This window comes from Scyliorhinus torazame, chromosome 4, assembly GCF_047496885.1.
Source record: "Scyliorhinus torazame isolate Kashiwa2021f chromosome 4, sScyTor2.1, whole genome shotgun sequence".
NCBI classification, from domain to species: Eukaryota; Metazoa; Chordata; class Chondrichthyes; order Carcharhiniformes; family Scyliorhinidae; genus Scyliorhinus; species Scyliorhinus torazame.
This window is the reverse complement of record NC_092710.1, coordinates 188821966-188958462: the sequence shown is the minus strand read 5'-3', so window position 1 is coordinate 188958462 and position 136497 is coordinate 188821966. Positions and strand designations below refer to the sequence as shown.

The 136497-nt window shown below is 46.5% G+C and overlaps 1 protein-coding gene across 4 annotated transcripts; it reads right to left on the bottom strand.

Moving 5' to 3' along the window:
- Window positions 1–35295: 35295 nt before the first annotated feature.
- mpv17 (mitochondrial inner membrane protein MPV17) lies at window positions 35296–131155 on the bottom strand. 4 transcript variants are annotated; one of them, XM_072499016.1, is made up of 8 exons: window positions 131059–131155; window positions 129759–129839; window positions 78676–78791; window positions 67763–67855; window positions 62077–62172; window positions 47456–47488; window positions 46296–46348; window positions 35296–40779 (listed from the first exon to the last, which is right to left on the bottom strand). In XM_072499016.1, exons 2-8 carry the CDS (start codon window positions 129829–129831, stop codon window positions 40713–40715), a joined length of 531 nt encoding a protein of 176 aa, XP_072355117.1. In that variant the 5' UTR covers window positions 129832–129839; window positions 131059–131155; the 3' UTR covers window positions 35296–40712. The 4 variants fall into 4 exon arrangements, with proteins under 4 accessions (XP_072355117.1, XP_072355114.1, XP_072355115.1 ...); XM_072499013.1 differs by lacking the exon at window positions 131059–131155 and adding an exon at window positions 130882–131039; XM_072499014.1 differs by lacking the exon at window positions 131059–131155 and adding an exon at window positions 130945–131024.
- Window positions 131156–136497: the final 5342 nt, after the last annotated feature.

Below are 136497 nucleotides of genomic sequence, written 5' to 3'. Positions count from 1 at the left end.
TACCACCATTACCTGAGCTCTCCAGGGACTGTTGCTCGCTTCGTTGACCCCTTCCCTCAGCAGTCTTTGGACCTCCGACCTGATGAAGGTCCGGTCCTGAGCACTGTACCGTCTGCTCCTGGTGGTGACGGGTTTGCAATCCGGGGTGAGGTTCGCAAACAGGGAACGTGGGTCGACCTTAAGGGTCGCGAGGCCGCAGACAGTAAGGGGGGGTATAGGGCCGCCGAATTTAAAGGTCAGGCTTTGCAGATGGCACTGGAAATCCAGCCCAAGGAGGGTAGCTGCGCAGATGTGCGGCAGGACGTACAGGCGGAAATTGTTGAATTTCCTGCCTTGGACAGTGAGGTTCGCGAGGCAGAAACCCTTTATCTCCACCGAGTGTGACCTGGAGGCCAGGGAGATCCTCTGATTTACGGGATGGGTGACAAGAGAACAGCGCCTTACCATGTCGGGGTGAACAAAGCTTTCCGTGCTCCCAGTGTCAATCAAGAACGACATCTCGTGGCCGTTGATGGAGATCGTCGGTGTAGCTGTTGCAAGCGTCCGGGACCGACTCTGGTCCAGAGTCACCGAGGCCAGCTGAAGTAATTGAGGGTTCTGGTCGGGCAGCGTGTAGTCGGATGTGCTGGGGGCCTGGGGCCCCATCAAAGATGGCGTCACCCATGGGTCGCACATGGTGTCCGGGGATGCAGAAGATGGCGGTGGCGAGGGACAAAATGGCGGCGCCCACCCGTCCAGCGTGGTGTCCGGGGGCAAAATGGCCGCACCTGCGGGTCGCACGTGGCCTTAGGATAGGGGGGTGGCGGTGAGCGCTTGGCGGTCGGGGCCTGAAGGGGGGGTTGCCGATAGTCGCTGGAGACCGCGGCCACAGCGCGGGCCTGGCAGACCCCCACAGTGGCCCTTCTTGCCGCACCCTTTGCAGGTGGCGGTGCGGGCCGGGCAGCGCGGGCCGGGATGATTCGCTTGCCTGCAGAAGAAACAGCGGGGTCCAGCGGCGTTAGCGGGCCGTCTCGCCGCGCAGGCTTGCGGGGTCAGGGGGAAGGTCTGAGGGGCTGCCGCTGCAGGGTGCCACGCAGCCCAGGGGGCCGCCGCGTGATTGGGTGCAAAGGACGTCCATGTTACCCTGCCAGGGCCCGTGCCTCTAAGTCCCAGAGTGTCCCTTTCTAGGAGCCTTCGGCGGATATCGGGGGAGGTCATACCTGCCACGAAAGCATCCCTGATCAAAAGTTCCGTGTGCTCGCTCCCTGAAACTGGCGGGCAGACACAGTTTCGGCCCAGCACCAGCAGCGCCCGGTAGAAGTCTTCCAACGTTTCCTCAGGGCTTTGCCGCCTAGTCTCCAGCAGGTGACAAGCGTAGGCCTGGTTCACACGGCGGATATAATGTCCTTCTAGCAGCTCGATCGCGGCAGCATAATTCTCCGCCTCCTCGATAAGAGGGTAGATCCCAGGGCTGATCCGTGAGCGTAGGAGATACATCTTTTGTCCTTCCGTGGGGGTGTCGGCGGCCGTGTCGAGGTAGCCCTTAAAGCACGCCAGCCAATGTTTAAAAATAGCAGCAGAGTTTTCCGCGTGGGGGCTGAGCTGAAGGCACTCTGGTTTGATACGGAGATCCATCCTTCCAACTGAAGTTGTAGTAGATTAAATTGATACGCAATCAATTACTCTCAAGACAAAGTGATTCATAACTGAAGGCTTTAATCTGCTAGAACTCTTCCCCAGCAGCTTCGATACAGAAAGTGAAGGCTGCTGGGCCAGCACCGGTTCTTATACTCCGCCTCTCAGGGCGGAGCTATGTACAACAGCCAATGGTAGACTCATGGGTCTAACCAATGGTCATCCACCTCTTGGGTACCGCAATACCTGGTATTACCACAGACACTAACTTTGAGGATTTTCAAATCTGATTGATTGAAGAGCCATGTATAAACACCACAGGTCCCCAGTGTGGGTACCTAACTGAATCAAACTCCTGATTACAGCAATTCTCCTCCCTAAACCCAATCAATACTTGCAGCAGCAGATGTCAGTGAGGCAAATGGCAAGCATGGTTCCTTCACCATTGACTGCAAAATCCAGGTAAAGTTTGTTTACCTTGATTCACTTAGTTACAGAATTGTCTGACAACAAGAAAAATAATTAAAATATGCCACCCTATTTTTTATTCGGGAGCGTTCCCCAACCGGAAACATTGGTTTAATCGGAAGATTGACACTTTACTGAAGGCCAGGTCTGAGGCATTCAAGTCAGGCGACCCTGACCTATACAAGAAATTCAGGTACGACCTCCGCAAAGCCATCAGGAATGCCAAGAGACAATATTAGACCAAGCTAGAGTCACATACTAGCATTACAGACCCTCGTCGGTTGTGGCAAGGCTTAAACAACATAACGGGCTACAAAGCTAAGCCAAGCAGAGTCTCTGGCAGCAGTGCACACCTCCCCGATGAGCTCAATGCATTCTATGCTTGGTTCAAGCAGGTAACCATCAAACCGCTGTCGACTGTCCTAGCAGCCCTGGACACACCCACACCCAGCATCACAGCTTCCGAAGTCAGATCGGCCTCCCTGAATTCTCGGAAGGTGGTTGGGTCTGGAAGGGATTCCTGGTCGTGCACTCAGAGCCTGCGTGGACCAGCTGCCGGATCTGTTCGTGGACATCTTCAACCTCTCCCTTCTCCGTTCAGAGGTTCCCACCTGCATCAAGGAGTCCACCATCATACCGGTCGGTGCCAAAGAACAAGGCAACGTGCCTCAATGACTACCGCTGGTGGCCTTGACATCAATTGTAATGAAGTGCTTCGAGAGGTTGGTCATGAGGCACTTCAACTCCATACTCCCAGAATGCCTTGATCCACTGCAATTCGCATACCTCCACAACCGGTCCACAGCAGACGCCATCTCTCAGGCCTTACACTCATCCCTGGAGCATCTCGACATCAAGGACTCCTACATCAGATTCCTATTTATTGACTACAACTCTGCCTTCAACACCACAATCCCAGCCAAGCTCATGTCAAAGCGCCAAAACCTAAGGCTTAGCTCCTCTCTCTGCAACTGAATCCTCGGCTTCTTGACCCATAGACCACAATCAGTAAGAATAAACAACAACACCTCCTCCAAGATAGTCCTCAATAACGGGGCCCCGCAAGGCTGCGTACTTAGCCCCCTACTATACTCCCTGTATACACACGACTGCGTGGCAGAATTTGGTTCCAACTCCATCTCGTCCAGTTTGCTGATGAGAAGGCCATAGTGGGTTGGATCTCGAACAACGATGAGTCAGAATACAGGAGGGAGATAGAGAACCTAGTGGTGTACTGACAACAATCTCTCCCTCAATGTCAGCAAAACTAAAGAGCTGGTCATTGACTTCTGAAGCAAAGCATTGTATGCACCTTGCCTGCATCAATGGAGCCGAGGTGGAGATGGTTGACAGCTTCAAATTCCTAGGTGTGCGCATCACCAACAATCTGTCCTGCTTCACCCACGTTGACTCTATGACCAAGAAAGCACAACAGCACCTATGCTTCCTCAGGAAACTAAGGAAATGTGGCCTTTTCCCATTGACTCACTACTTTTTACAGAGGCACCATGGAAGTCATCCTATCTGGCTGCATCACAGCCTGGTATGGCAACTGCTCGGCCCAAGACCGTAAGAAACTACAGAGAGTTGTGAACACCGCCCAGTCCATCACAGGAACCCACCTCCCATCCATTGACTCTATCTACACCTCCCGCTGCCTTGGTAAAGCGGGCAGCATAATTAAAGACCCCTCCCACCCAGCTGACTCATTCTTCCAACTTCTTCCATTGGGCAGGATATGCAAAAGTTTGAGAACCTGCACTTCAAAAACAGCTTCATCCCTGCTGTTACCAGACTCCTAAGCGACTCTCTTATGGACTGATGGACATACGGACTGATCTGATCTCTCGACTGAGTAGTACTACAATCCTGTATGCTTCACCCAATGCCTGTGTTTATGTATTTACGTTGTGCATTTTATGTTTGCCGTATTGTGTATTTTCTTTTCATGTACAGAATGATCTGTTTGAGCAGCACGCAGAACAATACTTTTTACTGTACCTTGGTGCACGTGACAATAAACCAATCCAATCCAATTTCTTAGTTGGTATTCAGATTCTGACCAGTTCTGGGCTTGAGGTGATGAAGCTTCTCTTGTTTGGTCAGGCTTTTACCCAGGATTATCTGTCTCATTGCCTGTCTATCCATCTGTACTTTCTTCCTTTTCTCTCTGCATGCTCATAAGAAGCAGAAGTGGTATCCATCATATCTCAGTTGACAGTAGGCCGGTCAGGAAAACTGGCTGCATTTCCATTTCTCTTGGGAAGTAGGTCTCAAGGAAATATTTCCTGCTGTTTCCGAGCTAAACAAGTTTAATAGCCACAGGTTAACACAATAGACACTTACGGTGTGTGTTTGAAGCAGTCTTGCATTCCATAAACTGGTTGATGACTTTTTTCTAACCCCCGTGAACCCATTGTATTAAAAACAACCCGTACTTAACAAACTCATTCCCAAATCTTGTAAAGAAAAAAATGACAATGAAATCTGAAAATGTGGCACATATCTTATTGCTTAGAATGTGGTGTTACGGTTTATTTATTAACCACTGTCCAGCAAACTAGACCTCACTGAATTCTGCCTCCTCTTGATCAATTTGGCTATGTTCAGATTCAGTAGAGAAAAGACAGAGTTAGTTAATTGTGAAAAAGTTGTGTTAATGATGTACATCATATCTTTTCCATATTTGTTTTGATCTTGGCTTGTTTTTTAACTTACATTTTGTGTGAAAATATGTTTCTACATAGGTTCACTGATATTTATGTAAACAAATCTTCACATTTCAATTTTAATCAGATATTCATACGAAAAGTATCATAAGTGAATGATATTTTTAGGATTCTTAATATCAATGATGTTGCTTGAGAAACAAGTCATGCATGCATGAAAAACACAGCAATAGACTACTTAATGGCAGCATTGTTGGTCTATTTCCTTGCAGAAACGCTCCTTTGCAGGTTTGGTATTTGTTAGCCCACATGAAATCAAGAGTCAGGTAGTAGAAAATACTTTCAAAATCAACACGTGTCAGTTCCATTTCTTAATAATTTATGACACATTCACTCACATACCTGGATTGATGTTGACCAATATAAAGTATAACTTTATTATTTCTTTATACTTACTTTTAATTTGGAAGGTAGTACCAGTTTGAGGCTTGTCAACTCACACCTAAACAAAGCACATTTAAAAATGTTTGCATAAAATATCGTGGGTGGGGACCCAGCGGGTGCCAGGTCCCGGAGGGAGACTGTGTCCTGGCGCCCGTCGGGGTGTGCCACGTAGGCGTACTGCGGGTTTGCGTGTAGGAGGTGGACTCTTTCGACCAAGGGATCCGACTTATGGGTCCGCACATGCTTCCGGAGGAGGACGGGTCCAGGAACTGTCAGCCATGTTGGGAGCGAGACCCCGGAGGTGGACTTCCTGGGGAAGGCAAACACACGTTCGTGAGGGGTCTCATTAGTCGCGGTGCAGAGGAGCGATCGGATGGAGTGGAGCGTGTCGGGGAGGACTTCCTACCAGCAGGAGACCGGGAGATTTTTAGACCGCAGGACCAGCAGGACGACCTTCCGGACCGTCCCGTTCTGCCTCTCCACCTGCCCGTTTTCCCGGGGGTTGTAGCTGGCTGTCCTGATTGAGGCAATGCCATTGCTGAGCAGGAACTGACTCAGCTCATCACTCATGAAAGAGGATCCCCGATCGCTGTGGATATAGATGGGGAAACCGAACAGAGTGAAGATGCTGTGCACGGCTTTGATTACCATGGCAGAAGTCTCGTCGGGGCATGGGATGGCGAAAGGGAACCGGGAGTACTCATCAATCACGTTCAGAAAGTACGTGTTGCGGTTGGTGGAGGGGAGGGGCCCTTTGAAGTCCATGCTGAGGTGCTCAAAGGGGCGGGAGGCCTTCACCAGGTGCGCTCGATCTGGCCGGTAGAAGTGCGGCTTGCACTCTGCGCAGACTTGGCAGTCTGTGGTGACGGTCCTGACCTCCTCAATGGAGTAGGGCAGGTTGTGGGCCTTGATGAAATGGAAGAACCGGGTGACCCCCGGGTGGCAGAGGTCAGAGTGGAGAGCCCGGAGTCAGTCCACTTGTGTGCTGGCACATGTACCGCGGGATAGGCATCAGGGGGCTCGTTGAGCTTCCCCGGGCGATACAAGATCTCAAAATTATAGGTGGAGAACTCGATCCTCCACCTCAGGATCTTGTCATTTTTCATCTTGCCCCGCTGTGTATTATTAAATATAAAGGCAACCGACCGTAGGTCAGTGAGGAGAGTGAATCTCCTGCCGGCCAGGTAATGCACTCCAATGTCACACAGCTTCTACTATGGCTTGGGCTTCATTTTCGACAGAGGAATGCCGAATTACGGAGGCCTGGAGGGTGCGGGAAAAGAAGGCCACAGGCCTGCCTGGCTGGTTGAGGGTGGCGGCCAAGGCTACGTCCAATGCATCGCTCTCGACCTGAAAGGGGAGGGACTCGTCGACCGCATGCATCGTGGCCTTGGCGATGACTGCCTTGATGCGGTTGAAGGCTGGTGGGGCCTCAGCCGCCAGGGGGAAAACTGTGCACTGAATAAGTGGGCGGGCCTTGTCTGCATAATTAGGGACCCACTGGGCGTAATCGGAGAAAAACCCCAGGCCTCGTTTCAGGGCCTTGGGGCAGTGGGGGAGAGGGAGTTCCATGATGGGGCGCACGCGGTTGGGGTCAGGCCCTAGGACTCCATTTTCCACGACATAGCCAAGGATGGCTAAGTGGTTGGTGCGGAAAACGCATTTCTCCTTAATGTAGGTGAGATTAAGGAGTTTGGCGGTCTGGAGGAATTTTTTGGGGTTTGCGTCGTGGTCCTGCTGATCGTGGCTGCAGATGGTGAAGTTATCTAGGTACGGGAAGGTGGCCCGCAGTCCGTACCGGTCAACCATTCGGTCCATCTCTCGCTGGAAGACCGAGACCCCAATAGTGACGGCGAAGGGAACCCTAAGGAAGTGATGGAGGCGGCCATCTGCTTCGAACGCAGTGTATTGACGGTCCTCCGGGCGGATGGGGAGCTGGTGGTAGGCGGACTTCAGGTCCACCGTGGAAAAGACCCGATACTGCGCAATCTGATTGACCATGTCAGATATGAGTGGGAGGGGGTACGCGTCGAGCTGCGTGTACCGATTGATGGTCTGACTGTAGTCAATGACCATCCTGTGCTTCTCCCCAGTCTTTACTACTACCACTTGGGCTCTCCAGGGGCTGTTGCTGGCCTCAATGACCCCTTCCCACAGAAGCCGTTGGACATCCGACCTGTTGAAGGTCCGGTCCTGGGCACTGTACCGTCTGCTCCTAGTGGCAACGGGTTTGCAGTCCGGGGTGAGGTTCGCAAACAGGGAAGGTGGATCGACCTTCAGGGTCGTGAGGCCGCAGACGGTGAGGGGGAGTAGGGGTCCGCCGAATTTTAAAGTTAGGCTTTGGAGATGGCACTGAAACTCCAGGCCGAGTAACAGGGCAGCACAGAGATGGGGGAGGACCTAGAGCCGGAAGTTGCCGAACTCTATGCCTGGCACGGTGAGGGCCGCGATGCAGTACCTCCGGATTTCCACGGAATAGGATCCGGAGGCCAGGGAGATTTTCTGGGTGACGGGGTGTACCGGGAGGGAGTAGCGCCGTAGTGGGGTGGATGAAGCTCTCTGTGCTCCCAGAGTCAAAGAGGCAGGTCGTCTAATGCCACCGATCTTCACCGTCATCATCGCGGTCGTGAGGTTGCAGGGCTGGGACTGATCCAGGGTGATAGAGGCGAGCTGCAGCAGGTGGTGGGAGGTCCCGGGCTGGTCAGCGGTGGCGGAGGTAGCGGCAGGCGATGAACGGCCAGACGGGCAGGGGTCCTGAGGCGCCGTCCAAAATGGCGCCGAAGACTCCGTAATTCCATCGTTTGTCATTGCTCCCTCTCCTTCTGCTTCCCTGTCTGCTCCTTTGCCACAGAATCATAGTGCAGAAGGAGGCTATTTGGCCCAATAAATTGATGCACCGTCAATTACCAGAAGACGAGACTGGTGGAACAATCGAGGCTTTATTGAGCCAAGATGTTGTGCCTCCTGTAGCTGGAACCAGAATTTCTGCAGCATCGGAGAGCACACACATTTATACTCCACCTGCTGGGCGGAGAAAGCAGGCAGGGATTTACCGTTGTACCCTTAATATACGGGCAGTGCCATAATACATATAATATGCCATTAGTGGTGACTACCACATGTTGAAAGCACATGTTTGGGTGGAAACATCCAGCTGTGTTGAAAGCACATGTTTGGGTGCACAGTTCCAGCTGTGTTGAAAGCACATGCTTTACAGTTAGTTCTAGCAATGTTAAAAACACATGTTTGGATAAATAGTTCCAGCTGTGTTGAACGTACATGTTTGTACGGATAGTTCCAGCTGTGTTGAAAGAACATGTTTGGGTTGATAGTTCCAGCGGTCCTGAAAGCACATATGTGGATGGATAGATCCAGCTGTGTTGCAAGCTCATGTTTGAGTGGATAGTTTCTCTGTGTTCAAGGCACATGTTTGGGTGCACAGTTCCACCGGTGTTGAAAGCACATGTTTGGGTGCACAGTTCCAGCTGTGTTGAAAGTCCGAAAACGCACATCCCCACGACTACCTTTGGTTTGTTCCTGATCGAGAGGGCGGGGGATAGATGGGAAAAATATTAACCATGCAGCTTAAAAAGCCTTCTCGTTCTAAGATACTTTTCATTGTCATTGATTAAAAGATATCTGTTAACACAACTGTCTTGTTTACCTTATATTTTATTGTGTAAATGTTGGCTGGAGAGCTGATTTAAAAGTCATCAATATGAAGCTACCTGACTCAATAGGTAACCGAGCATAACAGGCTTCACTTGTAGCGCAGATAAACAATCCTAAAATAATGATTTATTAGTGTCTAATTTCTTCATCAAGGCAGATTTAACCTAATTAATTATTGTTGTTTTGGAAAGATGAAGATATCTTTGTAATTTAACAAATTCAAATGCTCTGCCCGTAAGGCACACAGGGTGTCATTGCTCATTTTCAACCCAATGAAACCCATACCATGTAAAAAGTAGCAATCTTTGAAAATCTATTGTCACTACTATCTAAACCCTTCTACCTGCATATATCAACTCTCAGCGACGCAAATCCTGACGTACTTCTTTGTTGTAACATTCATCAGAGTTTACCACCCATTTTTATGACCTGAATATCCAAAGATTCAAAATTGACATAATATCCATAAATCACCGCCGTCCTTTCATAGATCACTCAGCAGTAAGACAGGTAACAACGTGTTAGAAGCATCGCCTCTTTACTGCACACAATCTCACAGGTTATTTGGAAACAAAACCGCTCGGAATATAAAGCGAAGACCAGTAATATCTCGCCATGAAAATCATTTCCAGAATTACAGCTGGACTAATTAGTTATCCAAACCTTTTTGAGTGTGAATCAGTATTTGGATATTTGCAGAGCATTGACCACAGACAGATTTCCGATGAAAAGTGTCTATAAACAGAGCAGGATGTCAATATTCCACTTCAAAATGCATTGAAATCCCCTGTCAGGCTTAGTTATTTTTTTGAAAATCTTTTTATTGGCTTTTCTCTTATTTATAAACAGTTGTGTGTATACATTACATTTTTCTTGCCCCTGCTAATTTACTTGTGTCAGACTTAGTTAATGGGAGCCCTAATTTTATAATTGTCCACAATGTCTACAGTATTTGATATCCCTGGAGGAAATGCTGTGATTGGCATTTACAGAATTAAAATCCTAACACTTAATGTTAGGCGCAATGATCCCAACAGGCATTGTTTGGGTCATGGAATGGGGTCTGCAGTCCCTGTACAAAGACGCTTTGATTACATTGTAACATTGAACTATTTGTGCAAGCTCTTGATTTTGGTAAATCTAACAATTAGATAAATAAAATTGGCCTTAGTTCGTCACAACTAAAACTGTTGAAAATTCTCAAAGTTCCCCATGGCCCAAATGGTGAATGCTGCAATATCTTACCATGGACATCAATTGCAATCTTGGACAAAAAATTACCTTTCCCAAAGAATTCTCCACCAGTTCACATTGCTCAGCATGTCAAGTAACTGAGTGTTGTTGTAGTATGCAAATACAACACTTCATTATATGGAGCAGGCAACTATGACCCTTGGCTGGAAATTCAACTGGGCCAGCACAAATGAATCCATCAGACTTGGGGATATAACAAACTTTCTCACACCACCAGGTGATTAGAAGCTAGAAGTGTGGCAAAAAAGCCCGTCTGCCCACTGACAGGCGGGGATGGTAAATTAACCCCCTTCCTCCTCCACGCCCACTAAAGAAAGTCCAGATTAGAGGGCCCTTCTTTTCCCCTCCGTAATTCCATCGTTTGTCATTGCTCCCTCTCCTTCTGATTCCCTGTCTGCTCCTTTGCCATAGAATCTTAGTGCAGAAGGAGGCTATTTGGCCCAATCGAGTCTGCACCGACTCTTGGAAAGAGCACCGCACTCATGCCCACACCTCCACCCTGTGGTAAACCACTGTGTTCTCCGGTAGAACCTGCACTACAGGTTCACCTGGGCCCCTGCATGCTACTCCGCCCAGGAGCTGGGCTATAAATATGCATGGCCTTCACCTCGCAGCCATTCCGTCAGCTGCTGTAGGAGGCCACACTTCAGATACTAATAAAGCCTCAGTTTGAATTCAACTTCGTCTCCAGCCAAATTGATTGTGCCTCAATGTATTAGTCTCTGATTCAGAAGGTGGACCTCCGGATTAAACCAGATCGACTGTAGCTGGATCCACACGCAAGCTACGCCAGAAAGGACTTTCAGCACTGGCTAGCTTGTTTTGAAGCGTATATCAACGCGGCGCCGACCCCTGTTCCAGAGACTCAGAAGATTCAAATCTTGTACTCCAGACTCAACTCTAAAATCTTCCCGCTGATCCAGGATGCGCCCAATTACGCTGATGCTATGACTCGACTCAAAGAGAGTTATGAGCAGAAGACGAACACGCTCTTCGCCAGACATGTGCTCGCAACGCGTACTCAACTACCTGGTGAGTCAGTCGAGGACTTTCGGAGGGCCCTGATCCCACTAGTTCGGGACTGTGACTGCCAGGACGTTACAGCTAAGGAGCACTCAGATCTCCTTATGAGGGACGCTTTGGTAACTGGGATTGGGTCCGATGTTATCAGGCAGCGGCTCCTAGAAGGGGCCATGCGCGACCTCGCAGAGACTAAAACATTGGGCTTTCCGTGACGGTCGCCCTGTGCAATGTACAGTCCTACGCCCCCAACCGCGCGGCCCACTCCTCCTACACTTCATGGGCCCCACAGGCAGCCGCCCCAGCGGGGTTGCTACCCACCCAGTACGCCTGCACTATGCGCCAGCCAGTGATCTCCGGGGGGCCCTGATGCTATTTTTGCGGCCAACAAAGACACCCCCGCCAACGCTGCCCGGCCCGCGCTGCCCTTTGTAAGGCCTGCGGGAAGGGCCACTACACAGCGGTGTGCCAGGCCCGCTTAGCGGCAGCGGTCGCCCCTACCCCCCCGGTCACAAACAATGGGCGCCGAGAACTCCGCTACCCCCCCCCTCCTCCCCAGGCCATGTGCGAGCAATGGGTGCCGCCATCTTCTCCCCGCACAACACGTGCGTTTCATGGGCGCCGCCATCTTGCTCCACCCCGCAACGTGCGTTCCATGGGCACCGCCATTTTGTGACCCCCAGGACCTCCGGGCGCCGCCATCTTGTCCACCCCGCAGCACACGGAGACCGACGGCATTTCAGGACCCCGACGCAGCGGCCGCCTCACTACCCAATGATCAACCACGACTCGCATCCATGGTAATCAACCAGTCCAGACCACACACTCTGACCAACACATCCACCAGCGTGAAAGTCAACGGCCATGTGACCTCCGCCTACTGGACTCCGGGAGCACTGAGAGCTTTGTACATCCAAATACGGTAAGGCGCTGCTCCCTTAAGGTACACCCTATCAATCAAAGTATCTCCCTGGCCTCCGGATCCCATCGCGTAACAATTTGGGAGTTCTGCACGGTCACGCTCACAGTCCAAGGCGTAGAGTTCCACGGTTTTCGCCTTTACGTCCTCCCTAACCTCTGCGCTGCACTTATCCTTGGCCTGGGTTTTCAGTGCAACCTCCAGAGCCTGACCCTTAAATTCGGCGGACCCTTACCACCCCTCGCTGTGTGCGGCCTCGCGACCGTAAAGGTCGACCCTCCTTCCCTCTTTGCCAATCTAACTCCAGATTGCAAACCCATCGCCACCAGGAGCAGACAGTACAGCACCCAGGATAAGGCCTTCATCAGGTCCGACGTCCAGCGGTTGCTTTAGGAGGGAGTCATCGAGGCCAGCAACAGCTCCTGGAGAGTTCAAGTGGTAGTGGTTAAGTCTGGGGAGAAAAATCGAATGGTCGTGGACTACAGCCAGACCATCAACAGGTTCACGCAGCTCGACGTGTACCCCCTCCCACGCATATCTGACATGGTTAACCAGGTTGCACAGTACTGGGTCTTCTCAACGGTGGACCTGAAATCCGCTTACCACCAGCTCCCCATCCGCAAATCGGACCGGCCATACACCGCCTTCAAGGCAGACGACCGGCTATATCACTTCCTTAGGGTCCCCTTCAGCGTCACCAATGGGGTTTCGGTCTTTCAAAGGGAGATGGACCAAATGGTCGACCGGTACGGCTTGCGGGCCACGTTTCCGTACCTAGACAATGTGACCATCTGCGGCCATGATCAGCAGGACCACGACGCCACCCTCGCTAAATTTCTCCGCACTGCCACTTTCCTCAACCTCACGTATAACAAGGAGAAGTGTGTGTTCCGTACAAACCGCTTAGCCATCCTCGGCTATGTGGTCCAGAACGGAGTTCTGGGGCCCGATCCCGACCGCATGCGCCCCCTCATGGAGCTTCCCCTCCCCCATTGCCCCAAGGCCCTCAAACGCTGCCTGGGGTTCTTCTCGTATATGCTCAATGGGTCCCAAACTATGCGGACAAGGCCCGCCAATTCATATTCCCCTGACGGTCGAGGCCCAACAGGCTTTCGCCCGGATCAGAGCTGATATTGCCAAAGCTGGAATGCACGCTGTCGACGAAACACTTCCTTTCCAAGTAGAAATTGACGCATCGGACGTCACCCTTGCCGCCACCCTCAACCAGGCAGGCAGGCCCGTGGCATTCTTTTCCCGCACCCTCCATGCCTCCGAAATTTGGCACTCATCCGTCGAAAAGGAGGCCCAGGCTATCGTTGAGGCTGTGCGACATTGGAGGCATTACCTGGCCGGCAAGAGATTCACTTTCCTCACTGACCAACGGTCGGTTGCCTTCATGTTCAACAACACAGAGCGGGACGAGATCAAAAATGACAAAATCTTGTGGTGGAGAATCGAGATCTCCACCTATAATTACGAGATTAAGTATCGCCCTGGCAAACTCAACGAGCCCCCAGACACCCTATCCCAAGGTACATGTGACAGCGCACAGGTAGACCGACTCTGGACTCTGCACGACAGCCTTTGTCACCCAGGGGTCACTCGGTTGTACCACTTCATTAAGGCACAAAATCTGCCCTACCCCGTCGAGGAAGTAAGGACGATCACCAGAGACTGCCAGGTCTGTGTGGAGTGCAAACCACACTTCTACCGGCCGGACTGCGCGCACCTGGTGAAGGCCTCCCGCCCCTTTGAACGCCTTAGCATGGTTTTCAAAGACCCCTCCCCTCCTCCGACCGACACACGTATTTCCTCAGTGTGATCGATGAATACTCACGTTTTCCCTTCGCCATCACATGCCCCGACATGTTCGGCTTCCCCGCCTACATCCACAGTGACAGGGGATCCTCATTCATGAGTGATGAGCTACGTCAGTTCCTGCTCAGCAGGGGTATCGCCTCCAGCAGAACGACGAGCTACAACCCCCAAGGAAATGGACAGGTAGAAAGGGAGAATGGGACGGTATGGAGGGCCGTCCAGCTGGCCCTATGGTCCAGAAATCTCCCGGCCTCCCACTGGCAAGAGATCCTCCCTGATGCACTACATTCCATTCGCTCATTACTTTGCACTGTTACAAACAGTACACCGCATGAACGTCTTTTTGCCTTCCCCAGGAAGTCCACATCCGGGGTATCACTCCCAACTTGGCTCACAGCTCCGGGAACCGTGCTTCTCTGTAAACATGTGCGGCTCCACAAGGCGGACCCGTTGGTGGGCAGGATGCACCTGCTCCACGCAAACCCACAGTACGCCTATGTGGCGTTCCCCGACGGCCGCCAGGATACCGTCTCCCTCGGGGACCTGGCACCAGCAGGTTCCGCCCCCACACCACCCCCGTCGCCACCCTCCACCCCCATCACCCCCCCTACAACTGTCCGTCCTCTCCCTGCCCACCCCCGTTGATGAAGAGGATTTTGGCACGCTCCCGGAGTCAACTTCGACCACGACAGCACCAACATCGCCGGCTCCACTTCGTCGATCCCAGAGGACGATCAAGGCGCCGGACTGGCTGAACCTCTGACCGGCCCACCGGATGACCAGAGACATTTTATTTTCACTGTTCTGTAAATATTAAAGATTGCGAATTGTATATAGTTATCCACCACCCCCGCCGGACTCAATTTTAACAGGGGGTGAATGTGGTAAACCACTGTGTTCCTATATTAAGGGTTGTACGGTAGAACCTGCACTACAGGTTCACCTGGGCCCCTGCATGCTAGCTCCGCCCAGGAGCCGGGTTATTAATATGCGTGGCCTTCAACTCGCAGCCATTTTGTCAGCTGCTGTACGAGGCCACACTTCAGAGACTAATAAAGTCTCAGTTTGAATTCAACTTCATCTCCAACCAAATTGATCGTGCCTCGCACCCTATCCCCATAACCCAGTAACCCCACATCACCTTTTTTGGACACCAAGGGCTATTTATCATGGCCAATCCACCTAATCCGCACATCTTTGGACTGTGCGAGGAAACCGGAGTTCTCGGAGGAAACCCGCGCAGACATGGGGAGAACGTGCAGACTCCGCACAAACAGTGACCCAAGCCTGAGAATCGAACCTGGGACCCTGGAGCTGTGAAGCAACTGTGCTAACCACTGTACTACCTTGCTGCCCACTCCTCAAGTCACTTGCTTGGTGGTTCCAATTCACATTTCCCAATCCTCCATCTCTATTCCCTCTCTCCCCTCCCATCCCCCATACACCGCCCTCCCCGCCCCCATCCCACATATACCACCCTCCTCCCCACCCCCCATCCCTCATACACCGCCCTCCTGTCGGAAAGTTCAACCTTAGAATGATTTATGTTTCCTATCCTCTGCACTTTAAACATCTTTAAACGTCGCCTCTTTCAAACTCTGTCTCCAAAATCACAATGGCTCCCCATTGTCGCCAAATTGTTGATTGGCCCGTGGTTCTCATCTGCTAACCCTCCTGGAACTGAAACCACGATTTATGTCAAGAATGTAGAATAATTAACTTTTCTAGTCTTAAAAAGGATGCACACATTCATTGAATTTTCCATGGTACATTGCTGTCCACAGCAAATCTTTCTGAGCAGCGTATTTCATATGTCAAAGTCAATGGCAAAATGTTCTCCTATTCCATGGTGTTCATTATCACATAATGGAAAGGAAAGTTCTTCCAACATACCAGCATTTTATTTTCATTCAATCAGATAATCCATCATTTATTTAAAAAAAACTAACGTTGGAGTTCATAGATTGTTGTCCAGATAGTTTTTTAGAACAACACCTTCAGGAAGAGAGCCGGCTATTTTGGACTTGGTACTGTGTAATGTGACAGGATTAATTAATAGCTTCAGTGTAGAGGTCCCCAAGTAGCTGCAACCACAATACGATTGAATTTTACATTGAAAAGGATAAGGAGTGGGTCATGTTTAACAAATTGATTGTAGTTCTATAAAGAGTAACATGTGTTGTGGATAAAGGGGAGCCTGTAGATGTGCTCTACTTGATTTACAAAAGGCATCTGATATGGTGCCACATCAAAGGTTATTGCAGAAAATAAAAGTTTATGGTGTAGGGGGCAACATATTAGCATGGATAGAAGATTGGTTGTCTGGGCTGTAGCGAAGATACATGGAGATATTTGTTCAGTCATTAAGGGGGTCATTCAACCCCCTCATCATGGTAGCACAGTGGTTAGCACTGTAGCTTCACAGCACCCGAGTCCCAGGTTCAATTCTAGGCTTGGGTCACTGTCTGTGTGGAGTTTGCACGTTCTCCCCGTGTCTGCTTGGGTTTCCTCCGGGTACTCCGGTTTCCTACCACAAATCCCAAAAGATGTGCTTGTTAAATGAATTGGACATCCTGAATTCTCTCTCCATGTACCCGAACAACAAACAAAGAACAAAGAACAAAGAAAAGTACAGCACAGGAACAGGCTCTTCGGCCCTCCAAGCCTGCGCCGACCATGCTCCCAGTCAAAACTAAAATCTTCTACACTTCCGGGGTCCATATCCCTCTATTCCCATCCTATTCATGTATTTGTCAAGATGCCCCTTAAACGTCACAATCGTAAACAGGCGTCGGAATGTGGCGACAAGGCGCTTTTCACAGTAACTTTATCGCAGTGTTAATGTAAGCCTACTTGTGACACTAAAGATTATTATAATTATTTTTATAAATAGAGTATGCATAAATGGGTCTTTTCTGATTGGCAGGGTGTGACAAGTGGATACATGGAATGAGCGAGTTGTCATATGCGCAAAAGTTAGACAGATTGGAGTGTAGAAGAGTGCGTGTGTCTTGATTGAAGTATGTCATATTCTGAATGGTCTTGGACAAGATGGATGCGGAAAGGATGTTTCCTCTTGTGGGTGAGTCTAGAACTAGGAGGCACTATTTTAAATTTAGGCGTTGTCCTTTTAGGACAGAGATGAGGAGAAATATTTAGTTATGCGACTTTAGAACTCTCTGCCACAGAAGGCGGTGGAGGTGGGTGTCATGGAGATTTTTAAGGGAGACGTAGATAGATTCCCCTGCCTAACAAGAATCTACGGTTATCAGTGGTAGATGGAAATGTAAAACGTGAAACACAAACTGATCAGTCATCATGTTACTGAATGGCAGAGCAGGCCAGAGAGCCTTAATGGCCTGATTCTGCTCCTATTTCATATGTTCAGAACCTCACTTTCTGACAGCAAACTGATCAGTAAATATGAAGGCATGATTTACAATTGTAACATAGATCATAAGACCATATGCCACAAAGTAAATCAGCTGTATTGAAGCATTGTGAATTATGTGAGATAAGAGTTGTCTTCATTACAGAATATATCACAGAGGTATTTGTAGCTACAAGATGATCTGCAGCCAACTAACACAAGCACAGCTGAAAACACGTATGGACTTTCTGACCCACAGACCACAATCAATAAGAATAAACAACAACAACTCCTCCACAATAGTCCTCAATACCGGGGCCCTGCAAGGCTGTGTACTTAGCCCCCTACTCTACTCCCTGTACACACACGACTGCGTGGCAAAATTTGGTTCCAACTCCATCTACAAGTTTGCTGACGATACGACCATAGTGGGCCGGATCTCGAATAACGACAAACAGAATATAGAAGGGAAATAGAGAATCTAGTGGAGTGGTGCAACGACAGCAATCTATCCCTCAATGCCACCAAAACTAAAGAGCTGGTCATTGACATCAGGAAACAAAGTACTGTACATACCCCAGTCTGCATCAACGGGGCCGAGGTGGAGATGGTTAACAGCTTCAAATTCCTAGGGTTGCACATCTCCAAAAATCTATCCTGGTCCACCCATGTTGACTTCTCAGGAAACTAAGGAAATTCAGCATGTCCACACTGACTCTTACCAACTTTTACAGATGCACCATAGAAAGCATCCTATCGGGCTGCATCACAGCCTGGTATGGCAACTGCTCGGCCCAGGACCGCAAGAAACTTCAGAGGGTTGTGAACACAGCCCAGTCAATCACATGAACCTGCCTCCCATCCATTGACCCCATCTACACCTCCTGCTGCCTGGGGAAAGCGGGCAGCATAATCAAAGACCCCTCCCACCCGGCTTACTCACTCTTCCAACTTCTTCCATCGGGCAGGAGACACAAAAGTCTGAGAACACGCATGAACAGACTAAAGAACAGCTCCTTCCCCGCTGTTGCCAGACTCCTGAACGACTCTCTTATGGACTGACCTGATTAATACTACACTCGTGTATGTTTCACCTGATGCCAGTGTTTATGTAGTTACATTGTGTACCTTGTGTTGCCCTATCATGTATTTTCTTTTTATTTCCTTTTCTTCTCATGTACTTAATGGTCTGTTGAGCTGCTTGCAGAAAAATACTTTTCACTGTACCTCAGTACACATGAAAATAAACAAGTCTAATCCAATCCAGCATTGAACTTTTATACTACTGGAGTTTTCCAACTATTATATGGAACATATCTATAGATATGTCAGGAATAAAAGAATGACTAGGGTAAGAGTAGGGCCAGTCAAGGACAGTAGTGGGAAGTTGTGCGTGGAGTCCGAGGAGATAGGAGAGGTGCTAAATGAATATTTTTCATCAGTATTCACACAGGAAAAAGACAAAGTTGTAGAGGAGAATACTGAGATTCAGGCTACTAGACTAGAAGGGCTTGAGGTTCATAAGGAGGAGGTGTTAGCAATTCTGGAAAGTGTGAAAATAGATAAGTCACCTGGGCCGGATGGGATTTATCCTAGGATTCTCTGGGAAGCTAGGGAGGAGATTGCTGAGCCTTTGGCCTTGATCTTTAAGTCATCTTTGTCTGCAGGAATAGTGCCAGAAGACTGGAGGATAGCAAATGTTGTCCCCTTGTTCAAGATGGGGAGTAGAGATAACCCCGGTAATTATAGACCAGTGAGCCTTACTTCTGTTGTGGGAAAAATCTTGGAAAGGTTTATAAGAGATAGGATGTATAATCATCTGGAAAGGAATAATTTGATTAGAGATAGTCAACACGGTTTTGTGAAGGGTAGGTCGTGCCTCACAAACCTTATTAAGTTCTTTGAGAAGGTGACCAAACAGGTGGATGAGGGTAAAGCAGTTGATGTGGTGTATATGGATTTCAGTAAAAGCGTTTGATAAGGCTCCCCATGGTAGGCTACTGCAGAAAATACGGAGGCATGGGATTCAGGGTGATTTAGCAGTTTGGATCAGAAATTGGCTAGCTGGAAGAAGACAAAGGGTGGTGGTTGATGGGAAATGTTCAGACTGGAGTCCAGTTACTAGTGGTGTACCACAAGGGTCTGTTTTGGGGCCACTGCTGTTTGTCATTTTTATAGATGACCTGGAGGAGGGCGTAGAAGGATGGGTGAGTAAATTTGCAGATGACACTAAAGTAGGTGGAGTTGTGGACACTGCGGAAGGATGTTACAAGTTACAAAGGGACATAGATAAGCCACAGCGCTGGGCTGAGAGGTGGCAAATGGAGTTTAATGCAGAAAAGTGTGAGGTGATTCATTTTGGAAGGAATAACAGGAAGACTGAGTACTGGGCTAATGGTAAGATTCTTGGCAGTGTGGATGAGCAGAGAGATCTCGGTGTCCATGTACATAGATCCCTGAAAGTTGCCACCCAGGTTGAGAGGGTTGTTAAGAAGGCGTACGGTGTGTTAGCTTTTATTGGTAGAGGGATTGAGTTTAGGAGCCATGAGGTCATGTTGCAGCTATACAACACTCTGGTGCGGCCGCATTTGGAGTATTGCGTGCAATTCTGGTCGCCGCATTATAGGAAGGATGTGGAAGCATTGGAAAGGGTGCAGAGGAGATTTACCAGAATGTTGCCTGGTATGGAGGGAAGATCTTATGAGGAAAGGCTGAGGGACTTGAGGCTGTTTTCGTTAATGAGAAGAAGGTTAAGAGGTGACTTAATTGAGGCATACAAGGTGATCAGAGGATTGGATAGGGTGGACAGTGAGAGCCTTTTTCCTCGGATGGTGATGTCTAGCACGAGGGGACATACCTTTAAATTGAGGGGAGATAGATATGACAGATGTCAGAGGTAGGTTCTGTACTCAGAGAGTAGTAAGGGCGTGGAATGCCCTGCCTGCAACAGTAGTGGACTCGCCAACACGAAGGGCATTCAAATGGTCATTGGATAGACATATGGACGATAAGGGAATAGTGTAGATGGGCTTTAGAGTGGTTTCACAGGTCGGCGCAACATTGAGGGCCGAAGGGCCTGTACTGCGCTGTAATGTTCTATGTTCTTTGTTCTATTTGCCAGATCAACCTGTCTGTAGTCCAGAGATGCATCAAATTAAAAAAAAAAAAATTTCAGTGATATCAAATTATCAAACCCTCTTGAATTGGCAGGTGCAATGCATTGAAACCCCGTGCCACGTGGCTATAAGACTCCTCACATCAACCCAACAAGTATGACAAAGGGGTTCTCTTTGTTCATGTCTGACCACAGAAACATAATGTGTGTAAAAGTATCCATGAGGAATCCATAATGATTATTCCACAACATTCTATTCTTGGAAACTTGCACAGATGATTGGAGAGTTGCAGGTAGACAGGACAGGCTGCTGCAGTCTGCCTAATGACCCCCTTCAGAATCCCAGATAGCAATGTACATATGGAATGAAACGCACACCTCAGCTAGAATTAATGCAGCCCATCCATTATCAGGCCATTTATGACAAAGATTGTACCATTTGGACTGCTTAGGGATGGTACTCATTCATAACTCAGCAAAGAATGTGTGAAAAACCATGATGTGCTGCATATAGGGGACCTGATGACATAGTGGTAATGGTGCTGGACTAGAGACCCAGCTAATGGGCTCAAATCCCACAAGTCAGCTTACAGATTTTGAATTCTGTTAATATATCTGGAATATAAAGCTAGTCTCAGTATTGGTGACCATGAAACTGTTATCATCATTAAAAAAATCTACTTCACCAATTCCCTTTTAGGGGAGGGACACTGCCAGCCTTACATGATCAGGCCTTTGTGTGACTCCAGACCTAAACAAAATGTTGTTGCCCTCTGAAAATGGCCCAGGGCAACAACAAATGATGGTCTTGCCAGCGACACCCACATCCCCAGAAAGAGTAAAGGTAAAAAAACACAATCAGAAATAACTCTGGAGGATCCACGGAGCACTGAATGCAACGGAGGAAGATAAGAAAGGAATGGAATAGAATGGAGTAGCCAAAAGATTGTTAATTGCTCTCAGTGTTTCTCAGGTCTTCACAAGTATTGCAACTGAACTAACCACGTCAAAACAATATCTATATTTTAGATTTCCAGCCAGTTAACCAAAACTGCCATCTTCCACTAACCCACCATCAGTTGGTGCCTTAACATTACATTGTACTCGTTTTGATGACTTAATCTTAAAACATTTTATTAAAGGAAAATCCAGTTTGACAATTTATTAAAGTATTTTGAGAATGTAACTAGTAGGCTAGATAAATGGAAACCAGTAGATATTGCCTAGTTGGATTTCAAAAATACATTGGATAAGGTACCACACACAGGTTAATAGGTAAAGACTCCTGGAATTGGGGGCAATATGAATACATGGCTAGAGGATTGGTTAATGGATATAAAGCATGACATAAATGGGCATAGGCTGAGTGGTTTCAAGTTAGCAGACAGTGACTAGTGGAGTGTCACAAGAATTAGTGCTGGGGCCTCAGCTATTTATGATCTATATTAATAACTTAGATACATTACTCTGTTTTTTCATCTAAGTTTGCTGGAAATACAAAGCTAGGTGGCAAGTTAACCTGTGGGAAGGACACCGGGAGGCTGCAAAATGATACAGTTTAAATGAGTGGGCAGCAAGATGGTAGATTGAACATACGGTAGCACAGTGGTTAGCACTATGGCTTCACAGTGTCAGGGTCCCAGGTTCGATTCCCGGCTTGGGTCACTGTCTGCGCGGAGTCTGCATGTTCTCCCCGTGTCTGCGTGGATTTCTTCTGGGTGCTCCGGTTTCCTCCCACAAGTCCCGAAAGACTTGCTGTTAGGTAATTTGGACATTCTGAATTCTCCCTCTGTGTACGGGAATGTGGTGACTAGGGGATTTTCACAGTAACTTCATTACAGTGTTACTGTAAGCCTACTTGTGACAATAAAGATTATTATTATTAATAATGTAGGGAAGAATGAAGTTATTCACTTTGGTCACACAAATAGAAAAGCAGAATATTCTTTTAAAATGTGTGAAAATTGTAAGTGCTGATGTTCAAAGAGACTCGGGGATGTTTGTCCAAGGCTGTGCTGTTAGGTAATTTGTACATTCTGAATTCTAAGTTAGAAGTTAGCATGCAGGTACAGCAAGCAATAATAATCTTTATTGCCACAAGTAGGCTTACATTAACACAGCATTGAAGTTACTGTGAAAAGTCCCAATTGCCACATTCCGCCGCCTGTTCGGGTTCACAGAGGGAGAATTTAGAATGCTCAAAGTACCTAATAGCACATCTTTCAAGACTTATGGGAGGAAACCGGAGCACCCGGAGGAAACCCACGCAGACACAGGGCGAACATGCAGACTCCGCACAGACAGTGACCCAAGCCGGGAATCGAACCAGGGACCCTAGCGCTGTGAAGCAACAGTGCTAACCACTGTGCTACTGTGCCGCTGATAAGGAAGGCAAATGGCATGTTGGCCTTTATTGCAAGGGGATTGAATTCCAAAAATAAAGAAGTTTTATTGCAGTTCCAAAGGGTTTTGGTGAGACCACATCTGGAGTACTGGGTACAGTTTTGGTCTTTGCATTTAAGAAAGAAAATACTTGCATTAGAGGTGGTGCCGCAAAGGTTTACTCGATTGAGCCCTGGGATGAAGGGGTTGGTCTTTAATAGATGTAGAGTAAATTGGGATTATATTCTCTGGATTTTGGAAGGATGAGAATGATCTCATTGAAACTTACAAAATCCTGAAGGGGCTTGATAGGGTGGGTGCTCAGAGATTGGTTCTGCTAGTCGGGGAATCACAAACACAGGGGGTACAGTCTCAGGGTCAGGGGCCAACCAGTTAGGACTGAGATGAGGAGAAATCACTTCAACAGGTTGTGAATCTTTGGAATTCTCGAACCCAGAATGTTGTGGATGCTCAATCATTGTGGACATTTAAGGCTGCAATAATCAGAATTTTATTCTCTCAGGGAAGTAAGGGATATGGAGAGTGGGTGGGAAAATGGAGCTGCAGACCATGATCACCCAGAATCATACTGAATGATGAAGGAGGCTCAATGGGCTACTACTGCTCCAATTTTTTGTGTTCTAAGCCTGGGTGAGTTGGTTCCACAACTAATTACCCAGTGTCAAAATTGGATATGTTGCGAGTGAGAGTGCAGAGTTTGAGAGAGACAGTGTGCTGAGGTTGAGAGAGAGAGTTTAGATTGAGGGAACTGAGATTAAGAAAGAGATCGAGCTGAGATTCAGAGGGTGTGTTGAAGTTGAGAGAGAAAGAAAGCTGAAGTTGAGAGCGAGTGAGCTGTCAGAACTCTGAGTAGCCATGTGTGAGATGTTGCGATACACGTCGCCAAGAAACTGTTTAGATGGCAGTTTAATGAACATTGGTCCTGACAGCTTTCCCTGCAAGCTTCAAGGACTGGACATACCTGTTGGCTAAACCATTTCTGGATGGGTGGTAAGGCGCTGATTGTGTGTGTTGGAAACGACTCATCTTTAGTTAGTCTTCAAACCCCTGAGCCTTAAATTGTGGACTGTTATCACTCACAATTTGTTCTGGTTTCCCAAATCAATGATTTCAAAGGTTTGTTCCACAGTTGTTGACTTCAATCGGACCACCTCCAGCCATTTGGAGCGTGCATCCATGATAACCATGAACATGTGCCCCTCGGAAAACATGCAAAGTCAATGTGTAGATGTTGCTAAGGCATTTTAGGACACTACCATGGATGCAATGGTGACATTGGTAGTATGTTCCTTACTTGTGCCCATGAGTGGCACAGTCCTGCTTTTTCCTTGCCCTGAGCAATTATTCCTGGCCACCAGAAATAGCAGGCTGCGGAGGCGAAATAAATTTTTTCGCACTGGCTTCGATGCTTCAAGGCCTATCTCGCTGCCTCTTCCACGCCTTCCGTCACCGATGAACAGAAGCTGAGCCTCCTCCACGCACGGGTGAGCCATCGTATTTCTGTTCAGCTCAACGAGGCCTCCTCCTATGCAGATGCCCTCGCAATGCACGAACGCCTCTACGTACGGCCAGTGAACGAGGTCTACGCGCGACACATCTTCACCACTCGCCACCAACGCCCCGGGGAGTCACTAGATGACTACCGACGCGACCTCAAAGCCCTCACATGCAACTGTACTGACCAGGCCGGTATGGCCACTCAGCACTTGGAACTTGCCGCCCAAGGCGTCTACGTGGCGGGAGTCCGGTCGAATTATGTGAGACAGCACCTGCCTGAAAAGGGGCCCAGGATCTGGACGACACGGTAAAGTTAGCCACCTCTCTGGAGGTTGCGTTTCAGAGCATTACAGCGTTCCTGGCTGACCATGCGACCCCCTCATGGGCCCCCGACCAAAGATTACCCCAGGCCTGTGCCGTGCGGCCGCCCACCCATCATGGGGGGCTACCCTGCTATTTTTGCGGCCAGTCTCAACACCGCCGACAGCACTGCCTGGCCCGCAACGCGAACTGCAGCAGCTGCGGGAGAAAAGGATATTTCGCCAAAGTCTGCTGGCCAGGTCTAAGAACTCTAACTCACAGACCCGCTCCTCAGACTCACAGGCCCGCAGACCCCGCAGAGTGGCAGCATGTCTGCCGACTCCACCCCTTGCAGATGCCTCAGCCTCGTGCTATCAGTGGGGCAGCCATTTTCCAGCCCTCACAGCATGTGCGACTCACGGGGCTGCCATCTTGGCCACCCTTCCACACATGGCCAGCCACGTGCGATCCATGGGGTCCGCCATCTTGGACGCCATCTTCCTCACCGCCCGCCACGCTTGACCAACGGGGGCCGCCATCTTGGCCACCATCTGCTACACCACTCGACGCGTATGATCAATATGGACAGTCATCGCGGGGCCGCCCCAGCACCTCAGACCACGCCGCCGGCTACCCGCAGCTCAGTGCAGTCACCCTGGACCAATCGCGAGTTCTCCAACTTCCTATTTGCAATCCCCTGCCCTGATATGACCACGTCCACTGTCATTAGAGCCCTGCATAGTGTCTTCACCCTGTTTGGTTTCCCCAGTTGTGTCCAGAGTGACTGGGACTCGTCGTTCATGAGCGACGAACTGCGTCAGTACCTGCTCAGTAAGGGCATCGCCTCGAGCAGGACTACCAGTTATAACCCCCGGGGAAACGGGCAGGTGGAGAGGGAGAACGCGACGGTCTGGAAGACCGTCCTACTGACCCTGCGGTCCAGGAATCTCCCAGTTTCCCACTGGCAGGAGGTCCTCCCCGATGCGCTCCACTCTATCAGGTCCTTCCTTTGCACAGCCACAAACGAGACTCCTCCTGACCGCTTGTTCATTTTCCCAAGGGGAGCTACCTCAGGGGCCTCGCTTCCGTCCTGGCTGAAGACACCGGGACCAGTCCTCCTCAGAAAACACGTCAGGAGCCAAAAGACCGACCCTCTGGTAGAGAGGGTCCAGCTCCTACACTCCACCCCCCAGTATGCTTATGTTGAACACCCCAATGGCCGACAAGATACCGTCTCCCTCCGGGACTTGGCGCCCGCAGGCTCCACCACCACCACCACCACCGCAGCCCCCCCACTATATCTCGCACAACCTACCATGTCCAGCGCCCCCACCCCTATATGGCTCCCGCGCTCCCTCCCACCCCCCACATCGGTCCACAGGAATGAAGCTCCAGAAGAGCCGCCCCCGGAGTCCACGCCTGTGCCCGCACCGGACCCACTTCTGCTGCCAGCACGGATGAGCCCGACACCCGGACCAGCAGCAACACCAGTGCTTCGGCGATCGCAGCGCACTATCCGTGCGCCGGACCGGCTGAACTTATGAGCCCGTCACCCCCGCCAGACTTCATTTTTTAACAGGGGGTGAATGTATAGTACTAGTAATTCATCAGTGTAATAGTATCATGTTCTGCCATTGTGTTACAGCTGAGTTACGTTGTTGACCCTGTGGGCTCCACCTATGGGACATTGTGTGGCTTCACCCACAGGGGGATATGTTGGGGTATGTACGGGCTCCGCCCATGGCTCCTCCCCTTGAAAGGAAGTACAAACAGCAGTTGACCTGTCGGCAGTTCACAGTATTGTACCAGTCGCAGGCAGGCACTGTTCTAAGCTGATTAAAACCACGGTTTACTTCTACTCGTGTCTTTGAGTGAATTGATGGTCACATCAGTGAGTATATAAACTTACCTCGGGGATTCACGGCTTTGTTTCCAGGAAGCAGTCAGGCACCTCGGGGTTTCACGGCCTTGTTTCCAGGGAGCAGTCAGGCACTCGGGGATTCACGGCCTTGTTTCCAGAGAGCAGTCATGTCATAATATACACCACTATATCATGGTGCAGACACACACTGATGGACTCACAGTGGGACCAATCAACACACACAACACCGCAGCCAATCTCCAGTTAGAGCACACGCACTATAAAGACAGGGGGCATCAGAGTTCCCGCTCATTTGAGCTGCAGCTAGCTAGTAGGACAGAGCTCACAGCCTGCAGCACAGACATTCACCATGTGCTGAGTGCATCGACAGGCTAGGACAAGGCAAAGGTCTTTAGTTAAAGCTAGTATCGTGTTAACCCACAGTGAGAGTATGTTAAACAGTTAATGATTCAATAAAATAATGTTGCACTATTTCAAGTGTTGGTGACGTGTATGTGTTCCACGGATCCAGAGCGCCCAACACATGATACCAGGAGTTGAGGGATATTAGCACTTCTTAGACCTACCTGCAAGTGATCTACCTTCCGCCAGCATTCCGTCATCCTGCAACATGGGCAACATCTGCCCGCCGCTGCCGCTCCGCACCGACGACAACCTAGGGGCCAACTGGAAGATATTCAAACAGCGCTTCCAGCTCTTCCTTGAGGCCACAGACAGGGAGGACGCCTCAGATACCAGGAAGATTGCTCTCCTCCTATCCACGGCCGGGGACCATGCCATCCACATTTTCAATTCTCTCACCTTTGCGGATGATGAAGATAAAACAAAGTTCAAGACGGTCTTCCTCAAGTTTGACACTCACTGCAGCGTAGAGGTGAATGAATGTTTTGAGCGCTACATGTTCCAACAGCATTTCCAGGGTAAGGATGAACCTTTCCAATCCTTTCTCACGCACCTCCACATCCTTGCGCAGTCTTGCAGTTACGGGTCCACCTCCGACTCCATGATATGCGACCAGATCGTTTTCGGTGTTCAGTCGGACCCCCTACGACAGCAGCTCCTCAAAGTAAAGCAGCTCACCCTAGCGATTGCCATTGAGACCTGTGTCCTACACAAAAATGCCACGAGTCGGTATTCCCACATCCAAGCGGCTGAAACGGCATGGCAAGGTCCCCACGAGGTGGAACGGGTCCAAGCAATTCAGCAACTCCAGGGCCTCAGCCTGGATGAGGGCGGCCATTTTGCATGCTTTTCACGGACTCCCGCGCTTGTGTGCACCAAACGAGGGGACGGCGACGTCGAAGAACGTAATGTGCAGGCGCGCACCACGCACGACAATGTGTGCAGAATAAACTAATTAATAAATGAATTAACTAAGTAGAGATGGCTGGGCAGGCGATGTGCTGTAGCTGCATGATGTGGGAGCTGGCAGATCCCATTGTGAGCTGCAGTGATCACATGTGCAGCAAGTGTTGATTGCTCGTGGAACTTTGGCTCAGAGTTGATGAGCTGGAGTCTGAGCTTCAGACACTGCGGCACATCCGGGAATGGGAGAGTTACCTGGACACTATGTTTAAGGAGGCGGTCACACCCGTAGGGTAAGTACCTCAAATTTGGTCAGTGGTCAGGGACAGCAAGGTGTGACTGCAGTGAGTTAGGTAGAGGGATCCTGAGTTCAGGAATGGAGGAGCCTCAGCTTTTGACCTTATCCAACAGGTATGAGGTACTTGCTCCCTGTGTGGATGAGGAAAAGGGCTGCAAGGAGGATGTGCTAGCCGACCACTGCACCGTGGTGCGGGAGGCCATTCAGGTGGGGGGAGCAAAAAGACAAGTGTTACTTGTAGGGGATTCTATAATTAGGGGGATTGATAGCATCCTCTGCAAGCAGGATCGAGTGTCCGGCATGGTATGTTTCCTGCCCGGTGCCAGGGTGAGGACATTTCTGACCGGCTTGAAAGGATATTGAAGTGGGAGGGGGAGGATCCAGTTGTTGTGGTCCATGTTGGGACAAATGTGGCAAGACTGGGAAAGAGGACCTGTTGGGGGATTATCAGGAACTAGGAACTAAATTAAAGAACCCTTCAAGGGTTATAATCTCTGGATTACTACCCGAGCCACATGCGAATTGGCATGGGGATGAGAAAATTAGGGAAGTAAACACGTTCCTAAAGGAGTGGTGCGGGAAAGAGGGGTTCCATTTCATGGGACATTGGCATCAGTATTGGATCAGGAGGGGTCTGTAACGCTGGGTGGTCACAAGGACTTTAAACTAGCAAGTGGGGGGAAGGGAAGGGTAAAAATACTGGAAGTGAAATGGTCAACAGGAAGCAAAGCAGCAAATTAGCATGTGGAAAGGTGGGTTCAACTACAGGGAAAGTTATGAAAAAAGATAAAGGGAAGAAGAATTCAGGAGATGTTATTAGTGGAGGTGTTAAGATTCAAAAAGGTATTAAAACTAGCATTAAGGCACTTTACCTGAATGCTCATAGCATTCGAAACAAGATAAAGGAGTTGATGGCACAAATCATGGTGAATGAGAATAATTTAGTGGTCATTACAGAGACATGTTTGCAGGATGGTCACGACTGGAAGTTGAATATCCGGGGCTATCAGACTATTCGGAAGGACAGACAGGAAGGTAAGGGAGGTGGGGTAGCTCGGATATGTAAAGATGACATAAGGACGGTAGTGAGAGATGATATAGGTTCTATAGAGGAAAAGGTTGAATACATTTGGGTGGAAATTAGAAATAGTAAGGAGAAAAGGCATCTGATAGGTGTAGTCTGTAGGCCTCCAAACAAAGAAATAACTGGTGCATGTAAAGATGGTACGGCAATTATCATGTTGATTGGTCAAACCAAATCAGTCAGGGCAGCCTTGAGGAGTTCATAGAATATATCCGCAATAGTTTTCTCGAACAGTATGTAATGGAACCTACAAGAACATACAGTGCAGGAGGCCATTCGGCCCATCGAGTCTGCACCGACCCACTTAAGCCCTCACTTCCACCCTATCCCCGTAACCCAATAACCCCTCCTAACCTTTTTGGTTACTAAGGGCAATTTATCATGGTCAATCCACCTAACCTGCACGTCTTTGGACTGTGCGAGGAAACTGGAGCACCCGGAGGAAACCCACGCAGACACAGGGAGAACGTGCAGATTCCGCACAGACCCAGTGACCCAGCGGGGAATCGAACCTGGGACCCTGGCGCTGTGAAGCCACAGTGCTATCCACTTGTGCTATCGTGCTGCCCAGGTTGGAGCTGTGCCCGAAAGTGGCAGTCTTCGGGGTATCAGACTAGCCAGATCTCTTCATGGGGAGGAGGGCGGACGCCCTTGCCTTTGCCTCCTTGATCACCCGCCGTAGAATCCTGTTCGGCTGGCGGTCAGCTATGCCACCTAAAGCTGCAGACTGGCTGTCCGACCGATCTGAATTTCTCCAAACAGAGAAAATGAAATTCACCATCCGGGGGTCAGAAGATTGTTTCCTCAGAACATGGGAGTCATTCACCCAACTGTTCCGGGACCTGTTTGTGGCCAACGAACAAACACATAAGAATCAAGTAGCCAAGAGCCAGGGGAAAGTAGGCAAAAACGTGAGAAAAGAGATGGAAGGAGGGAACGGGGAGGGGGGTGTTACAGTGCAAGAGGGGGTAGCCAACACAACAGAAAAGGGTAGCTGCAGGGAGGGAGGGGGGGGGGGAGGGAGAAGGGGGGCAGGGGGTAAAGAAAAATAGAGGAGAGTCAGAGGGGGGGGGGGGGGGAAAGACGAGGGAGCACAAACTGGAAGGAGAGCACGGGAAATAACCGCTATGCCGAACACAGCAGGGCAACAGAGAGTAAGAAAGTACAGGAGGAAGGAACGACGGACGGCTGAAGCAGAGGCAAACACACAACAGCGTAAACTGACCGGAAAAAGCAAGCAACATCAGGGACGCTGCCCCCCCACCCAGTTCTATTTTGTATTACTGGTGTTGTATGTATTCACTTTGTTAAAAAAAAACAGAAGAACAGAATTCCCCCTCCAGAGCTTCTATATACACTTCCCCAGTTTTTACTTTCCCACCCCTTGGTTTTGTGTTTTTTTTATTTGTGTAGAGTTTTTGTTTTTATTATTCTTTTTTTTTCTCTTTGTGTATACCTGCAAGTATACCATGTGCAAAAAAAACCCAATAAAAAACATTTAAAAAAAATAAGGGGAGCAAATCTAGGACTGGAAATCCCGCAAATGCTTATTTAAATGAGCCTTTGCTGGTCTGGATCACACCCAGCGAGGGCGAGATCCAGATCACAATGCATGGTGAGGCATTTTGAGCATCGCAAATCTCTCCAGAGACCTCTTGCGAGATTCTATAGTGTTGTCCCGATACCAAGTTGGGCACGACAAGGCCTCTAAATTGTGGTCGTTACCTGGGCGGTGGTTATTTTATGGATCTTCGTGCCTGCTGAGCTGAGAAGCCTCCTTAGCAGCAAGCTCCATCAAAGTGGCTACTTCGAAGGCTGTTTTAAGAGTTAAATTTCAGTTAGCCATCACCACTGTATGGCCTCACCCCTTAGCCCACACTGGGCACTCTCCAATCATATCACCCAGAAAGTCAGTAAATTCACAATACTCCACAGGCACCTCAGAGTCTAACTGTGTTATATTCTCTCCGTGTATTTGATTAGTTTTGTTCCAATTTTATCAGTATAACATGTAAAGCATGTTAATATTTGCATTATATTTACAAGGTATGTTTTTTATGTACAAATTTTACACACCCCTTTTGGCCCTCCCTGCTCCCACCCCCCTCTCCCCGTTGATAGTCAGGCTCCTTCCTGGCACCCCATTTCACCCCCTGGGTGTCGTACTGCTGCATTTCACTCTTTTCTTATGCGCTGTTTACTTTGTGGATTCGTTGGGAGGAGGGTGTTCCCTGCAGCCATCCCTCCTCTCCTCCCTCTTTTCCCCATGTCTCTCTGATACTCCCCTGGGTGCCTTCCTTGCCTCACGCCCCCCTCTCCCTCCAAGGAGTTGGCAAGGTACCCTAGGGCCCGAGGGACACTTTACTGGAGGAACTACAAAACATTGACAGTAAGGTGTAGGGAAATTGTGGGGCCTTGTATGGACAGCTGCTGGAAAGGGCAATGACGCCGTTGAACTGAGCTAGGCCGAAATGGGAAGACGAACTCGGGACGGAAGTGGGTCAAGCGAAGCACGAAGTAGGTCCAACTCCAGTCTCCTGTGCAAGGCTTATGCAGTTTAAAGTGGTACACAGAGCCCACCTAACTAGAATCCGCATGAACAGTTTCTTCCCTGAGGTGGCGGATAAATGAACGATGCCAGGGAGGCCCGGCCAACCACGTCCACATGTTCTGGGCCAGCCCCAGACTTGTCAGGTTCCTGACAGCCTTCTTTGAGGCGATGTCCAAGGTTGGGAGGGTGAGGCCGTGCTCAAGACTGGCAGTCTTCGGGGTTTCGGACGAGCCAGAACTACATATGCCCGAGTGAAATACTTGATTCACCCACCCCTTCCGCAAGTCTGGTTCCTTAGCCGCAGGTGAGTCTCCTGCAGAAACACCACATCAGCACTCAAAATGTTTCAGGTGGGAAAATATCCTCGACCTCTTCACTGGTCCATTCACCCCCTACATTCCAGGTTACCAGCCGAATAGGGGGTCTCCCACCCCCACCTCGAAATGGAGTCAGCCATTTCCACCAAGAGGGGTCATCCAACTAGTGCTTATAGAGTACAAGCACCAAACCCACCAGCAAGACAAAACAAGATAAATCTCTAGTCAGTCAGTAAACCATCCCTAACCACCACCCCGCCCCCCCCCCCCAACACCAAAACCACATACCAATAACTAAAGTGAACAAAAACACATAAATCCTACTTCTATTAACCCGAACCCAAAACTGAACACATACCCCAGGTCATTATCCAGGTTTAAATCAAGCGTCAGGAGTTGTTTGCCAGCAGTAATCTCGGAGGACCAGACTGGGCTTTCTAAGGCCCGACAGTTGTCGGTCAATATCAGGTGATTTTTGAATGTGGTCATGTTCCCATCTAGGGGGAACATACCTGAAGTAATCATCTCCATGAATTCAGAGAAGGCTTTCGATCGGGTGGTGGAGGTACCTCTTTGAGGTTCTGGGACGATTACAATATGGGCCAACATTTATCTCCTGGGTGAGACTGTTGTAAAGTGCTCCAATGGTGAGTGTCCAGTCTAATGCGGTGAGCTCAGGGTATTTCCAGCTGGAGAAGGACACGAGGCGGGGATCCCATTGTTGCTCGGGCTGGCAATTGAACAATCGGCCATCGCACTTAGGTCGTCTATATAAAAAAGATAATGGAGCTATTGAGGAAGTTTGGATACTTCTCGGGGTCCAAACTGAATGGGAGCAAGAGCAACATTTTCCCGGTGAACCCCATGTAGGGGAGATTTGGGAACACTGCCGTTCAAGCTGGTCACGACAAAGTTTAGATATCTAGGGATTCAGGTGGCTCATGAATGGGCCCTTGCTGCACAAATTAAACTTGGCCAGTCTGATGGAGGTGGTGGAAAGGGACTTGAAGAGATGGGATGCCCTCCCACTCTCCTTGGCAGGGAGAGTGCAAACAATTAAAATGAACGTCTGCTGACATTCCTATTTGTGTTCCAGTCTCTCCCGATCTTCCTGCCTAAATCTTTTTTTTGTTATGCTGGACAGGGTAATCTCGTTTTTTATGTGGGTGGTACAGCTCCCGAGTTTCGGAGAGCCTTTCTGCAGAGGGGCTGGTGTTACCAAAATTAATGTTCTATACTGCCGGCCAACATTGAGAAAGTGCAATTGTGATTTGGGGAGCGGCGGGGGGGGGGGGGGGGGGGGGCAGGATGGAAGCGGCCTCCTGTGTAAGGTTGTGTCTACGGGTGTTGGTTACTGCCCTTCTCCTGTTCGCTCTGGCCAGATTCACAATGAGCCTGTAGTGGTGGCATTTCTAACAATCTGGAACCAATTTATGCAACATTCTAGATTGTGTGGCATGTCATTATTGCCACCAATCTGCAGTAACTATAGGTTTGCAGTTAGGGATGGATGAAACTTACCTACACTGCTGGGACAAATCTTGTGCAAGATATGAGATCTTTCCCCAAATCCCAATGACTTCAGTTTTGCTAGGGTTTCCTGATGCCACACCCGGTCAAACGATGTCAAGGATTCCTCATCTCTTGAGCTCAGCTCTTATGTCCGCATTTAGACCAAGGCTATAATGGGGTAAGGAGCTGAATGGTCCTTGCGGAACCCAAACTGGGCATCAGTGAGCAGGTTATTTCTTTGCAAGTGCTGCTTGATAGTAGTGTCAATGACTCCTTCCATCACTTTGCTGATGTTTGAGAGTAGGCTGGCGGGAGGTAATTGACCAGGTTGGATTCGTCCTGTTTTTTGTGAAAAGGCCATACCATAGAATCCCTACTATACAGACCATTCGGTCCATTGAGTCAACACTGACCCTCTGAAAGAGCACCCTACCCAGACCCACCCCCCTATCTTATCCCCGTAACTCCACCTGACTTAAAATTACCCCTTATCATGGCCAATCTACCTAACTTGCACATCTTTGGACGGTGGGAGGAAACTCACACAGAAACAGGGAGAATGAGCAAATCCCACACTGTTAGACAGACACCCAAGCCTGGAATTGAATCTGGGTCCCTGGTGCTAACCACTGTGCCACCGTATCGCCCTGGGCAATTTTCCTAATTTTTGCCAGTTTTGTAGCTGTTCAGTAACAGTTTGGCTAGAGGTATGGCTAAATATGCAGCACAATCTTCAGTACTATTGCCAGAATGTCGTCAGGGCCCATAGCCTTTGCAGCATTCAGTGCCTTCAACCATGTCTTGATATCATGTGGAGTGAACGGAATTAACCGAAGACTGGGATCTGTGATGCTAAGACCTCAAGGGGAGGCCAAGATGGATCACCCATCCGGCACTTCTGACTGAAGGGGGTTGCAAATATTTCAGCCTGGTCTTTCACACTGGTGTGTTGGGCTATCCAAGCATTCAGAATGGGGATATTTTCAGAACCTCCTCCTCCAGGGAGTTGTTTAATTGTCTACCACCATTCATTATTGCTTATATCGGATTCATTGGTTGTAGGATTGCTTAGCTGTCTAAAGCTTGCTGCAAGGCATGCAATAATAGTGAGGTTGCATTTGTTAGATGTTCAATTTTCTGCACTGTCATTTAATGCCATCATGTTTTTCTTTGGAAATTTACATAATTGCAGCCTACATTAAGCATTGCAACATCATGGATAAACTGTTTCATGGAATTTACAGTGCTGAAGGAGGCCATTTGGCCCATTGAGTCTGCACCAGTCCTTGGAAAGGGCACCCTTATTAAGCCCACAGCTCCACCCTATCCCCATAACCCAGTAACCCCCACCTAACTTTTTTTGGACACTAACGTGAATTTATCATGGCCAATCCACCTAACCTACACATCTTTGGGCTTTGGGAGATAACCGGTGCACCCGGAGGAAACCCACGCAGACACGGGGAGAATGTGGAGACTCCGCAGTGACCCAAGCCGGGAATCGAACCTGGGATCCTGGAGCTGTGAAGCAACTGTGCTAACCACTGTGCTACCTACCTGCATAACGCCTGAACGACATCCAGGAAGAGAAAGAAATAGCTGCAGAGGAAATTGCTCAAATTCAAAGTCAAATCCCCCAAATTATGTTTCTGTCAGGTGAATGTAAAGGCAAGTCAGATATTCATATAGTGCCTTCAAGTGTCTCACCTGACCTTTTGCTCAAATTTGTTCACCAAAGTGAAAATCACAATTAGATTGCCTTGTGTGCATACAGTGTAACCAGTTTTCTGAAAATTCTTTTAATGAAGTCACCATTGCCATCCATTGGTGGAGAATTGTTACGTGCAAAGTTTAACAGATATTTTTTCCCTCAAGTGGAATAAATTGCTTTAAATGTAAAACTCAGTACAGTACTTAAAGTAGGATACATTTGTTTCAAAGTTCAAATACCATCCTCGGGATTTTTAAAATTAATGATTCCATGACTAGTTTTTACTGTAAAGTTAAAAAAAAAAAGTATTTTACAATAGCAGGTTAATTTGTAACTAAATAGCCCTAAAACAATTCTCTGAACATCACAAGTTTAAATATATATATTGAAAATTAAAAACAGGTTAGTTAACTATTTAAGATAAAACAATTTAAACTTACAACTTATTGCCTTCCAAACTGTGATAAATTGGTTATGTTGATAATAAATATTCAGTAAATGGCCCCAATAGTGGTCTCACTACTGTACATAAAATAGTACGGCCCGATGAGTAAAACGGTCAATAAAGTAGTTAGACATACAAATTAGATTTAAAACAAACATACTCGGATCTCCGGAAAGCAATGACATCTGTTATTGGGAATTCATTCAAAAGCATATTAAGATAATATTTAAATGTGGTACATTTTGGAAAACAAAACTATATTTTTCTTGATGTATTTTGTTCAATTATTGATGCAAAAACTCATTTATGTTCATTACACAATCGACATGGCCAAGCATTGTGGTGGTATAGCACTGCATTGATCCTGTAGCTTAGTGCTAAACAACCTCAAATTTTTGACAAATTAATGATCCCAGAGGTAAATTTATTATATTAAATTACATTTAAAACAAATGAACACTGCAACTTTAGGGTTTTAAGAAAAAAGGGCTTCACCATGAATTGTGAGCATTCGTGAAGGTTAATTTCTGGAATTGCAATCTTCCCCTACTTCCCCTCCCATTTGAGCCCAGGAATTCCATTCTCTCCTGTTTGTTCCCGTCTCCTGTCCCTGCCTTCCAACTTTTTCCAGTGGTGTAAGTGTAGCAGAAGGCATATCTTTGAGGTAATTGACAAAAAAAAAAACCAGAGGCAACAAAAGGAAACTATTTGTTTTGCATAAGTTATGATGTGGAATAATGTTGCTTGGAATGGTGGTGAAAGCAGATTCAGTCAAAACATTCAAAAGGGAACTGTATAAACATGAAGGGGAAATCTTTGCAGGGCTCTGGTGAAAAAGCAGGGAACTGAAACTAATGGGTAGCTCAGGTCGAACAGCCTCTATCTGTGCGGTATCATTCTATGATTCACATCAAAGACCCATCTACCTTCTCCAAAACACTTCTGAGCACTCCTTTGCAAGGCCATCTTATAGAAGATATTGCAAATACTTTCCTGTCCTCAAATATTAAAACTCTCATTTTAGTTCTTTATCCATGTGTCATACATTTACAATAATTCTGGTTTATTCTACATTTTCCAATGTTCAGATTTTATCTTCATTATAAGCATCTTCACCAGTTGCATCAATATGATACTTTAGAGAGTAAACTAAAAGCACTGATAAAGAGGGGCATTGCTGCTAAAGCATCTGGTCTTGCACTCATCAAGACAAACTCAAGAATACCAAATTTCAACAATCACAACAATTCATACTACAGGAGAAAAGATTGGTTGGCAAGTCGACACTGAATGGCCGAGGCATTGTTATTGAGAAAGTAACAGGCTCCCCAAACTTCTTGGTAATTCAGCAATCATGCCACCGTCATGTAGCAAATTCACTTTTGAGATGGAACAGTCTAATGTCCTCCCTTTTCGTGACAACGCTGAGAAATCTGTAAATTTATTCTCTGCATTTGTCTATCATAGAATTTACAGTGCAGGAGGCCATTCGGCCCATAGGGTCCGCACCGACCCTTGGAAAGAGTACCCTACTTAAGCCCACACCTCCACCCCATCCCTGTAACCCCACCTAACCTTTTTTGGACACTAAGGGCAATTTATCATGGCCAATCCACATAACCCGCACATCTTTGGACTGTGGGAGGAAACCGGAGCAAACCCACAGACACGGAGGGAACGTGCAGACTCCGCACAGTGACCCAAGCCGGTAATCGAACCTGGGACCCTGGAGCTGTGACGCAACCATGCTAACCACTGTGCTACCGTGCTGCCGTCTATCATAGGCTTATCTTCGAGATGCAAGTGGTAATTCTTACAAATGGGGTGCAAACATCAGTCCAAAATGATGTTCTGCCACACAGTTGAGCAATATTGTGCATGAATTTAGGTGCTGGTGAAATGCCAGGTATGTAGGCCATACGTTCCAAAATTGGCTGTTTGAATCAAAGAAGTTCCTTTGGCTGTTTGTAATAAGTAGAGTACAGACTGTAGTGAACAAGCCGAGTAGACTGCACAAAACCAGCCGAGTACAAACTGCCTGCGCTTCAAAAACCCAAGACAAAATGGCTACTATTGGATGCCATTCCATGATTGGCTGACACATGCTGAACACTCGTGAGTGCGCTAATACTAACAACCAATTTAAGATGATCAGCTTGTAATGTGGCTCATTTACACTTGCTGGAAGTGACATAAATTCATACTCAAAGACCTGCGCTCTGCAAACAAAAGGAATATGTTCAAGCCTTGCACGTTTTTTGAATTATCCAGGGGCTTTGAGAGCCTATAGTTCCCCACTGCTCTCTGCATGGCAAAACCGCAGCTAATCAACGTGCACTTGCCAACCAATCAGTACACCTTTATATTGCAGAATAAATTGTTGTGATCGTTTGAAATCCTGTGTGCTAGAGAAAAATGTTTGGCAACATGTCTCTCTTTACAGCAATATTCAAGTTCTGCACTACCAACGACTACAAAATAACATTTGTATATTATGTACAATAACAAAAATAGATTAAATACCTTGAATTGGGTATAAACGTTTCACAACATTTACTAGTGTCCAAATCTAGTCTAAAGGTATTGACTGGTTTAATAATTCTAAAATCCTAAATCAGTTAATCCAACGTGTGAAATTCTAATTTCTGGAATGTCCTATATTAGCCTGTAACATTTGCCATAATCTTCAATAAAATTGTTAGTGGAATTAAAATAGTAGAAGTACTATTAGAATAGTTGGGCAGCACGGTGGCGCAGTGGTTAGCAATGCTGCCTCACGGCGCCGATGTCCCAGGTTTGATCCTGGCTCTGTGCCACGGTCTATGGGCAAATCTCCCAGTGATTGCATGGGTTTCGACCCCACAACCCAAAAATGTGCAGGTTAGATGGATTGGCCACGCTAAATTGCCCCTTAATTGGAAAAAATGAATTTGGTCCTCTAAATTTATTGAAAAAAACTTTATGGCACGAATGTGGTCCTATCCCCGCCGGGGGCAGGGGGGTCATTGTGGTGCTGGATGCGGAAAGGCCATTGATAGGGTAGAAGTAGTATCTGCGGTTCTGGAGTGGTTTGGGATTGGGCCCACGTTTGTGTTGTAGGTGAGTGAGACTGTTATACAAGGACCCTAAGGCTAGTGTTCGCACTAAAAATATGAGCATGAAGTATTTTCAGCTGTATAGGAGAACTACGTAGGGGTGTCCTATGTCCCCGCTCTTATTTGTGTTCGCAATAGAGCCATTGGCCATCGCATTGAGGAATTCGGGTGAGTGGAGGAGGATAGTGAGGGGTAGGGATGGAACATTAGGTATCCCTGTATGCTGATGATCTGTTGCTGTACATTTCGGACCTGGTCCCTAGAATGGAGGGGGAACAATGGTGTGGTTGAAGCGGTTTCATGCGTTCTCTGGGTATATATTAAACCTGGAGAAGATAAGAGTGTTTTTCCCCACTGGAGAAGGGATTTAATTTGGGGGTATTGCCGTTTCATTTGACGGGCACTCATTTTTGGCCTTTAGAGGTGCAAGTAGGGGGGGAATGTGCTCGACTTCATTAGTTAAACTTCACGAGTCTGGTGAGTAGGGTTAAGGCAGACCTACAGAGGTGGGATAGTCTCCCTTGTCCTTGGCAGGCCAAGTGCAGTCTGTAAAGGTGAACATTTTGCCACGTTTTCTGTTCCTATTCCAATGCTTGCCGTTTTTTTTGGCAATGGCATTTTTTGCAGGGATAGAGAGGCTGATTTTGACTTTATTTAGGTGGGTAAGATTGTTAAGATCCATCGAACAGTCCTGTAAAGGGACCGACAATCAGGGAGTTTGTTGTTGTCGAGCTTAATCTACTACTATTGGGTAGCATACGAGGAAAAGGTGTTGGGTTGGTGGGGGGGGGGGCAGGGGGGGGATCAGATGTGACAACTATGTTATAGACAATTTGATTCTTAATTAGAAAACACATTCAAATGCTAACTAATTCACATTTTCTGCTCATTTTCCTCTTGACAGATTCAGAAAGAGTGATTGTGGGAAAGCATCTGGCTCACAAAGCTCAAGAGTGGCTCCAATAACACTAGGCTAAATGTGGTGTTCATACCATCAAAGCAGGTTACTCTACTGCGTGGGAAGTTCTGCAATATGAATTGTTAAATATGGCTTAAATGTAGGGGGGTTTAAGAAAACTAAAAATAAGAAAATGGAAGCACAGACTTTACAATTTGTAACAGCTGTTAGGCATAAGTGGTTAAACGAAATATTTCTCCAAAAATAAAAAAAACTAAATTCTTCATTGATGCCTATTCTCATATCAGAGGTTAAAATATACCTATCCAATGTATTTTATTCCTCTCTTTGTACTATTTATATCCTTGTATCTAGCAGTTGGGCAGATTAGCTTCAAAACTTGTTTGTTATTTTAACATTCCCCCCCCTTCCAAAACGTTCAGTGAATTGGCATTTATAACAAGTTAATCACTGGTAGAAACCTACACCCCTGGTACTCAATTAACTTTGATCTGAAACCAGCTATTATTCATAAGTTGGAGCAAGGGAGGAAACAAGCACGCTGAATATATTACATAAAATAATGAGCGACAATGAATTCCCGTCGTTACAGTTTCAATTGGTCCAAAACAAACGTAATCATCTAAGAAAGTGTATTTCATTCCAAAAGGCAGATGTGTGTAAACTGAACTGAAACCCAGTTTCACAGAATTATTTTGTGCACATTCAGCATAGTTTTTCATTAAAAGCAATTTGCTGAAGTTTTTCCAAGTTCAGATCTTCCAGCTTCTTTCCTGCCAACTGTTAACATCCGCATTCACATTGGATATTGTATTCTTCATGTCCGAGGTGGGGGAATTGGTGACATATAATGTAAACAATGCTGAATGACCGAGCAATGTAAACCTCCCAGCATTTCCTTAGAATAATTGCAACACCATTCCATTACAACGTTAGCATTTTCGTAAATAGAAAGATAATTTCGAGTGGTTCAGCAAATCCACCTGTCTTTTGTCCCGGAAATGAAACACAATAATTACTCAGATAAATCTCATTTGTTTGCCATCCACGAGAGGTAGGTATTCCACATCAGTGCAACAATCTGAATAAGGGGCAACCTGCGTTGAAATAAAAAAAATTGAGAGTGACATAAATAGTTTATTTGCCGGGACAATGAATTTAAATTTAAGTACAGTTTTGTTTCAAGTTGAAAAATCAGGCAAATAGTAATTTGCTGGAAGGTAGTGGTTATTCTGATGCATATGATCACAATGCAGGAAAAGTAACAGCAAGGCAGATGTGCAGTTAATGGCAGAAATCAGGAATTTGCTGTCCGAGTTAGCCCATTCCTCTAGGAGCCTCAACAAGCTGAATTATGTCAAAGCACTCTCACTGAAACGCAAGGAAAGGCATGAAGTTGTAGTGCTTACCCACTAGATATCTACTAAACAAAGCAGAAAACTTAGGGCTGCTTCTGTCCAGTATCAGTGTTCAACGATATAATACGTCCTCATTATTACCAAACGATCTCTTCGAGCACTGAAATTAACTTGGAAGTATGGAGTTTTCTCCCTCATTTTAAATAAACAAATTAAGTTTTTTAAAACTTCTGTTTGCCTATTTAATCTCTTTCAATTCCACCTTCCTGTGTCTTTCTATTTCATGGTGGTGTTGTAGTAATCCACAGGCCCAGGGTAATACTTGCGGACTTGGGTTCAAATCCCACCATGGCAGATGGTGAAATTTGATTTCAAAATTAAAAAAATTCCGGGATTAAAAGCCGAAGCATTAAACAATTGCCGATACTTACAAAATACCATCTGGTTCACGAAATGTGCTTTAGGGAAGGAAATCTGTCATCCTTACCTGGTCTGGCCTACATGTGATTCCAGACCAGTAGCAATGTGGTTGACTCTCAAATTCCCTCCAAGGATGGGCAATTAGGGATGGGCTATAAATGCTGACCTAGCCATCGATGCCCACATCCCAGGAACCAATTTTTAAAAATGGAAAATTAATTAAATATCCTAACATGCATTTAAATCAATATTTTCCAGACTCTGCGTGTCTCGTTAAAGACTCTGCATTTGATTGGTTAAAAGGCACAGTTTCCGGTTCTGCTCACACAGATTCCAGCAGAGAATACTGTTTAGGATTTCCAGAGTAACTTACAGTGAAAAAACTCTCAGAAAATCTTTGGCAAGTGTAACAAACAGATGACATTGCTTGCTCACCGCAAAATCTGCACCATGGCACCAATGACATTTATAATCCAAAAACAACTATTTCCGTCTGTATATAGCAGTCTGTGTGGGTTTCCTCCCACAAGTCCCGAAAGACGTGCTGTTAGGTGAAATGGACATTCTGAATTCTCCCTCTGTGTACCTGAACAGGCGTCGGAATGTGGTGACTAGGGGCTTTTCACAGTAACTTCATTGCAGTGTTAATGTAAGCCTACTTGTGACAATAATAAATATTATTATTATTAAGTAGGATTGGTGTCTTTGCTTGTCGTTCACTTAGAACTGGACACATAATAAATATCTTAGATCTGACAGATAGGCCAAGCATTGCAGGTTGTTGAGAGCACCGGTTTGCAGCAGCACAAGGTAAAGGTCTAGTTTTCTCTGCCAATGAGCTTTTGGTTTGCTGGGTGTTGTTCTTGCACATCTCCCAGTGGCTGGTCCATGGTTAGGCCAGTGGAGTAATGGAATGTCGATGCCCGCCCACAAACGCCACGTGGGATCAGAGGCAGAATAAAGAGAAGGAAAACTTGAAAGCACCTTCAAGTAAGTGGCAGCATATGAACAACAGTTCTACGTTAAATTGGTTAATCTGGTATAAACATGAACATTTTATTAAGCTCTGCTCTAGTCACATTCCTTCCAACCCAACTTTCATTCTGGATAATTTGAGATGTATAGAAAAACTGAAATACTTTCATGGTACAGTTTGCATATTTTATGAATTCCTTTCTTGTTAAGTTTTGAACGACAATTGGAATCTCTGAACTGTACACTGCTTGAAAGGTATAGATTTTGAATAGGGTTGGACAGCTGCAGGGAGGAGAATCTAGAATCAGGGGACTCAGTCTCAGGATACGTGGTAGACCATTTAGGGCCACGATGAGAAAAAATTATTTATTCAAAAGGTAGTAAACTTGTGGAATGGTCTACCATGGAAGGCTGTGGAGGCCAAGTTACTAAATATATTCAAGAAAAATATATGTTTAACATTTATTTTAATGGCATCAAAGGATAGGGGAGAAAGCAGGAATATGACATTGAGATAGAGGATCAACCATGATCACATTGAATGATGGAGCAGGCTCGAAGGGCCGAATGGTCTATTCTTGCTTCTAGTTTCTATGTTTCTGCCAGCTAAAGGGCCTGGTAATCAGGTGTTGTATTAATTTTAATAGATAATTCATCATTAAGGGCTTATTTCAATGATTCATTTCACCCAATCAGTTTTACCAGATCTAAAGTGGACCCCACTGAATAGAGACAAGGGGTGGAATTCTCTGTCCCGCCGCAAATGTTTTCTGGCACGGCGTGCCACTGCCGGCAGCAGGATCTTCCATCCCGGCAGCCAGCCAATGGGGTTTCCCATTGTGGGCAGCCCCACGCCATCGGGAAATCCACCGGCGAAGCGGAGGATCCCGCCGATGGAGAATCCAGCCCAAGGCCTTTCGACGCAGTATTGTTAGAGAACAAGAACAATTTCTGTTAAAGTAAGTTGTCGAGCGTACTATTCCTTTTCCAGTTCACAACGTGAACAGTTGACCCTCAGCATTACAGAATACAATTTAAACATTTAAAAATGTGTTTGTGATGCAGGTTTTGGCTCTAACACCACTTCTAGCTGGTACAGTTTACAACTGGACCATGGCCACCCAGAAGGAAATGCTTTTCTATCTGTTACTTGGGGAAAAGGAGGGGCGGAGCTAAAGACAGATGCCAAGTAAGCGAGGCTGCACCAGAAATAGTTGCACAGCAGCACTTACCGGGGAATCCTGAAAAACAAATTATTTATGAGCTGTGGACATCACTGGCTATGCCAGTAATTGTTGGCATTGCTAATTGCCCTTTGAGGGTAGTTAAGAGTCAACTGTGGATCTGATGTCACATGTAGGCCTGACCAGTGACCTTACCACTATGTCACCTTCAACACTGATACAAATATGGATTCATTTCCATTTAAGGTGTGGTTGCAGGATTTTCAAATCTACAGCAGCACACTGAAAATTATCATAGAATTCATAGAATTTACAGTACAGAAGGAGGCCATTTGGCCGATCCGAGTCTGCACCAGCCCTTGTAAAGAGCACCCTACCTAAGCCCACACCTCCACCCTATCCCCGTAACCCCACCTAACTTTTTTGTACACTAAGGGCAATTTAGTATGGGCAATCCACCTAACCTACACATCTTTGGACTGTGGGAGGAAACCGGAGCACCCGGAGGAAACCCACGCAGACACAGGGAGAAACTCCACACAGTCAGTGACCCAAGTCGGGAATCGAACGTGGGACCCTGGAGCTGTGAAGCAACTGTGCTACCGTGCCCCCAAATTCTGTCTGACAATCAGCCAGCTTCAGAGAATAAAGAATAGGAACAGGCTCTTCGGCCCTCCAAGCCTGCGCCGATCATGATGCCTGTCTAAACTAAAACCTTCTTAACTTCTGGGGTCCGTATCCCTCTATTCCCATCCGATTCACGTATTTGTCAAGATACCTCTTTAACGTCGCTATTGTATGATTCCACCATCTCCCCCAGTAGCACGTTCCAGGAACTCATCACCCTCTGTGTAAAAAAGCTTGCCTTGTACTTCTACTCAAAACTTTCCTCCTTGCACCTTAACCCTATGTCCCCTAGTAATTAACTTTTCCACCGTGGGAAAAAGCTCCTGACTATCCACTCTGTCCATGGCCCTCAACCTCCTTTGTTTCAGTGAAAATAATCCAAGTGTATCCAAACTCTACTCATAGCTAATACCCTCCAGGCCAGGCAACATCCTGGTAAACCTCTTCTGTGACTTCTCCAAAGTATCCACATCCTTCTGGTAGTGTGGCGATCAAAATTGTACACAATATTCCAAATGTGGCCTAAGGTTCTGTACAGCATGACTTGCCAATTTTTATACTCAATGCTCCGACCGATAAAGGCAAGCATGCCATATGCCTTCTTGACTACCTAATCCACCTACGTTGCCACTTCAGTGATCTGTGGGCCTGTACACCCAGATCTGCCTGTCAATACTCCGAAGGGTTGTCATTTACTGTATAATTCCGCCTGTATTAGACCTTCCAAAATGCATTACCTCGCATTTGTCTGGATTAAACACCATCTGCCATTTCTCCGCCCGAATCTCCAACTGACCTATATCCTGCCCTCTGTCAGTCCTCTTCACTGACTGCAACTGTGTCATCTGCAAAAATACTAATGAGACCAGCTACATTTTCCTTCAAACAACAAAGGTCCCAGCACTGATCCCTGCGGAACACCTTCGGGCCTTCCATTCAGAAAAGCACCTTTCCACTGCAACCCTCTATCTTCTATGACTGAGTCAGTTCTGTATCTATCTTGCCACCACTGATCCCGTGTGACTTCACCTTTTGTACCAGTCTGCCATTAGGAACCTTGTCAAAGGCTTGACTGAAGTCCATGCAGACGACATCCACTGCCCTTCCTCCATCAATCATCTTAGTCACTTCCTTAAAAAACTTGATTAAATTAGTGAGATATGACTTCCCCTTCACAAAGCCATGCTGCCTAAAGCTGCCTATCGCTAATAACTCCATTTGTTCCAAATTGAGTAAACCCTGTCCCTAAGAATTCTCTCCAATAATTTTCCTATAATGACATAAGGCTCACCGGCCTGTAATTACCTGGATTATCCTTGCTACTCTTCTTAAACAAAGGAAGAACATCAGCTATTCTCCAGTCCTCTTGGACCTCACCTGTAGCCAAAGAGGATACAAATGTTTCTGTCAAGGCCTCAGAAATTTCCTCCCTTAACTCACTCGGTATTCTGGGGTAGATTCCAGGGGATTTATCTACCTTAATGCTTTTTGATATTGATATGACGCAGACTATCTTCACGCCCTTCTAGACATGCACCAAGTCCTTCTCTTTGGTGAATACTGATGCAAAGTAGTCATTTAGTATCTCGCCCATTTCCTCTGGCTCCACGCATAGATTTCTTCCTCTGTACTTGCGAGGGCCAAACCATCCCCTGGTGACCCTCTTGCTCTTTACAGATGTATAAAATGCCTTGGGAGTCTCCTTAATCCTGTTTCCCAAGGACTTTTTATGACCCCTTTTCGCCTTCTTGACTCTTTGCTTAAGTTCCTTCCTACTTTTTAAATATTCTTCAAGGGCTTTGTCTGTTCCCAGCCTTCTAGCCCTTGCGAATGTTTCCTTTTTCTTTTTGATTAGGCTCACAATATCTCTTATTATCCAAGGTTCCAGAAGCGTGCCGTACTTATCCTTCATCCTCACAGAGGCAGGGAACCTTTATACCAGGAGCTCATTCAAACCAGAAAATCAACACTGTCACATCTTGTTACCTTAGCAGAACTTGCAATGTTTTTTGGGTGATTGAGTCTAGAAATAAATAACTTTGTTTTTACCTGTAAACTAGTGGTACAAAGTAGAAATTTAGCATTTGTACAGCTGGCCAGATCTTTAAAAGAAAATAAAAAATTAGTTATACAACTTTTACTATAAAGGATAGATTTTAACTTGCATAATTGAAAACAAAATCATGTGGATGCCTTCTGCTGTGGAAAGCATCAATACTAACGATAATCATACAATTTTACATAGAATTCAGAGTACAGGAATGGGCTATTTGGTCCAATAAACTGTCTTGCCAATAAACTGTGCTAGTTTATCAGCAACAAAAGATGACTTCATCTAATCCTATCAACATACTCTCGGATTTGTTACAATGTGAGGAGCACATTATAAACCACTGGAAAATGTAGGAAAGAGTTGAGGATGAGGCCTGGACACAAGTTACAAAGGTTTGCAGTGATAACACTATTACCATAATGGGAGACTTTATGAGATCAAAATGAAACAAAGTTTCTTGAAGGTTGCTGGAGGACAAGTGAACAATCTGTAGTTGCTGAATACTTGGGAGAAATAATGGCTATCACCAAACAAAACCCACGTTAAAAATGAACAAAAGAATTAATGAAAGGAATTTAGCTAATTTTAGTTGGATGAAAGGTGACCAGGTGAAACAAAAACAAAAATCCTTGGAAACAATCAGGTACGGTTGCATATGTTGAGAAACCAATACACACTTTGGGTGCTGAACCCTTCAACAAGGTGAAAAACATGTACTTATAGAGGACCTTTAAAGTAGCAAAATGTCGCACGGCACGTCAGAGAAACATTATCAAAAAAAATTGATGCTGGGTCACATAAGGGGATTTTGGCCAGTTTCACAAAAGCTTTGAGAGGCGGAGAGATTTAAGGAGGAGGATGCTCCAGTATGTAGCGCTTGACTGCTGAAGGTAAGGTCACCAAAGACGCAATAATTAAAATCTGGAATACGCAAGAGCCCAGAACTGGAGATGCTTGGTGGGGGGGGGGGGGGGGGGTTAGGGTTGAAGGTGATCTCTGGCCTCTTTTCTCTAACACTTCCAGTGGGACTCATATACTTGATACAATGATGAAAAGGTAAAGTGACTGAGGCTGGCACCATTGTGGGCCACATTGCTGGGTTGACAATACCACTTAAAAACTCAACAGAAGAATTGAAATGGATACTATTACTCACATAATAGTTTGATACTAATGTATCTTTATAATCCTGAAAAAGAGAACAAATAGTCAAAATCATTTTATAAAATTACAATTACAAAATATGTGTAAACGTCCTCAAATTGTACACTTGAGATACACGAGATGAAGGCAAAATACATCTGGTTAAACTTTAATTCTAACGTGGATACTTCTCTTACCAAGTGGAATTTATGCTCCTCTCAGAAAAGTGTCATTGTGTTCCAAAACTCCATAGAGAACGAGCACTAGCAGATGATCCTATTGGATTTTGACCTGTGTCAGCCATGTCTGAGTGGTGGTACTCAACTGCAAATTGAAAGGTCATGGGTTCATCCCCTACCCCAATGACTAAGTATATAATCTAAACTGATACTTAGTGCAGTACTGAGAGAGCTTTATACTGTTGAAGATTCAGTCTTTCAAACAAGACTTGAAACCATGCTACCATTTCAAAGGATTCTACAGCACTATTCAAAGAGGAGAGGAGTGTTCTCCATGCCTTGGCCAACATTCATCCCTCAACCAACATCATTTAAACAGATTGTCTAGCCACTCATCTCATTGTTATTCATGGCACCTTGCTATATGGAAATTAGTCAGCATTTCCTGTCAGGAAATAGAAATTTAGTCTCAACTCCCCATTTGGTGGTGAAGTGCTTTGGGTCATCCCAAGATTGTGAAAGGAACTGTACAGTGCTAAATTCTTCCGTTCCTGTAATTCACCATTAACACAGCGGGTCCCTAGTACATTTAAGGTCAAATAGGGGGGGTGTCGGTATATCTTTATGATATGTTAAAAATGAACCATTCATACTTCCCATCAACTCTCATCATTCCTTATATTCTCATTTACCAGGGTACCAAGTTATTCAAATATATTATGTTGTAATTGCGCTCTCCCACGTTAGTACAATGCAGCACACTTGTTTTGCATCCCCCAACGCCTCAGTCTATGTGGCATTCTATTCTACTTCTCAAATTGGTAATGCTTTTTCGAACATATTCCCCTGTACAGCGTAGGTTTAAAAAACCCTCGCTAAAAAGTGGTACGTATAAACATTTTGTGAAAACAATAAAGAATTGTCTTTTTTTTCCAGATTCCATCAGTGAATTTCTCCCACCTCTTTTGCTCCTATTACCTAATTGCTGGTATGTATTATCCTAATTTTTTCTTTTCTTCCCTTCATCTTACAGATTAGACGTCAAACCTTCGCTAGGTGGATGTAAAAAAAATCCTATACCACTTTTTCGGAGACGAGCAGGGTTTCTTTTGGTATCCAGGCTAACATCGATCCACCAGCATCAGCAGAGTCCTCAGATAAAATCTCGGTTATTGGGATTCTGGTGTGCAAATTGACTTAGTGATTAGACTTCAAAATGTCATTCATTGGCTGAGCATGGGGATGTAAAAGGTGCTATATGGATACCATTTAAAAAATATTTTATGATTTCACTTGCCCGACAATAAATCAATAGTAACCAGACGGAAAACAAATCACTGAGCAAGATAGATAGATCAAGTGTTTCTCACTCAAACACACCAGAGTAGCATTTTTCCCCCTTTATTCCCTTGGACCATTTATTAAGCAGTTGGGGCACGTTGCCCAATGATTTTCCACTTATTCATAGAATCATACAGTACAAAAGAGGCCTTTCAGCCCATCAAGCCCAAAAAACTACTACAAATCTACACTAATCCCACTTCCCAGCACTTGGTCCATAGATTGAATGTTATGACATTTCAAGTGCTCATCTAACTACAATTGTGAGGTTGCCTGCCTCAACTACCCTCCTAGGCTGTGCATTCCAGGTTTCCATCACCATCTGGGTGAAATGTTTTCCCTCAAATCCCCTCTAAATCTCCTTTCATCTTAAAATCATGCCCCTTCTTATTGACCTTCAAATAAAGGGAATAACTGCTTTCTGTCTACCCTGTCCATGCCCATCATGATAATCATAATAATCAGGTCCCCTCTCAGCTTTCTCTGTCCAAAGAAAACAAACCGAGCTTATTCATCCTCTCTTCATTGCTAAAAATGCTCCATCACAGACACCATCCTGGTAAACCACCTCTGCACTCTCTCTAGGCTCTGGTCAGACCCCATTTGGAGTATTGTAAGCCATATCTAAGGAAGGATGTGCTGGCCTTGGAAAGGGTCCAGAGGAGGTTCACAAGAATGATTCCTGGAATGAAGAGCTTGTCGTATGAGGAACATTTGAGGATTCAGGGTCTGTACTCGTTGGAGTTTAAGACGGATGAGGGGGAATCTTATTGAAACTTACAGGATACTGCGTCGCCTGGATAGAGTGGACGTGGAGAGGATGTTTCCACTTGTAGGAAAAACTAGAAGCAGAGGACACAATCTCAGACTAAAGGGACGATCCTTTAAAATAGAGATGAGGAGGAATTTCTTCAGACAGAGGGTGGTAAATCTGTGGAACTCTTTGCCGCAGAAGGCTGTGGAGGCCAAATCACTGAGTGTCTTTAAGACAGAGATAGATAGGTTTTTGATCAATAAGGGGATCAGGGGTTATGGGGAGAAGGTAGGAGAATGGGGATGAGAAAAATATCAGCCATGACTGAATGGCGGAGCAGACTCGATGGGCCGAGTGGCCTAATTCTGCTCCTATGTTTTATGGTCTTATAGTGCAGTCACAGCCTTCCTATAGTGCAGTGACCAGAACTGCACACAGTACTCCAGCCTAACCAAAGTCTTGTACAGCTCCAACATAACTTCCCTGCTCTTATAATCTGTCTTATAATCTGTGCCACGACTGATAGAGCATGTATTCCATATGCCTTTTTAAGTACCCTAACACACCTGCCCTGCTGCCTTCAAGGATCTGCGGACAAGCACCCCAAGGTCCCTCTGAACCCGAGTGTCCTGCCATTCATTGAGTATGCCCTTGTGTTACTCCTTCCAAAGTTCATCACCTTTCAATTTTCAGGGTTAAATTCCACCTGCCACTGATCTACCCATCTGACCAATCCGTCTATATTATCCTGTAACCCAAGACCTTCTTCTTCAGTGTCAACCACCCGTTGAATCTTAAGTCAGCACACTTTCTTATCATATATCGCAAACAATAAGGGACCCAGCACTGATCCTGGTGGTATGTCACTGGATACCGGCCTCCAGTCACACAAACAGCCTTCTACCACCATCGTCTGTCTCCTACCACTGAGCCAATTTTGGATCCTACTTATCATAGATCATAGAATTTACAGTGCAGAAGGAGGCCATTCGGCCCATCGAGTCTGCATCGGCTCTTGGAAAGAGCACCCTACCCAAGGTCCACACCCCCACCCTATCCCCATAACCCAATAACCCCACCCAACACTAAGGGCAATCACGTTATCCAAGACCTCATGTGCTTTACCTTCTTGATTAGTCTCCCATGTGGGACCTTGCCAAAGGCTTTTCTTAAATCCATATAAACGACATCAACTGCACTGTCCTCATATGCACTCCTTCCTGGTTACCTCCTCAAAATATTCAATTAAGTTTGTTCGGCACAACCTCCCTCTGACAAAGCCATGCTGACTGTCCCTGATCAAACCTTGCCTCTCCAAGTCGAGATAGATTCTGTCCTTCAGAATTTTCGCTAACACTTTCCCTACCACTGATGTGGGACTCACTGGTCTGTAATTTCCAGGTTTATCTCTACCACCCCTTCTTGTAAAGTAGAACCACATTAGCTGTTCTCCAGGCCTCTGGCCCCTTCCCTTTGATCAGAGAGGAATTACAAATTTGATTCAGAGACCCACAGTAGCCTGGGATACAACACATCCCGACCCCGCCAAAACCTCCAGTACCTCCTCATTCCTCATGTCAAACTGTTCAAGAATCTCACAGTCTCGCTGTCTGAATTCTGCACCCATATCCTCCACCAAAATGAAGACAAACACCCTACCAATATCATCCAGCTCAATGCAGATTATCCCCATGGTCCCTAATGGTTATCCTCTTCCCTTGGTATCTTATGGAATATCGTGGGATTTCCCCATATCTTAGCCGCCAGTGCTTTTACATGCCCCCTCTTTGTTCTTCTAATTGCTTTTTTGAGTGCCCTCCTGCACTTTCTATACTCCACGAGGGCCCCTGCAGATTTCCTCCCTTTGTACCTGTTAAAAGCCTCTTTTTTCCTTTCTATTCAGTCCTGAATATTCCTAGACATCCAGGATTCTGTGGATTTTACCCTAAAGGAAACCTGTACTCTCACCAATTCCATTTTGAATCTTCTGCTGTAGATGTACCCAGAAGTAGCTGTTCAGAGTCTACTTTGGCCAGATCCTGCCTTATTTTAATAAAATCAACCCCCAATCCAAAACCCTTTGTTGCAGATTTTTATCCTTTTCCATGACAAACTTAAAACGTACAGTGTTGTGGTCGCTATCACTTAAATGCTCTCCCACTGCTACCTTGAACATCGGTCCGGCTTCGTTCCCCAGAACTAGGTACAGCACTGCAGCATTCCTTGTTGGACCGTCAACATGTTGATATAAAAAGCTCTCTTGAATACATTTCAATAAATCTGCTCCCTCTAAACCCTTTACAATGTGACTATTCTAATTAATGTTGGGAAAGTTGAAATCCTTGAATGTAATCATTCTATTATTGTTTTAACGCAGCATGAATTGTCTACTTATCTGCTCCTCTATTGCCTGCTGACTATTTGGAGTCTATAGTACACTCTCAGCAGTGTGACTGCCCTCTATCCACCCACAAAGCCCCATTTGAAGGCCCTTCTAAGATATCATCCCTCTTGCAGTAACAGACCCCTTAATTAATAATGCAACAGAACCTCCTCTTTTACACCCTCCCCTGTCTTGCCTGAAGATCCTGTACCCCGGAATGTTAAGCAGCCAGGCCTGTCCCTCCCTCAACCACATACCTGTGATGGCAACATCACAACTCCATGTGTCAATATACACCCTTAACTCGTCTGTCTTACCTGTGATACTTCTAGCATTAAAATAGAGACCAACCAGCCTCGCTTTACCCCCTTGAAACTCAACGTAGGACTGTGTTCCTATTGGATTAACACTGTCTTTATCTGTGGACCAAAATTTATAAAGGGACTGCCTTGATGTAGCAGTAATCCACACAGATCAGAATATCTCAGATTTGATTTAGTCATTGCCGAGTTAATTAATACCAAACCAGTAAACTCTGCTTCCCGCGAGTAAAGAGAAATCGCTCGGGCCCCCAACTCCTGATATTATCCAGTGAATCTCCTGCAGGGGAGTAAATTTATTGAGCAAGGATAGTGCCATCTCAGTTGAGATAGCCTCCACAATCATGAAGCGCTCTCTGTCAAAACTATTATCTGAAAGGAAACCAGTTCGGCAAGGTACCAAATGCAGCCGTAACCCGTGGATAAGTAACCAAATGCAAATAGCATCTGCCAGAGACAAACAGAAAATCAGAGGTGGGAAAGAAATATCCAATAACACTTCATGCATTTTGCTCTACTTATGTGGCTTTTGTTTTCTGTTCAGACAATTAAATATGTCAATATTGTTAAGCATTTAAACTTTAAAATACTTAGCACCAAAACGTGATCAGATTTGACTTGCAGGGTTGGAATGTTTCCAGCTCTGACATTTTACATACTTCAGAACGGTGGTAATTTAAAAAATTTGCATTGACCAAATATTTTACAAGAAACAGTGACCCACATGTGTTGGGATACCACCAAATATCAACCATGTATTTTGTACGAATGAGGGCAGGTGCAAAATAGCAATACAAAAATCACATAACTGCAGAATCCATTGAACCCCTGCAATGCAGATGGAGGCCATTCGGCCCATTGAGTCTGCGCCAACTCTCCAAAACAGCCTCTACCTAGGCTGTGAAAGAGAACATTAAAAATGGCTCTCGTAGCTCATGTGAGCAAGCTTTCAGGGTGTCTGCAGCTGATTCTAAGAAGATATTGGGAGTTGAACCAAGCTGGAATTGTGTGATCATAAAAGGCAACTTTTAAGATACGTTTTCTATAACTTGGTAAATGCAGTCTTCACCAGCAATCAATTCCCACAGAATAGTTCTCTCTATACCAAAGTGTGTTATGCCCCCAGGAATCAAAGCATCAAATTACATTATCAGCTCAAGGATGACATCCAATATAGACTGCTAGAGAATCTCTGGCTTGGGATAATTAGCTGCCTCCAAAACTGCCTGTAGACCTTGTTGAGTCAATTATCATAGATTATCATCGAATTTACAGTGCAGAAGGAGGCCATTCGGCCCATCGAGTCTGCACCGGCTCTTGGAAAGAGCACCCTACCCAAGGTCAACACCGCCACCTTATCCCCATAACCCAGTAACCCCAACCAACACTAAGGGCAATTTTGAATGCTAAGGGCAATTTATCATGGTCAATCCACCTAACCTGCACATCTTTGGACTGTGGGAGGAAACCGGAGCACCCGGAGGAAACCCACGCACACACGGGGAGAACGTGCAGACTCCGCACAGACAGTGACCCAAGCCGGAATCGAACCTGGGACCCTGGAGCTGTGAAGCAATTGTGCTATCCACAATGCTACCGTGCTGCCCCCCTCAGTGTAGAGTCCTGAGATTTTCTCTGAAATTGATACTGATGCTGTCAAATTTCCATCTAAAGCACAATGTTCTTTCCTGGAAAAATAATCTAGTGTAAAGGTTTCTCCTCTCTTGCTTTAAAACTGTAATCATTAGGATCTGTTCTAAAGGTGCTTGAATCATTGAACTATTGCAGTAATTAAATAGCAAAATCTATTTAAAGTCAGCAAAAAGTAACAATGATTTGCTTTGCCAATAAATTTCACAGCATGACCGTGAAGCATTGCTTACCATGACTGTCACACGAATCTGCCAATTTCTCAATTCTGGAATCTGATGGCCACTGTTATTAATAACAAACTTACAGGTGATCTAATAATAATAATAATCTTTATCAGTGTCACAAGTAGGCTTGCATTAACAATGCAAAGAAGTTACTGTGAAAATCCCTTAGTCGCCACATTCTGGTGTCTGTTCGGGTACAGAGGGAGAATTCAGAATGTCCAATTCACGTAACAGCACGTCTACATCTGTTATTACTGCTACTTTTTGGAGGGAAAAAAATTGCATTTGAACCCTGTCAAGGGGAGCTGCCAGAATTGACAATGTTGTGAAAAACTGTTAACCAGTGAAATAAAGCCAGCTATACTATGGATATACTGAGGGCAATTTTTAAATATGCTGGCATTGGAAAACTGGACATGGCAGATCAACTGCTCAATAGGCACTTTGTCCAATATTTTTTTCCATTGAGCTCAATGTGTCAATGGGGTGCATAGCAAGCAATCAATCTGGTTTGTAGACTTGTTAATCATGCCAGAGCAGCATTCTCATCAGGGCAAGTGCTGCCATAAAGCAAGCATGAACATCTGCTCCCAAGATTAATCCTGCAAGTTTCTGGGTTAGGCTGACCCATACACTTCAGTTTCTACCCGAGGTTCTGGAGATGCTATGTATATGACAGCGTGTGGTCAAGACTCATTCCTAAATAGGGGAGTATTTTGTCATAGTTTACCTCTATGCTGCAAGAAGAGATTTTCAGAGTTCATGTTGCATTGTAGGCATTTTGGGGAAATTTTGAAGTAATGGTCTTTTGCTGGTTTGGCCAAGGTTGACATGGGTGGAAACAGGTCTGTGTGGTCAAGAGTTCCTCTGTGGTAGATGAATAAAGGAGAGCCAGCATGGATTTGTTATAGATACAATCGTGCTTACCTAACTTGATTGAGTTATTTGGTAAGGATAGATGAGGGCAATGCTGTTAATGTTGTGCATCTGGACTTTTAAAAAGGCGTAAAATAAAGTGCCACGTAACAGGCTTGTTGGTAAAATTGAAGCTCATGAGGTAAAAAGGGCAGAAGCAGCATGGATACAAAATTGCCTAAAGGATAGAATACAGAAATGTGGCTCATGGCTGTTTCTTTGACTGGAAGAAGGTACATCATGGATCTCTGCCATTTTTGATTATACATTAATAATGGGGATAAAGGCACAATTTTGAAATTGATATAGATAACTTGAAACTTGAAAAGATAATAAACAAACAAAAAACATATAATAGACTTCAAAAAGACAGACACCTGGTTGGATGGACCAACAGATAAAATGGCAGATAAAAATCCAATGCAGAAAAGTCTGATGTGATACATCCATGTAAGAAGAATGAGAAACAGTAAATGATACAATGGAACAGAGTGACATGGAGGTATTTATAAGTAGGTTTTTTGAAGGTGGAAGGATAGGTTAACAAAATATATGGCACCTTGGGCCTTAGAAAGTGAAAAAGTAAGGAAATTCTGTAAAATCAGTGGTTCAGTCCTAGTTAGATTTTTCTGCCCAATTCTAGGCACCACACTTTGAGAAAGACATGATGTGGAGATGCCGGCGTTGGACTGGGTTTCTAATTAATTGAAAAAAAGCGCAATGTAAGTACATGCTCCTTTGTCTGCAAAGGACAGGGCCCTGTGTGTGAATATGTATCGCTGCTTGCATGCATAAATGAACCACACTGTGAGCCTGACTGATGGTCTTAAATTAGTTGTCAACATAATTCTTAGCACAATTAGGAAGTGTTGACCAATCCCAGAATCGCACCTAATGTTGTGACACCATGTTTTGAGTTTTGCAAGCACAGGTTGGTTGGGTACAGTTAGTACTTTGCCTGTTGCGAATGTCCGAACGGACAGGCTGTTTGATATAATCCTCCAGTCATTAGGACATACGGCCTATACACCTGGCATCACACCAGCACTGAAATTCACAAACTGCATCGTCTGATAGGCAACATCTTTTTGGCTTGGCAGCAGCATCCTATTGATGGTGAACACCACTCATGTTGCTACTGCATAGTAGCAGCGTAAAACAGCCAGCTTCACCTGTTGCTCACATTTTTGTCTTCTAGGGAAATCTGGGGTAGACTGGGCACTTTTCACGGCCAAAAGTAACAGCTTTAGGTCCATTCATCAGGGTAGCCATTATTCTGTAGATGGCTTTGATGCGCCATATTTTATCAACAAGCTGGCAAGGTGAGCAAATGGCTCAGGCCCCATTTATGAGGTCGCGATAAGGCCAATCTTATAACGCATTGAACTGAAAGAATCCCAAACGTATATTGACCAGTGGAGATAGGATGGTAGTAGAGAACCCACTGGCATATTTCCAAACTAAAAATGTTCTTTGAAAAAGGGGCAGATTTGATAGGCCGAATGACCTCCTTCCTACAATCCTACGTTGTCATGAAAGCCATGTTTAGCAGGTAATTAATTACATCCCAAATATATTGCACATAGAAACTAATTTAAACACCACTTGATGTCTTCAGAGGGCATCCAAGTATTAGGCTTTCTAACACATTTTTACTTACATAAACTGCACCATTTCTCTACTTTTTCTTCTGGAGTTCTCTGCCTGAAGGCAGGAAGTCCAATCTACAGCCTCCATCATGGCTGGGGCAAGGAGACAAGTCCCAAATCAATTCCAGCCAGAATAGGGGTCAAATCTGGTGCGGCTAGCATCAATCTGATCCCCACCAGCCTTCCAGCCCATTGAACTCACGAGCCCCTGAAGGACTCCAAGTTGCTGTGGCAACATATACTTTTTTAAAATTAGTTTTTTTAGGCGGGAACAGGAAGTCGACCCGCGGACGTCTGGGAAGACCCTCACCAATAAATTCTGGTGGAGAGGAAACCCGAGACACTACACGTGTAGTGTCTCCCACCCGCCCTCCTCCTCTAACCTAATAATAAAACCCATTGGTCTGAGGTAAGTACCATATTTTATTATATTATTATTATTTTTTATAAAAATTTAATTTAGTTGTTAGCCAGAACTTGGTAGAAAGTAAGAGGAATGGCAGGGAAGGGAGTGCAATGTTCCTTCTGCAGGGTGTTTGAGGTGAGGGATGCAGTTAGTGTCCCTGCTGATTTTACCTGCAGGAAGTGCTGCCATCTCCAGCTCCTCCAAGACCGAGTTAGGGAACTGGAGCTGGAGTTGGAAGAACTTCGGATCATTCGGGAGGCAGAAGGGGTCATAGATAGCAGCTTCAGGGAATTAGTTACACAAAAGATTGGAGATAGGTGGGTAACTGTAAGAGGGACTGGGAAAAAGCAGTCAGTGCAGGGATCCCCTGCGGTCGTTCCCCTGAGAAACTAGTATACCGCTTTGGATACTTGTAGGGGGGACGACTTACCAGGGGTAAGCCATGGGGTACGGGCCTCTGGCACGGAGTCTGTCCCTGTTGCTCAGAAGGGAAGGGGGGAGAGGAGCAGAGCATTAGTAATTGGGGACTCTATAGTCAGGGGCACAGATAGGAGATTTTGTGGGAGCGTGAGAGACTCACGTTTGGTATGTTGCCTCCCAGGTGCAAGGGTACGTGATGTCTCGGATCGTGTTTTCCGGGTCCTTAGGGGGGAGGGGGAGCAGCCCCAAGTCGTGGTCCACATTGGCACTAACGACATAGGTAGGAAAGGGGACAAGGATGTCAGGCAGGCTTTCAGGGAGCTAGGATGGAAGCTCAGAACTAGAACAAACAGAGTTGTTATCTCTGGGTTGTTGCCCGTGCCACGTGATAGTGAGATGAGGAATAGGGAGAGAGAGCATTTAAACACGTGGCTACAGGGATGGTGCAGGCGGGAGGGATTCAGATTTCTGGATAACTGGGGCTCTTTCTGGGGAAGGTGGGACCTCTACAGACAGGATGGTGTACATCTGAACCTGAGGGGCACAAATATCCTGGGGGGGAGATTTGTTAGTGCTCTTTGGGGGGGGGGTTTAAACTAATGCAGCAGGGGCATGGGAACCTGGATTGTAGTTTTAGGGTAAGGGAGAATGAGAGTATAGAGGTCAGGAGCACAGATTTGACGTCGCAGGAGGGGGCCAGTGTTCAGGTAGGTGGTTTGAAGTGTGTCTACTTCAATGCCAGGAGTATACGAAACAAGGTAGGGGAACTGGCAGCATGGGTTGGTACCTGGGACTTCGATGTTGTGGCCATTTCAGAGACATGGATAGAGCAGGGACAGGAATGGATGTTGCAGGTTCCGGCGTTTAGGTGTTTTAGTAAGCTCAGAGAAGGAGGCAAAAGAGGGGGAGGTGTGGCGCTGCTAGTCAAGAGCAGTATTACGGTGGCGGAGTGGATGCTAGATGGGGACTCTTCTTCCGAGGTAGTATGGGCTGAAGTTAGAAACAGGAAAGGAGAGGTCACCCTGTTGGGAGTTTTTTTATAGGCCTCCAAATAGTTCTAGGGATGTAGAGGAAAGGATGGCGAGGATGATCCTGGATATGAGCGAAAGTAACAGGGTAGTTATTATGGGAGACTTTAACTTTCCAAATATTGACTGGAAAAGATATAGTTCGAGTACAATAGATGGGTCGTTTTTTGTACAGTGTGTGCAGGAGGGTTTCCTGAAACAATATGTTGACAGGCCAACAAGAGGCGAGGCCACGTTGGATTTGGTTTTGGGTAATGAACCAGGCCAGGTGTTGGATTTGGAAGTAGGAGAGCACTTTGGGGACAGTGACCACAATTCGGTGACGTTTACGTTAATGATGGAAAGGGATAAGTATACACCGCAGGGCAAGAGTTATAGCTGGGGGAAGGGCAATTATGATGCCATTAGACGTGACTTGGGGGGGATAAGGTGGAGAAGTAGGCTGCAAGTGTTGGGCACACTGGATAAGTGGGGCTTGTTCAAGGATCAGCTACTGCGTGTTCTTGATAAGTATGTACTGGTCAGACAGGGAGGAAGGCGTCGAGCGAGGGAACCGTGGTTTACCAAGGAAGTGGAATCTCTTGTTAAGAGGAAGAAGGAGGCCTATGTGAAGATGAAGTGTGAAGTTTCGGTTGGGGCGATGGATAGTTACAAGGTAGCGAGGAAGGATCTAAAGAGAGAGCTAAGACGAGCAAGGAGGGGACATGAGAAGTATTTGGCAGGAAGGATCAAGGAAAACCCAAAAGCTTTCTATAGGTATGTCAGGAATAAGCGAATGACTAGGGAAAGAGTAGGACCAGTCAAGGACAGGGATGGGAAATTGTGTGTGGAGTCTGAAGAGATAGGCGAGATACTAAATGAATATTTTTCGTCAGTATTCACTCAGGAAAAAGATAATGTTGTGGAGGAGAATGCTGAGCCCCAGGATAATAGAATAGATGGCATTGAAGTACGTAGGGAAGAGGTGTTGGCAATTCTGGACAGGCTGAAAATAGATAAGTCCCCGGGACCTGATGGGATTTATCCCAGGATTCTCTGGGAGGCCAGGGAAGAGATTGCTGGACCGTTGGCTTTGATTTTTATGTCATCATTGGCTACAGGAATAGTGCCAGAGGACTGGAGGACAGCAAATGTGGTCCCTTTGTTCAAAAAGGGGAGCAGAGACAACCCCGGCAACTATAGACCGGTGAGCCTCACGTCTGTAGTGGGTAAAGTCTTGGAGGGGATTATAAGAGACAAGATTTATAATCATCTAGATAGGAATAATATGATCAGGGATAGTCAGCATGGCTTTGTGAAGGGTAGGTCATGCCTCACAAACCTTATTGAGTTCTTTGAGAAGGTGACTGAACAGGTAGACGAGGGTAGAGCAGTTGATGTGGTGTATATGGATTTCAGCAAAGCGTTTGATAAGGTTCCCCACGGTAGGCTATTGCAAAAAATACGGAGGCTGGGGATTGAGGGTGATTTAAAGATGTGGATCAGAAATTGGCTAGCTGAAAGAAGACAGAGGGTGGTGGTTGATGGGAAATGTTCAGAATGGAGTACAGTCACAAGTGGAGTACCACAAGGATCTGTTCTGGGGCCGTTGCTGTTTGTCATTTTTATCAATGACCTAGAGGAAGGCGCAGAAGGGTGGGTGAGTAAATTTGCAGACGATACTAAAGTCGGTGATGTTGTCGATAGTGTGGAAGGATGTAGCAGGTTACAGAGGGATATAGATAAGCTGCAGAGCTGGGCTGAGAGGTGGCAAATGGAGTTTAATGTAGAGAAGTGTGAGGTGATTCACTTTGGAAGGAATAACAGGAATGCAGAATATTTGGCAAATGGTAAAGTTCTTGAAAGTGTGGATGAGCAGAGGGATCTAGGTGTCCATGTACATAGATCCCTGAAAGTTGCCACCCAGGTTGATAGGGTTGTGAAGAAGGCCTATGGAGTGTTGGCCTTTATTGGTAGAGGGATTGAGTTCCGGAGTCGGGAGGTCATGTTGCAGCTGTACAGAACTCTGGTACGGCCGCATTTGGAGTATTGCGTACAGTTCTGGTCACCGCATTATAGGAAGGACGTGGAGGCTTTGGAGCGGGTGCAGAGATTTACCAGGATGTTGCCTGGTATGGAGGGAAAATCTTATGAGGAAAGGCTGATGGACTTGAGGTTGTTTTCGTTGGAGAGAAGAAGGTTAAGAGGAGACTTAATAGAGGCATACAAAATGATCAGGGGGTTGGATAGGGTGGACAGTGAGAGCCTTCTCCCGCGGATGGAAATGGCTGGCACGAGGGGACATAGCTTTAAACTGAGGGGTAATAGATATAGGACAGAGGTCAGAGGTAGGTTCTTTACGCAAAGAGTAGTGAGGCCGTGGAATGCCCTACCTGCTACAGTAGTGAACTCGCCAACATTGAGGGCATTTAAAAGTTTATTGGATAAACATATGGATGATAATGGCATAGTGTAGGTTAGATGGCTTTTGTTTCGGTGCAACATCGTGGGCCGAAGGGCCTGTACTGCGCTGTATTGTTCTATGTTCTATATGTTTACATGCATGTTGAAACCTGAAACTACAGATAGTGACGATAGAGGCTCCAATTACTTTCCATCATATGGCTGACAAAAAATCTCTCCCCCTCTTACTGCCGGCCATTGGCACATTTTGATACTCAACTTGTTTGGTACCGTTCTAACTGTACCATCCTTGGCCATGAAATCCTGGAGTGGGATTTGAACCTAGGGTTTCTGGCTCAACACCACTGCCCCATTGCCCATTTAAGGGCCATTTTCTGATACTGTAGTCTCAGCAAGCAGCCTCACCCCACACCCCTTACCCCATTACCACTATGAATTATCAAAAAATTGTATAATGCATTTACAATATTGACTCTGAGGCCAAGCCTCCATGAAGGCACATAAACTTTAACCATTACCCCACTACACCATAACTAATGAGAAAAATAGTTCTGATTTTTTAAAGAAAATGATTTTCTAAAAGTATATGTATGTGCTGGGGCAGAGATTACTAAAAGAAATAAAAAGTAAATGAAATATATATTAAAAATCATAGGGCACAGCGAGAGGTTATTTCCAAGAATTATGCATTATGTCCCATTCCCTTGCTCTTTCCCTTTGCCCTGAATCTTCTTTTCTTTAAGTATATATTCAATCACATTTAGCTTAATAAAACTTTTGTATTTTTCATGTACAGTACGTAGTGTCCATGATGGATTGCTCTCAGCATTCGCTCCATACTCTATCAGGAGGCTGGTTAGATTTGTTATATACTTGGGAGTTAGATCTTCACGCAGCACACCAATAAAAAAAAAAACTGCACCTAGATAAAAAATGTTAGTAATGTAAATACTACTTACCTTCTTTAACTTTAACCATACTTCCTCTGGTGAATGTCCCCCCAGGAATGAAGCTATTGCAAGGAAACAGGCCAAGAAGCACGGAGCAAGTGCAAACTGGAAAGAAAAACACCAGATACTTTATTCCTTCAATTGATTTGACAAGTACAAGCGGCAGAGGAACACATATGACTGGGCTGAGAACCAGAGTGTTGAACTGGGTATGTTTCGGGAAAGTGGCTTACACAGTTTAAGAAAATACCCCTGTACACAATTAATACATGTCCATTCTGAAAAATATTATATTTTACACAGATCTGTGCAAGCGCAAGTGAGTATAGACTCACTGCAATGTTTTTATTCCTAAAGCTTAAAATCTGACATACAAACATGCAAATTAGGAGGTGTCATAATAATAATAATCTTAATTAGTGTCACAAGTAGGTTTACATAAACACGGCAATAAAGTTCCTGGAAAATCCCCATGTCGTCACACTACACGCCTGTACACAGAAAGAATTCAGAATGTCCAATTCACCGAACAAGCACGTCTTTCAGGACTTGTGGGAGGAAACCGGAGGAAACACACGCGGACAACATGCAGACACTCCACAGATAGTGATCCAACCCGAGAATTGAACCCGGGTCCCTGCCGCTGTGAAGCAACAGCGCGAACCACTGTGCTGTGGTGCCGCCCCTCTTCAAGCTTGTTTCACCATCCAAGAAGATCATGGCCGACCTGATTTTAACCCCAATTTCACATTCCTGCTGACCGATAACCTTTCAGTCTCTGATTCGATCTCGGCTCTGGATCACTGTCCGTGTGGAGTTTGCACATTCTCCCCGTGTTTGCGTGGGTTTCGCCCCCACAACGCAAAAGATGTGCAAGATAGATGAATTGGCCATGCTAAATTGCTCCTTAATTGGAAAAAATGAATTGGATACTCCAAATTTATTTTTAAAAACCTTTCACCCTCTTGATGATCTAGAATCTATTTACCTCTGCCTTAAAACATATTCAAAGATTCTATCTCCACTGTCTTTTTTGAGGAAGAGTTCCAAGGTTCACAACCCCCAAAGATTTCTCATCTCCCCGTTCTCCCCGATCTTCCCGTACCAGCCTCCCTGAACAGGCGCCGGAATGTGGCGACTAGGGGCTTTTCACAGTAACTTCATTTGAAGCCTACTTGTGACAATAAGCAATTTTCATTTTTCATTTCATCTCGGTCTTAAATGGACCACCCCTTATTTTTAAACAGTGACCCACACAAGAACAAACATCCTTTCCACCTCCACTGTGTCAAGTCTTGAGTCTTACATATTTCAAACAATTCTCCTCTTACTCATTTTAACTCCAGATACAAGCCTAGCCCATCCAGCTATTCCTCACAGGTAATAGCCTAGTAAACTTCTGGGGCGGGATTCTCTGAGCCTCCCTACCGAAATTGCGATGGGCGCAGGGCCAGAGAAAGGGCGTCAAACCAAAAATCGGGTCCTACGCCGCTCCCGCGATTCTCTGGCCGGAGAATCGCCGCCAATCGAGCACGCGCGGTCGATGCGACGGCGGTCGAGGGCCATTGAAAGAGGCCCCCGCGGCGATTCTCCGAGTACAGCGAGACAAGTTACCGCCAGCGTGGTTCTCTCATGGTTCCACCTGGCAGCAACTCAGCGTGGCGGTTGCGGACTCAGTTCGATCATTCATGGGGGGGGGGGGGGGTCCTGCAGGATTGCCAGGCTACCGATCGGGGGCCACCGATCCGTGCGATCTGGGGGGGGGGGGGGACCCTATCTTTTTGGTGTCGGTTTGCGGTGTGGGTCGGCCATGTCTCACAGGCCGCCGCCGTGCGCATGCTAGCCCGCTGCAAATCGGAGAATCACCCTAAACTTTCTCCAGGTAAGTCCAGAGTGATTCGCGTGCGTTTTTCCACGGGCGTGGGGTTAGAGCCCAATTATTGGAGAATCCCACCCCTGAACTGCATCCAGTGCACTTACATCCAACCTTAAATATGGTGACCAACACTGTGCACAGTACTACAGATATGGTCACACCAAAGCACTGTATAACTGAAGCATAATCCCACTGCTCTTGCATTCAATTCCCCTTGCAATAAACACTCGCTGGACTTGCCCATTAACGTTTTGCGATTCATCTACTAGGACACGCAGAGCCCTTTGCATCTCAAGAGTTCTGCAATATCTCACCATTTTGATAATAAACTTTTTTATTCTGCTTGTCAAAATGAACAATTTCACGTTCTCCCACATTATACTCCATTTGCCAGATCTTTGCCACTCACCTAATCTACCAATATCGTTTGTAGCCTCATGTTCTCTTCACAACTTACTTTCCTGTCTATGTCATATTGCCTTTTTTACCTGCTATAAATATGGCTGTCAATAAGGTTGCCCTTCTTTCTTTGGATATCGATATTATATTGCTCAAAGTCGCCAGGTATCAATTGATACCACCACAAGGTTTAACTGGATATCGATCAAAGAGCCAAACACCAGTTAGTTAGTTCAAGGTCAAGGGTACTTTATTTACTCACACAATTAATCATGCAACATAGACACTACTAGTTAAACTACACCTATCAACTATGACAACCTGTACTTAACTTCAGGCACCCGGCTTAGGTCAGAGGAACAGTGGCCTGTGTTTGAATCTGGATCTATCGGGTCTGGAGAAGTAACTGCTGCTCAGCTGGGTTCACCTGGTAGCGGACGTTGAACTTGAACTTACTTCTGGTGGTGCTGCAATTGGAGGTCGACGTTGCCGGAGCGCCAGGTCCAAGAGAGATTGAACGCAGGGCGGTCTCTCTCTTTACCTTTAGGGAGTTTCGCGCTCTTTTGGGCGGTCCTTTCGTTTGGACCCCATTAATTGGGCAATTCTTGAACACTGGATTTGATTTGATGGCCAGGCATGTCCCAAGTGGTCATTTACCCTGTTGTTGATGCTTCCCGAGTACAGGGCGTGGCGCCGAAATGTCTGGGATTGTATCGGTTGCTCAAGTATCAGTCTTGTCTTACGGAGATGGGCCATCAAAATGCTAATCGGTTGGGGGTTTTGATGGTGTCTGGATTCTTCGCTCACAAATATACATTCGGGCTCTGAGCCTGCCTGAACCTTACATTGGCCATTTTTCCCGTTATGCTTTGTGACCGTCCATGTTTCTTATTGTAAGTGGCCATCCCAGATGGCTACAGTCATCAGCAAACTTAGCATTCATACCTTCCGTCCCTTAAGCCAATCAATTTTATGAATCATAAAGAGTTGAAGTCCTGGCACCGGTCCTTGTGGCACACCACTCATTACATCTTGCGAACCAAAAAATGACCTATTTATGCCTACTCACTTTCCGGTTAGCTAGCCACTCTTTTATCCATGCCAATATGTTACTCCCCATATCATGAACTTTTATTGTCCTCAATAACCTTTTGTGTGGCACCTGATCAAATGCCTTTTGAAAATCTAAGTGGAGTACTTTCACTGCTTACCCTTTATCCACAGCATATTACATCTTCCAAAAACGGCAGTAAATTGTTTAAACATGACTTCCTTTTCAGAAAATCATGCTGATATTGCCTGATTACCTTGAATGTATTTATATGCCCTGTTAAGTCTTTAATAATAGGTTCTAACCTTTTCCCATAGTCATCAAAATGTTACTTTCAAAGGAAGGTTTTACTAATCATGCACACAAAGTACCACTTATAATCACATTGTGCAACACTTAATTAATTCAACACATATAAATGTCACACTGAAAGAGTAAAATAACACCAAGAAAAGCAACATGATTAAACTGCTCTAAGCGGAAAGTCTTTCAATTCCTAACTTTAATACAATAAAGAAAACCATCTTCATAAATCACAGAACTGATACTGTGCTGAAGGCCATTTGGCCCATTGTGACAGCACCAGCTCTCTGCCTTTTCCTAATAAGAAAATAAGTTCAAGAACCCTCTCGTGACAACGCTCACCCTGTTCAGCTGGAGATAACTGAGGAGCTGCTTAAAAAAAAAAACTTTCACTGGGCAGCTTTACATTTTACTTTTGGCTCAAAAAGACCAGGGAATAGTAAAGGCTTGCAAATGAGTTTCATGAACCTTCCTTCAGTATTCCTTTAAGTCTAATGGACAACCAGGTTCCAATTCCTGACATTTTTAATTTCCAACTAGAGTAACATTAACTTTAAATGTGTTTTGTTGTCATTTTGACAGTCATTAATGGCTGAGACCAAGGTACTGGGTGCAATATTGTACAAAGTCATATTTCCCTAAAACAAAGATAAAATATGTTACAGCATATTTTGTGAGGCAAGGCTCCTGAAGTGAAGTTTCACACACACAGTGTAAATTGAGACTCGGGCAAGGAAGTCAGCACAATTGACAAGTAACATTTCTTCATCTCCATTGCAAATTTTCTGAAGTTCACCCCATTGTACCTGTAGCCACCTAAAATGGCTGATCCCTGATTAATTTGGCCAAAACCCGATGTAAAATGGCTATCCGAAAAGGCTGATGGGAAAAACAGCCAACAGGGCACAAACGGACAGCTGCAGACAGAACAGCGTATTCGGCTCTGGGGAAGTCGGCCCAGATCGATACCTGCGACCATTAGCAGCACATCAACACAGACATCTGCAGTTTAATCGGCTATCCCCGGGAACAATTGCAACATATTAGCAATTGAATGCCGATCCAGACCTCTCGGCGCCAGCAGTGGCCAAGACAAAGAAAGGTGAACGACCACCCCCCGATCGAGGAATCGCCCCATTATTGGAGCATATTGAACCCAGTAATTGGGAACAAATCCAATCACTTGGGACCAGGGTCGAGGTCCGCCCCGAGAGGCGGGAAGCCCCCGGGAACTATAAAAATAGGGGCCAAGTTCAGATCGGCCCTTCTCTCCCTTCTTCTCCTGCTCGCAGCCTTCGCAAGAACCATCGACCAGCAACCATAAGTTTGACTCCAGCGATCGCTACCCGATAGAGACTCCTAGCCATCGACCTGTATCAGCTTTTGAATCCCACAGGCCAGACCCAATTCGATAAGCCATTCGTTTCCCTTACCTGGTGGGCCGTTCCCAAAAGTTAAGTATTGGCCAGTAGTGGTAGGTAGTAGTCTAGAAAGTAGGATTATTGTGTAAGTATTTATTGCTGTACATAATAAATGACCGTTGATTTTAATCTTACTAAGCGGTGTGCTGTCTTATTAATCATAACTAGAGCTTGAACCACGTGGCGGTATCAGAAAGATACCTGGCGACTCGTGAGCAAAGGTGACAGAATTAGTGCTAATAAAACTAAGGCTAATAAGAGCAACATACCCTCTTTCACTCTCATGTCAGTGACCTTTCCACCAAATTGGATGTCCTATTACATCCTCCCTCCATCCACTGATACAGAAACATTTGGCTATTTAGGGGCATAGTCTCTCAATCTCTGTGCTAAACCCTTCTCAAATACTAACTTTTCGACTATGCCTTTGGCCACCTTGTTAACTTTCTCATTTAAGTTTAGTGTTCATTTCACTTCTCTCGTAGAGTCATAGAGGTCTACAGCACAAAAACGGCCCTTTGGCTCATCGCGTCTGCGCTGGTCAAAAACAATCACCTAAGTATTCTCTGTCAAGCTCTTTGGGATATTTTTCTAATTTACAGGTGCTAGATAAATGTAAATTTGTTGTGCTTTTCACAGACTTACCTGATCAAGTAACATTTTCTTAAATGCCACTGTTTTGCTGTGTCCAACGATAATTTTATCGAGAACCTTATACCATACTCCAAGAACAGGCCCCTAAAGGGATTTAAAAAAAAACAACTAAATTACTTAAACGACTTGAGTTGTAATTTGATAACACTGAATCAATAGTCAAAACAGTCCAAGTCATAATTGCACTAACTCCTGTACTTTCAGTTGATCTCTCCCCCATAGTTCCTATTGCTTAGAACAGAAAGCAGACATACCATCAAATAATTGCAAATATGAAGTTATCTTCATCATGTTAGATTACTTTTCAAAGGTGATATCTTAACTTAGTACACCCTACATAACAAACTATCAACTGCTGCCAAGGAGTTACTGCACTTTTCTCCATATCCTTTTCTTACACTTATTCTCCAGAAAAGTGACTCATACTACATTAAGGTTCCACTTGTCCAACAGACCATTCATTCATCATGATTCATAATGGTGTCGTTTTAAGAATTACAACCCAGGAACAAAGAACAAAACAAAGAACAAAGAAATGTACAGCACAGGAACAGGCCCTTCGGCCCTCCAAGCCCGTGCCGACCATGCTGCCCGACTAAACTACAATCTTCTACACTTCCTGGGTACGTATCCCTCTATTCCCATCCTATTCATGTATTTGTCAAGATGCCCCTTAAATGTCACTATCGTCCCTGCTTCCACCACCTCCTCCGGTAGCGAGTTCCAGGCACCCACTACCCTCTGCGTAAAAAACTTGCCTCGTACATTTACTCTAAACCTTGCCCCTCTCACACTAAACCTATGCCCCCTAGTAATTGACCCCTCTACCCCGGGGAAAAGCCTCTGACTATCCACTCTGCCTATGCCCCTCATAATTTTGTAGACCTCTATCAGGTCGCCCCTCAACCTCCATCGTTCCAGTGAGAACAAACCGAGTTTATTCAACCGCTCCTCATAGCTAATGCCCTCCATACCAGGCAACATTCTGGTAAATCTCTTCTGCACCCTCTCGAAAGCCTCCACATCCTTCTGGTAGTGTGGCGAACAGAATTGAACACTATACTCCAAGTGTGGCCTAACTAAGGTTCTATACAGCTGCAACATGACTTGCCAATTCTTATACTCAATGCCCCGGCCAATGAAGGCAAGCATGCCGTATGCCTTCTTGACTACCTTCTCCACCTGTGTTGCCCCTTTCAATGACCTGTGGACCTGTACTCCTAGATCTCTTTGACTTTCAATACTCTTGAGGGTTCTACCATTCACTGTATATTCCCTACCTGCATTAGACCTTCCAAAATGCATTACCTCACATTTGTCCGGATTAAACTCCATCTGCCATCTCTCCGCCCAAGTCTCCAAACAATCTAAATCCTGCTGTATCCTCTGACAGTCCTCATCGCTATCCGCAATTCCACCAACCTTTGTGTCGTCTGCAAACTTACTAATCAGACCAGTTACATTTTCCTCCAAATCATTTATATATACTACAAAGAGCAAAGGTCCCAGCCTCTGGAACACCACTGGTCACAGCCCTCCAATTAGAAAAGCATCCTTCCATTGCTACTCTCTGCCTTCTATGACCTAGCCAGTTCTGTATCCACCTTGCCAGCTCCCCCCTGATCCCGTGTGACTTCACCTTTTGTACTAGTCTACCATAAGGGACCTTGTCAAAGGCCTTACTGAAGTCCATACAGACAACATCCACTGCCCTACCTGCATCCATCATCTTAGTGACCTCCTCGAAAAACTCTTATCAAGTTAGTGAGACACGACCTCCCCTTCACAAAACAATGCTGCCTCTCACTAATACGTCCATTTGCTTCCAAATGGGAGTAGATCCTGTCTCGAAGAATTCTCTCCAGTAATTTCCCTACCACTGAAGTAAGGCTCACCGGCCTGTAGTTCCCTGGATTATCCTTGCTACCCTTCTTAAACAGAGGAACAACATTGGCTATTCTCCAGTCCTCCGGGACATCCCCTGAAGACAGTGAGGATCCAAAGATTTCTGTCAAGGCCTCAGCAATTTCCTCTCCAGCCTCCTTCAGTATTCTGGGGTAGATCCCATCAGGCCCTGGGGACTTATCTACCTTAATATTTTTTAAGACACCCAACACCTCGTCTTTTGGATCTCAATGTGACCCAGGCTATCTACACACCTTTCTCCAGACTCAACATCTACCAATTTCTTCTCTTTGGTGAATACTGATGCAAAGTATTCATTTAGTACCTCGCCCATTTCCTCTGGCTGCACACATAGATTCCCTTGCCTATCCTTCAGTGGGCCAACCCTTTCCCTGGCTACCCTCTTGCTTTTTATGTACGTGTAAAAAGCCTTGGGATTTTCCTTAACCCTATTTGCCAATGACTTTTCGTGACCCCTTCTAGCCCTCCTGACTCCTTGCTTAAGTTCCTTCCTACTTTCCTTATATTCCATGCAGGCTTCGTCTGTTCCCAGCCTTTCAGCCCTGACAAATGCCTTCTTTTTCTTTTTGACGAGGCCTACAATATCTCTCGTTATCCAAGGTTCCCGAAAATTGCCGTATTTATCCTTCTTCCTCACAGGAACATGCCGGTCCTGAATTCCTTTCAACTGCCCCTTGAAAGCCTCCCACATGTCAGCTGTTGATTTGCCCTCAAACATCCGCCCCCAATCTATGTTCTTCAGTTCCCGCCTAATATTGTTATAATTAGCCTTCCCCCAATTTAGCACATTCATCCTAGGACCACTCTTATCCTTGTCCACCAGTACTTTAAAACTTACTGAATTGTGGTCACTGTTACCGAAATGCTCCCCTACTGAAACATCTACCACCTGGCCGGGCTCATTCCCCAATACCAGGTCCAGTACCGCCCCTTCCCTAGTTGGACTGTCTATATATTGTTTTAAGAAGCCCTCCTGGATGCTCCTTACAAACTCCGCCCCGTCTAAGCCCCTGGCACTAAGTGAGTCCCAGTCAATATTGGGGAAGTTGAAGTCTCCCATCACCACAACCCTGTTGTTTTTACTCTTTTCCAAAATCTGTCTACCTATCTGCTCCTCTATCTCCCGCTGGCTGTTGGGAGGCCTGTAGTAAACCCCCAACATTGTGACTGCACCCTTCTTATTCCTGATCTCTACCCATATAGCCTCACTGCCCTCTGAGGTGTCCTCCCGCAGTACAGCTGTGATATTCTCCCGAACCAGTAGCGCAACTCCGCCTCCCCTTTTACATCCCCCTCTATCCCGCCTGAAACATCTAAATCCTGGAACGTTTAGCTGCCAATCCTGCCCTTCCCTGAACCAGGTCTCTGTAATGGCAACAACATCATAGTTCCAAGTACTAATCCAAGCTCTAAGTTCATCTGCCTTACCCGTAATACTTCTTGCATTAAAACATATGCACTTCAGGGCACCAGACCTGCTGTGTTCAGCAACTTCTCCCTGTCTGCTCTGCCTCAGAGCCCCACTGTCCCTATTCCCTAGTTCTCCCTCAATGCTCTCACCTTCTGACCTATTGCTCCCGTGCCCACCCCCCTGCCATACTAGTTTAAACCCTCCCATGTGACACTAGCAAACCTCGCGGCCAGGATATTTATGCCTCTCCGGTTTAGATGCAACCCGTCCTTCTTATATAGGTCACACCTGCCCCGGAAGAGCTCCCAGTGTTCCAGATAACGGGAACCCTCCCAAACCTTTAGGTACTGGAGATTTGTCAGTCTTTAATGGCACTGTTTTCTCTAATGCTAGTTTCTTGCTGGCGTGTTGAAGTCCTTGATTCATTATTAGAAATAATGAATGGGATTCTCCGTCCAGCGACGCCACAACGCGAATCGCAATTGGGCGGAGCATAGAGCCAGCCGCAAATTGAGGCTGTTGCTGGGCACCCAATGGAATCCAGTGCCTAGATAGCGTCATGAACGTGTTCCACAGCGAGCGTGGACATGCAAATTGCACAGTAAAGGCTGTTGCCCAAACCGGCATTCTCCGGGTCTCCTGTGATGCTCTGCCACCACCAGATGGAATTACCGACGGCAAAGTTCACTTGTGGTATTTAAAATCAGGAAGCTGGTGTTATGGGTGCTGAGGGGGGGGGGGGGGGGGGGGGGGGAGAAAGAGAAGGTCAGACATGTTCCCAAAGGCACAGCTGTGGGCCACCAGTCCTGCTGCTGGGGGGGGGGGGGGGGGGGGAGGGAGAGAGAGAGAGATACACCTCAGGGAACAGGGTGTGCTGCCTCTCCTCCACGGCATCAAACAGTGTCTCCAGCTGCAAACCTCGGTGTCGCTCTTCGGGGTGGCATCATCTTGGCCAGAATGAGTGTGTGTGTGTGTGTGGGGGGGGGGGGGGGGGGGGGGGGGGGGGGGGGGGGGGAGTGGAATGCTTATATGTGGCTGCAGCTTATGTTCTTGAGTGCCAGCCCCGACCCTGGCGAACCACACGCCAGCGTTCGTTGGAATTCGCCAATTGTGTTCAGGTCAGAGATGTGTTCAGGTCAGGGGGTGTCCAGTGTCATGCCGGATGGGGCCAGCGGGGGTGGGTACCCCCAATATCCGACACTGGGAGCCAGAAGCTATGGCCCATTATCCTTTCTAAAAATTTTTTATCGTTTTATCCACTTGGGCTGCAGCTTTTTCCTCCAGAACTTAAACCCTGCTCTTCCAGATCACCCATATATCTCCATTCATATTAGAATTACTACATTTCAATTTTAAAAATAACAGCTCGCTTATATTTACTGACATTGAATTCCACCTGGCATTTTTCTGATCAACCTCTGTATTGTTAAAATGATGGTAAGTACACTTCCGGGTGCGGCGATGACCAGCTGAGTCGCACGTTTCGGCAGCTCCCGGTGAAACGGACCTTTGGGCTCTTGATAGGAGCCCCAACGGCAATTTTGACGGCTAAAAACACTGTGCGGTAAACCAGAAGGGAATCCCCCCTGGACACGGATGAAAAAAGGAGGAGAAAGTGGCCGGATTGCAGTGGATCCTTTAGAACAGCGGCAAGGAAGGCAAGCAAAAACCAAGATGGCGTCGGAAGGTGGCAGTTTAACATGGGGCCCTGAACAACAAGAGTTCTTGAAATGCTGTGTGGAAGAGCTCAAAAAGGAAATGAAGAAAGAGCTGTTGGCCCCGATACTACAGGCGATCGAAGGGCTAAAGGAAGAACAAAAGACCCAGGAGCGGGAGCTTCGGGTCGTGAAGGCAAAGGCAGCCGAGAATGAGGACGACATACAGGGCCTGGTGGTGAAGACGGAGACGCATGAGGCACATCAGAAACGATGTGTGGAAAGGTTGGAGGCACTGGAGAACAACGCAAGGAGGAACAACCTGAGGATTCTTGGTCTTCCTGAAGGTGCGGAGGGAGCGGACGTCGGGGCATATGTGAGCACGATGCTGCACTCGTTAATGGGAGCGGAGGCCCCGGCGGGTCCGTTGGAGGTGGAGGGAGCATACCGAGTGATGGCGCGAGGACCGAGAGCAGGAGAAATTCCCAGAGCCATAGTGGTGAGATTCCTCCGTTTTAAGGATAGAGAAATGGTCCTTAGATGGTCAAAGAAAACTCGGAGCAGTAAATGGGAGAACGCGGTGATCCGCGTTTATCAAGACTGGAGTGCGGAGGTGGCGAGAAGGAGGGCGAGCTTTAATCGGGCCAAGGCGGTGCTTCATAAAAAGAAGATAAAATTTGGAATGCTGCAACCGGCAAGACTGTGGGTCACATATCGAGGGAGGCACCACTACTTTGAGACGGCGGATGAAGCGTGGACTTTTATTGTGGAAGAAAAACTGGAATGAGCGGGTTATTAAAAAGAACGTTTGAACAAAGTGGTGGGGCGAATGTGGGGGGCGAAGAGGGGGGTTTAAAAAGGGGGGAAAAGAGGAGTTTTATGTACTAATCCTGCGATATGGTAACTTTTCTCTCTTCCACAGGTGGTGATGGGGGAGGAGGGGAGGTGGAGGAGATAGGGCATTGGCCATTGGGGGCGGGGCCAAGGGAGAAGCGCGGGCTTGGTTCCCGCGCAATGATAATCATGGCGGGAATAGAGAAGCAGGAAGGAGGGGGCGTCGCACGGTGCGAGCCGAGGTCACGGGGGGAAGCCGAGGTCGGCCAGAGTTCGCTGACTTCTGGGAGCAACATGGGGGGAGTAATTACGCTAGCGGGGGATCTAGCGGGGGGGGGGGGGGGGGGAATTACTGGGTTGCTGCTGCTGGGGAGAGGGGGGAGCTGGTATGGGAGGGGATGGGCAGGGGGGCACCGCCTGGGGGAGATACAGCTGCGTGGGAACCGGGTGAGGAGCTGGAAAAAGGGGATGGCTAATCGACAAGGGGGGGGGAGGGGGGGGTAGGAAGCCCCCCAACTCGGCTGATCACGTGGAACGTGAGAGGGCTGAACGGGCCGATAAAGAGGGCACGGGTACTCGCACACCTTAAGAAACTTAAGGCAGATGTGGTTATGTTACAGGAAACGCACCTGAAACTGATAGACCAGGTTAGGCTACGCAAAGGATGGGTGGGGCATGTGTTCCATTCGGGGCTAGATGCGAAAAACAGGGGGGTGGCTATATTAGTGGGGAAGCGGGTAATGTTCGAGGCAAAGACTATAGTGGCGGATAACGGGGGCAGATACGTGATGGTGAGTGGCAAACTACAGGGGGAGACGGTGGTTTTGGTAAACGTATATGCCCCGAACTGGGATGATGCCAATTTTATGAGGCGGATGCTAGGACGCATTCCGGACCTAGAGATGGGAAAGCTGATAATGGGGGGAGATTTTAATATGGTATTGGAACCAGGGCTGGATAGGTCGAAGTCCAGGACTGGAAGGAGGCCGGCAGCAGCCAAGGTACTTAAAGATTTTATGGAGCAGATGAGAGGTGTAGACCCGTGGAGATTTAGCAGACCTAGGAGTAAGGAGTTCTCGTTTTTCTCCTATGTCCATAAAGTCTACTCGCGAATAGACTTTTTTGTGCTGGGAAGGGCGTTGATCCCGAAGGTGAGGGGAATGGAGTATACGGCTATAGCCATTTCGGATCACGCTCCACACTGGGTAGACTTGGAGATAGGGGAGGAAACAGGAGGGCGCCCACCCTGGAGAATGGACATGGGACTAATGGCAGATGAGGGGGTGTGTCTAAGGGTGAGGGGGTGCATTGAAAAGTACTTGGAACTCAATGATAATGGGGAGGTCCAGGTGGGAGTGGTCTGGGAGGCGCTGAAGGCGGTGGTTAGAGGGGAGCTGATATCAATAAGGGCACATAAAGGGAAGCAGGAGAGTAAGGAACGGGAGCGGTTGCTGCAAGAACTTTTGAGGGTGGACAGACAATATGCGGAAGCACCGGAGGAGGGACTGTACAGGGAAAGGCAAAGGCTACATGTAGAATTTGACTTGCTGACTACGGGCACTGCAGAGGCACAATGGAGGAAGGCACAGGGTGTACAGTACGAATATGGGGAGAAGGCGAGCAGGTTGCTGGCACACCAATTGAGGAAAAGGGGAGCAGCGAGGGAAATAGGGGGAGTGAGGGATGAGGAAGGAGAGATGGAGCGGGGAGCGGAGAGAGTGAATGGAGTGTTCAAGACATTTTATAAAAAATTATATGAAGCTCAACCCCCGGATGTGAGGAGAGAATGATGGGCTTCTTGGATCGGCTGGAATTTCCCAAGGTGGAAGAGCAGGAAAGGGTGGGACTGGGAGCACAGATCGAGGTAGAAGAAGTGGTGAAAGGAATTAGGAGCTTGCAGGCGGGAAAGGCCCCGGGACCGGATGGATTCCCAGTCGAATTCTATAGAAAATATGTGGACTTGCTCGCCCCGGTATTGACGAGGACCTTTAATGAGGCAAAGGAAAGGGGACAACTGCCCCCGACTATGTCTGAAGCAACGATATCGCTTCTCTTAAAGAAGGAAAAGGACCCACTACAATGCGGGTCCTATAGACCTATTTCCCTCCTAAATGTAGATGCCAAGATCCTGGCCAAGGTAATGGCAATGAGAATAGAGGAATGTGTCCCGGGGGTGGTCCACGAGGACCAAACTGGGTTTGTGAAGGGGAGACAGCTGAACACGAATATACGGAGGCTGTTAGGGGTAATGATGATGGCCCCACCAGAGGGGGAAACGGAGATAGTAGTGGCGATGGATGCCGAGAAAGCATTTGATAGAGTGGAGTGGGATTATTTGTGGGAGGTGTTGAGGAGATTTGGTTTCGGAGAGGGGTATGTTAGATGGGTGCAGCTGTTGTATAGGGCCCCGATGGCGAGCGTGGTCACGAATGGACGGGGATCTGCATATTTTCGGCTTCATAGAGGGACAAGGCAGGGTTGCCCTCTGTCCCCATTATTGTTTGCACTGGCGATTGAGCCCCTGGCGATAGCGTTGAGGGGTTCCAAGAAGTGGAGGGGAGTACTTGGAGGAGGAGAAGAACACCGGGTATCTTTGTATGCGGACGATTTGTTACTATACGTGGCAGACCCGGCGGAGGGGATGCCAGAAATAATGCGGATACTTGGGGAGTTTGGGGATTTTTCAGGGTATAAATTGAACATGGGGAAAAGTGAGTTGTTTGTGGTGCATCCAGGGGAGCAGAGTAGGGAAATAGAGGACCTACCGTTGAGGAAGGTAACAAGGGACTTTCATTACCTGGGGATCCAGATAGCCAAGAATTGGGGCACATTGCATAGGTTAAATTTAACGCGGTTGGTGGAACAAATGGAGGAGGATTTCAAGAGATGGGATATGGTATCCCTGTCACTGGCAGGGAGGGTGCAGGCGGTTAAGATGGTGGTCGTCCCGAGATTCCTCTTTGTGTTTCAGTGCCTCCCGGTGGTGATCACGAAGGCTTTTTTTAAAAGGATTGAAAAGAGCATCATGGGTTTTGTGTGGGCCGGGAAGACCCCGAGAGTGAGGAAGGGATTCTTACAGCGTAGCAGGGATAGGGGGGGGCTGGCACTACCGAGCCTAAGTGAGTATTATTGGGCCGCTAATATTTCAATGGTGAGTAAGTGGATGGGAGAGGAGGAGGGAGCGGCGTGGAAGAGATTAGAGAGGGCGTCCTGTAGGGGGACTAGCCTACAGGCTATGGTGACAGCCCCATTGCCGTTCTCACCGAGGAACTACACCACAGGCCCGGTGGTGGTGGCTACACTGAAGATTTGGGGACAGTGGAGACGGCATAGGGGAAAGACTGGAGCCTTGGGGGGGTCCCCGATAAGAAACAACCATAGGTTTGCCCCGGGGGGAATGGATGGGGGATATGGAATGTGGCAAAGAGCAGGAATAACGCAACTGAAAGATCTGTTTGAGGATGGGAAGTTCGCGAGTCTGGGAGCGCTGACCGAGAAATATGGGTTGCCCCAAGGGAATGCATTCAGGTATATGCAACTGAGGGCTTTTGCGAGGCAACAGGTGAAGGAATTCCCGCAGCTCCCGACACAAGAGGTGCAGGACAGAGTGATCTCAAAGACATGGGTGGGGGATGGTAAGGTGTCAGATATATATAGGGAAATGAGGGACGAAGGGGAGACTATGGTAGATGAACTAAAAGGGAAATGGGAAGAAGAGCTGGGGGAGGAGATCGAGGAGGGGCTGTGGGCAGATGCCCTAAGCAGGGTAAACTCGTCGTCCTCATGTGCCAGGCTAAGCCTGATTCAGTTTAAGGTATTACACAGGGCGCATATGACTGGAGCACGGCTCAGTAAATTTTTTGGGGTGGAGGATAGGTGTGCGAGGTGCTTGAGAAGCCCAGCGAATCATACCCATATGTTTTGGTCATGCCCGGCACTACAGGGGTTTTGGATGGGGGTGACAAAGGTGCTTTCAAAAGTAGTGGGGGTCCGGGTCGAATCAAGCTGGGGGTTGGCTATATTTGGGGTTGCACAAGAGCCGGGAGTGCAGGAGGCGAGAGAGGCCGATGTTTTGGCCTTTGCGTCCCTAGTAGCCCGGCGCAGGATATTGTTTATGTGGAAAGAAGCCAAGCCCCCGGGGGTGGAGACCTGGATAAATGACATGGCAGGATTTATAAAGCTAGAGCGGATTAAGTTCGTTCAAAGGGCGTTGGCTCAAGGGTTCACCAGGCGGTGGCAACCGTTCGTCGAATACCTCGCAGAAAGATAGATGGAATGGAAAAAAGGCAGCAGCAGCAGCAGCAGCCCAGGATCCGGGGGGGGGGGGGGAAGAGGAGGAACCAGAAGGACTCTCAGGGTTGTTAATATATACTGTATAATATGTATAGGTCGTTGCGACAGATAATTATATATTGGACTGTTAAATTATATTTTTGGAGAGTGTTACTTGTGATAAGGCAGTTGCCAATTAGGGTTAGTTTTCATTTTTGTTATTTATTATTTATTCATTTCATTTTTTGTTTATAAAATAGGTCATTGTTATTTGTGTTGTTATAATATTGTGTAAAGGATGCACAATGTACTGTGTTGGTTGACCAAAAATTTTCAATAAAATATTTATTTTAAAAAAAAATGATGGTAAGTTTAGGATGCCACCCTTATCTGTTGATCTGTCCACATCCTTGTCCCAGCCTCTGCTTGAAAGCTCCTCCAGCCTGACAATCCCAATGGAAAGCTCCACTCCTTCAATTCTGGCCTCCTCAATTCATTCCTCACTTTTGCCCCAGCACTAGTTGGTGATTTCCGCTGCATTGAATTGCCCTCTCTAGAACTCTCGCACCTCTTTTGCCGCTTAGAAAAAATATTTTTAGAATCCCTCTTCAATCGAATGTTCCACCACAAATTCAGATTTCAGCTCCTGGCAGTCTTCATCCCCAATCACTAGCTGGACAAGTAGTTTGGGACATTTTTCTTCCAAAAGGACAACAAAAATAATTGTTATTGCGTGACATTGTGCTTTTCAACCACAAACTATCATCGTGCAGCATCATATTTGCAGCACTCTTGATATAACTTACCACATAAATTAATCCAACAGCGGTCATCCTGATCGTCCTCTTTGTGTCATGCTTTGCAAATCCTCGGCGTTCAACCAGCTGTTGTGAAACTACATCACTGCATCCAACTAAAGTACCTGCAAAATTGAAAAGCAATCATTAATGGCATTCAAAACCTTTCAGTTTGAAAACTTGGTGCTTTAATCAGAGTTTAGCAACTGAATTCCAATATCAGGTTTTGCAGGTATTTAACAGCTGCATGCATATACAAGCAAATGTTGCACATGAGCATGCACCCATTTTAAAAAAGATTTATTGTATTCTCCTAACCCCATGTCATTATACAAATGTAGTCAATGTGCAATTTTATTCATATAACAGTGATTTTAGCACTGATTATATAACACATTTTAATGCAGAACTTAATTTTGCAATAATGTTAAATGTCTGCAAGTTTATAAAGTACTCCTCCAACTGAGCTTTTATAAGTCACACTTGAACAAGCTACAGGAGCCATACATACCATGCAGGTATGATTTTTCTCTCATTATTCAACCTTTCAATGGGAGGTATGGTGGGTTGTCTTAAAGGTTGACCAGGCTAGGCTTGTATCTGCTGGAGTTTAGAAGAGTAGGAGGCAGCTTAAGTCATAAGACATAGGAGCCGAATTTGGCCACTCGGCCCATCGAGTCTGCTCCGCCATTCAATCTTGGCTATATTTTTCTCATCCCCATTCTCCTGCCTTCTCCCGCATAACCGCTGATCTACTTATTAATCAAGAACCTATCTATCTCTGTCTTAAAGACGCTCAGTGATTAGGCCTCCACAGCCTTCTGCGGCAAAGAGTTCCACAGATTCACCACTCTCTGGCTGAAGAAATTCCTCTACATCTCGGTTTTAAAGGATCATCCCTTTAGTCTGAGGGCATGGCCTCGGGTTCTAGTTTTTACAGAAACATCTTCTCCACATCCACTCTATCCAGGCCTCGCAGTATCCTGTAAGTTTCAATAAGATCCCCCCTCATACTTCTAAACTCCGAGTACAAACTCGGAGTCCTCACCATTCCTCATATGACAAGCTCTTCATTCCAGGGACCATTCTTGTGAACCTCCCCTGGACCCTTTCCAAGGCCAGCACATCTTTCCTTAGATAGGGGGCCCAAAACTGCTCACAATACTTCAATTGGGGTCTGACCAGAGCCTTATATAGCTTCAGAAGTACATCCCTGGTCTTGTATTCTAGCGCTCTCGACATGAATGCTAACATTGCATTTGCCTTCCTAACTGCCGACTGAACCTGCATGCATATAAAATAATATATAATAATCTTTATGTCACATGCTACTTTGCTGCCCGCCGTATAGAAGACTGTTAATAAGTTAAGAACCCATGGTGTTAAGGGTAAGATCCTGGCATGGATAGAGAAATGGCTGACTGGCAGAAGGCAGAGAGTGGGGGATAAAGGGACCTTTTTCAGGATGGCAGCCACTGACTAGTGGTGTGCCTCGGGGGTCAGTGCTGGGACCACAACTTTTCACAATATACAGCAATGATCTGGAAGAAGGAACTGAAGGCAATGTTGCTAAGTTTGCAGATGATACAAAGATATGCAGATGGACAGGTGGTATTGAGGAAGCAGGGAGGCTGCAGTGGGACTTGGTCAGGCTATGAGAGTGGGCAAAGAAGTGGCAGATGGAATACAATGTGGAAAAGCGTGAGGTAATGCACTTTTGAAGGAGGAATGGAGGCTAGATTATTTTCTAAATGGGAAAATGTTTAGGAAATCAGAAGCATCAAGATTCTCTTAGCACCGTGGTTAGCACTGTTGCTTTGCAGCGCCAGGGTTTGCGTCAGGCTCCCAGGTTCGATTCCCGGCTTGGGTCACTGTCTGTGTGGAGTCTGCACCTTCTCCCTGTGTCTGTGTTTCTGCCGGGTGCTCTGCTTTCGTCCCACAAGTCCCTATAGACGTGTGTTAGGTAATTTGGTCATTCGGAATACCTCCTCTGTGACCCGAACAGGTGCCAGAATGTGGCAACTAGGGGCTTTTCGCAGTAACTTCATTGCAGTGTTAATGTAAGCCTACTTGTGACAATAAAGATTGTCAAAGGTCTTTTGTATAACTAAATATATCACGTCCACCGGTTCTCCTTTGTCTCACTTCCTTGTTACCTCCTCAAAGAACTCTAACAGATTTTTCAGACATGACCTCCCCTTGACGATGCCATGCTGACTTAATCTATTTTATCATGCACTTCCAAGTACTCCCCAATCTTAGCTTTAATAATGGACTCTAAAATCGTACCGATGATCAAAGTTGGGCTGACCGGCCTATAATTTCCCGTCCTCCGCCTCCCTCCCTTCTTAAACTGCGGTGTTACATTAGCCCTCTGGGACCCTCCCTGCCGCTAATGATTCCTGAAAGATCACCACCAATTCCGCCACAATCTCCTCCGATATCTCTTTTAGAACTCTAGGATGTAATCCATCCGGTCCAGGTGATTTATCCACCTTCAGACCTTTCAGATTCCCCAGAACCTTCTCCTTAGTAATGGTCACTGCTCTCACCTCTGCCCCCTGGTTCTCCTGGAGTTCTAGCATTTCACTGATGTCTTCCACCGACTGATGCAAAGTAACTATTCAATTCCTCTGCCATTTCTTTGTTTCCTATTACTACTTCTCCAGCCTAATTTTCGAGTGGTCCAATGTCTATTTTTGCCTCTCTCTTACCTTTTACATATTGAAATAAACTCTTCCTATCTCCTTTAATATTACTAGCTAGCTTACACTCATTTCATCTTCTTCCCCCTTATTGCTTTTTTAGTTGTCCTCTGCTCACTTTTAAAGGCTTCCCAGTCCTTTGGTTTCCCACTAATCCTCGCCATTTTGTATGCTTTTTCTCTTATGCGGTCCTTGACTTCCCTCGTCAGCCATGGATGCCTCACCCTCCCCTTAGCATGTTTCCTCCTCCTTGGGATGAATTTCTGTTGTGCCTCCTGAATGACCCCCCAAAACTCCTGCCATTGCTGTTCCACTGTCGTCCCTGCGAGGCTCCTGTAATAAGTCCACGGAGGCAGAAGTCCCGTCACCAGAATTCCTTTTATTTACAAACCCAACAGCTGAACGACCATAACCATTCAGTCTGCCGTCTACACCGAGTGCGCAGAGGATCTGACACTCCCTGTTACATACACAGAAAGGGGTTGCCTGATTGGGCCACTAATCAGGGAACTCGTATTCTAATTGGCCAATCTCAAAGGCCTGGCCAAAGTCATTACACTCCTCCTCCCCACCCAATGTCCGAGGAGCCCCCATGGGCCTCGTGACTCATGGGTCTCCTGCTTCGTTTTTGCGCCGGGTCCGGCTCCTCCACTTCGGCCTCCGACGTAGGGAGATTATAACGGTTAGGCGCCCGTCTTTTCCGATGTGAAAGCCTGAGGGGCGGTTCGCCCCTTTCCTCCGGCGGCATCATCCACGGTGTCCATATCTGAGTCCGATGTCCTCACCAGTGGTGTCGGTGGGGGGGGGGGGGAATGGTTTGTCGGGGAGGACATGAATCTGAGGCCCCCACCTGGTCCAGGTGTTTCTTTATTACAAGTTTTCCCACACATATCTAATCGTTTTATTTCCATATTGACTTTCTGCCTTAATGTGAAGGGTACTGGTCGGGCCTTGTAGAATTTTGGGACTGCCTCTGGATCTACATGCGACGTCGCTTTTGCTCCCTTTACTGTTCCGAGCCCTTCTCGGAAAACCTCTGGGTATGTGCACAGGAGTTCGCTCAGGCGGCCATTTTCCAGCTGGAAAATGTTTACCCAATCCAGCTGGATCTCTTTTAGCCAGTTTCGTCCCAATAAGCTTGGCCCCACACCTTTCACTACCATTAAAGACAGCGTAACCAGTTGCTCTCCATAAGCCACAGTTACATGCGTTGTGCCCAACAGTCTCAGTGGTTCCCCTGTGTATGTCCTCGGTTTTGCAGAGGTCCTGATTAGGAATAAGGGTTGGAGTCCAGTGCGAATTTTATTGAATACTGTTTCCCCCTATCACTGGTACGGCTGCTCCAATGTCGACTTCCATCAGTGTGGGACGTCCATTCAACCTTATGGATAATTTAATGGGTTTTGATTTCACCATCGTTACACAATTTAATTGTTCCTCGTTGGAGGTAGGTGGGGCTTCTAGGGTATGCATTCTCCTGTACCCCGGCCTACGTGACCTTCTCCAAGATGATGGTTTTGGGCTTCTATTTCTCCTTTCTGGCTCCGATTTCTGGCAACTACAATATTTTGCCAACGAAAGGTTGCAGGGGCTGTCGTCTGTCTGGACCCAATTTTCCCTTGCTTAGGAGGGCTTCTGCGAGTGGGCCTGGTTAACTTAGTATCTGAGTCGTTTCTGAGGGTGGCTATGTAGTTGCCTATCCTCCAGCGGTCGTCCCTTAACTCAGTTTCACTGGTATGGGCATCTACCTCCATCGGAGTAATCTGAAACTCATGCGCTCCGTTGGCGCTTTTTCTAAGGGCAAAGCCAGCTGCAATGCTTGTTTGCAATCCAGCTCGGCATTACAAGCCAGCTGTTCAGCCCACTGTGCTAAACCAACTCCTAAGGAATGAGAGGAGGAGACATTTCTTTACTCACAGGGTTATGAATCTTTGAAATCTGTGGGTGCTCAGTTTTGACTATATTCAAGACAGAGATCAAAAGATTTTTGGACAATGAAATCAAGGATATGCAAAAAGGATGAGAAAGTGGAGTTGATGTAAAATATCAGCCAGGATCTTACTGAATGCTTAGTGTCTGTGGTTTATAGACAAAAGAAAAGTCTGAACAAATTCTCTTCACAGATTCCCCACCAGATTGGTTCAAATTGAGCCCAGACTCCAGGAATGAAAAGTACAAAGTCCACCATGCCCTGAAACGCTTAGATTAACTTTGTGAACCTCTAGTCTTTGTATCTTCATTATTTTCATGTAGAAATGCTGCCTTGTCTACCTCTCTGATGATAGTTTCACTGTGAGCATTTGAATTAATGTATATTTGATATACATACAATAAGTAGCGGAACAGTCATTTTATATAAAGAACACTGGTTTTAAATAAAAGGCTGATTGACTTTTGTGAAACAGCTGTGAAAGTAAAAGGCATTAGCAACGTCCAGTCCTGGATGAGCAGTAATTTCCTCCAATTACATATCGGGAAGACCAAAGCCATTGTCTATGGTCCCCACTTTAAACCCCATTTCCTAGCTACTGAGTCAATCCTTCTTCCTGGCCAACTGCCTGAAGCTGAACATGTCTGTTCACAACCTTGGGCGTCATATTTGACTTAGAGATTAGCTTCCAATCACAGTCATTCCATTTCTAAGAATACCCATTTTCTCTATAACATGATGGGCAGCACGGTAACACGATGGGTAGCACTGTTGCTTCACAGTGCCAGGGTGCCAGATTCTAATCCTAGCTTGGGTCACTATCTGTGCGGAGTCTGCACATTCTCCGTGTCTGCGTGGGTTTTCTCCGGTGCTCCGATTTCCTTCCACTAGTACCGAAAGACGTGCTGTTAGGTATTTTGGACATTCAAAATTCTCCCTCCGTGGACCTGAACAGGCGTCGGAATGAATGTAAGCACACTTGTGACAATAAAGATTATTATCATCCGTTGCTGCTCCTGCCTCATCTTACCTACTGCTGAAACCCATATTCATGCCTTGCTTACCTCCACACTGGACTATTACAACGCACTGTTGGCCAGCCTCCCACCTTCTGCTCTCCATAAACATGGTCATCCAAAACTCTGCTGCCATATACTAATTTGTACTAAATCCCATTCACCCATAATTCCTGTGCTCACCTACCTGCATTGACTCCTACTTAAGGAATGGCCTTATTCCAAAATTCTCTTCCTTTTTTTCAAAATACCTTCATGGCCTTGTCCCTCCAGATCTCAGTCAGCTCCACCAGATCCACAACCCTCAGATATTTGCACCTCTCTAATCCGGTCTTTTGAATATATTGATTTCAAGTGATCCACCATTGATGGAATATCTTTAGCAACCAAGGCACTAAATTCAGGAATTCCTTCTTTATACCTCTCCATCTCTCTCTACTTCGCTTTGCTCCTTTAAGACACTTCTCAGAACCTGCTTCTTTCGCCAAACCTTTGGTCATCTGTGCTATTATCACCTTATATCACTCTGACACATTGTGCTTCATAGCACTCCTGGCAAAGTACCTTTGGATATTGTATGTTAAAGGCATTATATAAGTCCAAGTTGTTGTTGAGTAAGCCGAACATCGGTATAACTAATTGAGCGAGAATTGTGCCAAATGAGTGTTAGCAATTAAATACTGATCTCAATATACAGTTATGTGATTTTAGGTAATGCCCATTCGATCAGTAAAACTAGTTTTAGTGAAATATCAGTAAAGATGCGTGAGACATACATTTAACAAGGGTTATATGTCTGTCATTCTCTGAAACCATGACGGGATTTAACATTTGTATCGTATATCTAAATGCAAATGTTTATATTTTATAACATTTTTTTAAAAAAATGAATTTAGAATACCCAATTTTTTTTTTCCAATTAAGGGGCAATTTAGCATAGCCAATCCACCTACCCTGCACTTCTTTTTGGATTGTGGGGGTGAGACCCACGCCGACACAGAGAGAATGTGCAAGCTCCACATGGACAGTGACCGAGGGCCGGGATCAAACCTATGTCCTCGGCGCCATGAGGCAACAATGCTAACCACTGTGCCACCGTGCCACCCATATTTTATAAAATGTAAGAACAAAAACTGCTTCCTATTCATCTATGACAATTTGACTTAGTAACTCATACAACTATGCAAAAATCAGAGTGTGTGCCGGTCAAACTAATTATCTAAAGTAAAGAAGGTCAATGTAATATTTAATATTCGATCTATGTTTGCTTGACTTGTTATAACTATTTTTGAATAGTCCACGGAGGATGTACGCTATTAAACAAGCAAACAGAAGCAAATGCCCCCGCTGACACTGGCTCAAGCTGCAATTTTTCAGTGACATATGGGTTGTGTCTGATGCGAGCAGTGTCATTTTTGGCAGGAGAAGCTTGCATCCTGACAGGACAAATGGCAGTTATCTATCAAAGCAATTACAATGTAAATTTATGACCTTGTGTTTTCTGTCAAAATGACAGTGTCCGCCTTTTGAACAATATACAACTCCTTTCAGTGTCTTGCAAATATACTTGAAGCAGCAACCACCCAATTGAGTGCAGCCAGCAGACAAACTGAAAGCACATGTATAAACTGCAGAAAATGGGCTGAATTTTCCCAGCTCCGTGGGAACAGGAGCTTGAACTGGAAAAGCAGCATGTGGGGAAGCCATGCAGGATGGATCCCAAATACACTTCCACCTCCAGAGGACTTCTGTAGAAGCCAAGTATTTCAAATACAACTAGTATAGGTAAAAGATAGCTGTTTAAGCATAAATGTTGAGCCCCAGTTTTTAATACCCATTTATACAGCATAATTCACTTTTACTGAAGTCCGTTGTTCTGGCAAATGCATATTTTCAAAGACAGTGTGACATTAAAACAGCAAGATAATTTGACACTGCTTGTGCTAATTGTCAAGGACAGGGACTGAATACACAGCAACATTGTTCACAATGCAGATAACAGCTGGGTCAGAAAAGCTGATGTTGCACATTGAAGATGGACGGCTTGCCATCAAATCAAATGTGTTTGAGTCTAACCCAAACCAATTAGGATTATATTGGGGTGTAATTAGATGACTTAAGACAGATATGAAAGTGTATAACTAAAAAGTTTCTCCCCGCCATTTTGGTTTTTGTTGTCTGTGAGTATTGTCTTTGTAGGTTTAGTTTTAGGGTTTAGTTTTTCGTGTGTTGTCTGTGTTTTTATTGTCTTTGAAGGTGTGTTGTGCTGTGTTGTCTTTCGGTTAGTTTAGTCAGTTTTTGCCTTTGATTCTAGTCTCCAGTTTTGTTTTAGTGTTTAGTTTTTAGGTAATTATCTTTGGGGGTTCTGTCAGTCTAACAGTCTGTGTCAGTGATGTTAGTCCACTTTTGACTTTCAGTTTGAGTTTAGCTGAAGATTAGCTTTCTCTCTCTCTTCATGTTTCATTGCCAGACTTTGACCTTTAAAAAGTTACTTTCGAGCTGTCTGCCTAAGCAAAGAAAGATAATGTCTGTAATTCTCTGAAAGCTTCGAATTGTCTACGAATTGCCTTTTAAATGGCTTTCAAATTGTAATCAAGCGACTACAAATAAAACAATTATTTTTGGCACCTGAGGAGTTTATACTGCAAATTTCTGCTGAGTTCCAGTATTCGCAAAGTGCTACTGATAACCGAATAGCAGAGATGATATAAATTCCTTCAACTATACACAGTCAAATAATACAAGGAATCAAACAACTTAACACAGTCTACAAATATTACAAATCTTACAACTTGTAGTATTGCGCCAGGACTTGATTCATCAACTAAGCTTCCCCCAAACTTGGCGTGGTTCGACAGGTTAAGATCCCTATAAATTAAAGTTTCCTTTGAACAATATACAACTCCTTTCAGTGTCTTGCAAATATACTTGAAGCAGCAACCACCCAATTGAGTGCAGCCAGCAGACAAACTGAAAGCACATGTATAAACTGCAGAAAATGGGCTGAATTTTCCCAGCTCCGTGGGAACAGGAGCTTGAACTGGAAAAGCAGCATGTGGGGAAGCCATGCAGGATGGATCCCAAATACACTTCCACCTCCAGAGGACTTCCCAGAGGCAGTCTGAGACCACGGTCAGCTGCCTGCTCCAGAGATGGGCAGCCAATTAAGGCAATTATCGCCATATTTAGGGACCACTTTGTGACAGTGCTGGTATTTTGATATTGTTGGAGACAACCCCACCCCTGCATTGTGTGCAGAGGTTGCCAGCCTTTTTATGGAAGACCAGGTGACTACTGCAGCCTGTGACAGCCATAGGAATCAATTGCTGCAGTGGCCTCTGCTTGGACTCCTGCAGAGGGGTTTCCCCTGAGAGGCTCCGACGCACTTCCCTACCTGCCTCAGCAGTGCCCACTTTTACCAGGTGTGGGGCTGACAGCCTGACAATGAAGATATTTGGTCATCCAGTCCCCTGCTTTACTTGCTATCCTGAATTAGATGGGACTCCAGGCGGTGGCTTAGTAATTGGCCGTCTCTCCGGAAAGATCGTACCAGGCACCCCATCAGTCACTTCCATATTGCTGACAGGGAATTGAGACTGACGTTCGGATGATGATCCAACTGTGAAAACCAGCTCTTTAACACAGCAACATAACTTATGTTGATACTAATTATTATTAGGGTATAAAGAGCCTGGTGCAGGGGAGCATGTGTTTTATCTCATGTTAAATAGGACAGAAGTGATGACGATCCATTACAGTGGCCAAAACATCCAAACAAAATTAAGTATCATTGTCAAAGTTCTTGTCAAAAGTACTGCTACCTCTGAGGCATTATTTTAACATTTTAGTCTTTATGCTTTAGAATGATGATACGTTTTGATTTTTATTCAATGACATTCCATTTAGAAATTACATTTATTGAATTAAGCTGTGTTTTCATGTAACTAGTAGTTATTTCTAAAGATTCCATTCAACTTAATAATACAAACCTCTGTTCTGAAAAGAAAATTAGAGTTGCAGATTTTCTCATTTTTAGTGTCCCTGAATTCATTTCTGGAGAATGTTTATACATGATCTCGTCTTCATTAACGGTAAAATTTAGAACCCTGTTGGAGGTGCAATGCACAAAAAAAAGGTCTTAATAATGTTGCTAACTTTGCCTTAGTTTAATTGCTCTGTTTTATCACCTTTGCTTTTGAGTCGCCAGGTATCTTTATGATACCACCATGTGGTTCAAGTCCGAGTAATGATCAATAATCCAATACACCGATTAGTAAGATTTAAATCAAAACACATTTATTATAGACAGTAATCACTACTCATGCACAAATTCTACGTTTTAGCTACTTCTACAACTAACAGGCCTATACTTAACTTGGAACTGGCCCACCAGGTCAGGGAAACAAATGGCCTTTCGTTCAGGTTCTGAGCCTGCGGGATTCGAAGTTGGTACAGATTGATAGCTAGGAGCGCCCATCTCGTAGCGAGCGTTGAAATAAGACTTACAGTTTCGACCAGCTGCTGAAGAGTGAAGAGCTGGAGAAGCGGTGGAGAAGAGAGTGATTTGAACTTGGGGCTCAATTCTTATAGTTCCCAGGGGCTTCCCGCCTTTCGGGGCGGACCCTGTACCTGGTCCCAAGTGATTGGACGTTGTCCCAATCGCTTGGTTCGATTTTCTCCAATGCTGGAGCGGTTCCCTGATCGATGGGCGGTCTTGAGGTGGTCGTTCACCTCCTTTTGTGTAGGCTTCTGCTGGCGCCGAAGAGTCTGGTTTTGCTTTGTGTGTCTAAATGTTGCTTATTGTTCCCGGGGATTGCTCATTAGTATGCAGATGGCTGGTGTTGTGTTATGCTGATGGTTGCTGGTATCGATAGTGTCTGGCCTTTCCAGAGGTAAATACACAGCCAACCTGCAGCTGCTCGTTTGTGTCTTGTTGGCTGACTTTCCCATCAGCTTTTGCCGTTCGCCATTTTGAATCGTGAGTTAAGTGGCTACAACTTGAACTTGAGAAACTCTAGATACCAAAGATTATCAGCAAAAATAATCAAAGATTATCAGCAAAAATAATCAGTGTTGAAGCTTGATTTTGTCAGTGATTTGGCCACTACCAGGCTGTGCCTATTTTTACCTTGGTCAGTTTGTGAATGACTATGGCTTTATTTTACAAATGGGGAATTAGCAATGATAAGTCTATAAGAAACACTGACTCAGTCCACAGTTAAGAGTATGTGCAAATTTCTGGGTGCCTCTATATTGGGAAAAAATAACTTGCATTCATATAGCATCTTTCTTGACCTCAGGACATCTCAATCTCCCTCACAGCTAATGAATTACTTTAGCCATGGTCACACTGTAAGAAACACATGTGGTGCAAACGTTAGTTGTCACTTATCGGCCCAAGCTTCAATGTTATCCAGGTCTTGCAGCATGTAGACGTGAACTGCTTCATTATGAGGAGTTGCAAGCTGCAAAGGACAGAAAATATACTCTTTTCTAACCTTATGATGGAGGGAAGTTCATTAATGAGGCAGTTGGTTGGGCCAGGGACACTGCACTGAGAACTCTCCAGTGAAGTCCTGAGGTTTAGTTGATTGCTCTCCAACAGTCACAACCATATTTCTGTATGCTAGGCATGACTCCAACCAGTAGAGAATTTACCAGCTAGATCTGTCCCCCCACCCTTTCCCAGTGACGTCAAATGTTTAAAATTTACTTGTAATCCTCGATTCCACACACTCAATGGCTGCACTGATGTAAGCAGCAGTCACTTTCACCTCATTTCTAGAATTCAGCTTTTTTGTCCATGCTTGGATCAAGGTCCCTCCCTCTCTACTTGTCATCTTGGTTTAACTCAGTTGGTTAGACAGCTGGTTCATGGTACTGAGCGAGGCCATCAGCGGATGTTCAATTCCCATACCGGACTGAAGGCCTCACCTTCTCAATCTTGCCCCTCGCCTGAGGTGTGGTGATCCTCAGGTTAAATCACCACCAGTCAGCTCTTCCCCCTCAAAGGGGAAAACAGCCTATAGTCATTTGAGACTAGGGCGGCTTTTACTTACAAGTATTCGAAAATAACTTGTAATAATGTACAGTTATCCGTTGAGTCACCAGATGCACTTAGCTCAGCCTTAGCTCAGGAGCAAGACTTCACCTCAGTCAGAATTGAATTTTTAGGTTCAAATTCTAATGCAGGATTTGAACACATAATCTAAGGGGTACGCAATGTTAAGACATCCGCAAAAAGATATGAAGGTCTCCAGATGCTAACACCTCGACCAAGATCGACTATCCATGCATCAGCAGCAAAAGGAGGACATCTCAAGAAGATGTCCAGACTTGTCAAGTTGCTGATGTAGACTCGGACCACCACCATGTGTTTGGCATCCACCCAAAGCTGAGGAAGACAACAACCACAAAGTCACAATGGTCATTTGCAGTGAAGAAACTGAAGGACAAGAACATCTCAGACACTTTCTGGCTTGCCCTCTCCAATAGATTTGAAGTACTACAGAGGTTGGGCAACTTTTAGAACAGTGGGAAATCTTCAAAAGAGCGATTTAAAGAAAGAGTTGAATTCACCACGGACAGAAGAGAAAAACCAACAAAGAAAGTTGGATCACTAACTCAATGTGGAAGTTGATTGATGAAAGAAAGCTGGTGAAGAGCAAGAGGTACCAAGAAAAGAACATTGTGAGAAGACGAGAAGTACAGAAGACTGGAGGCCGGAAAGAAGACCTGCGGGAGGGACACAACGAGGGAGTTAAAAGGCAGCAGGCACAAGAATCAGCCAATCAGAATGACTGCAAGATGCTATACAGAATTATACAGGAACTGAGCAACAGCACTGTACCAAGGGCAAGAATGGAAGGCCACAATTGAGGGACAAGCCTGGATACAATCTACAAGGCACAAGTCAGGAGTGTGATGGTATGCTCTCCACTTTGGGAAGATCAGAGAGCATCTTTCACCAAGAAGACAGACCTTCTGCAGCAGTTGATATTTATCTCAGATTGCATCCATGGGAACAGACCGTAGAACAGAGTCTTGCGTTACGGAATTCCTCTGGATGAAACCCAACAATCAACAATGGTTTCATGGTCAATATTATTAAGACTAGCTTTTAATTCTATCTTTTCAATTCCATCACGTGCTTCCACAGCATTAGCCCAGGCCTCTGGATTGCTTGTCCAGTGACAATATTATATGCCACTGCTTCCCATCGGAGGCTTTGGATAACTTTATTTCTTGCTTGACTGCCAAGATTTAAAATTTGAAACTTCTCAACCTTTGTTTAAAACAGTTTTTATGTGCGCTTGTTCCAAGAGCTGCAGTGGTGCTAGCATCTGACATTTGGATTTATACAAGACCAAATTAAATTGTACTTTACCTTGACTTGTTGAAATTAGTTCAGCCAGCATCGATGATGCATTCGGAACATTTTATAGTCAATTCTGCCAGAAAGAATTTACTAGGGAGTGTAATAGTTATAGATTACATCTGAACAGAAGAAAATCTCAGATACTGTACACAGTTTATAGCACATAGTTTATAGCTTATCATAAGTGATGAGCTGAGAGAAACACCTGCTATTCATTTAGAGATGGTTTCATCTATAAACACCTTGCTGCGGAAATCAAGGCAAGGTTGGATATAAAGAAGTAGTATCCCATTTCCAGGTTAAATAAGCTGCATGTCAAAACTATTAGGTGAGGAAATTATTTGGAAAGTTTTTTTTTGGTAGAGTTTCTTTCCACTGGAGCTCCCTTCCTCACACTCAATTTCTTCTTTGTTTGAAGCGCTGGCTGATATGTTTGGGTGCGTTCCATAGATGCTAACAATCTCTTCGTAACTAGCTCGCTGAGCCACCCTTCATGCAGGAGTCTAGTCATAATGCCTGTGTTCGTGTCAAGATTGGAGGCAATTACTCAGGATAAACAGCCATTCGGCCCTACCAGTCCAAGCCAGTCTTTATGCTCCACTTGAACCTCTTCACATCTTTCCTAATCTATATCTATCATTGTAATATTCTACTCCCTTCTCTATTACATGTCTAGTTTGCCCTTAAATACATCACAGAGTTGTTACGGCACAGAAGGAGGCCATTTTGCTCTCATGTCTGCAACGAGCATCATGACTTAGTACCATTTATCTGTACCCCTACATACTTCGTTTCTATTCAAATAATCATCTAATGCCCTCTTGAATGACTTGATTGTGTCCTGCCTCCTCCATACTTCCAGGCAGTGCATTCCTCACTCAAACCACTCGTTGTGTGTAAAAGCTTTTTCGCACATGACATTTGCTTCTTAATTTTTGTTTTAATATTTTATTAAGCATTTTTATGAACAAAAACAAATAAGAGCAGAAGCAAAATTGTACAACATAATAAATAACCAGCACCCACATTCCCCCCTGCCCTTTCCTTCCACCCCCCCATTTTTAACCCCCTTATCTCCCCCACCTCGCCTTTCCCCTCTGCTACACCTCAATCCTCCTTAAAGAAGTCAAAGAACGGCTTCCAACTCCAGGCGAACCCATCAACCGACCCTCTCAAGACTAACTTGATCTTTTCCTACCTCAGGAATTCTACCAGGTCACTCACCCACACTCCTGCTTTTTGCGGCTCCGAGTCCCTCCACCCAAGCCAAATCTGTCTCCGGACTGTCAGGGAGACAATGACCAAGACATCGGCCTCTCTCGCCCCCTGGATTCCCAGATCTTCCAACACCCCAAAGATCGTTACCTCTGGTTTCGGGCCACCTTTACCCCCAACACCTTGGACATTACGTCCGCAAAAAGTTTATTGGATAAAAATATGGATGATAATGGTATAGTGTAGGTTAGATGGCTTTTGTTTCGGTGCAACATCGTGGGCCGAAGGGCCTGTACTGCGCTGTATTGTTCTATGTTCTATGTTCTGACCCTGCCAGAACCCCGTCAGTTTCAGACACGTCCAAAACGTGTGAACATGCCTCCCCGCGCATCGCTCATCCCTATCCTCTACTCCCTCAAAGAACTTCATCCTCGCCACCATCATATGTGCCCTGTGGACTGCTTTAAACTGAATAAGACTGAGCCTTGCACACGTCGAAAACACTACACCCGCCACGGAGCCTCCCCCCACATCCTGGCCTCCAATTCCACCCCTAGCTCCTCCTCCTATTTCCGTTCAACATCTGCTATCGGGGTCCCCTTTCAGTCCATCAGCTCCTTTTAAACCTCGGACACCTTCCCCTCCCTCGGCAATACCTTATCTTGTCGCCCCAAGGGTGGCAACCCGCGAAAGGTAGGCACCTCCCTCCTTATGAAATTCTGGACCTGTAAGTACCTAAAACCATTCCACGTGGGCAGCTCATATTCCTCCTTTAGGTCCTCTAAATGAGTCCCCCATGAACAGATCCCTAAACTGCTCAATCCTTGCCACCGACACCCCCAAAACCTCGTGTCCAACCCCCCCCCCCCTCCACCACCACACACACACACACACACACACCCCCGGCGCAAACCTATGGTTATTGCAAATCGGTGCCCACGCTGAGGCATCCTCCAATCTCAAGTGCTGCCTCCACTGCCCCCATACCCTCAAGGTCGACACCGCCATGCTTGGCTGGCGAGAACGGCAGAGGCAAGATCGGCAGAGGCAGGATCCCTTGCAAGAAGCCGCCTCCATCCACCCCCATACCGACCCCTCCCCACTTCCTGTCCATAGCGATGTCAGCTGTCTAGTAAAAATTCATTATATTTGACAATGCCATTCCTGCCCCCCGCTCCAAAAAAACCCCTCTTGATCCATACAAACCCCGAGATCATCTTTGAGTTATGGGGGGGAAACCCAAGCAGACACTTGCGACCAGTGCCTTATACAGCAACCAGACCCAATCCACAAAGCCCTGCCCAAACCCAAACCGTCCCAACACTTCACACAGATAGTCCCACTCCACCCGGTCGAATGCCTTCTCCGCATCCATCGCCACTGCCACCTCCACTTCCTGCCTCTCCGGGGGGAATCATAATCATGTTGAGTAGTCTCCTCCCATTTGCCGACAACTGCCTCCCATTCACAAACCCTGTTTGATCCTTACCTATAGCCCCCAGGACACAGTCCTCACTTCGCGAAGCCAACATCTTCACCAACTTAGCATTCGCATTTAACAAAACAGGACTCTGCCGGGGCCTTCCCTACCTGCATCGTCCCAGAACTCTCCATCCCTTTCCGTCTTCACTGTACCAATGCTCCTCGCCGCCTCCTGTTTTCAAAGTTGGTGGGCCTGCTTTCTACTTTGGTGGGCCAGCATCCTGCTCGCCTTGTCCCCGTACTCGCACATTGCCCCCCCTTGGTCCTCCGCAACTGCCCTACCACCTTCCCCGTGGACAGCAGTGCAAACCCCATCTGCAGGCTCTGCCTCTCCCTCAGCAGCCCCGTCTCCTGGGCCTCGGAGTACCTCCAGTACACACAAAACTACACTACACACACTTTCTGGATCGCCTGGCCTGGGACTCTGGCCTCTGCTCCACATGGATAAATCCCGTTGGCAAGGTGCTCTTGGGCTTCCTGTTTCTGCTGGTTGAACTTCTCATTTAAGAAGTCCACCTGCTGCTCCGTTGACCACTGGGTGGGCAGAACGGGCATTTTGCCCTCCGCCTTATTGACCCGTGGTGCACGAAACTTTTCCTGCTCCACCAGCTCCCATCTTCTCTACCCACATCTGGTCCATGGATCCATCCACCAGCCTTACAGAGGAGTCACACTTTCACCTGGCACTCCTACACCTTTTTCCATCTCAACTTCCACCCTACGAATGGGGAAAGGACCAAAAAATCCACCTTGAGCAGGAACTACCAAATACGACCGCTCACTCCATGGCTGCCCCCGGAAGTGCCATTTGCTTCTTCACAAATCATTTTAAATCTGTGCCAACTCATCCTTAAACCTTTTATAAACGGGAACAGTTTCTCCCCCTCTACTGCATCCAGCCCCTTCACGATTCTGAAATCTCCTCTTAGCCTTCTCTCCAAGGTGAACAGTCCCAACCTCTCCAATTATCCTCATAAGTGAAGTTTCTCATCCCTGGAACCATTCTTGTAAAATTCTTCAGCATTCTCGCCAATGCGTTCACATCTTTCCTACAGTGTTTTCCCAGAACTGTGTATATTCCAGCTGCGGTCTAACTAGTGTCTTGTATATATTCCAGCTGTATACGTTCACCATAAATATATCCATATTATTTGCTTCAAACACTCCCCATGGTAGCAAGTTTCACATTCACACCATTCTTTGGGTGAAGAGATTTCTGAATTCCCTATTGGATTTCTTGATGACTATCTGAAATTGATGGCCTCTATCGTTATACCTTTCCTCACAAGGAAACATTCACTCTGTATCCATTTTATCAAAATCTTTCAGAATTTTAAAAGATCTCTGGTAGGTCATACCGGAGTCTCCTTTCAAGAGAAAAGAAACCCAACCTGTTCATCTTTTCCTGACATGTATACATACATTTCTGGCACCATCCTTGCCAATCTTCTCTACACCTTCTGCAGTGCCTTTACATCTCTTTAGCAATATGGCGACCAGAATTGCACGTAGCACTTAGTGTTGTGCCCAACATTCTACAAAATGAGTAACTAAAATCTGTACAAAATGCAATCAGTATTTTAGAAAATGAATGAAATTAGTGAGATGCTGTGTAAGGTATATGTGCTAGACCATGAATGGAGTTGAAAAAAACTAGTCGAAAGAGAGCTAGAAGTCTAGTAGACTCAACATTTTACTATTGCAGTGAGTGCAGAACAGCAAACAACAAAACAATTATATTGATATTGCCAAAGCTTAACGTCTTACACTCACTGGGACAGATGCAAAGAATACAAAATATCACAACAATTTCTATTACAGGAGATGAGGATGCTGATTCATTGGCAAGTGAACTCTGATTAGTCTACGCATTGCAAAGGGGAACTATAGGCTCCCCAAGCTTCAAGGTGATTTTTAAAAAAAGGCAAGACTCAAAACATGTTTTGTTGTTGGCATGAATGGATGTTGTTTCTAGGCAGCAGAAATGAGCTACGTTACAAGCTTAGCTGATTATCTGTACTCTATTAGTGTACTCAGGATTTTTCAGCAAATGCTGTTCAAATATGATGCAGAACATGCGGTCAAATTAATAAGTACAGGCCCGAGAATGTCAGATGGTGACAGGAAATTAAATGGTATACAAAGGTTACATCCAGAATACTACAAGTTTAACCATATGACAGTTCTTTGTGGAAAGAATGATCAAAGTGTGGAAGGTACCTCTTTTTAGGGTGCTGAAATCATTTAAGGAATAGTTGGATGCTGTGATGGGGAATGATTTAGTTTTTATTCCATATAGGTGAGTGGCCATCCTCACCTGTATTTATCAAACTCTCAGGATGATCCCATTTTTTTTCTCTGATACTGCACATGTTAAACAGACCTATAGGTAAGAGTTTATATCTTAAATGAATAAATTCTAACCACTTTTAAAATAAACAGACACAGACCTATTGTACATTAAAAATGTTGCGAATGTCACACTTGTTCATTAAAAATATATAAACAATTCTTCTGTCAAGCTTCGTCAATGGGTAAATCTATTTTAAGAGGGTCAATATTAGCCTGTAGTACTTGCTACATCTGCAAGTGTTACTGTGGTTGACATATATGGTTACATGCATGTCACCATAATGGTCCATCATAGATGACATGTTTTGGCCCCGTCAGTTTACAGATTTCCTCCCATCTGTCAAAGAGTTATCTCCGTACCCCTCTAAATCTAATGTCGAGCCAAGGCCTGGCAAATCCATCTTTCATAAGTTACTCTTGGTGCACATTTCAACAGTGCAGCAAAAAGCGTCACAATCCCACTCCGCCCATGTGTGAGAAATTGTCCAAAAAAATCCTGTAACGATTGCACTGGCAGTATTTTACATGTCTCCATTGAGAAGATCGCTCTAAATATTGCACACACACCAACTGTCCTGTAGTTAGATACAACGGTTTACCTCCTACACAAGTAGGCATAATCATTCTATAAATAAATGTTGACGGTTCCATTAACGTATTTTCCTAATTTTTCACACAGATTGAGTAATGCAAAGACCAAATAACAAATTAAGTACGTTCAGAACTCTCCGGGAAGATGAAACTTAAATTCAACAAGAGATCAACTTGACCAGTTTCTAATGAACACAATGCATAATAATTAGACACAAAACCGAAATAAAAGTAAAATAATATTGTGAGATTTATATGTTAATATGCATCTCTGCATCAGGGCAGCACGGTGGCACAGTGGTTAGCACTGCTGCCTCACGGCACTGAGGTCCCGGGCTCGATCTAGGCCTCGGGTCACTGTACGTGTAGAGTTTGCACATTCTACCAAGGTCTGCGTGGATCTCACCCCACAAATTCAAAAAAATGTGCAGGGTATGTGTATTGGCCATGTTAAATTGCCCCTTAATTGGAAGAAAATGAATTGGGCACTCTAAATTTTTCTTTAAAAAATATGCATCTCTGCATTTGCACAACTACAGCAATACCAAAAGTATCCACGTTTTGTATTTTTATGGACAATTTAAGTACAAGATATTGCTTCAGAAGTCATGTCTAAAGTTTAAATTGAAGCTCTCACTAATTTTGCAACCATCTCAAAATAATTATGCGTTTGTTGCTCATGTAGCATTCATCCACTAATGAGGTTAGAACTGTTCCAAACTTCTACACCCACACAAACCAGCAAATTAGTCAGCAACACAACTGATGTCTCTCCGTGTCTACGTGGGTTTCCTCCGGGACCTCCAGTTTCCTCCCACAAGTCTCGATACACGTGGTTGTTAGGTGAGTTCGACATTCTGAATTCTCCTGCAGTGTACCCGAACAGGCGCCGGAGTGTGGGACTAGGGAATTTTCACAGTAACTTCATTGCAGTGTTAATGTAAGCTTACTTGTGAACTAATAAAGATTATTATAAAAGTTGTTTCAAAGTCATTCTGCCCCAACAAGATAAATTCTACTGTCACATAATTCTGACATTCTGATGCAATGCTTCCATCATTAACAGCACGGTGATACTTTTCCAATGATGAATCACTAAATGACAATGCTTCTCTCCTGATAAATGCGTCTGATGTACTGTTCTGTAGTTAGCATCAACAAAACTGTGAATACTGGGGGACATGGTAGCACAGTGTTTTGCAGCGCCAGGGTCCCAGGTTCGAATCCCGGCTTTGGTCACTGTCTGTGCGGAGTCTGCACATTCTCCCCGAGTCTGCGTGAGTTTTTTCTGAGTGCTTCAATTTCCTCCCCCAAGTCTCTAAAGACGTGTTTGTTAGGTGAATTGGACATTCTGAATTCTCCCTCAGTGTACCAAGTGTGGCGACTAGGGAATTTTCACAGTAACTTCATTGCAGTGTTAATGTAAGCCTACTTGTGACAATAATAATGGTTATTATTAACTGACTATTGAGTGTAGCCCTCATTATTAAAATAAGATTTTACATATCAACTCTTTCAAACTTAATTTGAACAAGTGAAACATTGTCCCTCTGTTAATTTTGTTTTGATTCTTCATTTCCCAACCCAAATTTTCACCAACTGGACAAAATGAAAAAGGTAAAATCATATGCACACAAATACAAATAAAACAGAGACACACTTGTAACTTGAGTCAATGCAGATAACTGTACACCAGGTACACCACATTTACAGGTGTGGTCATAAGCATAAGACTGGAAAAGTCTCAAGTAGAATCCCTGCTTTGCACTGATCTCACCTTGACCATCAGCAGGGAAGCACTAATTCCCTTGAGTTGGATGGATGGGGTTGGGTGGATGGGGTTGGGTGGAAATCAGTCAGTGTTTTGAATCCTGCAGTGCTTGGTAAACAGCAAAGTGAGTATACAGTAAAGCATGTATAAAATGTTCTCTTTTTTAACTGACTCCCTGTAAGACTATGTAGAGTAGCAAATCCAAGGGAAATGCATAACTTAATTTCCTTTCACTCTATCTGTGCAAAGGGTTACTTACTTATTCCCTCTCTACTGTCAACTTCAATAAAACATCTTTTTCTGAAAGTGATGTATTGCCTCACCAAAATTACCCCCCTCTTCCTCCACTGAAGCTACTTGGTACCTGGAATTTCTTCCTCCACTGAGAAGCATCTGGCAGCTACTTGGTACCTTCTAATGGCAGTAGGGTAGAGATTTGGCATTCATTGTGGCGGGAACATCAAGCCCCGCTTCCATCGATTTGGTGATGTATTTGTGTGTCCCAGCACATTCTCCTGACAGTATACAACAAATTATTTATTTAAAAAGTACAACAACACCACGTGCTCTACCTCTGTTGTATGTCAGATAATTGAATTTTCACCATTTACCCTCATTTGACTTCGTAACAACCACACAACTAGTGCAAAGTTTCAGCAGATGCGTTTTATCCCATCAGTGAAAAAAAAAAAATCACATGATGGCTGCAGATGAATACACAAATAAAACATGCATTGCAGGCAAGGTCATAAAAGTCATCACCATGCATCATCTGCTGGTAAAACTGTACATTGCTTTTTGGAAGAAACTGTAATTTTACTGAGTTTAAATATTTAAAATGAATCATAGAATTGGGGTCTTCATGCTCTTCAACTTGTAGTCAATGCATAATATAAAAAGCTATAAATGGCAAAACAAGTGAATTTTCCCTTCAGGCCAACATCTTTAGCACTTTAAAACACGAGAGAGATTTTTAATATGTATTAGCAGTACGAAGATGGTTCATCACTCATTCTCATACTGGAAGCCTTCATTCAAAAAGCATGAGTTGTTACTACTCGAGTGAACAAGAACTAAAAGCGAGACAAACTCTTCTGCTTTCCAAGTAAGATATTTCATTTTCCACCCGTTAAAATGGGATTACGGTTCCATGGATACAGGCAGCCCTTGGTACACTTGCAGAAGGAACCTGCTCCTTTCCCAACAACCCAAACTGCTGCCCGAGGTGAAACCAACTCAGCCCAGACCAGGGATCGAACAAAGACTTTCTCTGATGTACATGGCTTCGTACACACAATGCGCCAAATAAACGTTTGAAACTTGTTTCTGGTGTCACAAAAGAAAGCAACATATTCTGTGTACCAAAAAACAATATTTTCCCTCCACTGAATTACCTGCAACATATTCCAGCATTTTCTGTCTTTGTGTACCAATGCGATTCTAAAACACATAATTGACCCTGCCATTCTTTCACTGGATGCAGAACCACTTACAATAGATATCCACTATGGGATCCGTGTGTCATGATACAGCACAAAATTTAGCAGAATGCAGTTGAAATTCCTGTGTACAGTTCACAGCCTAATATTGAACGATCCAGGGCTTTTCTGTTTTTTTTTTAAAACATGAAAACTACATCCATGTCATTAAATACATAATGTTTCGCAACTATTATAGTGTCCCCTTCAAATTGGCCTTGGCAGCCTTCAAATATCTGAGTGGCTAACAAATTAGTGGACGTGTCACTAGAATCTCCTGCAATACTTTATACGACAAGTATGATTTATTTTTTTGTATAGGTCAAATGAGCCACATATGGAAAATTATTGGCACACTAACTTCAAACGGCATTGATATGCTGGAGAAGTTTAGGAAAACAGCAACACGACAATTCCAGAATTTATGACGAGATAGATTAATGTGATTCTCCACTGAGTATCTGTTAAGATTAACTCCCCAATCTCTTTGGATGGATAAATTGATGGACCAAATTTTCTTCCACATTCATTATTTTATTAGGCTCTTGTATGATATTTATAGTTCTCATCCACTGAGGCTATGGAATCTGCCTGCCCTCTAGTGTTGACACCTGAATAAAATATTTTCAATTTACCCATCACTTTTTGATTCAGCTGCACACATCTGGCACCCGTTACTAATGGAAAGATTCATGAGGGCACAGGAATCAATCAGACCTTCTTCGCATTCAGTAAACAAAATGCTCAATCATCCATCACCGTGCTAATTTCATACATAATAAAACCAGAAAGTGGCAACAAAAGTAATAATTTATATAACAGTTAAATTAACAATCAATATCAACATAGGAGGCATCTATTCGTCCCTCTATTCTGGCTCCTTGACAGATCTATCTAATCAGTCCTACACTTCTGCTCTTTCCACATAGCTCTGTCATTTTTCACTGAGTATTTATTCAATTCTCTTTTCAAAGTTGCTATTTAACCTGCTCCCACCATCCTTTCAGCCAGTGTATTCCAGAGAAAACTCAAGTGTGTGAAAAAAACACTTCCCAATGTTGTCTCTGATTCTTTTTCCAATTACTCTAAATCTGAGTGCACTGATAACCGACCCGTCTGTATCTCCAGCCAGCACTGCTCACTCATCTCTGTAGAATTTCAGATAGGATAAATTCAGGTAAGTCTTGCACAGATCAGCCACAATCTCATTAAATGACAGGATAGGCTCAAGGGGCTGAATCCTATGCGCCTAAATGTATGAAGTAAACAAGCACAAAGATAGCAGCTCGTCAAGGAGTGCAGCTTGAGACAGAGTGCAAGCTTGGGAATTTGGTGCATAAGGAAATTTTAAGGGTTAATGGACTGCATTCTCCATTTGAGAGACTAAGTGTTGAATCGGTGATGTTCTACGATTCTGATAGTGGCGCCAGTCCCAGAGCCGGGCATGCAACTGGTCTAGCACTAGCACCACCCGAGACTAATGCAATCCAACCGAAGTCGGCGTTGGATTCGCTGCTGTCGGGATTGGAACTTGAAAGCCTGCTAAGCTGAAGTTGCATATCAGCGCTCCATTCCCCACATATTCTCATCCCAGCCAAGAATATGGCACCATGAAGAGTGGCCCGAGGTTCACAGGTGGAGATCCTGGTCGATACAAGAGCGGGCCTCCTGGACTGGCAGAGCCAGACAACAGCGGTGCCCCAGAGCTTTCTCCAGACGGAACCCTGTCCCAGGGAGTAGCCCAGGAGCCATTGTTGCCCCACTCCCCCCTTGCCACCCCAGAGGGCAAGAACGGTGGTGGGGCCCCTGCCAGAGACTCCTACAGGTGAGGTGACGGACGCTGCAGCGCCTCCGAATCTTTCCCCCCCCCTCCACCTTCCTGACACATCAAATAAGCAGTGGGCAGAACAGGGTGTCACCCGGAACACTGCCGGGCCCATCCAGATCTGGCCGCCAGAGGGGACCCAGGTCACAGGGCAGGAAACACAGCAGGCTGCCTTCACGTTCTGATACACTGCCTGGGGGACAAGCTAGAAGGAGCATTAGGGCACCTAAGATTAGAAAACTAGACACCGGTTAGAAAAGCACGGGTGCAGCACATAGGATAGCTTTAGGGGCTAGGGCACGGTTATTGTACATATCAGTCACTAATAAACGCATGTACATCATCATTCCGAACCGCCTAGCCCCTCTGGCCGCAGGTTGTGACGAATGGGTTTGGCGTAGAGGGTGTGCCAGTTGGGTTTGGATGCACTGGAGGACCCCTCCAGAGCGGTCCAGGCATCTAAACCGTGCCTTCAGTACGCTGATGCACCTCTTGATCACGCACCTGGTTGCTCATACGCATCGCTGTAACGGGTTTCCCTGACTGTCTGTGGCCTTCTGATAGGCTTCACCAGCCACGGCCGCAGCGGATAACCCCTGTCGCTCAGCAGCCAGCCCCTCACCCAGGCGAGCGCCTCGAATGTCTCTGGCACTGACCAGTGCGCCAGGATGAAGGCCTTGTGGGCCATGAGAGCTCAAGCCCAGCAGAAAGATTTGAGAACTGAAGCCTCGAAGCATTATTTAGCAGAGTGGTTGGTGAGTTGAATGTTTTTTTCTCTAAATGGAGGCAGAAGTTTAAACTGGTAGTGAGGTGATATACCTGTTGTATTAAATTTATTATCCATTTGATAAAACTACAGTTAATTGTTGATTTGTTAAATAAAGCATAACACAGATAGGGAGTGATGTGTCACATAAAGGAACTGGTGGACACCTGTATGATTAATAGCAACCAGATTTGCATCTGCAGCTTGAGAACTTTGGTTCAGAGTTAGTGAGCTGGATCCCAGTTTTGGACATGAATTGGCAGTGGGAAAGTTACCTGGACACATTGTTCCAGGAGGCAGTTACATCCCTTAGACTAGGTACTTCAAATTCGGTTCAGGGTCAGGCACAGGAGGGTTTTGGCAAGCAAGGTAGGTATGGGAATCCAGAAGGTGGCACTGGGGAGGAGCCACTGCCCTTGTAATTGTCCAGTAGATCTGAGGTTCTTGCCGTTTGCATGTTATCAGAGCAAGGGCAGCAGGGAGGATGAGCAGGCTGATCATGGCACCATGGTGCAGGAAGACATTCAAACGGGGAAGTTGAAAGGAATGTCGTTGTAGTTGTAGGGGACAGTATAGTTAGCTCGATAGATATGGGCCGGGATTCTCCGAGCCTCCAGGACAGCCAGGCTCGCGATCGGGGGCCGCCGATCGGCGGGCGCGCGCGATCTGGGGGGAGCCTATATTGTCGGGGCCGGCCTGCTGTGTGGGGCTGGCATGTTGCGCGGGGCTGCCGCTCGGACCCGCGGCCGGAAGACGCATAGGATTCAGCCCCTTGAGCCTATCCTGTCATTTAATGAGATTGTGGCTGATCTGTGCAAGACTTACCTGAATTTATCCTATCTGAAATTCTACAGAGATGAGTGAGCAGTGCTGGCTGGAGATACAGATCCTATCCAATGCCAGCGTTCAGCACACGTGCTCTGGGCTAGAGGAATCTGGAGTGGGAAGGATAGGATCCAGTTGTCATGGTTCATAGGGTTGCCAATGACATAGATTGGAACAAGAAAGATTCCGTTAAGGGAGTATGAGCATCTCAGGGCTAAACCATAATGCAGAACCACAAAAGTAATAATCTATGGATTACTACCTGAACCATGAGCAAATTGGCATTGGGTAAAAAACATCACAGAGTTGCACGCATGGCTCAAACTAGTATCGATCGACAGGGCACTGATGCTCGTGCAGGGGAGGGAGCTATACTGTTGGGACAGCTTTCACCAGAATCACAAAGGAACCAGTGTCTTGCTGATTCGGATGACTAGGGCTATAGAAAGGGATTTTAACTAAATAACTGGCGGGTCCATTTGCCCATGTGGGGCAGGGGTCACAAGAGGGGATATTTGGAAAGCTAAAGCGAAAGGACAATGCAATAGTTCAAGATAGCAATAAAGGTAATGACAACCAGAGGGGGACAAGAAGGGACACAGCATACAAACATAAGTTAGTATACAAATAGCCAATAGGAGCAGAGCAAGCAAAAATAGTAAAAAGAATTAAAGGTTCTTATCTGAATGCTCACAGCATTCATAACAGGATGGATGAATTGATAGCATAAACAGAAATAACGTGTATGATTACAGAGAGAGTGGCGGCAACGGGCCCTGAACATTCAAGAGTATTTGACATTTTGGAATGTCAGAAGGAAAGGAAAAGGAGGAGGGGTAGCTCTTTAATAAAGGGGGAGATCAGTATAATAGGGAGCAACAATCTTAGTTCAGAAGATCAAAATGTGGGTGCAGATAAGAAGCAGCAAAGGAAAGTCACTCGTGGAAATAGTTTATAGTCCCACTGACAGGAGCTAAACAGTAGGATAGAATATATGTCAAGGTGACATCATGGCTTGCGAGAAAAGTACTGTGATAATCATCAGTGACTTTAATCTTCACATCGATTGGACAAATCAAATTACAGTAGCCTGGAGGATGAATTCAGACTGTACTTAAAACAATATATTCTGGAGCCTACCAAGGATTAGGATATTTTGGACTCGGTAGTGTGTAATAAACCAAGATTAATTAAGAACCACATATTAAGGGATTCTCTAGGCAAAAGTGATAACAAGATGGAATTTCACATTCATTTTGAGAATGAGAAGTGTAACTTAAATGTAACTTAAACTTAAATAAAGGCAAGGGTGTGGAAGACCATGTTGGCTAAAGCGGACTGGAGAATAGGTTAAAAGTTAAGATGGTAGAAATATAGTAATATAGGTTTAAGGAGATATTTCATAATTCTCAACAAAGTTATATTTCATCGAGGAAGGAAAAGTTTAACAGATTGCAAAACTGCAAATGTAACACTTCTGTTCAAGAAAGGAAATAGACAGAAAGTAGGAAATTATAGGCCAGTTAGCCTAATATCTTTCTTTGGGAAATGTCAGACGCATTTTGAATATCAAAGTACAAGCAGGCAAAGTCAACATGATTTTGTGAAAGAGAAATTTTGTTTCACACACTTATTAGAGTGCTTTGAGATTGATTGATTGATTGCTTGTCACATGTATCGAAGTACAGTGAAAAGTATTTTTCTGAGGCCAAGGGAACGTACACAGTCGACAAAAAGAATAATCGACAAAGTACATCAACAAATAGTCTGCAAAGAGCTCCAGAACGATTAAAGGAGTGAGCAAAAATGTGGCAGATGGCGTATAATGTGTGAAAAGGTGAGGTTGTACTCTTTGGCAGGAAGAATAAAAAAGTAGATATTTAACTGGAAAGAGATGGCAGAATACCGCAATACAGAGGGACCTGGCTATCCTTGTACATGAATCAAAACCACGATGTGGAGATGCCGGCGTTGGGCTGGGAAGGGCACAGTAAAAAGTCTTACAGCACCAGGTTAAAGTCCAACAGGTTTGTTTCGAATCACTAGCTTTCGGAGCGCAGCTCCTTCATCGGGTCCTCACATTATACATCTGATGAAGGAGCTGCGCTCCGAAAGCCAGTGATTCGAAACAAACCTGTTGGACTTTAACCTGGTGTTGTAAGACTTCTTAATGAATCAAAACAGGAGCACACAGGTATATCATGCAATAACAAAGGCAAATGGAGAGCTGGCCTTTATTGCAAAGCGAATGGAGTATGGAAGTAGATAAGTCTTGCGACTGTACAGGACATCGGCGAGGCCACAGCTTGGGTACTATATGACATTTTGGTCACCTTAAGGAGGGACATACTTACATTGGAGACAAGTCAAAGAATCACAAGGCTGCAAATGGGATGAAGGGGTTGTCTTTGAGGAAAGGTTGAGGATTTGGGGCCTCTATTTATTGGAGGTTAGAAGAATAAGAGGTGACCTTATTGAAACATAAGATTATGAGAGAAGATGCTAAAGAGGATGTTTCCCTTGTGGGGTAATCTATAAAAGGGGGCCTTTTCAAAATAAGGGGTCTTCCACTTAAGACACACAAGCAAGGAGAAGGAGGCCATTCAGCCCCTTGGCTCTGCTCTGCCATTTGGATTGGATTTGTTTATTGTCATGTGTACGGAGGTACAGTGAAACGTACTGTTCTTCGTACAGTCCAGGCAGATCATTCCATAGATGAAAAAACATAGGGCATATATAAATACACAATGGAAATACATAGGCACAGGCAGTGAAGCATACAGGAATGTAGTACTACTAAGTAGAGAGGATGCGTGAAGAGATCAGATAGTCCATTAGAGGGTATTTAATACGATCATGGCCGGTCTGATAGTAACCTAAAATCTGCATCCTGTCTACTCCTGAGAACCTATTCTCACCAAGAATCTCTCCACCTCTGCATTGAAAATATTCAAAGACTGCTTCCATCACCTTTTCAGGTTGAGAGTTCCAAAGACTCAACTCTCGGGAGAACATATATCGCCTCATCTCTGTTTTAAATGTGCGACAACCTTATTTTTTAAACAGTGATTTTAAACGGTAGTTTTTAAACTAGATTCTCCAACAAGAGGAAACATCATCTCAGGACCCACCCTTGGACGGGGATAGAAGGAATTTCTTCTCCGAGACAGCTGTTGGTGTTGGAACTCTCTCCCCCAGCAAGCCGTGGTAGCTGGGTCATTGAAAATGTTCAAAGCTAAGTTAGATAGATTTTTGATTGACAAGGGAGTCAAGGGTTACGGGGGACAGGCAGGAAAGCGATGTTAAGGCCATGGTCAATTCAGCCATCTTATTGACTGGCAGAGCAGGCCCAAAGTGCCGAATAACATACTTTTGCTGCTATTTCTTATGTTTTTATACACTGAAAACTGTAAGGCCAGTTTAGTATTCCCCCTTCGGCAAATCCTGAAATCTTAAGTCAACATAAATAGGATTGAGTCTCCACCCCATTCCACCCCGGAAAGGTCAGCCCCATTGTACATAAACCGTATTTATTGATATGAATTCCACATAATAGGAACGCATCTGTTTTCTATAACTTTATTACAGTCTGTCCACAATATTGTCTGTCCACAATATTATAGGAGTTTATGAAATTTATTGTAGTATTTCTTGTACATCACTTCCTGATTTAAGTCGGGCAGCACGGTAGCACAGTGGTTAGCACCATTGCTTCACAGCGCCAGGGACCCGGGTTCGATTCCCAGCTTGGGTCAGTGTCTGTGCGGAGACTGCACGTTCTCCCCATTTCTGCGCGTGTTTCCTCCGGGTGCTCCGGTTTCTCCCCACGAGTCCCGAAAGACATGCTTATTAGGTGAATTGGACCTTCTGAATTCTCCGACAGTATAATCTAACAGGCGCCGGATTGTGGCGACTAGGGGCTTTTCACAGCAACTTCATTGCAGTATTAATGTAAGCATAATTGTGACACTAATAAAGCTTATCATAATTTATTGGCTCAATATTACGCCACATTCTTAAGTTTAAATGCTCTTCAGTCCAATACTCGTCATAAACAAATGCTGATGAATCTTACAGAAAACAAGGTTTTCTATTCCTAATTCTTCAGTTTATAGAATTACTTTTTGCTCCCGTTTCCTTGTGAAATTTCTACCTAACGCTTGTGCACAGGTCCACCTTTTTATACCTCACCCACATGGCCACTCCTCATGAGTGAGGCCAGACAGCACAACAAAATATTCGACAAAGAGAAACTATAGCCAATCTCACACTGTATTCCTTTTTGAACAAATACCCAATTATGTTTTTCCAATTAAAAGGCAATTGAAATGAAATGAATTTAGCGTGGCCAATCCACCCACCCTGCACATTTTTTTGGGTTACGGCGGTGAGACCTACGCAGACACAGGGAGAATGTGCAAACTCCACATGGACAGTGACTCGGGGCAGAGATCAAACCCCAGTCCTCAGCGCCGTGCGGCAGCAGTGCTAACCACTGCAACACCGTGCCAATCTCATACTGTAGGTTTAATTTGTACACAAATAATTTTGCAAAGTTTTGGGTCTGAAATGTTGTCACTAAATAATCCTTCTCAAATCAGTGAAGTTTGTTAGCATGCTGGGGTCTCATTTTTGATATTAAGTTTTAGATATTTGGATAAGTGCGTGCACAGTTTCTGCGGAGATCTCGATTTTGAAGAATGATTAATGACTTGATAATGATTTAACTATGATCAACTGAAAAGGAAGCCTCTTTCCCTCAATTTCAAAAGTCAGAAGTCTGTGACGAAAGTCCATTAGGTAGTGTTTGAACTCAGTTCAGAAATCAGTCAAACAACTATGCGAAAGCTGTCAGCCAAAGTTAAAAGTCAATGAAAAATCAGAAGAAATTATAGATAGCAGAAGAAAAAGATACATCGCATGTAAAAAACATTAGCTATAAATTCAAGCTTCACCCATTAGCACAGCTAACATCAACGCCAACCTAACCCTGCCTTGACCCAATATCCACAAATGAGTGCTTTCTAGTATGTGTGACTCGATAGCATTCCAGAAATGGATTCCTGGCTACTTTTTCCATCCTCTAGCCCACGAGCTTAATGTTACTTAGCGTCCCCCAGCTAAACATAGCCCAACTCAATACAGACCAGGGATCAAAATCAGGATTGCATCTGCTTAACTTGACATTAACCAAGTCAAGGTGGCAGCCCCTAAACTGCCAATTACTTACCTCTTCCTTACAAACAGTAAGTACCAGGAATACTGCAGTGCTGTGAGCAAGTCATAGATACATAGAAGATAGGAGCAGGAGGTCTTTTGGTCCTTCGAGCCTGCTCCGCCATTTATCACAATCATGGCTGATCATCCAACTCAACAGCCTAATCCTGCTTTCGCCCCATAGCCTTTGATCCCATTCTCCCCAAGTGCTATATCCAGCCGCCTCTTGAATATATTCAATGTTTTAGCATCAACTACTTCCTGTGGTAATGAATTCCACAGGCTCATCCCTCTTTGGGTGAAGAAATGTCTCATCTCTGTCCAAAATTGTTTGTCCTGAATCCTCAGACTGTGATTCCTGGTTCTGGACACACCCACCCTCGGGAACATCTTCCCTGCATCTACCCTGTCTTATCCTGTTAGAATTTTATACGTCTCTGTGAGACCCCCCTTATTCTTCTGAACTCCAGCGAGAACAATCCTAACCTAGTCAATGTCTCCTTATGGCAGTCCCGCTAAACCTTCGCTGCACTCCCTCAAGAGCAAGAACATCCTTCCTCAGAAAAAGAGACTAAAACTGCACACAATACTCCAGGTGTGGCCTCACCAAGCCCCTGTATAATTGCAGCAACACATTCCTGCTTCTACACTCGAAGCCTCTCGCAATGAAGGCCAACATATCATTAGCCTTCTTTACCGCCTGCTGCACCTGCATGCTTACCTTCAGTGATCGGTGCACAAGGTCCCGCTGCACACGCCCCCTCCCAATTTACAACCATTCAGGTAGCAATCTGTCTTCCTGATTTTGCTTCCAAAGTGAATAACCTCTCACTTATCCAAATGATACTGCATCTGCCATTGATTTGCCCACTCATCCAACCTGTCCAGATCATGCTGTAGGATCTCTGCAGCCTCTTCACATTTCACCCTCCCACCCAACTTGGTATCATCTGCAAACTTTGAGATGTTACATTTTGTTCCCTCATCCAAATCATTAATATATATAGTGAACAGCGGAGGTCCCAGCACCAATCCCATGGCACCCACTAGTTACTGCCTGCCAATTTGAAAAGGACACATTAATTCCTACTCTTTGTTTCCTTTCTGCCAACCAGTTTTCTATCCACCTCAATAGACTTCCCCCAATCCCATGTGCTTTAATCTTGCACAATAATTGCTTATGCGGGACTTAGTCAAACGCCTTCTGAAAGTCCAAATATACCACATTGACTGGCTCTCCCTCGTCAACTGTACTGGTTACATCTTCAAAGAATTCCAACTGATTTGTCAAACATGATTTTCCCTTCATAAATCCATGCTGACTCTGACTGATCCTGCCACTGCTTACTAAATGTTCCGCTATAAAATCCTTGATAATGGATTTGTGAATTTTCCCCACTACCGATGTTAGGCTTGCTGGTCTATAATTCCCTGTTTTCTCTCTACCTCCATTTTTTGATGTGGAGATGCCGGTGTTGGACTGGGGTTGAGCACAGTAAGAAGTCTTACAACACCAGGTTAAAGTCCAACAGGTTTGTTTCAAACACTAGCTTTCGGAGCACTGCTCCTTCCTCAGGTGAATGAAGAGGTATGTTATATATAGACAAATTCAAAGATGCAAAAAAAATGCTTAGAATGCGAACATTTGCAGTTAATTAAGTGTTTACATATCCAGAGATAGGGGTAACCCCAGGTTAAAGAGGTGTGAATTGTATCAAGCCAGGACAGTTGGTAGGATTTCGCAAGCCCAGGCCAGACGGTGGGGGGTGAATGTAATGCGACATGAATCCCAGGTCCCGGTTGAGGCCGTACTCATGTGTGCGGAACTTGGCTATTAGTTTCTGCTCGGCGATTCTGCGTTGTCGCGCGTCCTGAAGGCCGCCTTGGAGAACACTTACCTGGAGATCAGAGGCTGAATGCCCTTGACTGCTGAAGTGTTTCCCGACTGGAAGGGAACATTCCTGCCTGGTGATTGTCGCGCGATGTCCGTTCATTCGTTGTCACAGCGTCTGCATGGTCTCGCCAATGTACCACGCTTCGGGACATCCTTTCCTGCAGCGTACGAGGTAGACAACGTTGGCTGAGTCGCACGAGTATGTACCGCGTACCTGGTGGGCGGTGTTCTCACGTGTAATGGTGGCATCCATGTCGATGATCTGGCACGTCTTGCAGAGATTGCCATGGCAGGGTTGTGTGGTGTCGTGGTCACTGTTCTGAAGACTGGGTAGTTTGCTGCAAACAATGGTTTGTTTGAGGTTGCGCAGTTGTTTGAAGGCAAGTAGTGGTGGTGTGGGGATGACGTTGGCAAGATGTTCATCTTCATCGATGACGTATTGAAGGCTGCAAAGAAGATGTCGTAGTTTCTCCGCTCCGGGAAAGTGCTGGACGACGAAGGGTATTCTGTCGGTTGTGTCCCGTGTTTGTCTTCTGAGGAGGTTGGTGCGGTTTTTCGCTGTGGCGCGTTGGAACTGTCGATCAATGAGTTGAGCGCCATATCCCGTTCGTACGAGGGCATCTTTCAGTTTCTGTAGATGTCTGTTACGCTCCTCCTCGTCTGAGCAGATCCTGTGTATCCGGAGGGCTTGTCCATAGGAGATGGCTTCTTTAATGTGTTCAGGGTGGAAGCTGGAGAAGTGGAGCATCGTGAGGTTGTCCGTGGGCTTGTGGTAAAGCGAAGTGCGGAGGTGACCGTCTTTGATGGAGATGAGTGTGTCCAAGAATACAACTGATTTTGGAGAGTAGTCCATGGTGTGTCTGATGGTGGGGATGGAACTTATTGATATCATCCCTTTTTTGAATATTGGAGTGACATTAGCTACCCTCCAATCTGCAGGGACTGTTCCAGACTCTATAAGAGTCCCAGAAGATGACCACCAATGCATCCACTATTTCCAGAGCCACCTCCTTAAGCACTCTGAGATGCAGATTATCAGGCCCTGGGGATTTATCCACCTACCATCCCATCAATTTTCCCAGAACCATTTCTCTACTAATATTGATCTCCCTCAGTTCTTCCCTCTCACTAAACCCTTCAGTCTCCAACATTTCTGGGATCTGGGGCGTCATTCTCCGCCGGCGGGAGTCTCCGTTCTGCCGGCGCCCGGGGGTTTCCCGACGGCGTGGGGCTGCCCCACAATGGGAAACCCCATTGACCGGCCGGTGTAACGGAGACTCCCGCCGGCCGGTCGGGGCAGAAATGTGGCGGAGCGGGTAGGAGAATTTCACCCCTGATTTGTGTCCTCTTTTGTGAACACAGAACCAACCTATGTATTCAGTTGCTCAGCCATTTCTTTGTCCCTTATTATGCATTTCCCTGTTTCTGTCTGTCGGGGGCCTACATTTGTCTTTACCAATCTCTTTCTCGTCACATATCTATAGAAACTCTTAGTGTCAGTCTTTATGTTCTCTACAAGCTTACTTTCGTACTGTATTTTCCCCTTCTTAAACAATCCCTTGGTCCTTCTTTGCAGAATTCTAAACTGCTCCCAATCCTCAGACCTATTATTTTTCTTGGCCAATCTGTATGCTCCTTCCTTGGATCAGATACTATTTCTAATTTCTTTGGTAAGCCATGAATTAGCCCTCTTACCCCTTTGCTTTTGTGCCAGACAGGAATGAACAGTTGCTGTAGTTCCTCCATGTGTTCCTTGAATGTTTGCCATTGCCTATCCACTGTCATCCCTTTCAGTAACTCTCCCCAATCTATCAAGGCCAATTCACGCCGCATATCTTCACGGTTTCCTTTATTAAGATTCAGCACCCTAGTCTCCGAATCAACTACTTCACTCTCCAGCTTGATAAAATATTCTATCATGTTATGGTCGCTCATCCCCAAGGGGTCTCGCACAGCCAGATTGACAATGATTCCCTTCTCATTACACAGTACCCAGTTGAAGATGGCCTGCTCTCTACATGGTTCCTCCACATATTGGTCAAGAAAACCATGCCCTATATACTCCAGGATTTCCTCCTCTACGCATTGTGGCTAATCTGATTTGCCCAATCAATGTGAAGATAAAAATCACCCATGATCACCGATATTCCCTTATTACGTGCATCTCTAATTTTGTATTTAATGCCATTGCCGTTCCCAACATCATCACTGCAGTTTGGGGGTCTATATATGACACTAACTAATGTTTTTCCCCTTGGTATTTCTCAACTCTACCCATACAGACTCCACAGTCAGAGCTAATATCCTTTCTCATTATTGTGTTAATTTCCTCTTTAACCAGCAGTGTCACGCCACCACCTTTTCTTTTATGCCTGTCCTTCCTAAATACTGAATATCCTGGGACATTCAGTTTCCATCCCTGGTCACCCTGCAGCCATGTCTCCGTAATCCCAATTATATCGTACCCACTTATATCTATTTGCGCGATAGATACAAGGACAGCAACATTATTGCTGTTATTAAGTAAAGTTCAGTAATCTCACATTTAAATTATTATAGTTTATTTTTACAAGAACAAAGCAGAGCATATCTGATCTATGGGCGGCACAGTAGTACAGTGGTTAGCACTGTTGCTTCACAGCTCCAGGGTCCCAGCTTCATTTGGGTCACTGTCTGTGCGGAGTACGCACGTTCTCCCCGTGTCTGCATGTGTTTCCTCCAGGTGTTCCGGTTTCCTCCCACAAGTCTCGAAAGACATGCTTATTGGGTGAATTGGACATTCTGAATTCTCCCTGCGTACCCGAACAGGCTCCGTAGTGTGGCGTTTAGGGGTTTTTCACAGTAACTTCATTGCAATGTTAATGTAAGCTTATGTGTCACAATAAAGATTATTATTACATTTTGAAGTTTTGTTAATCTGAATGAAGTCAATTGCAATTATTGCCTTCCCCGATTCAAGCATGAAATAGCTTGGGTCATGGTTAGCACTGCTGCCTCACGGCACTGAGGGCCTGGGTTCAATACCGGCCCCAGGTCACTGTCTGTGTGGAGTTTGCACATTCTCCCCGTATCTGCGTGGGTCTCACCCCCACAACCTAAAGATGTGCCGGGTAAGTGGATTGGCCATGGTAAATTGCCCCTAATTTTTTTTAAAACATGTTTTTAAAAGAAATTGCTTGGCCCAACATTATTAACTTGACAGTATACCTGCAGATATATTCTTAATGATTTTGCATTGTATTTTCTGAGATTTTAAAAATATTAGCAGCCTGCCCAACTGCTGGTCCATCCCGTCAGGTCCGCCCACTGTCCAAACTAATTGCTGCGCTCCAACTAATGTGTTTCTATTCATCTCCTTGGTTCTTATAGCCGATTGTGCTGTCTCCCTGACTGGGCACACACCAATAATTCTACTGTCCCACTGAAAAAAAATGAACTTGCATTCATATAGCACCTTTCATAACCTCACCATTTTCTAAACTTTCACAGTGATTGCCGTATTTAAAATGAGTTAATGATGAAATGTGGGAAAATGCATTAACCCATTTGTTAGTACATAAAGTAAAGTACCAGATAATCGGGGCGGCGCGGTGGCGACGTGTCCTCATGGTGGCGAGAACCCGGGTTCGATCCCAGCCCTAGGTCACTTTCCATGTGAAGTTTACCCCACAACCCAAAGATATGCAGGGTAGGTGGGTTGGCCACGCTAAATTGCCCCTTAATTGGAAAAATCATCAAAAAATAAATAAATTACTAATCTGTTGTTGTTTCAGAAGTAAATGTCAGCATGGGGGGTTAGGAAAAACAGGACTCCTGATTTTCTCATGGGATCGTTTACATCCACACGAGAGGGCAGGTGAGACATTGGTTTAACACATCATCTTATAGCTGACACTATTCAACAGCATTCTCTCAGCATCTAGAGTACGGTCATCTAGATTATGTGTTCAAAGTCTCCAGATCGTGCCTTGAACCAGAGCCATAAATGTCATAATTAAGCCATCAAGATTGTCTTGGAAAGACTGTATATATGTGAGAGAGAGAGCGAAAGAAAGAATGAAAGAAAAGAAAAGGTAAAACAATAAATAATACAGTAATCTGGATTGCCTTGGGCCAGCTATTATACCTATTAAATTGGCACGTTGGAGTATTCCTGTTGAGCTTGTAATGGCAACAGCTGCTGTGGTGTGCAAAGCAGAACCAACGGTTGGTGATGCCACACATAACCTCAGCTTTTGTGACAAATTTACACGATTGCAATATGACGGTCGTGTTTTCCCCCATTCACTAGCTGAAAATAGAATGCCTTGGCATTGGTTTTAGTATTAATTAAAACGGAATTTAAATTAGGACCAGACAAGGCTAGTGAAGAATCCTTTCCTGCTAAACATGCAATTGGCAGCACCTGAATCAGTTGAGCCTTGATTACGTACCTTCTCCATTTCTTTTCATCCCCATGAAAATCTGTTGTGCCATGCAAAGGGGAAAAGAATGGAGAGAAAGGAAGAAACAAAGAGAGGGATAAGCCAGAAAGTGAGAAGCAAGGACATACGCTGCTCCTTCAACTCTTAACATGAAAATCAGCCTCACTGAACTGAACATCTTTCTTAAGTTTTAAGTTAGCACATTGAAAATCTGAAACAAGCACTACTGCAATAAAAATGTTAGAAGTTGATTTTGCTAATATTTAAAGTAAACAGGAATAATAAAAAAGACACTCGTCTTTGGTCATTCTCTCATTCCTTTTCTTGCTTTTCTATTCTTCTCCAGTCCCGTCCAGTTTTGAAAAACTCTTTTCCTTTCTCATTTACTCACTCCAATGCATTAGCCACAAATGTTATATATGGCTGATTATATTTCTGATTAGTAAATAAGAGTAAAATGATACCCAGTTGGACATGGGACCTCAATTCCAATATTCAGGCTGCGCCAGAAAAGCAGCTTGCTGTGTGCAGCCTGACCGATAAAAGCCAGCAGACCCCGCTCCCGGGATCTAACGGCACGCAGTGCCTAGCAAAATCCAACAGGATGTAAATCCTGCCCATTGTGGGTGGGACCACATTTTGGCAAATCTGCATATTAGAGTGAGGCAGTAAACCTCACTCCCGGTGTGCAGATTCCAGAGGTACCCGAGGCTTTGGGATTCATCCCTTTCGCCTCAGAGACCTCGGGCAAGCGCTGTTCAGCACTGGTCCCCACAAACAAGGACCAGACGGAATAGCAAATAGAACGATCATTGCAGGTCATCCAAAATGTTTTGAAAATTAAAGAACTCTCAGCATTTCTGGTTAACCCATCCCTAACTTTGTCATTAGACTGTCATCATTCTCAGATGATTTCTGATGTGGTTGGGGACACTGTTCATGATTCTTGTTGCAAATATTATTACCATCAGCAAGTCTGACCTGACAAACAAATAAATTCACAAGTGCGTTTCAACGCATTCTCACCATGTCTGCGTGGGTTTCCTCCGGGTGCTCCGGTTTTCTCCCACAGTCCAAAGATGTGCAGGTTAGGTGGACTGACCATGATAAAATTACCCTTCAGTGTCCAACGGTTAGGTGGAGTTACAGGGAGTGGGTAGGTGCTCTTTCAGATTTTCAGTGCAGACTCGATGGGCCGAATGGCCTCCTCCTGCACTGTAGCAATTCTACACATTTCTGATGACGGCGGGAGTGCTCATTTCAGGAGCCTTCTTTGCTTCCTGCAGACCAGATTGATGCCTCTGCATGTGGGCCCCATGAGCATCCACTTAAAATGCACAACAGAAGGGCAGCACGGTGGCGCTGTGGGTTAGCCCTGTTGCCTCACGGCGTCGAGGTTCCAGGTTCGATCCCGGCTCTGGGTCACTGTCCGTGTGGAGTTTGCACATTCTCCCCGTGTTTGCGTGGGTTTCGCCCCCACAACCCAAAAAGATGTGCAGGGTAGGTGGATTGGCCCCACTAAATCGCCCCTTAATTGGAAAAAATGAATTGGGTACTCTAAATTTTTTTATTTTTTTTTATTTTAAAAATGCACAACGGATATGTAAATATTCTACCTCTGTTCCTATTTTTTTTTTTTAATTGCTCACTTCAAAAGCACCCTTATTCTCCGACACACCACGTGTCACTGATTTGTTTCCCACAGATGGTAGTCGTCAAATATCACACAATTATTACAAAATTCCTTTTTCACACAACAAACATCCCAAACTTTTCACTTTCAGATACCAATACAAAGTCAGTAGAAACTGTTGCCATGTAAGTAACCTTTGGACACAGGTTGTCAGGAGTACAGCAATTTGAAGTGGTAGGAGAAAAATAAACACCACAATATTTGAACTACCCCTTATCAAGTACAGTAAAAGCTTGGCTGTATATCATTCTGGTGAAGCTGTTTACTCAGTATTTTGGTAAATATGGTGTCATTGCAACACTTAGCTATTCATGACAAGCCCAATGGAAATCAGCATTTAAATAGAGTTAAAGTTTGTTTAGTTGCAATGGCACAGAACACAGGTAAGCCACCAGTTTACACTGCCACAACCACCCAATCCAAGATAAACATCGAGGGCAAGTTAAGACAACATCCGGGAGAACAAACAGCATTTCTGTCAATGTATTTTAGGGGGAAAAAATGACGAACATTGACACTACTGTACATAACATTTTGTAGTTCTTCTTGGACAAGGAATTGAGGCTGAAAAAGGTTTCCTTTCTTTAAAAAAGGGAAATAATTGTTTCTGCCAATCAATTGAACAGAAAATAATTTGGAACCGGATGAAAACCAGTTTAAAAAAGATGCCAATCCCGAAAAATTAATTAGGTAATTGATACCTAGCTCCACAGAGTAAGTATGAAGTATACCTCCATCACATATTTACTTTATCCAACATCATACTATCTTAACTTTAAAAAGTATGGAACACGAAAATGTCAAACTTTAATTGCATTGAACTACAATAAACATTGTAGCCATCTGGGATGGCCACTTAAAGTAAGGAACAGGGAAGGTCGCAAAGCATAACGGGAAAAATGGACAATGCGAGATTCAGGCAGGCTCAGAGCCTGAATGTATATTTGTGAGCGAGGAATCCAGACGGTATCGAAACCCCCAACCGATTAGCATTTGATGGCCCATCTCCGCCAGACAAAGGACTGATACTTGAGCGACCGATACAGTCCCAGACATTTCGGCACCACTCCCTGTACTCGGGAAGCGTAAACAACGGAGTCAATGACCGCTTAGGACACGCCCAGCCATCAAGGCACCTGCCCATTTACTGGTTTGAATCGAACACAGTGATCAAGAATTACCCAACTAGTGGGGTCCAAACTGAAGGACCGTCCAAAAGAGCACGAAAACCCCCAAGGATAAAAAGCGAGACCACCATGTGTTCGGCCTCTCTTGGACCTGGCGCTCCGGCAACATCTATTTCCAATTGCAGCACCACCAGAAGCAAGTTCAAGTTCAATGCCCGCTACCAGACAGATGAGCCATGCTGAGCAGCAGTTACTTCTACAGACCCGATAGATCCAGAATTGAACAACGGCCACTGTTCCTCTGACCTAAGCCGGGTGCCTGAAGTTAAGTACAGGTTGTCTTAGTCGATAGGTGTAGTTTAACTAGTAGTGTTTATGTTGCATGACTAATTGTGTGTGTAAATAAAGTACCCTTGACCTTGAACTAACTAACTGGTGTTTGGCTCTTTGATTGATATCCAGTTGAACCTTGTGGTGGTATCATTTGATACCTGGTGACTCTGAGTAATATAATATTGATATCCAAAGAAAGGGCAAACTCATTGATTGTCATATTTTCAGTAGGTAAAAAAGGCAACAGTTATTGGCGACATCTGACAGGATTCGACCCAGAAGTGACCGTGTCACTCCAAGAAAACGCACAAAACGATTGAATTAGAATACAAATTGGGAAAGTAAAAGAAACTAGAAGCGAAACCAGTATCGATCAAACCTCCAGAATCCGGAAGTGTGTAATTTGCATGCGGACTAACAAAGGGATATAAGTCACCTCGATAGATTTTGTTGCGTGAAACTTTCGGGAGTTGCGTAAACCGGAAAATAGCTTGAGCCGTACCCGTGTTTGCACCACCACTTTATTCCCCCCTTGTTCCAAATTCCCCGTAGAGACAGAGATAATTATAGGGATGGCCATGAAGGCAATGGAACGTCTTATGCATCCATAAGAGCCTGAGGTCGCAGCGGCCAACAGAGCAGAACAGTGTCCCGTATGGGAAGAAGAGATTAGGAAATACCTAAAGGGGAAAGGATGGCCCCTATGGTGGGAATTTTGTGCGAATGAGGAAACAGGTCCTGGCAGCATAGGACAGACTTGGTGGGACAGCCTGACCGAGATCGACAAGAAGAATTTGAGTAGAGTTCGTAAGCCGATGGCAATCGTGTCCTGCTTGGCACATAGGAGGTCGTAAGGACGCTCCGTAGACAGCTTGCGGAAAGAGGAGTAGAGAGGGAAATGTTAGCGAATGTGAGAGATTAAACGAGCAACTCCAAGAGCAGCTAGCGGCGAAGGACAAGGAGATGGCTGATGTCAAGGGGGCACACCAATCTTGTTTCGCCCACCTAAGCAGCTTTCAGATTCAATACGATAAGGCCTACCAGGACACGCAACGTGTGGTGAAGAGAGGAAACAGAGAACCAAGCGGAACAGTTGAGAAAACTATGTGAAGATTTAAAGGCAACCCTACGAGCACTCCACAGTTCCACCACAGAACAGAGGCAGAGTTCGGTGGACCATGCCAAGTGCAGGCAGCAAATTGCAAGATTGCAATCCGTTCAGAACGGGTTCAGAGATACCTTTGGGCCACAGCTAGATCACTTAGTGAAACAGCCCAACGATACGTGAACGAGACAGAAAGTCAGAATAGAGCCCCCCAGGCCCCGAAAAGAAAAGCACCCGCACCACCGACTGCACAGGCAGAACCCAACCCAATGAATCCCATCACCACACAGCGTAGAGTAACAACAGAAGGCCAACCCGATTTTGTGTACACCACCCCACTAACCATCACCCAGTTAAGAGATGCCCGTGATAAAATTGAAGCTTTTCACCCCACATGAGACCCACACCACTTTTTTGAACGAGTTAGGCAACAGACCGTCATGTACGGTCTGGACGAGCAGGAAGAGGTAAAGCTCATAGTGATGAGCCTAGACCCGTCGGTTAGTTCATCCCTTCCCGACCCACAAAATGTAGGAGGAGGTAGCCTCCAAGATACGAAAACAGCCATTTTAGACACCATTGGCTACAATAGAGGAGATCCGGTAGAAGGACTCAAGCGGTGCAGACAGAAAAAGGGAGAGCATCCAACAGCATTTGCTGGACGCCTCTGGATCCACTTCACCGCTGTATTCGGTGATATAGCCCGTATTGGTAGACAATACGGCCAAATGGACCCGTATTCTAGTCTCCCATGCCACGGAGGCAGGACAAAAGGTATGTGCCAACTACGACCCCTCAAACCCGGCACACAATGAAGTGTGGGTACTGAAACGATTATCTAGAGCTTGGGAACAGTCCCTACAGAAAAAGACAGACCAAGAAAGAGTAGGCGCCAACATGAATCCAGTAAGGGCACACCAAGACCCCGCATGGGTAAATGAAGACAGAAGTAACACAGCACCCTGAAGCGCAGGGATGCTACAATTGCGGACAGAAAGGGCATTAAGCAGAAGGATGTCAAGCCCCCCCGAAACAGCAACGGAATCAGCCCACAAATGCCCCCCCGTAGGAGCAATGCCAGACCCATCCACAGCGTTAGTGCCCGATCAGATAATTTGGCCATAAATGGCACCGATTGAGTGTGTTTGGACTCCCCAACTTGGGTCTGCGGTACCCTTTGGGAAGTCTGGAAGACCGGTAGTTGCAGGCACAGTCCGGGGACACCCAGTAGAGTTCCTTTGGGACACAGGAGGGTCCCGAATCATGTTAAACTCCTCCACGATGTACCAGCGAGATATACGGCCCACTACAGACACCATTACCCTTAGTGGCTTTACAGGTCACCTCCAGCAGGGACACATTACGGCCCCTGTGGATGTCCAGATCGGCAAAACGAAACACTCAGTCGTTTTGGTCGATTTACCCCAGACAGCAGAACACATCTTGGGAATAGATTTTATGAGTTTACACAACCTTTCTTTGGACCCCGTAAATAAATGTGTGGAAAATGGCCAAAGCAGCACGAGCCCCCGCCACGCTCACAGTGGGAGACTATGCACACAGGATTAGCTCAGTGGGAGAGTACTGGTTTGATCCACAAACCATTACCACAGACAAAACGGTTAGGGAAGTCTTGAAAAGACATAAAGCATCGTTTGCCTAACACAAGCACGACTGCGGTAAGATCCCAGGAGTGGCCACCATTACAGGTCCCGATCCTAAGACCCAGAAACAATACGGTTTTCCACAGCAAGCCGAGGGAGAAATGAAAATGAAAATCGCTTATTGTCACAAGTAGGCTTCAATGAAGTTACTGTGAAAAGCCCCTAGTCACCACATTCCGGCGCCTGTTCGGGGATAGCCAAAGTAATCCAGAGTTTATTGGATGAAGGAGTAATTCGGCCCGTAGCATCAACGAACAATGCCCCAATTTGGCCCGTAAGAAAACCAGATGGTTCATGGCGACTGACCATTGATTATAGGCAATTAAACAAAGTGACTCCGGTAGCAGCCCCCACCGTTGCCATGAGTTCCGAGACCATGTTAAAACAGGGACTCCAGTCAAAATTTTTCATTGTTTTGGACATTAGCAATGGCTTTTGGTCCATTCCGTTGGATAAAAAGTGCCAGTACAAATTTGCGTTCACTTTCCAGGGACAGCAGTACACGTGGACGTGCCTTCCACAAGGCTTCCACAACTCCCCTCCATTTTTCACAGACAATTGGCAAACGGATTATCAAAATTTTCCCGATCTGAATGCCTCGTTCAGTATGTGGACGACTTGATCCTATAGACTGACACCAAGGAAGAGCACATTTCACTTCTTTCGGAATTATTAGGACTCCTCAAAAGAAATTGGATGCAAAATTAACCCAAAAAGGCCCACCTTCTCCAGGAAAAGGTCACTTTCTTAGGCACGGCCCTCACGGATGGTAAGCGTGAAATAGAACAGAAACGGATAGATTCAATTGTAAAATTGCCCTTGCCCCAAAATGTTACAGCACTCCGATCATTTTTAGGACTGGTCGGTTACTGCAGGAACCACAGGCGGTTTCGCCACAGAAGCAGCTCCACTTTCCGAGCTCCTTAAGAAACAGGCCCCATGGAAATGGCTTCCACAGCACACGGATGCTGTAGACACATTGAAACGCGCCCGAAGCACAGCTCCCGCTTTGCAGGCCCCAGATCCTCACCCCCCCCATACGCGATAGAGGTAGTGACCACCGACCGAACCCTTTCGGCCGTACTCCTACAGGACAGGCACAATCGTTTAGGACCCGTAGCCTATGCCTCATGAGTTTTAGACCCCGTAGAGCAGGGATTTTCAGCCTGCGAAAGGCACCTGCTCGCAGTTTTCTGGGTGGTACAGTACTTCTCGTACATAACAGGACTCAAACCCGTAACAATTTTGACCGAGCACACTCCAACACAGCTTTTATTAGACGGTAGATTAAAAGACGGCACAGTAAACCAAATTCGAGCAGCGTGCTGGACCCTACTCCTAAAAGGACGCGACATTACTGTAAAACGGACAAAGAAGCACACGTTTCTGGTCGACAATTTACACTCTGCAGGAACCCCACATGAGTGCGAGATCATTGCAGCCAAGCACAGCACAGGCTTTGTTCCCAAATCGGTACCGAGAAAGACAGGCAACCCGACCACAGACGACCCAGCCCACAGACAAAGCTCTAAAAATTTATGCAGATGGCTCCTCCACAGTTCTTGATGGAAAAAGAATCACAGGATGTGGAATCTATGTAGAGGACGCGCTTTAGAGGAAATCTCATTAAGGTTGCCTCGACATTTAGGTTCGCAGGCAGCCGAGTTAGCAGCCATTGTTTACATTGTCCAGGACCCCGATTCGTTCCCGGCCCCAGCAGACATATATTCGGACAGTTTGCATGTCTGCAACAGCCCAACAGAATTCCTGCCCCTGTGGGAATCTAGAGGATTTATATCCGCTGACGGAAAACCCCTACCCTCAGCGCCATTACTCAAATACATCCTCCAGACAGCGAAAGGTAGAAAATACGGAATCATAAAAGTTAGAAGCCACCATCGTTCCTCCCCACCCGGTAACATGAAAGCAGACGCCCTAGCGAAAGCAGGCTCATGACATGGCCACTTTTGGCAACCCCCTGAGAGTGCCCCAGTACACGCGGCTCAGGTCTCACAGACCAACATTCAAGACTTAGCCCAAGCACAAAAAGATGAGACACAAAAGGAAATTTTAAAAGGAGACTTCCCAGCTCCCTACGATAAGTTTAAAGACACTTTAACAATTCATGAGGGAATCATTTTAAAGGATGGTATTTATGTGGTTCCCACCCAGGACAGGAACCAGATGATTTGCCAATTCCACGACGGATACCGAGGGATAGAATCCACCCTTGCCCACCTCAAGCCTCTCTGCTGGTGGCCCGATTTAAAAACCGACGTAACCCATTACATTGAGAATTGTTTGATTTGCGCCCAGAACAACCCGGACAGATATGCAAAGAAAGGTCAGCTAAGACACACCCACCCTGTAAATGGCCCATGGACGAACTTGCAGTTAGACTATATTGATCCCCTCCCCCCCTGCAGAAATGGATGCAAATATGTGTTGATCATCATCGACACCTTCACGAAATGGGGAGAAGCATTCCCTTCAAGAACAAATACGGCCAAAGCCACGGCAAAAATTCTAACTGAGCACATTTTCACTAGATGGGGACTCCCCCGTTGTATTGAGTCAGACCAAGGTTCACACTTCACAGGCAAGAGTTATGAAAAATATCCTGATGATTTTTGGCATAAAACAGAAGTTCACATTGCCTATCACCTGCAGTCCAGCGGCATTGTGGAACGCATGAATCGGACACTAAAGGCACCACTTTGGAAGATGGTACAGCAGCAGAATACGACATGGGACACAGTGCTCCCATTCGCACTGATGTTTATTAGAAACACGGTGTCGATTTTGACAGGTTACATCCCCCATACCCTCATGACCAGACGGCCCGTGAAGGTTAACAAATATTTATTTGGACTTGATTTGGCCAGCCCCGCATCACCGCACTTACCCACGAAAAAGTGGTCCAAAACATGTTGGAGAATATTAAAGCAGCACAGCTCGCTGCAGCTGTTCAACTAGGCGCTAGACGAAAGCAGAGTAAGGCCTGCTTTGATAAGACAGTACACCCAACAGAGTATAGTCGGACAGCAATCATGACCTCCCTGTACAATCCTAGTTCATTCCACTCCCCCAAATTTGCAGGACCCTACTCAATTTCCGATAAAGTAAGCCCCTCAGTTTACAAGATCACATATCCTAATGGAAAATCAGGATGGTTCCATATAACCCAGCTTAAGGTTTATGGAACGCAGTGCAGCCACTCACACCACCTCTCATTGGCAATGGCAGACAACAGAGACCTGCCCACTGACAACCCAATCCAGTCCTCCCCCAGCCAGCACAGCACGACCCTGACTCCGTCCCCGGAGTCCAATTTCACCCCAACATTTGATTCGGCCGCTAGCAATAGCGACAGCGAAAGCACAAAGGATGCCCTTGATAGACCCGAACAATGGAAACACAGACCAGGCCCCAGTTACTACAACCCCAGTGACATTGACCACGATATGTTCAGCCCCTCAGAGACAATCTATTTGCTGTTACCAGAACCTGACCCACCACCCGACGATAGCGACACCCCCCTTGCCCCTACCGCCCTACAGAATTCAAAACATTTGCACCGCGATAATTCCTGTCGTCTGACATGGAACGACGAGATGGACCCCACATCGGTACACGCTGCATGGGCACGCAAACTCCAGGCATGAGTTTGGCACCCGGGAGGTGGTGATGACTCAGAGTCTGACTCCCACCATGCTAACCCCTTTGAGACCCTTTTTGGAATGGAACCTGGAGGTGTCCAAATGATGAGAGAAAGGAACCGATTGAGATTTACGGTGTCCTACACTCTGATGGAACCTGCCCGCTTTCTTCTTTAGTTTATTTTTTAATGTTGAATGTTCTCTCTCTTGTACAACTTTGTGTGTCGACCCCAGGCACGTTTCTTGATACGGTTGTGACTATTCCTCTGACGCCACATGGCAGTTAAAGGCACAAGTTTGCTGAAGCCCATATATACTCAAATTCATACCGCTCTTGGAAGGTCACTCAGGCAGTGGAGTAACGGCACTTATCCCCACCCTACCTAAGGACCCCCTATGTATTTGGTCAGGCAAGCTCAGGTAGTGGAGCAACGGCACTGATCACCGCCCTACCCAGGGATTCCACCCATTCTTGCCCTGCCGCGGCTCATAGGCACCCCATTCGTAGAATTCTTTTCAAAACTCTTTTGCTGTTCTTTTTACAACTGTGGTTTAAATAATGCACTTTTGCCACAACTTTTGTCCCCTTTCCGGCGACCCTTCGGTTGCTATCCCCCACCTGCTATTTACATGTTCAAAACACTTGGTTGAAACAAGTTTGCACCGGATGGAGAAATTGTCCGCCCACTCAGCCCATCAAACACAGGCTGCGAGAGTGCTCGCACTGTGACAGAATTTTCTTTCAGATGTCTTGTCTCCCAAATGGTTGTTTAAAAAAAAAAATGAGGGAGTCACACATGGTGACGATTCTAAATGGGAAATTGACGTTAAGGAGAAACAGACAGACAAACGAGATATTAAGCAACAAGATAATAACAGATATTATGCTTGTACCCCCAGGAAGATATGGATATACCAGAAGACAGAGAAAGATACAGACAAGATGAACCTGATGATCTGAATCATGATCGTCGTTGGATCAGTACAGTTGTGCGCGTTACCCGCCCCTACACCCCTCACTGCAAAGGCCCTAAACATGACCACCCAACACAACACCCCTAGCCTGGACACTACACCACACATAGACACAGCCACTGATACCCCCACATGGTGTGATATCATAAAATGGTAGTCCCTTTCGTACACAGTAGAAGCCCTACTGGTTATAGCTATACTTTGCAGTGTCATCCAGATGAGCAGACTTCGGAAATTGCGAAGGAGAGCCTTCCGCCCTCCAGTATACACACATAAAGCCCCTTTCCTCGGACTCCAGCAAACCCCACACTCTTTCTGAACCCTTCCTCCCTAATAAATTCCGCGGTTGTTTTTTAATAAAGTTACTTTCTTTGTATATGGACATTAGAGATAAGTAGGAATGTGATGCTGCAATTGTGTATCTTGTATTGTAATATACATTCTTTGGTTATTAGATAGCGGCATGAGTGTAGTTTAGTTAAGGACAGTTAGAGGTTCCCCTTTTTGTGTAAAGAGATTGAAATGTATGTTCGAATGTTATAGTGGCCCCCTTAGAATTTTTAGAGATATGTGTTGTATTAGGAAAACTTAGGGAAATATTTTGACCCATAGGACAGAGTAGGATAGAACCTGTCCTTGATTGAGGGTACCCGGCATGTCAGAGAACAGGAGAAGATCGCAGTGTGATCCTTCACGCTTCACGTTGAGGATCAAGAGGAAGGACTGTAGCCATCTGGGATGGCCACTTACAATAAGGAACAGGGAAGGTCGCAAAGCATAATGGGAAAAATGGACAATGCGAGATTCAGGCAGGCTCAGAGCCTGAATGTATATTTGTGAGCGAGGAATCCAGATGGTATCGAAACCCCCAACCGATTAGCATTTGATGGCCCATCTCTGCCAGACAAAGGACTGATACTTGAGCGACCGATACAACCCCAGACATTTCAGCGCCACTCCCTGTACTCGGGAAGCGTAAACAACGGGGTCAATGACCGCTTAGGACACGCCCAGCCATCAAGGCACCGCCTCTTTATTGGTTTGAATCGAACACAGTGATCAAGAATTACCCAATTAGTGGGATCCAAATGAAGGACCGTCCAAAAGAGCACGAAAACCCCCAAGGATAAAAAGCGAGACCACCATGTGTTTGGCCTCTCTTGGACCTAGCGCTCCGGCAACGTCTATTTCCAAGTGCAGCACCACCAGAAGCAAGTTCAAGTTCAACAGCCGCCACCAGACGGATGAGCCCAGCTGAGCAGCAGTGACTTCTCCAGACCCGATAGATCCAGATTCGAATGGCCACTGTTCCTCTGACCTAAGCCGGGTGCCTGAAGTTAAGTACAGGTTGTCATAGTCGATAGGTGTAGTTTAACTAGTAGTGTTTATGTTGCATGATTAATTGTGTGTGTAAATAATGTACCCTTGACCTTGAACTAACTAACTGGTGTTTGGCTCTTTGATTGATATCCAGTTGAACCTTGTGGTGGTATCATTTGATACAAGGCGACTCTGAGCAATATAATATTGATATCCAAAGAAAGAAGGGCAACCTTATTGATTGCCATATATACAGTAGGTAAAAAAGGCAACAACATGCTGAATAGGTTGCAAGATTCCATGTCCCATATCAGGACCCGGCTTGGGTCACAGTCTGTGCGGAGTCTGCACATTCTCCCTGTGTCTGCGTGGGTTTCTTCCAGGCGCCCCGGTTTCCTCCCACAAGTCCCGAAAGACGTGCATAGGTGAATTGGACATTCTGAATTCTCCATCAGTGTACCGAACAGACGCCGTAGTGTGGCGACTAGGGGATTTTCACAGTAACATCATTGCAGTGTTAAATGTAAGCCTACTTGTGATACTAATAAAGATTATATCAAACAGTACATGTTTGCACATCCTCCCCTTGTCTGTGTGGGTGTCACACCCACAACCCAAAAAGATGTGCAGGGTAGGTGAATTGGCCACGCTAAATTGCCCCTTTATTGGAAAAAAAAGAATTGGATACTCTACATTAAAAAAAAATCAAAACCTGTATATGCATCAACAAATTGTGAGACGGTCAACAGTTACGCCTGTAGGTGGCATTGTGAAAGGGCAAATTGCACTGTAAAAGTTTCATGACAATGTTAGGTAGAAAGCCAACAGCTAACATACACTGCCAAACATTGCAATTCAATTTCAGTAAATTAGCCCAAGCCCCACAGATCTACTATCAGTGGCTCTACAGGAGCCTGGTAATTCTCAGAGCAGATGTCCTCTCCTCATGAGAACAAACATGGGTGGCACAGAGGTTAGCACTGCTGCCTCACAGGCTTAGTTAGGGTGCTCTTTCCAGGGGCCAGTGCAGACTCGATGGGCCAAATGGCCTCCTTCTGCACAGTAGGGATTCTATGAAGAAGAATCCTGGCAGAACATTCAAGCAAAACTAAATGTGTATTTCTCAGCTACACCCACACTCATACAACGCTGGCCTCCACTAAAAAAAAGGCTGAAAGTTCTGTTTTGAGCTATGGAGTTTGTGATCGTCAATGCTTCCCTTCCCAGAAACTACCAGCATTGACTATAATCTTCTGAATAACACTCAGTCACATCAGTTCCAAGGCATAAACAGGGAATTCTTGCAGTGAAGAGGTGCCCAATAGCTATTTGTAATCTGACAGTACTGTCAGAAAGATGATCCCTCACACCCTCTCCAATGGCCCTCCACACAACACGTATTGATGTAAAAATAAATTCCTGAGATGGGCTTTACCAAGGTGTCATTATAAAATGCAGTGGAAGAAACCGACAGCTCTTCAAAGCCACAATAAAGAGCCATGGGCAAGAGAACCAGTAGATTACTTCAATATCCTGCCCCGCTCATTTCCCCCACCCACATCACAATTAGATTGCTTGCTGCTGGGAAAGAATAGCTTGTCACCTCTCATTGGAAATAATTCTCAACCTGGGGAAAGGAAAGATTTAGATCCTCGCCCCTGACCGGGAAGAATTTAGAGTTGGGGCACAATCGCTCACTGAGGTAGTTTCCTTGTTATTTCTTCCATCAACCTCCAATCCCAAACATATTCCTCCTGTTCCACTTTCACCTTTTCTCCTTCCCTCATCCTTCAGCCCTCCTCCCATCTGCTTTCCCTATATTCTAAACCTTCTTGGATTGAAGGTCTTTTACGCAGAGGGTAGTGGGTGCCTGGAACTCGCTACCGGAGGTGGTGGTGGAAGCAGGGACGATAGTGACATTTAAGGGGCATCTTGACAAATACATAAATAGGATGGGAATAGAGGGATACGGACCCAGGAAGTGTAGAAGATTGTAGTTTAGTCGGGCAGCATGGTCGGCACGGGCTTGGAGGGCTGAAGGGCCTGTTCCTGTGCTGTACATTTCTTTGTTCTTTTGTTTGTTTGAACATTGAAGTCTTGACCAATCTCCCATCCACATGCAATACCAGAGGAGATCGACTAACATTTTAACAATTTCTGTTCAGACTTTGTTGTTTTACATCTGTGCAGATACTGTGTTTCCACCAATCACTATTCTGTATCCCTAAAATCCAAACCAGTTCCAACTATACAGGTTGGGTGACCACACAATCTGCTTGGTGTGTGGATCAATTGAAATTCTGATGAAACTGAAATCACTTGAGCATCATTAACCAAAATTATTTACCAGCAGTCAGTATTTGGACTTTCCAAGAATGTTTACTCATCATCATCTGATAGATTCGAAAAGGATTTGCCATTTTCAAATCTGTGAAGAAAAAGTAATCACGACACTTGTTCATATCATGTTTACAATAGTTGAGGGGCATTTCTTCCTAAAATATACAAGCACTACAGTAACTGCATAACAAGATTATACTCAAATGGTTGTCAATTTCTGCAACAAAATTCAAATAGAAATCCACTTATAATGTTTTTAAACAAATGTATCTTCTGCAAAGGACCCTCTTTAAATAACCCAGGTTGTGGTGCCTATGTGAATATAATACAGTTGAGTACAATAACAATGTAAAAATGTCAGAGGTCACAATGTGTAAGATTTTGCTTTAATTATTTCTTACATGTTTGCATTACTTTCCACATGGCACAAAAGCATATTGTATGTAAGCTTAGCTAGAAACTCTCTACATTAAAATAAAAAGCAAAATATTGCAGAGGCAGGAAATATGAAATAAAAATGAAGAACCGGAAACCCTGCAAAGTGCGGAAGGTCGAGTTGGCACTGACGTTAGGGGTGAATGATGGCCTTTTTTCATTTAACTAGAGTTTTGAACAATACATTAGTGTTAATTAACCAAACGGAGTAATATGGACATGCAATTTGTATGCTACTTCTTTTTGTCACACTAAATAAGGATAGCTGTCGTGGCATTGAGGCAGTTCAGAGGAGGTTCACCAAATGGATCCAGAGATGAGGGGTCTGTCGTATAATGAGAGATTGAACAGTTTAGGCCTATACTCTGTAGAGTTTAGAAGAGTGAGGGGAGATCAAATTGAAACAAGATTAAACAAGATGATTAAAGGTATGGATAAAGTAGACGTGGAGCAGATGCTTCCTCTTGTGGGGCATTCTAGAATGAGAAGTCATAGCCTTAAGTTGCGAGGTAGCAAATTTAAAACACAGGTGAGAAGAAACAACTTCTCCCAAAGATTTGTGTATATGTGGAATTCACTACCCCAGAGTGTGGTGCAAGCTTTTTAAAATCTTTTTTAAAAAATAAGCCTCAAGGCGCGAGCTGCCTGGTTTTAAATGTGCTGCCGATCTGTTTGACGAGACAGTGAAGGCTCACGGGCTTCCACAACTTCTCCCCCTGCGGCTGTCACTTCATCTTCACAGTTATTACCCAATTTACCAACGCTGCTTTCTTTTAAAACTTGCATATGATAATAAAAAGGCATCGGCCCGTGTTGCCGGGGACCGCACTCCAACAAGACCTAATCACACAAGCGACAAAACTGCGACAAACCTGGCCTGGATCTCCGGTAACAACTTCACCGCCTCCACGTCACTTCCGCTGGCACCACGTGACCAGCAGCTGAAACCTGACCGCCCCAGAGAACCCGCCCAACAACTGAAGCATCGCCGAGCCCCAACTCTCTCCCTCTGCCCCCCGAGCCCCAACTCTCCCCCTCTGCCCCCCGAGCCCCAACTCTCTCCCTCTGCCCCCCGAGCCCCAACTCTCTCCCTCTGCCCCCCAACTCTCCCCCTCAGCCCCCCAACTCTCCCCCTCAGCCCCCCGAGCCCCAACTCTCTCCCTCTGCCCCCCAACTCTCCCCCTCAGCCCCCCAACTCTCCCCCTCAGCCCCCCGAGCCCCAACTCTCTCCCTCTGCCCCCCGAGCCCCAACTCTCTCCCTCTGCCCCCCGAGCCCCAACTCTCCCCCTCAGCCCCCCGAGCCCCAACTCTCTCCCTCTGCCCCCCCAAGCCCCAACTCTCTCCCTCTGCCCCCCAAGCCCCAACTCTCTCCCTCTGCCCCCCAACTCTCTCCCTCTGCCCCCCGAGCCCCAACTCTCCCCCTCTGCCCCCCAACTCTCCCCCTCTGCCCCCCAAGCCCCAACTCTCTCCCTCTGCCCCCCAACTCTCCCCCTCTGCCCCCCAAGCCCCAACTCTGCCCCCCCGAGCCCCAACTCTCCCCCTCTGCCCCCCCAAGCCCCAACTCTCTCCCTCTGCCCCCCCAAGCCCCAACTCTCTCCCTCTGCCCCCCAAGCCCCAACTCTCTCCCTCTGCCCCCCAACTCTCTCCCTCTGCCACCCGAGCCCCAACTCTCTCCCCCTCTGCCCCCCAACTCTCTCCCTCTGCCCCCCAACTCTCTCCCTCTGCCCCCCGAGCCCCAACTCTCTCCCTCTGCCCACCCAAGCCCCAACTCTCTCCCTCTGCCCCCCAACTCTCTCCCTCTGCCCCCCGAGCCCGAACTCTCTCCCTCTGCCCCCCGAGCCCCAACTCTCTCCCTCTGCCCCCCCAAGCCCCAACTCTCTCCCTCTGCCCCCCAACTCTCTCCCTCTGCCCCCCGAGCCCCAACTCTCTCCCTCTGCCCCCCCAAGCCCCAACTCTCTCCCTCTGCCCCCCGAGCCCCAACTCTCTCCCTCTGCCCCCCCAAGCCCCAACTCTCTCCCTCTGCCCCCCAACTCTCTCCCTCTGCCCCCCGAGCCCCAACTCTCTCCCTCTGCCCCCCGAGCCCCAACTCTCTCCCTCTGCCCCCCCAAGCCCCAACTCTCTCCCTCTGCCCCCCGAGCCCCAACTCTCCCCCTCTGCCCCCCCAAGCCCCAACTCTCCCCTCTGCCCCCCAACTCTCTCCCTCTGCCCCCCAAGCCCGAACTCTCTCTCCCTCTGCCCCCCAACTCTCCCCTCTGCCCCCAAGCCCCAACTCTCTCCCTCTGCCCCCCAAGCCCCAACTCTCTCTCCCTCTGCCCCCCAAGCCCCAACTCTCTCCCTCTGCCCCCCAAGCCCCAACTCTCTCTCCCTCTGCCCCCCAAGCCCCAACTCTCTCCCTCTGCCCCCCAAGCCCCAACTCTCCCCCTCTGCCCCCCAAGCCCCAACTCTCCCCCTCTGCCCGCCAAGCACCAACTCTCCCCCTCTGCCCCCCAAGCACCAACTCTCCCCCTCTGCCCCCCAAGCACCAACTCTCCCCCGCTGCGTCCCAAGCCCCAACTCTCTCCCTCTGCCCCCCGAGCCCCAACTCTCTCCCTCTGCCCCCCCAAGCCCCAACTCTCTCCCTCTGCCCCCCGAGCCCCAACTCTCTCTCCCTCTGCCCCCTAAGCCCCAATTCTCTCTCCCTCTGCCCCCCAAGCCCCAACTCTCTCCCTCTGCCCCCTAAGCCCCAATTCTCTCTCCCTCTGCCCCCCAAGCCCCAACTCTCTCCCTCTGCCCCCCAAGCCCCAACTCTCTCCCTCTGCCCCCCAAGCCCCAACTCTCTCCCTCTGCCCCCCAAGCCCCAACTCTCCCCCTCTGCCCTCCAAGCCCCAACTCTCTCCCTCTGCCCACCAAGCCCCAACTCTCTCCCTCTGCCCACCAAGCCCCAACTCTCTCCCTCTGCCCACCAAGCCCCAACTCTCTCCCTCTGCCCCCCAAGCCCCAACTCTCTCCCTCTGTCCCCCGAGACCAACTCTCTCCCTCTGCCCCCCCCCCCGAGCCCCAACTCTCTCCCTCTGCCCCCCCCCGAGCCCCAACTCTCTCCCTCTGCCCCCCGAGCCCCAACTCTCTCTCCCTCTGCCCCCTAAGCCCCAACTCTCTCTCCCTCTGCCCCACAAGCCCCAACTCTATCCCCCTGCCCCCCCCCCCGAGCCCCAAGTCTCTCCCTCTGCCCCCCCCGAGCCCCAACTCTCTCCCTCTGCCCCCGAGCCCCAACTCTCCCTCTGCCCCCCAAGCCCCAACTCCGTCCCTCTGCCCCCTTAACCTCTCCCCCTCTGCCCCCCTAGCCTCTCCCCCTCTTCCCCCAAGCCTCTGCCCCACAAGCCCCAACTCTCTCCCTCTGCCCCCCAAGCCCCAACACTCCCCCTCTGCCCCCCAAGCCCCAACTCTCTCCCTCTGCCCCCCAAACCCCAACTCCGCCCTCAAGCCCCACCTCTCTCCCTCTGCCTCCCAAGCCCCAACTCTCTCCCTCTGCCCCCGAGACCCAACTCTCTCCCTGTGCCCCCCGAGCCCCAACTCTCTCCCTCTGCCCCCCGAGCCCCAACTCTCTCCCTCTGCCCCCCCCCAGAGCCCCAACTCTCTCCCTCTGCCCCCCGAGCCCCAACTCTCTCTCTCTGCCCCCCGAGCACCAACTCTCTCCCTCTGCCCCCCGAGCCCCTACTCTCTCCCTCTGCCCCCCCAAGACCTGACTCTCTCTCCCTCTGCCGCCAAGCCCCAACTCTCTCTCCCTCTGCCCCCCAAGCCCCAACTCTCTCCTTCTGCCCCCCGAGCCCCAACTATTTCCCTCTGCCCCCCGAGCCCCAACTCTCTCCCTCTGCCCCCCGAGCCCCAACTCTCTCCCTCTGCCACCCCTCGAGCCCCAACTCTCTCCCTCTGCCCCCCCCCCCGAGCCCCAACTCTCTACCTCTGCCCCCTAATCCCCAACTCTGTCCCTCTGCCCCCTAGCCTCTCGCCCTCTGCCCCCCAAGCCTCTGCCCCCCAAGCCCCAACTCTCTCCCTCTGCCCCCCAAGCCCCAACTCTCTCCCTCTGCCCCCCCCCCTCCGAGCCCCAAGTCTCTCCCTCTGCCCCCCCCCCCCCGAGCCCCAAGTCTCTCCCTCTGCCCCCCGAGCCCCAACTCTCTCCCGGTGCCCCCCGAGCCCCAACTCTCTCCCGGTGCCCCCCGAGCCCCAACTCTCTCCCTCTTTCCCCCCCCCCGAGCCCCAACTCTCTCCCTCTGCCCCCCAAGCCCCAACACTCTCCCCCTGCCCCCCGAGCCCCTACTCTCTCCCTCTGCCCCCCAAGACCTGACTCTCTCTCCCTCCGCCCCCCAAGCCCCAACTCTCTCCCTCTGCCCCATAAGCCTCTGCCCCACAAGCCCCAACTCTCTCTCCCTCTGCCCCCAAGCCCCAAATCTCCCCCTCTGCCCCCCAAGCCCCAACTCTCTCCCTCTGCCCCCCAAGCCCCAACTCTCTCCCTCTGCCCCCAAGCCCCAACTCTCTTCCTCTGCCCCCCAAGCCCCAACTCTCTCCCTCTGCCCCCCAAGCCCCAACGCTGCCCCCCAAGCCCCAACTCTCTCCGTCTGCCCCCCAAGCCCCAACTGTCTCCCTCTGCCCTCCGAGCCCCAACTCTCTCCCTCTGCCCCCCGAGCCCCAACTCTCTCCCTCTGCCCCCCGAGCCCCAACTCTCTCCCTCTGCCCCCCTAAGCCCCAACTCTCTCCCCCTGCCCCCAAGTCCCAACTCTCTCCCTCTGCCCCCCGAGCCCCAACTCGCTTCCTCTGCCCCACAAGCCCCAACTCTCTCCCTCTGCCCCCCAAGACCCAACTCTGTCTCCCTCTGCCCCCCCCCCCCAAGCCCCAACTCTCTCCCTCTGCCGCCCAAGCCCCAATTCTCTCCCCCTCTGCCCCACAAGCCCCAACTCTCTCTCCCTCTGCCCCCCAAGCCCCAACTCTCTCCCCCTCTGCCCCAACTCTCTCTCCCTCTGCCCCCCAAGCACCAACTCACTCCCTCTGCCCCCCAAGCCCCAACTCTCTGCCCCTCAGCCCCGCAAGCCCAAATTCTCTCTCCCTCTGCCCCCCAAGCCCCAACTCTCTGCCCCACAAGCCACAACCCTCTGCCCCACAAGCCCCAACACTCTCTCCCTCTGCCCCCCAAGCCCCAACTCTCTCCCTCTGCCCCCAAGCCCCAACACTCTCACTCTGCCCCCTAGCCCCAACACTCTCTGCCACCCAAGCCCCAACTCTCTCCCTCTGCCCCCCTAACCCCAACTCTCTCCCTCTGCCCCCCAAGCCCCAACTCTCTCCCTCTGCCACCCAAGCCCCAACTCTCTCCCTCTGCCACCCAAGCCCCAACTCTCTCCCCCTCTGCCCCGAAGTCCCAACTCTCTCTCACTCTGCCCCCCAAACCCCAACTCTCTCTCCCTCTGCCCCCCAAGTCCCAACTCTCTCACCCTGCCCCCCAAGCCGCAACGTTCTGCCCCCCCAAACCCCAACTCTCTCTCCCCCTCTGCCCCCCAAGTCCCAACTCTCTCTCCCTCTGCCCCCCAAGTCCCAACTTTCTCCCTCTGCCCCCCCAAGCCCCAACTCTCTCCCTCTGCACCCCAAGCAACAACTCTCTCCCTCTGCCCCCCAAGACCCAACTCCGTCTCCCTCTGCCCCCCCACAAGCCCCAACTCTCTCCATCTGCCCCCCAAGCCCCAGCTCTCTCCCTCTGCCCCCCAAACCCCAACTCTCTCCCTCTGCCCCCCGAGCCCCAACTCTCTCCCTCTGCCCCCCGAGCCCCAACTCTCTCCCTCTGCCCCCCCCCCGAGCCCCAACTCTCTCCCTCTGCCCCCCCCGAACCCCAACTCTCTCCCTCTGCCCCCCGAGGCCCAACTCTCTCTCCCTCTGCCCCCTAAGCCCCAACTATGTCCCTCTGCCCCCTCGCCTCTCCCCCTCTGCCCCCCAAGCCTCTGCCCCCCAAGCCCCAACTCTCTCCCTCTGCCCCCCAAGCCCCAACACTCCCCCTCTGCCCCCCAAGCCCCAACTCTCTCCCTCTGCCCCCCCCCCCCGCTCCCCAGCCCCAAGTCTCTCCCTCTGCCCCCACCCCCCGAGCCCCAACTCTCTCCCTCTGCCCCCCGAGCCCCAACTCTCTCCCGGTGCCCCCCGAGCCCCAACTCTCTCCCTCTGCCCCCCGAGCCCCAACTCTCTCCCTCTTCCCCCCCCCCCGAGCCCCAACTCTCTCCCTCTGCCCCCCTAGCCCCAACTCTCTCCCCCTGCCCCCCGAGCCCCAACTCTCTCCCTCTGCCCCATAAGCCTCTGCC

Excerpts from the sequence above, each read along its gene's own strand:
- mpv17 (XM_072499013.1), bottom strand. The coding sequence starts at position 130,990 with ATGCCTTTTTATTATCATATGCAAGTTTTAAAAGAAAGCAGCGTTGGT. Across the intron at positions 78,792-129,758 it reads AGTCCAAATACTGACTGCTG|GTACTTTAGTTGGATGCAGT; the intron begins GTAAATAATTTT and ends TCAATTTTGCAG. Across the intron at positions 47,489-62,076 it reads TATGGTTAAAGTTAAAGAAG|GATTATAAAGATACATTAGT; the intron begins GTAAGTAGTATT and ends TCTCTTTTTCAG.